At 34.8% G+C, this 116,691-nt stretch overlaps 5 protein-coding genes and 1 long non-coding RNA gene across 16 annotated transcripts in view; 3 read left to right on the top strand and 3 right to left on the bottom strand.

Annotated features, from left to right (window-relative positions):
* Positions 1 to 19,672: 19,672 nt before the first annotated feature.
* LOC105250173 (RNA polymerase II elongation factor Ell) lies at positions 19,673 to 94,408 on the bottom strand. 2 transcript variants are annotated; one of them, XR_003122595.1, is made up of 11 exons: positions 93,902 to 94,408; positions 67,862 to 67,909; positions 27,118 to 27,233; positions 25,632 to 25,748; positions 22,990 to 23,235; positions 22,698 to 22,768; positions 22,420 to 22,626; positions 21,375 to 22,278; positions 21,079 to 21,256; positions 19,830 to 21,003; positions 19,673 to 19,724 (listed from the first exon to the last, which is right to left on the bottom strand). XR_003122595.1 is itself a non-coding variant. In XM_011256170.3 (10 exons), the coding sequence occupies exons 1-10, from the start codon at positions 94,043 to 94,045 to the stop codon at positions 20,755 to 20,757; spliced, it is 2,280 nt and encodes a 759-aa protein (XP_011254472.1). In that variant the 5' UTR covers positions 94,046 to 94,408; the 3' UTR covers positions 19,673 to 20,754. The 2 variants fall into 2 exon arrangements, 1 of the variants encoding a protein (XP_011254472.1); XM_011256170.3 differs by having other exon boundaries at positions 19,673 to 21,003.
* Positions 94,409 to 96,731: 2,323 nt separating this feature from the next.
* LOC112637536 lies at positions 96,732 to 97,176 on the top strand. Its single transcript, XR_003122594.1, has 2 exons — positions 96,732 to 96,915; positions 97,107 to 97,176. It is a non-coding gene; the product is annotated as an uncharacterized LOC112637536 (long non-coding RNA).
* A 1,945-nt stretch (positions 97,177 to 99,121) lies between these two features.
* On the top strand, positions 99,122 to 101,070 carry LOC105250256 (elongin-C). Of its 5 annotated transcripts, none has more exons than XM_011256291.3 (5): positions 99,123 to 99,268; positions 99,926 to 99,982; positions 100,185 to 100,253; positions 100,423 to 100,616; positions 100,805 to 101,070. In XM_011256291.3, exons 2-5 carry the CDS (start codon positions 99,950 to 99,952, stop codon positions 100,944 to 100,946), a joined length of 438 nt encoding a protein of 145 aa, XP_011254593.1. In that variant the 5' UTR covers positions 99,123 to 99,268; positions 99,926 to 99,949; the 3' UTR covers positions 100,947 to 101,070. The 5 variants fall into 5 exon arrangements, with proteins under 5 accessions (XP_011254665.1, XP_011254593.1, XP_019882720.1 ...); XM_020027161.1 differs by lacking the exon at positions 99,123 to 99,268 and adding an exon at positions 99,373 to 99,393; XM_025407444.1 differs by lacking the exon at positions 99,123 to 99,268 and adding an exon at positions 99,594 to 99,612.
* Positions 101,071 to 101,672: 602 nt separating this feature from the next.
* On the bottom strand, positions 101,673 to 102,641 carry LOC105250387 (biogenesis of lysosome-related organelles complex-1 subunit 2). Its single transcript, XM_011256486.3, has one exon. The coding sequence runs from the start codon at positions 102,381 to 102,383 to the stop codon at positions 101,898 to 101,900; it is 486 nt and encodes a 161-aa protein (XP_011254788.1). The 5' UTR covers positions 102,384 to 102,641; the 3' UTR covers positions 101,673 to 101,897.
* Positions 102,642 to 103,295: 654 nt separating this feature from the next.
* On the top strand, positions 103,296 to 107,872 carry LOC105250643. Of its 2 annotated transcripts, XM_011256870.3 has the most exons (9): positions 103,296 to 103,933; positions 104,435 to 104,560; positions 104,856 to 105,010; positions 105,118 to 105,231; positions 105,300 to 105,360; positions 105,442 to 105,731; positions 105,818 to 105,949; positions 106,022 to 106,246; positions 106,379 to 107,466. In XM_011256870.3, the coding sequence occupies exons 1-9, from the start codon at positions 103,683 to 103,685 to the stop codon at positions 107,464 to 107,466; spliced, it is 2,442 nt and encodes an 813-aa protein (XP_011255172.1). In that variant the 5' UTR covers positions 103,296 to 103,682. The 2 variants fall into 2 exon arrangements, with proteins under 2 accessions (XP_011255172.1, XP_025263233.1); XM_025407448.1 differs by having other exon boundaries at positions 105,300 to 105,731; positions 106,379 to 107,872.
* A 4,723-nt stretch (positions 107,873 to 112,595) lies between these two features.
* LOC105250463 (protein artichoke) overlaps positions 112,596 to 116,691 on the bottom strand; it is a 15,191-nt gene continuing 11,095 nt past the window's right edge. For all 5 annotated transcript variants that reach the window (XM_020027105.2, XM_020027090.2, XM_025407446.1 and 2 more), the window contains 3 exons: positions 116,623 to 116,691; positions 115,001 to 116,453; positions 112,596 to 114,662 (listed from right to left, as the gene is read on the bottom strand). The exon at positions 116,623 to 116,691 is cut by the window's right edge. In XM_020027105.2, the coding sequence (XP_019882664.2) occupies positions 114,193 to 114,662; positions 115,001 to 116,453; positions 116,623 to 116,691 (1,992 nt within the window). In that variant the 3' untranslated portion in view covers positions 112,596 to 114,192. The remainder of the gene's footprint in view (positions 114,663 to 115,000; positions 116,454 to 116,622) is intronic.

Here is a 116,691-nt window from a genome sequence, read left to right as displayed (position 1 = left end):
GCTCCTTCATAATAGCGCATAGCAGTGCAAGTAAGATGACTGCTTGTCACGGCGCTGACCCGAGTTCGAATCTCCCTGCTGTCGTTTTTTTTATTTTTATTTTATGAAATAATAAACTAACAAATAATATGTATTGAATTTGGGAGCAGAAAAGGCAAAAAATTAATAAAATAATGACAATTATTGCACAAAAACATACTTGTATTGCCTATCCATGTATTGCATCTTGTATCCTTCTGCATTGGAAATCGGAATAGCCGTTTCCTATGCGAAAATCTCCCATTCTTACATTATTTACTTTATTTCTATACACGCACTTATCATAATAACTATCTATAAAGCACTGACTCGACATAGTGATTGTTTATTATAATGCAAAACAAAAAAATATAAAAATAAAATTAAAAAAACTTAAAAATAGAAATAAAAAAGAAATACAACACGTGATAAAAAAATACAAAAATTACACAACCAACACAATAAAAGCATATACGCACGTACGTGTACACGCAGAAATATTTACAAATAATGTGTCGTGTTATATAAAAGAAACGATAATACGTGTTGCAAAATACACAGATCTTACAGATCGTTAAAGAAATATAAATTTAAAACAATAGAAGAGATCTGTTATGCACAGATAATGAAGTACCGCAGACAAATCACGACAGTGAAACGTAATTCTTTTATATATTAATAAAAGATTAAAGAATCTGTTTATTGTTAATGTAAAGTTATTTTGTATATCATCATACAAAGAATTATAGTTTCACAAACTGATTTATCTATTTTTTTATTATTATTTTCAAAATTAAATATAATTACATAAAAAATGATTACATAAAATTAATCATCCGAATTATCGATCTCATCAAGACATGAGCCAGGATGATATTTATCATAAAAACATGAAAAATATAATGTAATACAATATCTAGCGCATTAGATGCTGTATTGTGCCGTATATGTGTGAGCAATCTTATTAAAACTTTATTTTTTTACAAGAAAATTATTCACATCATTCGATACACTAGATGTTATATTACATTATGTTTTTCATGTCTAACACTAACACGCAAATGCATCAAAGTAAGATATCATTCGCATTGATATGTATATTTTTTTAATTAATTAATTATTTAAAAAATATATAAAATAAAATATTACTATAATAATATGAGAGTTGTAAGCATTTATGAAATACAGATATAATTATTTTAAATAAAAAGAAAAGGTTTTATTAAAAAACATTTTTAATAAATGTCTTTATAATAAATAAATAAATTTGTCTCTATATATTGGGCGCCCGAAGTCGTCTCGAAATCCTATCCGAATTATGTAAAATGTAGCGCGTGAAATATGAGACGGGGCCGACAAGAAATGGAAGGAGACATGAGCTTTACGATAGAAAATCACCGCTCGCCTCATGCCTACCGCCGCGTGATTTGCCATCATTGGTGAGACAAAAGCAGAACGAAAGATTATCGGCTCTTGTCTAACTCTCATGTCCATCTCATGTGAATAGTTCGGATATGAACCATAGCTCGGACATGAACCATAGCTCAGATACGAACCATGTATTATTATCGACTGTAATGGATTTAGTTGACGTCCACTTTGTCAGGCGGCGCATTAGGACAATGTGCCCGTTAAAGCGAGGTGGCCGCTCTCAGGTTTCTCTCTGGTCATATCTGTCAACAGCGTGGAGGCGATGCGATGCGCATGCGCTCAACGCTGATTGGAGCTGACCGAAGCCGACCGAGCGTGCACAGAGAGACTGAGAGATGTCGTGGCTCGCTTTATCCCTGAAAGTGATACTCCCTCTATGAACATTAACAACAAAATATGAACTACAAAACAAAAGACCACGAAGGTTCTCAGAGGATAACATATATGTCCCTCTGATAATATAAATAATATAAATAAAAATATAAATAATTTAATTAATAATAATTTATTATATAAAAATATTAATATATTCTCTCTTTTCCTTGCTATTATTTATATTATATATTTATATTATATATTTATATTATATGTATAAATATTACATTTAAGTGTGAGTCCAAGAAGCAAATTTCGGATATTCACTGTAAGTCAGCCGCTCTTCGGGCGATCGGGACGAGATTTAAACGGTAGTGCCGCGAAATGGTGTAGAATTTTATGCAAAAAGAACGAAATCGCGTCTGGAAGTCGAGATATAAATTCGCTGTTTTTCGTCTGCGCGCGGACGGTCGAAATCGTGCACGACGCCGCGCATGTTGCCTGCCTATCTCGCGCGATATTCACTGTAACGCGGCGAGTAAAATGGCAAGCCGAATGTAATCGTTCGATTAATTGATTAAATACTTATATATACCGAACGAAAAGATGAATCGGAATGCAATCGTTCGATTAATTAATTAAATATAGATACTACGATCGCGGCGAAGCGGTGGGCGGGTCCCGAAACATGATGGTGGTTTGCGATACATCGCGATTGTTCCGTGATACATCAATCGTTCATAATTAATTAATTTAAAATAAAATATACTTCTATTTAAAATGTCGCGTGTATCTATAGTACGCAAAATATTTCGGCAGAAAATTATCAATTAATATCATATGTTTGGCCTTGACGACGTACAGCAAGCGGCTATACATGTCATAGCTTTGCCATCATTCACACGGTGACACTCGGATATAGAGAAATATTTAACAACATGATAATTAAGTAAAGAGCATTAAGAGCCCACAAACCAATTCGTTTCTTATAATTTATATTATCAGGCGAATATATTTCGCGAGGAGGTCGATGATGCGTTGATGACCTCTTTACAAATCATGTTCTCCTAATAACGCAAGCGTGAAAATTTTCGAAAATTCGTTTCTTATTATTTTATATTATCAGGAGAATATATTTTGCGAGGAGGTCGATGATGCGTTGATGACCTCTTTACAAATCATGTTCTCCTAATAACGCAAGCCCGAAAATTTTCGAAAATTCGTTTCTTATAATTTATATTATCAGAAGAATACATTGTGCGAGGAGGTCGTTGATGCGTTGATGACCTCTTTACAAATCATGTTCTCCTAATAACGCAAACGTGAAAATTTTCGAAAATTCGTTTCTTATAATTTATATTATCAGGAGAATATATTGTGCGAGGAGGTCGATGATGCGTTGATGATCTCTTTACAAATCATGTTCTCCTAATAACGCAAGCCCGAAAATTTTCGAAAATTTGTTTCTTATAATTTATATTATCAGGAGAATATATTGTGCGAGGAGGTCGATGATGCGTTGATGATCTCTTTACAAATCATGTTCTCCTAATAACGCAAGCGCTAAAATTTTCGAAAATTCGTTTCTTATAATTTATAATATCAGGAGAATATATTTTGCGAGGAGGTCGATGGTGCGTTGATGACCTCTTTACAATTCATGTTCTCCTAATAACGCAAGCGCGAAAATTATCCAAAATTCGTTTCTTATAATTTATATTATCAGGAGAATATATTGTGCGAGGAGGTCGATGATTGATCCCTAAAGGGAAAAGAGGGAGCCTGCCCCCGGAGGGATATACCAAGAAAGAGCCCTGGGGTGCTGCCCGAATCTCAACCCCTTATGGGGAAGGGATGGTGGCGCACCCTGGGGCTCGGGGGGCCGGGGCTCGAGCAGGAGACTCGAGCCCCGACCCCGCCATCCTGGAAAACACCGAGGAAGGCGTGGCGTGGAGGTGATGCCCCTCTGCGCCACAACTAGAGCAGAAGCCGCCATACAGGCGGAGTGGGCAAGCCCACCCCCCTCGGGGGGGATCGCCCACGATGTTAGGTCGCGTGGGTGGGGGGAGGACGTCCGGTTGACATCGCTACGGCGCACCCGGTCCTCCCCCCAAACACCCGAGTAGGCATCCGGTGGAGTTTTAGTGGGTATATTGGTCCTTCAGACCAGGAATCCCACATAACCCGCCCTCCCTCCCCGGGGAGTGCGGGTATCCATAAAGGATTTCTCCACCGTTATCAAAAAAAAAAAAAAAAAAAAAAACAAAGGAGGTCGATGATGCGTTGATGACCTCTTTACAAATCATGTTCTCCTAATAACGCAAACGTGAAAATTTTCGAAAATTCGTTTCTTATAATTTATATGATCAGGAGAATATATCTTGCGCGGAGGTCGATGATGCGTTGATGACTTCTTTACAAATCATGTTCTCCTAATAACGCAAACGTGAAAATTCTCCAAAATTCGTTTCTTATAATTTATATTATCAAGAGAGTATATTTTGCGAGAAGGTCGATGATGCGTTGATGACCTCTTTACAAATCATGTTCTCCTAATAACGCAAGCGTGAAAATTTTCGAAAATTCGTTTCTTATTATTTTACATTATCAGAGGAATATATTTTGCGAGGAGGTCGATGATGCATTGATGACCTCTTTACAAATCATGTTCTCCTAATAACGCAAACCTGAAAATTTTCGAAAATTCGTTTCTTATTATTTTATATTATCAGGAGAATATGTTTTGCGAGGAGGTCGATGATGCGTTGATGACCTCTTTACAAATCATGTTCTCCTAATAACGAAAGCGTGAAAATTTTCGAAAATTCGGTTCTTATTATTTTATATTATCAGGAGAATATATTCTGCGAGGAGGTCGATGATGCGTTGATGACCTCTTTACAAATCATGTTCTCCTAATTACGCAAGCGCGAAAATTTTCGAAAATTCGTTTCTTATAATTTATATTATCAGGAGAATATATTTTGCGAGGAGGTCGATGATGCGTTGATGACCTCTTTACAAATCATGTTCTCCTAATAACGCAAACGCGAAAATTTTCGAAAATTCGTTTCTTATAATTTATATGATCAGGAGAATATATCTTGCGCGGAGGTCGATGATGCGTTGATGACCTCTTTACAAATCATGTTCTCCTAATAACGCAAGCGCGAAAATTTTCGAAAATTCGTTTCTTATTATTTTATATTATCAGGAGAATATATTTTGCGAGGAGGTCGATGATGCGTTGATGATCTCTTTACGAATCATGTTCTCCTAATAACGCAAGCGCGAAAATTTTCGAAAATTTGTTTCTTATAATTTATATTATCAGGAGAATATATTGTGCGAGGAGGTCGATGATGCGTTGATGATCTCTTTACAAATCATGTTCTCCTAATAACGCAAGCGCTAAAATTTTCGAAAATTCGTTTCTTATAATTTATAATATCAGGAGAATATATTTTGCGAGGAGGTCGATGGTGCGTTGATGACCTCTTTACAAATCATGTTCTCCTAATAACGCAAGCGCGAAAATTTTCCAAAATTCGTATCTTATAATTAATATTATCAGGAGAATATATTGTGCGAGGAGGTCGATGATTGATCCCTAAAGGGAAAAGAGGGAGCCTGCCCCCGGAGGGATATACCAAGAAAGAGCCCTGGGGTGCTGCCCGAATCTCAACCCCTCTTGGGGAAGGGATGGTGGCGCACCCTGGGGCTCGGGGAGCCGGGGCTCGAGCGGGAGACTCGAGCCCCGACCCCGCCATCCCGGAAAACACCGAGGAAGGCGTGGCGTGGAGGTGATGCCCCTCTGCGCCACAACTAGAGCAGAAGCCGCCATACAGGCGGAGTGGGCGGGCCCACCCCCCTCGGGGGGGTTCGCCCACGATGTTAGGTCGCGTGGGTGGGGGGAGGACGTCCGGTTGACATCGCTACGGCGCACCCGGTCCTCCCCCCAAACACCCGAGTAGGCATCCGGTGGAGTTTTAGTGGGTATATTGGTCCTTCAGACCAGGAATCCCACATAACCCGCCCTCCCTCCCCGGGGAGTGCGGGTATCCATAAAGGATTTCTCCACCGTTATCAAAAAAAAAAAAAAAAAAAACAAAGGAGGTCGATGATACGTTGATGACCTCTTTACAAATCATGTTCTCCTAATAACGCAAACGTGAAAATTTTCGAAAATTCGTTTCTTATAATTTATATTATCAGGAGAATATATTATGCGAGAAGGTCGATGATGCGTTGATGACTTCTTTACAAATCATGTTCTCCTAATAACGCAAACGTGAAAATTCTCCAAAATTCGTTTCTTATAATTTATATTATCAAGAGAGTATATTTTGCGAGAAGGTCGATGATGCGTTGATGACCTCTTTACAAATCATGTTCTTCTAATAACGCAAGCGTGAAAATTTTCGAAAATTCGTTTCTTATTATTTTACATTATCAGAGGAATATATTTTGCGAGGAGGTCGATGATGCATTGATGACCTCTTTACAAATCATGTTCTCCTAATAACGCAAACGTGAAAATTTTCGAAAATTCGTTTCTTATTATTTTATATTATCAGGAGAATATATTTTGCGAGGAGGTCGATGATGCGTTGATGACCTCTTTACAAATCATGTTCTCCTAATAACGCAAGCGTGAAAATTTTCGAAAATTCGTTTCTTATTATTTTATATTATCAGGAGAATATATTGTGCGAGGAGGTCGATGATGCGTTGATGACCTCTTTACAAATCATGTTCTCCTAATAACGCAAGCGCGAAAATTTTCGAAAATTCGTTTCTTATAATTTATATGATCAGGAGAATATATTGTGCGAAGGGGTCGATGATGCGTTGATGACCTCTTTACAAATCGTGTTCTCCTAATAACGCAAACGTGAAAATTTATGAAAATTCGTTTCTTATTATTTTATATTATCAGGAGAATATATTTTGCGAGGAGGTCGATGATGCGTTGATGACCTCTTTACAAATCATGTTCTCCTAATAACGCAAGCGTGAAAATTTTCGAAAATTCGTTTCTTATTATTTTATATTATCAGGAGAATATATTGTGCGAGGAGGTCGATGATGCGTTGATGACCTCTTTACAAATCATGTTCTCCTAATAACGCAAGCGCGAAAATTTTCGAAAATTCGTTTCTTATAATTTATATGATCAGGAGAATATATTGTGCGAAGGGGTCGATGATGCGTTGATGACCTCTTTACAAATCGTGTTCTCCTAATAACGCAAACGTGAAAATTTATGAAAATTCGTTTCTTATTATTTTATATTATCAGGAGAATATATTTTGCGAGGAGGTCGATGATGCGTTGATGACCTCTTTACAAATCATGTTCTCCTAATAACGCAAGCGTGAAAATTTTCGAAAATTCGTTTCTTATTATTTTATATTATCAGGAGAATATATTGTGCGAGGAGGTCGATGATGCGTTGATGACCTCTTTACAAATCATGTTCTCCTAATAACGCAAGCGCGAAAATTTTCGAAAATTCGTTTCTTATAATTTATATGATCAGGAGAATATATTGTGCGAAGGGGTCGATGATGCGTTGATGACCTCTTTACAAATCGTGTTCTCCTAATAACGCAAACGTGAAAATTTATGAAAATTCGTTTCTTATTATTTTATATTATCAGGAGAATATATTTTGCGAGGAGGTCGATGATGCGTTGATGACCTCTTTACAAATCATGTTCTCCTAATAACGCAAGCGTGAAAATTTTCGAAAATTCGTTTCTTATTATTTTATATTATCAGGAGAATATATTGTGCGAGGAGGTCGATGATGCGTTGATGACCTCTTTACAAATCATGTTCTCCTAATAACGCAAGCGCGAAAATTTTCGAAAATTCGTTTCTTATAATTTATATGATCAGGAGAATATATTGTGCGAAGGGGTCGATGATGCGTTGATGACCTCTTTACAAATCGTGTTCTCCTAATAACGCAAACGTGAAAATTTATGAAAATTCGTTTCTTATTATTTTATATTATCAGGAGAATATATTTTGCGAGGAGGTCGATGATGCGTTGATGACCTCTTTACAAATCATGTTCTCCTAATAACGCAAGCGTGAAAATTTTCGAAAATTCGTTTCTTATTATTTTATATTATCAGGAGAATATATTGTGCGAGGAGGTCGATGATGCGTTGATGACCTCTTTACAAATCATGTTCTCCTAATAACGCAAGCGCGAAAATTTTCGAAAATTCGTTTCTTATAATTTATATGATCAGGAGAATATATTGTGCGAAGGGGTCGATGATGCGTTGATGACCTCTTTACAAATCGTGTTCTCCTAATAACGCAAACGTGAAAATTTATGAAAATTCGTTTCTTATTATTTTATATTATCAGGAGAATATATTTTGCGAGGAGGTCGATGATGCGTTGATGACCTCTTTACAAATCATGTTCTCCTAATAACGCAAGCGTGAAAATTTTCGAAAATTCGTTTCTTATTATTTTATATTATCAGGAGAATATATTTTGCGAGGAGGTCGAAGATGCGTTGATGACCTCTTTACAAATCATGTTCTCCTAATAACGCATTTAAAAAAAAAAAAAAAATTTCGCGAACAATTAATGTTCGAAATAATTTACGCATTGCCATCCGCGTTTTGTGGGCTCTTAATGCTCTTTACTTAATTATCATGTTGATAAATACATAGAACCGTATTATTTACCAATTTATTTTGAAAAATATTTATTTCATCTTTGAATATTACAGTATCTGTCGCGATTGAATAATTTATTTATTATCAATTTACACACATAAGTATTTAATTGTTATATAGCACTGGTGCTACCGGCATTTCGTGTACATAGCACGGAACAAAACCAGAAATTGTGCAATTATATATTACCCTCTGAGAACATTCATGGATTTTGACTTTGTAGTTTATGTCCATGTTTTGAATGTCCATAGAGGGAGTATCACTTTTGGGGTCACTCCATAGCTTGGACATGAACCATAGCTCAGACACGAACCATGTATTATTATCGACTTTAATGGATGTAGTTGACGTCCACTTTGTCAGGGAGCGCATTAGGACAATATACCCGTTAAAGCGAGGTGGCCGCTCTCAGGTTTCTCTCTGATATAGTTTGCTTTTTATATCATATATAAATTATTCTTCATCGCTATTATATATTTCTATCCTTAAAATTCTTAAACGTTTCTTAAATAATTTAATATAGTATTTAATATAGTATTTAATGTTTTTTATATACAAGGTGTCTGGAAAATTACCCGCAGTTGAATCCCGAATCACTTTGAAAAGTGATTCGGGATCCAAAAAGAAGGAAAAAAAAGTTACATAAACATAAGCACGGAAATAAGTCGTTTCCGAGTTATAGTCACAAAATTTTAATTTAAATTTTTAAATTCAAATTTTTAAATTCAAATTTAAATTTTTAAATTCAAATTTAAATTTTTAAATTCAAATTTAAATTTTTAAATTCAAATTTAAATTTTTAAATTCAAATTTAAATTTTTAAATTCAAATTTAAATTTTTAAATTCAAATTTAAATTCAAATTCAAATTTAAATTTAAAAATTTAAATTTAAAAAAGAGGGATGTTAGGCGGACTATAAATTACAATTTTTTTAACATACGAGTAAAAGTGACTATAACTCGACTTATTTCCGGATCTGTATTTAACTTTTTTCCTTTTTTTTGGGTTTCAAATCACTTCCCGATTGCAGTTGATTTTCCGGACACCCTGTATATGTATGTATATTATAATATTATTGCAATAATATTATTACACACACACATTACTGTATACCTTACTATATTACATTACTATATATTGTAATGTTGCAAAATGATACATATGACATATATGATATTAGTTTTATGTTATACAGATAATTTGTGTTATATATAGGTATTAATTCCATTACTGTAACAATGTTTATTATGGATATATATATATATTTATTTTTTTGTTTTTTAATAGATAAAATGTATCATGTAATGGAGAATGAAGAGGGAATTGCGGCAGCAAAAAAGTTACAAACAATGTTTTTCGATCATGACTTTAATGTTGGGAATTCATTTCATACAAATTAAGTTTAGGGGAGAGTTATAATACAAACTTAAGATATATACATCAATATTTCGCAAACTGCTCGTTCAGCTATGCAACTTATATCCGCTTATCATCATTTTCATATCGTTAACCTTATCGATTCTTACTTTTTTTTATATGATTTTCTATCTGCTCTTTTGTGAGTTTACCTCGCCATACGCTATGCAATAAAACTTGGCAAGTCGTTTGAATAAATATAGTATTTTTTTATTTCAATTATTCGCGGCGGCATTATCCATGAAACGCCGATCTTTGCGTCGACTCGGAGAATCGGCAGCGATTTTGCGGAGCTGATTTCGCGAATTTCTCGATGTCATGTCTAACTCCATTCTTTTGGAAGTCACACAAAAATTCGGCGAAAAATATTTCCATTAGACACCACAAACGCACCACAAACGAACTCTACGTGAGTGAGTCGATGTATTATTTCAATGCATATTTAATCATCTGTTGCATTTATATAGGATGTTTCGCGGAGCTGCCAATTGCATTTTATATCTATGAATTATGGATTGAAAGTTAAAGACAATAAGTAAAATGTATGTCTGCAGAATGACAGATTGATTTTTAACAAAAGCGCTAGAGATATTTTTAGCGCTTTACAAGAGTGTTTCCGTTCAAAAATCCTATATATCGCACACTTCGACTTCTATAAAAAAATGGACAGAAATTATTGAGACGTTTATGGAAAAACAGAGGAGCTTCTTTCGCATTGCTCGCGAAAAGCCCGATGTAATTTCCACATGTTGCAATTGTGGGACGGAAGTATATTCACCGGATGTATATTCATCATTTTTGACTCGTTCCCGAGAGACCGTTGCATATTTTTTTCCATACTGCCGATATAACAGCTTGATTTTTCGCCAAAATTTTTTTCAAACAGAATTTATTTAATTTTAATTTATCAATAATATAAAATTAATTAATATATCAACTAACATTCGCTTCCGTTATTTTTGCTAGATTTTTAGCTTTAAACAGCACATAATCGTGACGCGAGTGTATTCGCGTTTAAAATATTTTAACTTGACATTTAAGTTACTTTAAAGATACTTTTCCCGCTATTTTTGTTGCTAGATTTTTAGTTTTAAATCCGTTTTAAATCCACATAATTGTGACGCGAGTGTGATCGCGTTTAAAATCTTTTAACTTGGCATTTAAGTTACTTTAAAGATACTTTTTCGCGCGATAACAATAGACAATACAAACATGCAACAATCGAATAGAATCCGTTCGCTTTGTTTCTCTCTTTCTCTCTCTCTCTCTCTCTCTTTCGCGCGCGCCACATTCGATCGAATCAACACAATTGGAAGATTAACAATGACCAAGAGCTCATTGAAATTATGTACAAATTAAATTAATGTAACAACAGAGAGACGGAAAAAATGCGCCGATTCTCCGCTCGATTGCGGTCCCAATATATATACATATGTATATCTATTCGCATTATCATCGCGTGATTATTATCGCGAATTGTAGACAGACGATCCGGTCCGTCACAACACGCACAACGGAGAATACATCGTTTTCCTTACATGGCATTCATCCATGTAAGAAAAACGATGTAATATGACCATCAAATACATTCAAACTCAACATTATTTTCATTGTCAGCATCGTTATCATCAATTTCGTTTATATGAATTGTTGTGTCATATCGTCGATCGAGTCGACTCGCTTTTCTCTCTCTCTCTCTCTTTCTCGATCGTTCTTCCGTTGTATCGTTATCATTATCACTCATTTTTTTTGTTGCGTGGTTTTTTCCCTCGCTTTTTTTCTCATGCACGATTCTCGAATAGAATAGAAAGCACGAGCGCGGCCCGAATTCGAAAACGTAAAGAAGCTCGTGTGGAACGTGGTGAAATGGTTCGTGTGAGTTTTTTCGACAAGAGAAAAACACAAAATAGAATATCGTTATAAAAACAAAATAATACTAATAATTTGTAGCGAAAATAGCTCGAACGACGCGCAATCGATTAACGAATCGCAATTCAAAGAGGGTACCTATAGTAAAGAGTACTCTATACACATATACTTATAATCAGAAAACTTCTTTGACAGCTCGGTATAGTTTGGAGTGAGAAATGGAGCACACGAAAATTCAACGTTTTTTATATATATATGACAAAAAGCGATAAAATAAATATCGAATCTGGATGCCGTCACGTGTGTCGCGCGCGAGTAGATAAAGATTAAATCTTTGACGACCCGTTAAATACTTTACGCTCCATCGGTTCGCATCAGCGCTGACATTTTTTTAAATTGCCCCTGGTTTTAACAGTCCGTGAAAAGATTGACAACGCAACATCGATTTTACATTGGTTGGACGGAATTTACAACAAAAAAAGCCAATAAAATATTAACATATGACGGAAGATCAAGTTTCTATCATGGATTTTTTCGTTACATGTAGAAACTAATTTTGCTAATAATTTTGCAATAAAAGCCAGACGACACCTTCGCTGTCCAGAAGACAGAGAATTAAGAAGCAAAATTAAATCTCGCATCGATACGCCGAATCTATCAATTTGGATTTCTGAGAAGCGCCTGATACGATCGACCGTCTAAAAATGGAAATATTCCGACAATCGTTTGATTAGGAAAGTTGCGCCCCGAAATCGTCTCATGAGCCCGACAATTGCACATCCCGGTACAAAATCAAAGACACGATTAGAGAGGTCGATGTAGCACCGAGGGCGGAAAGGCGCGAGGAGATCGGGAGACAGAGAGAAACGCGATAGAATTTATTAACCCTCCTCAATTCACTTCTTTTACCCGTAAATTATATCTTAATTAATTAATAATAAAACACACTCTAATTAAATAGTTAGATTGCCGTTGTATGAAATAGAGTATACATATAGGAGGATGGCCACAGCCCTTTTTCTAATCTTAATTTAAAACTTAATCACCGAGTTATAATACACACGAAATAAAATGGCAATGCAAACGAATTTTTCATTGACGAAAGAGCAAAGTGTATTGGAGAGTTAACGAGGGGAAAGAAGAAAAGAAATCTGCGTTTTCGCAAACTGATCGGCGACACGTTCCACGCGAGCAAATCCCTCCGAAAACGAGCACGCGACAAATCCCTCCTCGCTAACAATATAATTCTTCTCTTTATCCGCATTTTTGCTTTGTATACCTTTAATTAGTGAATATAATATATATGTATAGGTAATATAATTGTAAATACAACTATGTAATGAATATACGAGCCTTTGTCAGGGGGAGCAATGCAGTCGTCGTCAATAAAAGTCACGGGAGTAGTACATTGTATACCTATACATGCTTACAATCTTGAGTCGCCTAGTCGTCATCATAATCATCATTAACGTCATTATTTCTCACTATCTCTCACTCACTCATTCTCTCTCTCTCTCTCTCTCTCTCTCTCTCTCTCTCTCATACTCGTTTATTCTTTATTTTTGCAACGCAAAAAAACTTAAACAAAAACGCACGTGTGTGTCCTTTTGCATATGTGTGCGTTCACACACGCACACACACACACACACACACACACATATATATATATATATATCAAGAGACATATATATATACACACACACGTATACAAGTTTATTTTCTCGTCGTTCCATCTGCTTCTCCTCTCATGTGATCGATGCTAAAAACTTAAGACTATCTTTTCGCGCTTATTAAGTCACAATTGTCAGTCATTCGAGCGCACCTTTTTTAAAAGACCTTTCTCTCTTTTTTAAGCTTATTTTCTGATGCACTTACAAAATATCTCTTCGTTTCTTCAATCGAGCACGCGGCAACCGATCTCTTTATTTTTCTCTCACTCGACGACAATCGATCGCGCAACTGATCAGCTTTTTTTCTCTCTAAATAGAAAGAGATTAAGAGAGAGAGAGAGAGAGAGAGAGAGAGAGAAAGAAAGAGAGAGAGAGAGAGAGAGAGAGAGAGAGAGAAAGCTGTTTTTTTACATTTTCTTTATTCTTAAAGCGACTTGTTCACTTATGATGAACCGTGATTAAGTTTCGAAAAAATTGCTCTATAAATTTATCTTTGTTAATTAAGTCAAAGATTATTTGCATATTTAGTCGTAATAATTAAATTCGACATTTTAAGTGATTATGGGCCTTGATTAACGAGATCGGTTTTCAGCGTCTCGCAAACTAATCTTTCTTTATTCTGATATGGGCGTTATAATGACGGGGAAACGCGCGAACGTTCGATACGAATCCATAGTTTACATCGACCATCATCCTATTGAACAATCGTTAAGCGTTTGCCCAGCTCGTCGCATCTCTCTTTTCGTTCTCTTCTTCGTTCTCTCCTTATCCTCGATTTGTTTTAATCTCTAAGGCGCTTTTTTAAGTTACATATATCGAATCTCTACCGGCCACAACGGACCATGTTTCTATCTTTGATGCTTTCTCTGCATCCTGTAATGTCGCGTCAACCCTTTATCTACCGATACTCTTAATCTGTGTCCATTGGACGCGCGCATATATCGCAAAGAGGATTGCTCTTAGTCCTTTTATAATTGATCGTGTATAATTTCAGGAACAGACACGGATCCAACGAATTGGGTGTACAGTAGACAGAGGGTTAACGTCGCTTTATCAAAAGAAAAAAAAAAGAAAAAAAAGAAAAAAGTCCTTAACGCATCGTCTCGACAGTTATATTATTATGAAATTCCTAACAACACATCACAGTCAAAAAATATAATATATCGCTCTAAGATCAAGAGGACGTTAATTCCTTTGTATATACTTGATTCTATCAAATAAGTAGCACGAGGGAAACAAGTAAAGCGACGAAAAATTGTAAATATACACAGGAGTGACGAAGAATAAGTTTCGTTGTTCGTCCATCTCTTTATAGCTGAACCAAGTTACGATAGGTAAAACTTTCTCAGAAATCACTGACTTATTGCAAAATTCAAAAAAGATTAAAAGTAATTGCAACTTGTCGACCAGAACCTTTGCCTTTGCGAGAACCGCAATAAGGAGAAGGGAAAAAAAGAAACGCACAATGATTCCAGATCGAAGAATATCTTCATTCTACTCGAGACCAAATTGCTTTACTAAGAAAGAAAACTAGCACTTTGCTCGTAGATTTTTTTTACCGGAGGAAGGCATCAGGAGAAGAGCGAATCTCCCCCTTTGAGTTTCTCTTACGTCTAGTGATCTGACGGCGGGACTCTGTTAGGTTTGCTGCACACGTGATATGCGCTTCTTGTAAAAAAAAAGAACAGATATATAAAATACTCATAAAATGATATGTCACTATTTTCGCACGATCGAATAATTTTGTCCTGAAATATCCATTTGCGATCGAATCGCATGCTGAGATATGCGAGAATTATTGTGGGAATTAAATGAATCAGATTGTTATAACGAATAATGATTATTCGCTATTTATTCCTATTTATTTTCCTTGAAGATTTCGATTGAAATATTATTTGATGCAGCTATATTTTTCATCTTCATCGCACTCACTTTATGTAAAAGTGGCGGATTTGTTAAATATTATTTCAGCACCGATTTCTGTCTCCGGCGAAGGAAGAATGTTTGCTCCGATTTATGTATATTTCTCGAGTTTTCTTATCGTGAAGGGAGAAGAACGGCTCAAAATGTTTGCGATCTTCGTCTTGAAGAAAAAATTGTAAAAAAATTTGATGGAGAAATTCTCTCGCTATGGAATTCAATTAAATAAGATTCAACCACTGCGAAAAAGAAAATATCTTTCCGACATTTGTATTGTCTGGGAAAGTAGACACTTGTATATATGTACTCGTGGATTTTAAGAAATTGTGAATAATAGAATCTCGATTCAAGAAAAAAGTAAACAATCGAAGTACGCGAGCAAAGAGCAGAAAGAGAGGCACAGAATCGGAGTGTATATGTATAAACTGTATGTAAACTTTTAATAACTATGTTTTAATTTCACGTTATTATATGCCTATTTCTGACTCGAGTATACCGGCTAACTTTGTAATTATCGTATTATTAAGGAAGAAACTCGCGAGTTCTCGTAGCTGAAACTATTAACTTCCTTTATCAATCGTGTTGCACATACTGATACTACTAAGAAATAATGCACATAAGATTATACTATTCATTTGTATGTATCTGCGTAAGTGTGTGTGTGTGTGTGTGTGTGTGTGTGTGTGTGTGTGTGTGTATACATACATATTATGTACAATAAATTCACACGCTTCGCTAATATAATATTGGCACTTGGACACTTTTCGTTTATCCAACAAGTCGAGAAAGAGAAAAAAATGTGAGTGAGTGAGTGAGAGAGAGAGAGAGAGAGAGAGAGAGAGAGAGAGAGAGAGAGAGAGAAAGAGAGAGAGAGAGAGAAAAATAGACAGAGACAAAGTTTGATAGTTTCATTTGGACCTTTTGAGCATGGATATGATAGTGTCTGTCAAACATCCACTTTTCCAATCGCAGACAGAGTGTAACTTGACGATGACACTTAGGATGGTTTAGAGGCAGTATATAGAACGTGCACCTTGACACGCATTTAGAAATAAGGGCACTGTCTTCCGCCATGTAACGCATCGTGCTCTGAATTTAAGGATTGGATCTGGATTGAAGAAATACACTTATCGCAACTCGGAAATAAGTGGATATATCCGCGTTTAGCGAATATTCAAAAGAGGAACACAACGCTACATCCACCGTGATCAGCGAACTCTAAGGCGAATCTTTTCTAGTGACTCTCCTTTCGAGCCACAGGGACGAGATTGTTTTACCAGTATAAGTTTTGATTCTCTTAAGCGCTCTTTAGTTTGCGACTTTTATTTTACGAGAGATATTTTCGCATACATTTATATACGTTCTCTCAACAAAACGTTCTGCCAAACAATCGAGAATAATACGACGATATACCTTTCCTCTTTCTACTTAGAAAACAGTTATCCCTAATAATGATAGTCTTTTCTCGCGAAACAATAACGTAATCGCATAATAATCAAGGAGGAAGCGTAAACGTTGAACGCAGCATTAAGAGCACTTATTTCCATTGAAGAACATATAAACTATCTGGGATATAACACTTGAGTTTGAGGGAAGCGATGAGCGCGAAGGAGAAGCCGACCTATCGCTTCGCTTTAATTTAAGTCAACGGGATCGATATTTGTATTTTCTACTATCTCTGAATATGGTTTCGGTTCAGTCTCTTTGGCACTTTTTATACTCTTTCTCGGTTGAATTATTAAGACAATCGACTGGTCGGTTAACAGGAGGGGAGGGGGGGCGAATAGATGGTTAATCAAAGCGAGTATTCTTGCCGGTATATTAATTCTTAGTTAATAAAGAATGTCACCTTTCGATTTCTATACAATGTGTGATCGCAGCGATATTATTTACAAGTGGTACAATTTACTTTTAAAGGACTGGTATATGTGGTAACTATAGATGTTGAATGAAAAAACGCTCGATTCTCGGTGAGCCTTTATCGAAGCATCGTGTACAAACTCGAATCTGTAATATGGCACAGTGCAAAAGCCGTTAACCGATAGAAAGTGTCGGTTCTATTTGTCACTTGATGAATATACCCAAATAACTAAGCGTAATTAATCATATCGACTGGTGCTATTATCATGATTATATATATATAAAATTAATATGATTAATCATATTACTGGCATGTTATCAACAAGTATATTGTTTAATAACTGTTGGCAATATGACAACAAGTCACAGTTGGCTATCTAGTGAGATTGTTGAAATTAATATATTATATACTTTTTTGATTACATCCTAATGTAAGAAAATCTCTATGAGTAAAATTTATTTATTATTATGCATATACGATTATAATTTAAATATATCGATCAATTTCCTTCCTTCCCCCTTTATCTTCAAAAAAAGGTCATGGAAATTCGATTTTATAATTTTCAGTTAGTTATCTGTACGAATGTACAAACATGCTCCTATACAAATTTAATTGATTGGCGTGTGTGCACATACATGTAAATATTTATATATGAAAATATATTTTATCAGCGCGGCTTGATAGTTAACACACTGTGCCATACATTCGATTAGAGCGAGGTTCTTTCAATACGAATTCTTCGATATTTCACCTTACATTTCTAATTGAAATATCGTTTGTCGTTTATTACACGTCCTCAAAAAGAATTCGCACAGTTTGCATTTTAACTTATTGAGATTATACATCTACAATGACTTTTGTAATATTTTGTATTGCACAATTACAAAGGGAATTATATAGTTGTGTTTCATAATAAAAAAATTCATTCTATAACATAAAAAATTTACAACAATTTTATGTAATATGTGTATATGTATATATTAATCAATTATAAATAACTAGATGTTTTAAATCAAAAGAAATCGATGAACAACCCGCAATTATTTAATATGTTTAAAATACCTACAATTTTATATAAATTCGACTAACAATATCAGATAATAATTATGGGTATTTGAATGTATATAAAAGAGAGAGAGAGAGGACATAATTACACACATAATTTATTAATCATAATAAACATTCTTATTACTGATGAAATTTAACATTTACGCGATAATCCTAAAAATATGCTTAAAAGTAATATATAATTCAAAAAAAATAAAATCAAGATGTAAGTAAAATATCAGCAAGGAAGAGATATGAGATAATTGAATTCAATTATAGTCATATTCGGCAGATCGTCTTCGCGTTTAAAACTTTTCATAAGAATTTTATATCTTTTTTAGCAAACACATTTTTACTGCTCTCTCTTTTTATACCCACGGCTCGATGGACGGCTTTGGGTAAATTTTACTCGTAATTGTCGAAAATGTGCATATTGAACGATAAATACTAAAATTGTCCGGGAGAAGCAATCAATTTCGCATCAAAGTTGAAATTAATGTATGAAATGTTTAATCTTTTAATCATTAAAAAAGTCAGGTGTTTTAAGTTAACTTTTAATATAGTCGTTAGTGGACTAAAGATAATAAATACCGAAATAATACATTTGCGATAGAAATTTCGGAATTCATATGTGTCTGTTCGATTATATATATATATATATATATATATATATATATATATATATATATATATAATGTAAAACATGTAACATAGATTTATTGAATATCTAATCTAAAAAATTTCGAATGCGCAGTGAAAATTCTTTGATGATCCTTGTAGTAATGAATAATTAGAAAAAATGTATTAAACCATTTGGCACTGTAAGTTTCAATTACAAATTCTCAAAAGACACTTTCTCATCATAGTATATTCGACATATCCAGATATCTATAATTTGTCTATTTGAATAATAATAACAACAATAATTGTGCAATAATAATAATAATAATTAAAAATGATAAATATAATTGTATGATTGTAGTGTTAATTGTAATTAAAAAATTATTTTTTTATGCGGATTATTACGAGCACTGTACACAACAAGATTGTTCTTTAATCTGGCGATTAATAATTACTATAAAACTATATATATATATTTAATATCAATTCTCTTTTTTTAATTTCCTTTTTTTATGGGAAAACCATTGCGCCAATTACAGCGCTTCATTACTTACTATAATTAAATTTCCCTTTTCTCTCATTTTAATTAAAATTTGAAATTATTAAAAGATGCGCACTCAATACAACATATGTATGCTATGTTCTTTTATAATTAAAATTGCTGTTAAATTAAAATAATTTGGCCGCTAAAAAGTTCATTGATTTATTTTAAAATACTTACAATGTCATATAATATATAATCCATTTGATCTGCTTAGAATTGTTATTGCGCGGTCGGTCTTTATTATTTTTATCGTTTTTTGTTTTAGGCTGTTCATCGTCTCATTTCTTTTGTCAACCGACCATATCTATTATCATGAATGAAGGAAAAAAAAGAACGAAGAAGTTAACAAAGAATCTTAAAATCACAAAGTACTACGATCTCTCTCTTGTATATAAGAAGGGTAACTTACTATTTTTTTTTACACACTTTTTCTTAAATTGCGACGAGCAACGCACGAATCACGCGCGGAAGATGCGTGCCAGCTCGTGGATAAATCGTGTGTATGTATTTGTGTTACGAGCCAGTTTTCTTTCTTCCTTTCAACAGACAAAAAAGAAACCCGGACGTGGCACACGGTAAGCCTTATTATCTCTTGGACCCTCTTCTCGCAAACATATCTTATTTTTTTTTTGTATTTCTTTTCTTTTATCTACGTATTCTCTTAAAGTGGACGACACACTTGGACGTGCGCGCGGTAAGTAACTTATTATACAGTTTTACTATCTTTTTTCTCGCTGTGCCTTTTTTCTCTATGCAACAATGTCTTCCGTCAGTCGTTGCGAGACCAGCTTCAAATTTCCTGTGCGTTTCTACACAGTTTGCATTTCGCTGATCATCAGAATGCCCTTACTACTATTTTTTTTTAATCCGGATGGATTTTTTTCTTTCTCTTTTGTCTAGTTGTTGAACGTACTCGATTGTCGTCAGCTTTCATCAAACATTACCAAGAACTAGTATTGGTCGAAGTTAGCGCGCGAGCGAGCCTTCTCTAGCTCGTTATGATGGCGGAAAGCCAACAGGTTGAAAATCGTTGCAAAAACGATTGTCAACGCTCAATGGTATGGGAGGGAAGAGGAATCAGCAGGAAGAGTGTCGTCTCATGTACGATATAAATCGATGATATTGCGAGACGTTTTATAAATATCGTATCGTACATGAGATCTTGCGACCTCAAGTCATTTGACTTTTCGGCGATAAAGTCCAGGAACCATACGGACCGTGAAGGATCAGCCTTGGAACTTGGCGAGAAAATGCAAATTCTGCGACAATGTTGACAGTAACGTACCGACAACCGAGAGGAGGAGGCAGGGAAGAGGCGGTCTTTTTAGTTTGTGTCAGTAATGCTGATTATCAAGATCTCCGATGTTTACGTTAGTACCCGCAGTCGTAGTACTAACCATACCGCTATCAACATTAGTCGCAATCGACATCGTATCGACGGTGTTTTCACTTTCGTACTCTAAAATCAATCGTTTTATATGGCTCAGCTTATCATGAAGGTAATGAAACCGTTTCTTCATCTGCTGGTATACAATATCCTGCTTAATCTCCTTATATTCACGCTTCATCTGTTCCGTAATTATCTGAAAAATAAAAGAAAAAATGTCGTTTGTTTGTTCGAAAAGAAAAAAAAAAGATGTCGAATATAATTACGATACCTCGATCTCGGTCAGGTTGCCCGATTTTCTATACTCTTGCAATTGTTCGTACAAACTGGTAAAGCGATTCGCGATTACGACCACTTTAGAGTGCAATTTGCGATATTCGTCATAATTGGCGTAGAATTCCTCTTTATAACGCCGTTTTTCTATCGCATTACTTATTGTCGTATAATACCTGAATAAATAAACAAGGCACAATATATAATATCGCAGTGTTTTATCGATCGGAAAACATGTTAAATTCATTCGTAATAATTGATGAAAGGAATGCTTAACATAGCGGATGCACTTACGTGAGGTAATCGGGATATTCCCTAGGGCTCCCCGGCCTCTCTAGCTCATCAGTCGGCAGCGAAATCATCATCACATCGGTAGAACTGGCATTAATGTTATAAATGTGAGCACCGCTACTGGAAGCCTCACTTTGAGCGAATAAAGTCGCGTCGTTCACATCGTTCGTGTCGTTCGCGGCACTACTTCTATTCCTGCACTCCCTTACTCTATTTCTCTCCTCTCTCATCGCATCACGACTCCGGTCGCCCTTATCGCTCCTATCATTCCTATCCTTCCTATCGATGTCGTTTGTACCGCTCCCGGTATTTGCGCTGACGTTATCGTCGCGCCCATGGCCGCCGCTTTGGTGATGACTATTCCTTTCACTGTCACTAGGCGACGACGTTAGATATGACGGCCGACTGGAGCCGCTCGGGACTGCGAGAGCGCCGCAGCCATTCCCAGCACCTCGCGGCACATCACTATTCGCTGTCCTTTCGGCTCGGTAATCGGCGCGACTGCTACGTTCACGTTGCGGGTGCTGTCTCGATTCCCAACCGTCGAGACCGGCGCCGTTTTTACTGCTACTATTACTAGTACTACCTGCACCACTACCACTACCACCGCCACCGCCACTAGCACTACTGCTGTTGACGACACAACCACTGTTACCGCCAGCGGCACGTTCACCGCCGGCAGCTGCACTGATGCCACTATTATTATTACTGTAACTGCTGCTACCAGACACTTTTTCGCCAGCGGGGATGAAGGAGATGGGTTCGGGTTTCTTGTAGTGCGATATTCGTGTCTTTTTCGTTGTTACTCCATCGTTACCCTGATAGTATCCCGGTCTCTTATTGTGCGGGGGCGCTGTGATCGCCGGCGGTGAACCCGCATGGATGGAATTGGGCGATTGACCACTGCCTGTAAAGATATATAAGATATATATATATATATATATATATATATATATATATATATATATAGAGTTTAAAATAAAACAAAAAAAATAAAATTTCTATGTTCACGTATGTGTAAACGATGTATTGTGATATACATGCATACCGCTGGAACCGTCACTCGAGCCAGGTGGCGTAAGATTCTGAGGTTTCCGCCTCCTTAGCATTGTCTTCTCCTGCTCGGTATAGAAGGGCCAATCCTCCTGGACATCGTTCCAGATATGCCTCTGCAAATGATACGTATTGTCGCGCATGTAAGCGACTTGCTTTAGGATGGTCATCATGATGGATTTTTCCTTCTCCCTTAAGCCCTCTGTAATTTATTGAAATATTAATACTGTCGACTATTCGGACAACGCAAAAAGTATTTAGATTTTGTCTCACCTTTGTTGATACGATCATAGAGTTCGGGTTTCTTATAGGGCCTCAAAGCAAGGACGTGGATAAGTCTTTCCCTATTAGAATACAGAAAAATGTAAAATACATTTTAATTTAATGAAATGGAAAAAAATTAAATTTCTAGTCAATTTCATCGGGCGTTGAATTTTAGAGAATTTTTCAGACCTCGTATATTATCATTAATAGAATACAGTTTTATTTCCGCGTCTTTTATTGGAATTAGAGCCATTACATGGCTTATTCTTGTATCCTTGTATCGATTTATCAGTGCACTTACTTAAGTGGCCTGCGCATAATATCAGAAATTTTTTTCTCCGGATTGCGAGTCGCCGCTACATGATTACTATTACTATTGCTAGCGGTCGACTTGTTGGTTGACGCTCTGTGTTGATTGCTGCCGGAAGTTGGAATGCTCGTCGTAGATTCCCGATGTTTTGCATACGAAGGAAGTGGTATCGTTCTTCCTATTTGCACTTTCACCTTGCGTCCGATGTCTGGACCGTTCGCTTTGATCACCCTTGTACTGGAAAAGCGAAAGGATTGCTATTGTAGATTGCGAATGTAAATTGATCTACATTAATATACATTATTTTGAAATTTTCTGGCATACTAATTGCTTAAATTTAAATAATACAAAAAAGTAGAGACAGAATGAATAAAATTTAAAAAGTAAAGAGCAATTGGGAAATTTTACCACAGTTTGTATATTAAAGTCATTGAACTAAATTTTAAATGTTATATTTCTTTAAATGTTATATTTCTAATTAGGATTGGCAAAATTCTACATTTTTTGAATCAAATTCATGCAAGTGATAAAAAATGCTACTTGTCGAAAAAAAAAAACAGCAAAAACTAGTCTTTTTTCCTATTGAAAATGTTAAATAAATAGAAAATCTTTTTATCGATATTTGTCAATTGAGAGATTGTTTTCTAATTTAAACTTTATTCAAAATGAAATTTGTAATAGATTAAAGAGCAATAAATTAAATTAGAAAATAAATTAGTTTTGTTATAAGATGGCAAACGCAAACTAAGTCTCTATATTAGTAAAAATTTTATAATCCTGTTACACGATTACATTTTTCTTACTAAACTAAAAATTAAAAGTATTATATATTACTTATACCGTTTTTGCTAGTTTATTTCATTAGAGATAAAAACTGGAATAGTAAAAACCGAAATTTACTATGGTTTTTATACCTATGGGATCTTTCCAATCAATCTTATTTCTCTAGTATATTAGTTTATTAATTTAAAGGAAAAATATATCAAATATGATTTATGTTATTGTGCCATTTGCAAAAGTGGAGCGCGCTCAGGAACGACCTCTAATATTTCTTAGATATTTATACACAAAACACGATTTTCTGTGAGACCGGCAATTAATGCAACTTGCAGCATTATCACATAGGAATCCGATCAATTAGTTAGTTATATAATCTTCCTTGACGAGAGCGCCGCGATAAAGCATCACAATGATGACGCGAGGAAGAGCGAAAAAGTATTGAGGCTCGTAACGAAATTGCACTTGTGAGGCGCTTTTAACCTTGGCCGTGACGACTAAACAAATTATCGCCGCGTCGTCGATGCAAAACCTTGTCGAGCAAGAGCGAGAGCGCGACTAATTGCAAAGCTCGATTTCCAAAAAGTGCGTTTTTTTGCGATCCTCTTCTTATAAAAAGGAAGAAGGTTATTTAGTGTTTTTTTGACTCCCTCAGAATTTGCAAAAAACAATTTTTTTTGTATTGCATAATCATAACATAGAAATGTTAAAAATAAATAATCATTAGGTGAGAAAGAAATTCAATCCATAATTAATTATTAGTCTAGGTATTCACTGATATTTTTCGTGATTAATAATTGATTAATAAAATATTTTCGCTCATTAATTGCTCTGTGCCATCATATTAACATCATAGATTATAAGATGTATTATCTTCAAGGTAAATACAGCTCATAATTAAAAAATTGATGTTTTATTATTCTCGATACATGGATTAATTAATGACTGATATACAATATATAGTTCCTTACAGACTTTACATCGCGTCAAGGTTGTGATCATTGTAAAAGTTTTATTATTTTGTATTCTTTTATTGCCTTTTTCTATTTTGCTTTTCTAAATTTTTTATCTTTAAGCGCATACAGCAAATGTTTTGTGATATTTAGGCTATTCTAGATACAATTATAATGTTCACAACAGACCATCATGAGATTTTAAAAATAGTCCTATATATATGTAATCACTTAGTATATATGTAATCACTTGATTTAGAGGTCTCCCATATGTCAAGAATACTAAAAAAATTTTTCCATTATGAGCTATGTTTACCCTTATCTTGAAGATGATACATGTTACAGTCTAAAATAATATTAATATGATGACAGAGCAGTATATGAGTGAAAATATTTTATTAGTCACTCATGAAAAGAATTTTAAAAAAAATTAGATATCGTAATGAATATCGAAACTAATAACAAAGTTTTTGGTTTTATGGATGGAATTTTTTTCTCTAATAATGAATGATTTTAACATGACATTCTAATTAAATAAAACATTTTATTTTTTTTTCCCCTCTACATTTTTATATGTATCTGAAAGCATCTATGTGCATACGATTTTCCGCGAGTTTCCGCGACGATATGTCCACGATGCGCGACTCGTAAATTCCATCGTGAATCGCGCGAACATCCGTTAAGCGCGACCGTATCTACGGGCGAAAGTTTGTAAAAGTAAGGCCACGACGCGAGCATTATTTACGGTTCCGCGATGCTCGGCGATGTTCGGGAAATGGAGAGGAGAGAATGGCACGCGCTTTTGCAAAACAAAATAAAACAAAAAAAAAAGAAAGAAGTCTTTCTCCGGAAGGATCGAACGGCTGTCGACGTATATCTTGCTGCTTGTGGGAATATCCATACCATTTGTTCTTGTTATTCTCCTCGGCGACCGCCATTCTGTGCCTGGTGGTCTCGTAAACGTCGTCATTTGCCCGTATCCGCATTTTGTATGGTATTGCGCCGAGGCTCTCCAGACTTCTACGAAAGAGAAGAAGAAAAATAAGAAGGTAGAAGTTAATCAATCATAATACACGGTTTTTTTAAATATTAAATAAAGAGACGAATAAATATATACACATACATACATAGTTAAAATGTAATGAAACTTGAGTTTTCTTAAATACAGAGAAAGTATGCATTGTCATTATTGTTATATTCATGATAAATGATAAATGTATAATACTGTATCACATTTGTAAAACATATCGACCGGTTATTATTTACCCACAAAAATGGGTTAAAAAACTGCGATGCGCCCAACAAAAAATTGCAAAAATTCTTATTTACAATAACATAAATTTCGTTAAATCATCGAAATCGACAAGAAGCACCAGCAGACGCTGAATCGGTTCTGCTGACGCAAACATAATCGTTCAATGATGCTGTAGTCGCCAGTAGTCGACACCTGCTAGTTCACTAACAACGCTTTAGTATGTCAAGTTGCCGCGATAAAACCACCTGCTCAAGGATGCTCCAAAGTAGTTTTTACATAGTTTGATTTAGATTGAGGGGATTACGTTTGAGGAGACTACTCCAAGTTATCGCATCCTTGTCGCACGTATGTCGAGTCTATTCAGCGGAATATTATTTTTCAGCCATGGGGCGAATCTTGCTATATATATAATACTTTTTACTAAGGTATAATGTAATAATAGAGTTGGCCTCTGGAAAAGTCCGGTGAATGAAAAAAATGTATAGTAAATTCTGGTTTTTACCGTTTTTACTCCAGGACTTTAGTTTCGTTTTTCAATCAATTAAACTGCTCCAAAACTATAAAATCACTAAAATATATAACATTAAAGTGTATATTTATGTATTTATAACTTGCAAAAATATATCTTTGTTTTAATTAATAAATCATACTAATCAGTATAGTTAAAAAAATGAAATGTAACGTTAAAATCATTCTCAATTCAAATCGTGTTAAAATTTTTAAGACAAAAAATTGGAAGATATAAATAAGTTATTAAATTTGATATTAATTTATTTGATATAAATATTAATTTGATATTGATTAATTGAAGTTTAATAAGAAAATTTTAATTCTTTTCAACATCCTCTAATAAAAAATTTATTTTCCGGAAAATTTATTACTGGAAAATACAAGTTTTTACCATCGATATATAGATTTTATACATAAAATGGAATTTTGCCAACCCTGATAATAACAGTATAGAATTTTTTCATCAACTTGCCTAATGAACAAATAATAAGCACGCGCGCGATATTTAATGTTTTAATTTTATCTTCTCTGAGTTTCAACTACTCGCACGGTAAATTGTATGAATTTGATACGTAAATATTACTTTGTAAATTAGCAAGTTATATCACGATAATCGATACGTACTTAGGGCCAGTTTGTCGGACGCACTCAAAGCCGCCCTGGGGACCCTCAATGTCCTGATTGCTGGAGAGACTAAAAGTGAATCCGTTAAATCCATGGATGGATGGAATGCTGAGTTTCTGAAATCAAAACACGCAAAAAAGCATACCGATTAGTCCGTTGTGTCTTCTTAATAAAATTGCGTTAATAAAATTTATCCACAAACTTTTATATATTATACTAAATCGCTAACAGCGATGTTACTCGTAAAGCTAGAGTTATCATTTGCAATCGGGCAGAATATAATTACAATATATTCATGGACAGAGAATATCAATCGATACTTGTACATGAAAGTAATTTATATTTTAATAACAATCGATAAATTGAAATATGACTCTGTGTCAAAATATAAGTTAGTATATTAAAATTCAACCTATATATTCTGCTCAATTATAAATGACAATCTTTCAATATGTGTTAACGATCTAGCTATGCAGAAATTTCTGCACTCCTTTTTACAACGAGTTAGCGATATAATATTCATGATAATACAATCACGCGAAGCGATCTTTTCATATTCATTTATAATAAATCTGTATATCTTTAAGATAATATCTATAATCGAGATATAGACCCTATGTCACTATCATTAGAATAAAGTAAAAGTAAACTTTTAAATTAAGCCTCTCAGTCTCTCTCCGGAGAATTAAGTGCGATTGATGCAAGTGCGAGCGGGATCCGGTTGGCTCTTTTTCGCGATTCAATTTCATCGAAAGGCAGTCGAGCGCGACTGATCATTTCGCAACTTTACGTATATATATCTCCTCCCTCCTCTTTACTCCAGTCGTTTTGCCCTTCTCTCTCACCCTTGTATTATTCTACTCCATTTCCTTTCTCTGCTCGGTATGCGAAATCTATTCTTGTCGCTTTTTTATTCTTACAATTAACGAATAATTGCGATTGCGAAGCATGCATCGAGGAATCCGATAATTTAAATTCTCAGCGTCTTTAAAAAGACGCATACATTCAAGAATATTGATTGTCGCTCGAGGATACAATTTTTTATTTAAATGAAACTTGAAAATAATAAAAAAAAAAATGATAAAAAATCACATTATTCACACGCAACTCAGATTTGGTAAATGACAGCGACGCAACAAATTGATATACATATAACGTTCTAGATGAGAGAAGGTCGACGCGCGATGACGATGACGAGACAATACACGCGACGTCAGCGTGCGTAATGCAGGTCGAGGGGCGATGAAGGGAGAGCGCTTCTCTCACGGACATTCGCGTATCGAGGCCATAGGGGCTCTCCGAGCAGCGTCCAGCCTCCCCTTCTACCGATCAGCTGGGATAGACATCGTCGTCGTAATGAAAGGTCGAATCGCGCGAGAATGCGATATAAAAGTTTTGCGAAGGGAGCAGCGCTCATTTAAATTTCACTGCGCGCGCGGAAGGACGGCTAGCTGATCCGCCTGTTGCCTGACCGGTTATCTTTTGATTCGTCATAGTTACATCGCGAGATTCGCGTGTCCCAGACAAGTGCCCATTGTGTTCGTCACCAGCCGGTTCGGATTCTCACGCCGTCGTGCAGAGACACATGAGAGAATCGAGATCGTGCGAAGGTCCTGATCGAGAGAAGAATTACTTGGAAATTATTATTCTTAGCGCGAGACCGGCAGTCTCTCTCTCTCGGTCCGTTCGAGTTTTTCACTCGCGTAAAAACACATTTACTTATTTGTAGAAAATTCTACTCTTTTCTTCGTCACCCAACCATGATCTAATTTTATTGTCAATCACGATTAATTACGTATTCGCCTGAATGTTTTTCAATTTTTTCCGCAAGTTTTTGGGCAAACTTTGTAGCGGTTGATGATTTTCAGCCTCGTATCACGTTTCGTTGCAGATATCCATTATTAATAAAGCGTTTCTGATCCGAAATTACACTCTTTATTGTTTAACGTTGATACATGTTTATTTTTTATGGGGGAAGAGGAATCAATCGAGGATCGAAATGTTCAACAACTTTTGAAACTTTTGAGATTTGTATTATTCCCAAGATAAAAATATGCACATACACCTGCAATTTGTTCCTTAATCCGTTTCATATGATTTTTTTGGCACATTTAATTTTTCTAAATACAATACAAAAGTGACTAAATTAGGAATTGCAAAATTCAATGTACGCACGTAGATAGTACAATCTTATTCTTATTCCACTTCAGGTATGTTTCGATAGAATTTTAATTAGAGATTTAGTTTATACCAAAATGTAATTTTGACACTTGAGAGAATTTCACAAAAAATAAGATGCGTAATTAAAATTAAAATTTCATTGGAAATTCCGATTAATCAGAGAATCCGTAGATCAAAGTTTATCGGTATTTCTCGGAATCGTCGTACATAACGTCAATGTTGAATTAATATTGTGGAAAATAATCAAGCTTCCATTTATGTCGGATGTATAAAAAGGTAACAATGCGCAAACCTGTCTGCCTTTCTCTCTTTCTTATTTTCTCTGTCTCGTGGTATCGAATTGCATTTTTCGCAATTTAAGTAAGTGCCCGTGGAGAGATAATTTTAACCGTCGACGTTTTATTTCGGTATGCGTTACACGTACAAACGGTGCAGAGACCATAGTAGTAGACCGTCATCTCTACTCGCGTTGCCAGATTGAAATTATTTCGGTACTTAAGGCCACAGCAACAGCTGACCAACAAACGAACAAATGGTAATCGCAATGCTCGTAGCATTCGCGACATTTCCGCGTGTCAGGAACTAGTGCCGGCATCGAGTCCGTATCGTTGACTATATCACTGGGTTATTATATCCACGAGTATTAAAAAAAAGTATTAAAAAATATCGATATCTTTTTTACGTTTGTAAAAAGAAGATCCATGTTTTTGTACATCATAAGATTTTATATATTTAATAAAGAAGTAGAAATTATTATTGTTATTTTACACACACATAGGATGTTTCATAAAGCAAAGGATCTTTTCCAAAACTTGACGTCGTACAAAAAAATGTTTCAGGCAAAAATTAAAAAAATGTTATTCTTGAAATTTTTTTAAAACGTCGGATTGTACGGCTTCGAGAAAAGAGCAGCTGGAACGATCTCTTAACGAGATCAATCTTTAAACCCATGAGAGCAACTTTCACTGGACGATCATCGATATCGCAAAAAATGGGAAACACATAAGATAAGAAATAAGAATTGTGCATACATGGGTGAACTCATGATGAAGATTCGCCAAGACGCATGGTGACGACTTATCTTACCGCTTATCATGACAAATACACGTGATGACCTTTAGACACGTGGAAACGCACGAGCGGCGTTCGAGTATGCGACCGATATTCGCAACATAGCGTGTGTGATTGCCAGATGGTTTTCTGTATAAAAGATCTATATATATATATATATATATATATATATATATATATATATATATGTGCACCTCTGCGTGAATGTTTATTTTATTAAATTAACTTGTACATTATATTTTTATCTCTTTCTTTGTAAATTGAGATTATTCCATTACGGCAAAGAAGGGCTAAATTTCAAGTAGTTACGGTAGCATATAAAAAAAATAATTAGCAAAATTAGATAGTTTCAACAAAGAGATTACTCGATTTCTTGGCGGAATATAAGACTATAATATAAGATTATAATTGTTTTTGAAGCGTTACTTCAAAAACAATTTATAATTCAAATATCTCTATACACAATCGAAACAGAAGCGAGACGAAAGATAAGCAGATATATCGGGGAGACCAACTGTCCCTGGCTCAGGATGAGGCTCCCATCTGGCACAAGGTCATCAGCATCATCGTATAGGTGCCCCTTTCGTCCACGAGAAAATAATAAAAGAAGAAAAAAGAAATGCACATGTGCACCGTGTGTGTCTCGATACAAAACCGAACCGACTGGAGTGACCTCACCATCGTCGTATTTTTGTTTTTCCTTTCTCCACTGCGTGTCCCTTCTCTCGTTCCTCGTACTACCACCTTATTCTATCGTTTTTTCTCACCACGAATATGTAGGCAAGCGCACATACGCACTGTAAGTGTGTGTAAGTGCAAGCGATGTCGTTAATTAACTCCGCGAACGGTAGGCACGTTCGATTCGCACGCGCATCGACGGCGCAGAAAATAAATCGCGTTAAGTGAAAGTAACATTGCGCTGGTTTCGAATGCTGACGAATCGTCGCAATTATTCTACACTCAAGCAAACAAAACTCGAAATGACCACAGACGCAACTAGCCTATATGCATTCTTGGAATGAAAATGTAGATAAGATTGAGTAAGAATTTTGAAGATAAGATTAGCTATATTTTCAGAGAAAACGTTTCCAAGAAAAATATGGATGATGGGAAAAATTGGAAATTCTGACGTATGAGATACCACTAAGTTGCGTCTATTAAAATTCTTTTCTTTCAGTTTTCTAGTAAGCATTTATTGTTTTACGAGCTGAATTTATTGTCAGATTTGTCGACATAAAAAAAATACAACACGGAAGGAAGTGAAAATAAATTCCTTCGTTTAGGAGTTACATGATACACGAGTGGCACGTGAAATTTTACCGTTTATTTGGATTTTTACCGTTTTTTTGACTCGACTGTGACTCGTATAATTATCTGATTTTTAAGACGGCGATCACGCGCGATAAATTTTATCGTCGACGTCTCGAAAGTTCGCGAATTAAGCCACGTTAAGTGAAAGCCGCACCGGTTGCGAAACCTAGTAGCGCAAAAAAAAGTTTATTGCGAAGACTAGAATTTTACACATACACGCAAGAAAATATTGCAGGAAATTATATTGTTATGTCGCACGTAATAGTGGTTAATTCATTGGTTAATTTGCGAGGGTTACGCTTACACGCGTCCATTTCATTTCGCATCGAAAAGAATACATTTTCTCTACCGACCACAGAGGAGAAACTGACGGATTGCGGATAATAAAATGCTTGCTGAATGCTACTACGGTCGTTTATGGAGTATCGATACTTGAAGACACGCGTCAAAGCCGGTCAGGTGGTCATAAATAAAAGATTATAGTAGAAACGTATCTATATCAACGCAAGGACAAATATGCCTTTGTATCATCTTGTTCCGAATTTATTAACAATTTGCCTCCAATATTGAACAACTAAAATTTAAGATATTTTGTGCCCGTTAGATATTTCGCGTTATTTGTAACATGTCGAATTTTTTATGACAGCAAATTCTAATGATTCTGTCTTCTGACAAATTTAAGTCCCATTGTCAAATATTAATCCCTGCTTTGAATAAATGTATGTTTCGATACTATAGTTGGAACGACTTTTACGAGAAACAATTTTTTTATGTACCACAATCAAACTTTATAACAATATGATTAGTTTTAATATGGATAGTTTTTAAGGATAAGAAAAACTTTTCGCATGCTGCGGAGAAAAATTTTCTCTCTAAATTTCACTAAAAGTTCAAATATAAATTTTGTCTTTATTATTTAGATTAATTAAATGCGAAACAAATGTGATGTCACAGTATCTGTTAATTATTTATCTATCTCAATTTAATTTTTCGTGTTACTGTAATGGCAAGATCATTTTTCGAGTATTTCTAATGGGACTTTCGAGAACGAAGCTCGTGGACATATAACGTCATTAATTGTTATAATCAATTCCATCCTGTTTCCTCGATGCAGTCCTCTCGGTAAAGTCGATCCGTTTCCGCGCCAGGGTTAGACAGCTCGTTAACCTCTTTACTTATTCAACACCGACGTTGTCCCTCTCTCATCGGGATTTTATAGCTGCTATGATTTTACGAAACGACAGTTGCTATCTACCAGGAATATATTACGCGCGTAACGTATCGTTTATCGTGAACATGTAAAAGAAATATGAATTCGCAGACATTCCTTGCCGGAAATGTGTGCGAATAATTCTATACATAAAGAATTTTTTACTTTGTGCATAAATATTTCTTCGTTATCGCAATTTAAATCATTTTTAGCAGTAATCGAATTTTTTCTATATTATTAAGAATAGAATATAGTTTGTATCGGCTATATATATAATGTCTTTACTTAAATATCTTTTTGTTACTTTTCTTATGAAAAAATGTTTTATATAAAAATTGTTTAACTTTAAAGGGGGCAACGATATCAATTTATTTATAGATAACGTCATCTTCAAGAAATTCGCCACTTATCTTTTTTCTTAAATCGAAATTGATTTTTTTAAGAAAAAATTGTTGGTTTCGTCAAGACAAATCCAGATATATATACTAGTCTAGGGTTTTCCTGATTTTTACATAATTTACATAATTTGGATATATTAGTGTTTCATATATATGTTAGAAAATATTTATAAAACAGAGACAAAAAAACTCTCTGGTACTCTGAAGATGAGAGGCAAAAGGATTCACATTGAAAAAGCATCTGAATAGCAAATGAAACAATTAGAATAAAAAATATCAACTTTACAGAAATGAGGAAAATGTAATGTTTGATATTATTTTTGTAATCAATTGATACCTAGATTTACGGAGATAAATGTGTAAAAAGGTAGAAAATAATTTACGAAAGTGCATCTACGAAGATCTCACATGTTTGCGAAACACTAGTATTCATCAATATTAATTCCAAAATTTGAAAAATTGTGTAACTTATGAAAAACCCCAAATTAATATATATGATTAGATTTGTCTCGACAAAATTTACAACTCTCGGTAGAAAAAAATCAGTTTTCATTTAAGAAAAGTAATGATTAGCAAATTTTTCAAAAATGGCATACATTTGTAAATACATTGATATCTTGTATTCTCCTTAAGACAACAACTTTTATGCGAAACACTTTTTTTTTGTAAAAGAAGAAGAAAAAAAGATATTTAGATAGAGATAGTAAAATGGTCCATCCTGAATATCTTTAAATTACATACGATACCTCTCTAGAAAAATATAATATAATATAGTATTATTCCGACTCATTAGTCAAAAAATTGTTTTATTTGTTGATTGATATTTGAAAAGATGATTCATTTGGAAAGTAAAATTAATACAGCAAAATACATAAAATTGGTACATTAATACATAAAATACAGCACAATTAGAATAGAGTTCGAATTTCTCGATCATGCGATATACATTTTCGCAATAAGAAAAATTACAAGAGTTCTTACATATCGATGAGTATTATTGCGTTGCAATATAACGCGTTAAATTGTGACAATTAGATGAGAGAAGATTCAGCGTTGCGTTGCAACACAAACACGTTGCTTTATGAAAAAGATCCGGGTAGCTTCCTCTCTATTTTGAATTTTCAGGTCAATAAGCTACCCAATAACGGCAATAAATAGCGGAGAGTTTCTAAGCTGCTCGCCTCGTGAATCTCATCGGTTAGGAATTACGTAAGTCAAACTTCCAGCTCACGAATGGAGGTAAACGTGCACTCGAATGATTATGAAATTGACATCGCTAAACGTTAATCAGGGTGATGTTGCTCCTGAAATGATGGAAATAGAGTGTCTCAAGAGGCTCTTTATATAAAAAGCTTTTGTAATCTTACTCATTTTCACGGAGATAAATTTTTGCATTTTGTTAGGTAAATTGAAAGACACTTTTGAATTTCGTTTTCTATTTTCTAAAAAATCTTTATCACAGATTATTTTAATTATCATGACAAATATTCATGTAGAAAAATATTATCGTTTATAAGTAAAAATTTTAATATGAAAAATAAATTGGAACACAAACATTTCGTGAACAATTCCATTTATATTGTTTCGTGAACAATATAAACGATAATATTGTATTTATAAGGAAAGATTAGAAATAATAGTTTAAGCTTTTTCGAACCCTCTTTCTAGTTTTTTTGTTCGAAGAAGAAAAGAATACAAATGTTAGATTTTCTAAGACCTTGAGATTTCTTGTTTTACAAAAGATCTTTTATATAGAAGATTTGCTTTTTGTGCTTTCTTTTAAATATAAAACTTTAAAAGATTTTCACTATTGTCTCGTCTTACATTTTTCAGAATGACAAATTGCCATGACTTGCAACAGACAATGACAGACAAGTGACTTGGTATTCCTCGTCTGAGAAGGACCTAGACCCAGTATCAACCGGCAATTGCCTAATACAGCGTCACAAATAATGTGCGGAATTGGGTTAGAAAGTTTCTCGCAGCCTTCAGTTTCGATGTCTGATGCAAACGTCAATAACATCGCTTAAAAATGCACATGAAAAAACGGCTTTTTCCGATATTTACTTTCAATATTTTCAAACGTGACAAGACTCGAGTAATTTCTTTCTCGAAAAACAAACTTAGAGCTATTTCAAAGCAAGAAAATGAAGTATTTATAGCGCTTTTGTAACTTTCTTGTAATTTATAGTCCCTTTGTAACTTTCTTTGTGTAATATTACCTCCTCTCTCTCTCTCTCTCTCTCTCTCTCTCTCTCTCTCTCTCGTTGCCCTTCTAAGTATTAAAATACTGAAATTTTGTGAAAAAGAACTGCTATTTTAAGGCCCAAATAATTGCTTTTACCGGATTTATACTGCGGTTGCGTATAATACACGCATATACACGAGTAATTGCGATAATCCGAAATGCTCATTAATCAGATATGCTCGTCATTCATATTCGATGTCTTTTGCTCGTCACTGCGTGTCACGATCATAAAGTGCACGATCTTGATAATCATACTAATGTAAGCAATAGCACACGCGATTATCTGCTAATTCGCAGAAATCAATTTAATTTTTATTGTTCCGTTTGCACGTAAAGCACACCTATATGTCTTATCGCGCGCGTGGAGATAATGATTATCTGTATTCATTTGTACGAGTTTAATTGCGAATTATCATTCAACGGAAAATCCAAAATATATGATTACGAAGTATACGAAAATATACGAAAAAATTCAAAATAGATTTTTTGCATGTTTCTTTGTAGCGGTTTTATAATGTCATGAATGAGTCTAATTTTTAAAAAAATTAATCTAAAAACGAATAAATTCAATAAAATAGTAACAATCTTAATCATCTAAAGAAGAGAACATTTTAATTAGGATGAAAAGTCAAATTTTTTAATTAATCAATTTCAAATTCTAAAAAAAAAATAAATAAACTCAGAATTTTATATAAAAGATTTTCCGTTTTATTTTTGAGTGCTTGAAAATAATTTTAAATATGTATTCTTAGAAAAAAATCATCGTAAGATCAACATGAGACTTTTCAAGAATTTTCTAATTTTTTGAATCTTTATATCATTCACGATAGAGTCGATGGAAGGGAAAAGCGGACGTAATCTCGATTAACGAGATTCCAATTAATTTGAAAGAGAAACTTGGGACACGCACCGATTCAATTTACAGTCGATACAAATTCCGATGCATTCGCACGAAACGAATTATAAAACCGGACGGGAAAGGAGGGGAGAGTCTTGGACTGTTGTTGAAATCAATAGCGCAGACCGCGTCGCGAAAATGTATAAAGGGTTTTGCGATTTCAAATGCCAATGAGCCAACCATTAGTGGCATCGCGCGAACCGATGACTCAGGAACGCATTATATTTATAGCGGCATACTTTTCTTTGCTCTCCACGAAGAGGCGGGGTGAATCACTCGCGGAATGTCATTGCACGAAATCGTCGGATGAGTCGTGCGGCATCTTCGTTTATCCTTCTCTTTCTTCTACTCTTTATTGATTCTTAAAATGCGAATAATACCTATATCGCGACGGATGAAACCGCCGATTTTCCGCGATTAAATTTTTTGCGAAAATCAACTTTCCTCTTGTCCGTATAATTATTGTAAATTATTTTATGCACAATTCTCTTCCGGTCTTGTATAATTATCCGTATGTATTGTGAAGATTTGTATTTAAATTATATAAATAATCAGTATGCACGCGTCGCATAATTTGTCTAGTTAATGTCCGATAACCGGCTGGCGATAGTGTGTCAGTAGGTTGCCGATTTCAATCACGAGTTATCCAAATTCGACGTTCGTCGAAGAAAATTAAGATTCTGCACGAGGCTCAGAATTACGATTCGCTCGCGACAATTTTATATATATTTCTTGCTGCATGTAAATTATTTTTAAGTACTGAAAAATTGAGACAAAGTCTTATTCTTACTAATATTAAATAAAAAGAAATATGCGTATATAATTTAATCAATTTGGAGAGATTTTGGAGTTGATCGAGGAAGTGAGGTTTTTGTGAAATCGACTGCGGTCATTTACCTCGCGTACACGTGAATAATGCGTGCGCTCTCTCTCTCTCTCTCTCTCTCTTGTGGCTACATTACAATTAGTCATGATAAACAGAAAATATTAGAACGCAATTAATAACAACGATATATATATATGTAACGATATATGTATGTGTGTGTGTCGAAGAATGTCTGCTATACGTGACAAATCCAAGTTAAACAACGTCATCAGCTCTGAGACTTTGAAAAATGTAGTAAAAATAAGATACAAATGTTCAAATTCATCGTCATTCATTTTAACAACGATAACAATAATTTTCAATCGTTCAACTCGACTCAAGTAGCGAAAGTTGTTTCCATTATCTTCCTCTCTCTTTCTTCTTAGTTTTATGTTTTTCCATACATTTAAATTGAATTGAATATTATTGATTTGAACTCGTTAAAATAAAAATATGAATGATAAAAGTCGAGAGTTATGCGCATAATCAATATATTATGAAGAAAATACTGGAAATTTCAAGATTATTCGCTGGATATGACGTCGACGTCTTGGTTGTTTATCGTATATAATATCAAGCGAGTATCTACATTATCGAAGTATCATCAAAGTATATCACGACATAATTTTTTTTACATAAAGGCATGTTTGTTCAAGGCAGAAATCTTACCGATAATCCACTCGAACGAGTTTAGCCATACACAGATAAGACATACCAACAATCTCGTTGTCGGAATCGTACGATACTTGATCCTATTGTTGTCTATTTGTTGGTACACGTAGATCCGCCTATAAGCAACGCAAAACTATGTGTCTCGGTGGGAGGTGACGCTTTGAAGATCAGTATCGAAGGAAGGCTAAAGTCTTGATGACGGTTAGATAAATAACCGGAAATCACGTGGATATTACTCAAAATTGTTTTAGATTATCTTGTCGCGACGTCGTAATCGGTTTTCTTTTTTTATTTTTGACGTCGATATATATATATATATATATATATATATATATATATATATAACTGGCCGTTAATTGTACAATACTTTGTCCCAAATCAAAACGAATCATCTAAAATTTGAGCGATAATGAGGCACGAATAAAAGCATGGAATGAGATATCATTGTTACGCGGGCAAAAATATCCACATGTAAAAATAAATCGAGCGAGAAAAGTTGCCCGTTCTACTTTACTCGTGTGTTCGCTTAACAAGTTTAAGTTGCAATTAAATATATGGTGTAATTATGTGAAACGAGTCGGTTACGTAAAAAAGAAACGCGTCGCTTAATTAAGGGAAAATCATTGCGGCAAGTGTCTCTTCCTTTTCCTTCCCACGCGAATGTGAACCGATATGAATAAATGGATCGATTATAGTATAATGTACAATATATAAAGTACAACGTAAAAAATAATAGAATATATATAATATCGATGACCTTTGAAGAAGTTAAGAGGATTCGACGCGTCAGTCTGGAGGAAGGTACTTTACAATTCAACTTGCGTCGATCCCAGTAAGTCTTATATTATTTTATCGTCGGCCTTGTAGCACAAGAGAGAGAGAGAGAGAGAGAGAGAGAGAAAGAGATAGAGATTTTTATCTCTATTTTTTTCTTTCGGAAAACTCAAAGTCGGAAAGAAATATCTTCCCGGTAAAAGGAAACATAATTGAGTTGAATAAATCTGGAAAGTTAAAATGACTGAAGGTTTAATAATTAACGGAAAAAGTAATTCCTGGAAATGAAAAAGGTACTAATTAAAAAAATTCGTAAAAGTAAAGTTTTAAATGTTAAGATAAGACACTGAGAGATAAAAAAAATGTGTTTATGTTGCAAGAGCGTACTGACAAAATATGAAAGTGCGAGATAACCTCTGTACATCTACAGCGATAAAATTAAACATGTAAATTAAATTAACCAATACACGCGACGCGAGATTTCTAAAGGGGGACAAAATCGACGAGAAATAAAGTGCAACGAGGCTGAATAAAAACATTCTTCCTGTTTACGCGGAAACGATGCACCTGTGATAATCATAGCAGCGGTCACGTCTAAAGAACACGCGAACAATATGTTTAGTCTAAGTCTCGAATTAAATCATTCTCGATCAAGCTGTAATATCACACGGATAAATATTGATTCAATTTCGAGCTTATCGATTCCTCGGTTGCTTATACAACATTGTGTATATATTATATACGTGTTTTAAATAGTACGCATAAAATATATGTTAGATGTTGATATGCATGAGTATGCGTACGTATTGGCTCTTTGTATATATCATTTAAATATGCATGTATTGCATCTCGCTTGACAACTCATTTACGTATTGCTTGAATCTGTGAGCACGTAAATTATCAACACATATTTCTAACATGGAGTCTGCGCAAACAGATAACGACTTGTGTGTCGTCAGACACACGTATAGTATGTGCATTTGTATGACACGAAAAGCTGTTCTTTTGTCGGAATCTTACAATTAGCCAAATATATTTATTTTCGTGGGAAGAGTGCTAATGCGTTGCGGTATCTCGCTCTCTTCCTCTCTCTCGCTTCTTTCCTCTAATCTCACACAATAATAGTGTTCTACATTAAATTTATATATTTATGCGTCGAAGCCGTTGAGCGAGAGTGGGAAACTCGCTGGATACTATTATCAAGCCATTGACGCTAATAACACTCTGATTTTCCACGCATCGACGTGCGTTCATTCCTATGCGTGATTATCACGTAATAAACGAAATGAAAAGCGCTAAAAAATAAAAAAAAAATAAAAAAAAGATCCCGAGACTCGCAGGCTTATGAAAGCGATGACGCACACTTTAATGGTAGTGCATAATGTCCTCTATATTGAAAAATAAAAATCAATGTTATACCTCAACTACTGCATAAGCTGCGTCCTCTCGCAAACGTAATTGTTTAAGAAAACACAAACAAAAAATACGCTTCCTCTGGAAAAAAACTTGTTGTTTTTTTGCGCGAACCTTGATAATGAATTTTCTATGAGACATTCGCGGAAAATGCCGGACTCGCATAGCGGAGGCGTGTGCGCATTTTCCCGCAGTTGTCGCGGACAATTTTAAATCAACGTGGTTTCTCCCCCCGAGTATTCTGTCCTCCGTTTACCACTGGTGTCGACAATATGCGCGTTGCGCGCATATCTTCTCGACAAAATATTTTCCTTCGGGATTTAAAGTTTAGCAGGCAACAACGTCGGTATTTTTCCCCGACTGTGTTGCGTCGTGTCGCGAAGCCACGGAGATTTATGCCAGTACAATGGGATCCGTTGGACTCGTCGTTTTCGAAAGCATCTTCGGAGCCCTTTTCTCACTTTTCGGGGAAATCTTTCTCCAGACGGTCTCATGGAAATTCGACGACCATGTAATTGATTCTTCCGTGCGACGGATGAACGAGGGACGAATCAAAAAGTCGAAACCGGATTTAGAACTCAAGGCTACATTTGCAAATAAAGAGAGACGAAGTAAAAACAAGGTGTATTTTAAATATCACGAACCAGAAACTACCAGTTCTACACGCTAATCTTGCAATCTCTCCCTCTCTCTCTCTCTCTCTTGTTGCTCTTTCAACATTAAACAACCTGGTCCCCTCATTTATATTAGTGTTACATCTCATTAATGAGCGTGATATTTAAATTTAAAAGATCAAATTCGATATTCGCAGCTAGAAGTGCTAAATAAAATCAAAAAGAGATGCATACTTTATTCGTTCAAAAAATAGTTTTGCAATCACTTTCTAGATATACGAAAAATTAATTGAGATAGATAGAGAGAGGTAGATTGGCAAATATTGCAATATCGAATATGTGTTTTAGGCTCATCTAGATGACGGAGACAGCGAAATTTAAAAAGAGAGTCTATGATTTCTTATAAATAAGGATAATCAAATTTGTGGAAAGTTTGATTGTAGAAAAATTGAAACAAGTTCAATTGTAGTATCGAAAGTCACGTTTACCCAACGCAGTAATTAATATTTGGCAATAGGAATTTGTGACACCTAATAAATCTACCTCGGCAAAACATTTTTCTAAGTAAGTGCATTAAATATACAACATCCTCTCATTTTGTACTACATTTTATTAGAGCGTGATTTAAATTAAAAGAATTAAATCGATATTTAGAGTTAAAAATACGAACGATTAAAATGCGCTAAATAAAATCGAAAAAAATGCATGCTTCTTTATTGGAGATTTACGATTCTCAGGATTGAAAGAATCGAAGAAACTGAAAAATACGTTAATCGCTCCAACGAAAACACGATAAGATTCGCTCGAAAATAAATCACGGACTCGAGCTGTTCTTATCTAATCGTATTCAAAGTCTATATATATATTCAATGGCTCTTTTGAGAGCGTGTGAGAGCGCATTAGTGTTAGCGTATAAACGCGTCCTTCGGCGTCCCCTCCTGCCTGTCGCTAACGTTTGCCAAGTCTAGCGCGACGTTGACAGGGAAGAAGTAAATGCACGCGAAGGAAAGGCCAGAGCTTGTGTACACACACATACAGTCTGTTACGAAAATCGACTAATTAATATCCCGGGAATCCAAGAAAAAAAAATTTAAGATTAGAATAGTAAAATGCAGAAGAAAAAAAAAAAAGCTAGACTGATAGATATCCATAGGAAATCTTTAGACTGATAGAAATCTATAAATTATTGCGATAAAAAATGTTTATATGTAATAATGAACAAGTGACGTATATTTATGTCGCGATATTTCGATGCAATACGAGGCGAAAAAAATAATACGTGCTAAAACACATGCGCCGATTGCGCAGGAATGTCAGCTATTTCCTCGACAAAAAGATTCGATTGCGAGATATCACGATAGTTGAACAATTCGTTGCGATAACAAAAATATAACGAACGTGGAACGTTTTTAAAAGTTTAAAAGAGATACAAGTTCCGATTGTGCGAACGAGAGAGAGAGAGATCGAGCTACAGCTTTGAGAAACGAATGCGTCACGGGAAAACACGTGCGTGTAAAGTTGTATAGTTTGCAGAGAGACAGAGACAGAAAGAGAGAGAGAGAGAGAGAGAGGAGAGGAAAGGAGACGAGAGAAAGGAAAAGAAAAAGAAAATCTCCTAAAAAACAGAGACCTGTGCCAAGATAAAGAGAGTGAATTTCCGTTTTCATGGACGTTCCATGGAAGACATCGGCCCGAGAGATTTTCCGGAAATAGTTACGATCGGATTTCTCGTTGGTGAGACCCAACGATGGATACAAGTTGCCATCTATCACAGCTAACGACCGTCGGCAGAAGCCGATCTATCTCCGATATGCCATCGAGCGTCTCGAGATTCCCTCTACCTACTCCCTAACCATCTCCTTCTCTTGTTCGTTTCCGACGATATGCAACTCTACCTTTGTCTCCCTCCTCCTCTCTCGCGTTAGCTCCTCCCGACCGTTTTTCTCGTAGACGAGCCTCCTGTCTCTCGCGGTGTGTGTGTGTGTGTGTGTGTGTGTGTGTGTGTTCGTTTTTATTATTATCCACCATGCAACAACGATTACGCAACGTCTTTTATTAGCCGACCACTTTGCCGAGTCGATCGCGGAATCATCCGATCGTTTGTTTGCTCGAACCATGTTTTTGATTGTATCGCGTCCTCTTTAAGGTTTGCCCAACGACGAAGATGATAATCGATCGCCTCGAGAAATTTAACGAGGAGCGCACGATCATTGTTTATCCATAAACTACAAAGTCCAAGTTGTTGTTGTCGACAACAGATGATTAATCTGTGTTTGACACGTGTACGCATACCATTATTTAATACAGGCACGACGCGATGCGTAACGAACGTCTCTGGTTGCATACTTGGCTTCTTAGTAATCGCCTTGCGTCAATGATGATCCAGGAAATGCGGCCATGCGCGAGCTCCCCGAAATATCCGATATATATCATTTGTTTATCTGGCAACGATGAGCAGAAACGACATCGTGTTAATCTCGTTAAGCTCGCGATATCATACGTGACGACGATCCCGCTGAGAGCCTAGACGCCGCTTGCGGTTGACCGGGTCGTCGTCGTCGTCATCGTCGCCCGTGTCTTCCGTGATGACGTTGCCGAATCGAAAGGGATTTCCCTCTCGACGTTGTCTCGATGACAAAAGAATCGAGCCACCGCTCGGGAAAGACCTTGAAGTAATAGCGGCGCGTGCATCGACGGACGTGGGATGAGATCACGCGGCATGATCTTGCCACATGTAGAGACGTATGTTCCATTCGCGCGCCTTTTTCGGGCATCCTCGGCAGAGGCGATTTCATTTCAAAGGCGCGCATTCTTCGATAATAATATCGCGCGCCTATCGGATCGATCGACCAGACACGCAGGCTTTTCCATTCTCATCTTTCGAAAGGGCAACGTCCCGATGTCGATGCCGATGCTCGTGCGTCGCTCTTCCTCGCGGCAGACGAGGGAGATGAAGAGGGAGGAGGACGACGACGTCTGTGTGAACGCCGCGTCATTTCTCGAATTCCGTCAACTTGGGGCGAGCCGGTCTCGGCTGCGCGAGACGACTTTTCTAAAGTCGTTTAGCCACGCGTGCACGTAGGCGCGCCAAGAGCTTTCTCCTTCTCTCGCTTCGTATCTCTTGCACCTGACCTGGCGCGCGGTCAATGCGCGTCCGTCCTTTCATCTCTCTCTTTCACTCTCGAGACATTTGTGTTCTTTGCTCGCATCGCCAACCGTACGCAATGATACGTTCGTCTTCCTCCTCTCTCTCTCTCTCTCTCTCTTTCTCGAGTTCCCTGAACGGGCGAGGAGAATACGGAACGCGTCGCGCTCCGGAGCCAGTCGTCGAGTGGCTGATTCTAGCGGCTCTCGCTGCACCTTATATATCCGCGAGGCTCGATCACGTGGTTCGCATCCAGTATTCCCACCAGTATTTCCCTCCCCCACAGCCAAGCCGTCGTGGCGAGGTTAAAGAGCGCTTGCGCCGCGATATAACGCACACGTTCATACGTTCGCCGCGCACATCGACGCGCATACAATATTCATACATATCGCGAAGAAACCAGGCGGCCAACCGTGTTGAGAAGCGTATTATGCGGACACAATGCGACGTCGCGCGCGCGCGCGCGCGCGCAACTCCTCGAGTCCTCGTAAATCGTCGTACAGATTCACGACAGTAATATATACATATTACACGCGACGGGGATTCGCGTGTATGCGCGATGTCGCTGGTATGCGAATAAAGCGTAACGATCGTGCCTTCGTGACAAAAGCATAACTCTCGTGACGAAGAGAATGATCAATGTCATATGGCTCGAGAGCGAGAGAGAGAAATTTTTTCCATCTTTATCGAATCGATCGGGCTGTTCGTTCAAGATGCTAAATTACGTTTGAGCGAGATTTCGAGATCGGCTTCAAGTATTATTCTCGTCATGCCATCTCCTCCCACCAAACCTCTCTCTGGTTTCTTCTCGATCATTGGCTGTGTAACCATTTTTGGAGCGCGGGCAAATTTCCGTCGAATTTCCACCATTCTTTCTCGACAAAAAATTTATTTCCGTTACGAAATTAAGTACACGCGAAAAATTATTACATTGCTTAAATAAGATTGTATTCGAAATTTGCGTTTATGAAAACAATCAAAAATCAAGCGTGTATCACGACGAGGAATAATGTATTATTGCATGATTTCCTAATCGATAATCGAGTTAATAGCCAAGCATCAATGAGCAAGCAAAGTCGTAATCAACGTTGACTCGCGGTTTAAAGGGGGGGGGGGTTTAAAGGAGGAGAGAGAGAGGTGGGGGGGGGGGGGGCTAAACATGCTCGCGAGGCGTCCTGCGCGAAGTGGGTTCGGGTTGCTCTGTAAACGACCTTCTTAAAGATGGGTCGAGGAGGCGCGGACCGTTGCGGACGATAGTAACCTACATAGCGGCGATGGACGGTAAGCAGAGGCGAGCTCCTCGTCGAGTGCCGCTTAGACTTGTTTACGAAGGAAACGACACGGTGGCAAAGAAGACGAAGGTGACCACCACGAGACGGGGACAAACGCTACGATAAAGTTACTGTTATATGAATATGCGCCAACAATTTTCATAGACCGTGCGTGACCGACGTCGCTTCTCTCTTCTTCCCATCCACCTTATCTGTCCTATCTTTTAGCGATCGTTCGTGCTCGATGAACCATGATCCACAGAGGAGAAACGGGCGTTCCACACGTTCCACCATGGACGCGACCTACTGGTCTTGAAACGCATCATTATACGTTATAAAACGACACTGTGTCGCAGTCGGCGATTATATAGGAACTTTGAATTCGCTCTTTTGGTCGCGACAAGGAGCGAGACGCATTTTCTCGATAGATGTACATTCCACCAGAGAGGGAGAGAAAAAGAGATAACGTTTTTGCCTTTTGCATTTTATGAATGAACTAAGGACATGTGACGGAATTCTCTGAGAAAAGTATCGCAAAATCTTTAATATACCGTTTTGATGAGATAGCGTTAGATTTTGAACATGCGCGATTAAAAAATTTATAAATCTATCATTTTTTTTCCATGTCCATTAAAACAATGTTTGTAATATGTAGAATTTATAGCGTCAAGTTTTAATACCTTCCAATAAAAATCAAGTTCCTTTATGAAATATTAGTCATTGCATCGGATAATACAACAAGTTTTCGTACTATTATTGTAGAACGATTTCTCTATGTATCATAATCAAACTCTGTAGGATGTTTTTGGATTAAACGGTCAGACTGGAAGTCATCATTTTGAACGAAACATTTAATAATTAAACTTTGATTACTAAAAAGCAAGAAAGATTGATTGTTTCGAAATTATTCACTCCGAATAGTTGTTTTATCTTATAATTTCAGATATTAACATCTCGTGAAACGACGAAGCGATTATACGAGTATATTTCCAGAAGAAATTTTTTTTCGAGTTTCTAAATTTATATTTCAAGTTTAGTCATTTGGGCCGGTATAACAAATATGATTAGCCTTGGATAGGCGCCACAAGAAGACTATTTTTTTTCTAAATTTCACCAACAATTTAGATAAATCCTGTCTGAGTGATTAAGCGTGAAGAAACATATGTGATATTTGTTAATCATTTTCCACCTTAGAAAATTGTTGCTGGAGTTACAGGACCATTTTTTAAAATGTTTGCCTACATTTTTTTTAGAATAAGAGAGACGTATTAATCCCAAGTTTAAACTTCTTTTTGTGAAAAATGGTTTTTTAACCGATTGCATTCCGAAGAAAAATTACTCGATTGAGTTCCGCGAAGGATTCCATTGATTCGCGTCGGGAAATTTTCTGTAGAAACAACCGACGCACGTGGGCGTTCGGTTGAAAGTAATGAGGAAGGAGAATACATGCCGCGTGTATTACGCCCACCGCGTATCCCGTGACGTCACCGATCGTCGATATTACAACCCTTCTTCGAGGAGGAGTCGTGTGGCGCTTTCCAAGATCCCTTGTCGATGCGCGTCGCGTCTTTCATTCGCGCTTTGTAATCGCCAATCGGATCGAACGTGACGCGGGCTGATAATCAAAGAACGATGACGTCGCTCTTTCTCTCTTTTCCTCTGCCATTTTGCGAAAGCTGCATGTCGGAAATTTCAGACGCGCGATTTCTAAAATGTGCAGAGAAAAGGAGTTTATGTAAAAGGGACCCTTCCGACTTGTACAGGATTTCATAACACGATGCTTCGGTAATGGCTGCGATAAATTATGATGGAGAATAGCGATTGTAAAAGTTACAGAAATGTAGACATCAAAATCTGTCCATTGTCGTTAACTTGCAAATAAAAATCGTATTAATCGTAAGGAGCGATCAACGTCGTCAACGTTAACTGCGTCGGGATGCTTTGTCCGTTTTGACATCTTTAAACCGTGGCTGCCGTTTATTTCCGTTGTTACTATTTTGGGACAGCGCTGAATCGAACGATGTTTTTTTCGTCCCGAGGTATATCGGCGCCGAAATCGAGAAACGACTCTTTTATACTCTCTCGAGGAGGACGATCAGCTGTGTCGTCTGACGTACAAATAATTCCCGGCCCACTTTTACAACGGCGATGCAACGCGCGACGCTGCTGTTGGCGGAGCTGATTGTCATCGTCGTGATTATATCGTCGTCGTCCAGTCGTCAACGAGCTCGAAGAAGGCAAAAATATGAGAGGAAACTCAGGAAGGCAAAGGAGGGCAAAGCCTTCTTCTTTCTTTTCTCTAAAGAGCGTTCCCCCTTATACGCGATACACAAGAAATTACGTTTCTCCCCCTCCTCGCACTGAATTTATAATTAAGATGTATTAATTTGTGCATTGTGAATTTACTTACTTTGTTGTACCCTCAATTCTCATTTATCGATTCGCGAAAGATTTTTCTAAAATTGCTCGCTCTCTCGATAAAATTAATGAAGATTCTCTCCTCGTCGTATTATAATAATTTGCGTTTCTCGATTCGCTGTACTCTCGCGTAAAATATCGCGATATCGCGATAGCGATATAAAAGCATCGCGATTAAATTATCAATGAGATAACCTCGATCGACGTCGAAATGAGAATGCATTTAACGCGAATGAACGTAAAAAGTAGAAATGAGCGAAAGAAAAGAGAGAGAAAGAGAGATATCGACACAGTTAATTATGACGGCGTGCAACACGCGACACGTTACACTTTATTGGCGTTACGTCAATCGTTGAACATATATTATCATTCTTATGCGCCCGTTTACGATGAAAAGCAAGCTGCTCCCGCTGCTTTTGTCGCATCGCTATTTCTCCAAGACTCATCATTGTGAATATTCCGAATTTTTTCTTCGCTCTTTCACCCGCTCCTTTCTTCTTCGCGCGGTTAGGGCATTTCCACGCGAGATTTATCGAACTTTCGTGGGTCAAATCGAATCTGTCAATTGGCCGTCAGTTTTTAGAGATGCGCATGTTAGAGAAATGATATAGCGAGATGATATAAATGTGTAATTCACGATGATTTAACGCACGAAGAAGCGCGTCGCGAATATTTACCAAAGTGCATTCGCATCAAGCTCGTCTTTCTGGCATTTCTCTCGCTGCGGCGCAGGTTCAAGTAAAGTCGGAAGGAAAGTCGGTTACGATAAAAGTCGACCACCCGAGGACCTCGATGTCAAGCGACAAAGAATCGGCGGCATGGAAAAGAGCGAGCGCAACAATGGATTTGAGTTAAATGGCCTTTTAACGCTCATTTATTTTACCAGGTTTCGGATAAACTTGAATGTTAAAACCGAAATGTTAGTCGTAAAAGAAGCGCGACAGACGATTGTAGCAAGGTTGGTCAGAAATATTCAGCGAATGGAAAAAACCATGGTAAATTTTTACTTATCCAACTGAATAAAAACTAACAAAAATTATATAAGAATAATTAATATGTAACCGTAAAATATATTTATGTAACTTTATACAAAAAAGGATACTTTTGCTTTAATCAATAAATCGTATTAATCAGTCATATAGTTAAAAAAATAAAACCAATCTAAATAATAGTCTTTTTTTTTTAGTTCAAATTAATATATAAAATTTGTAAAATATAAAAAAGACTTTGGCGATATAAATATTAATAAATTTTGTTTTAATTTAATAAGATTTGTGTTTAATATCTTTCAATATCTTTTAACGAAAAACTAATTTATTCGTTATGTCGATTGCTCAACTTATTATGGATCAAGCATGAATTGAAAAACACGCACTCTTTAATCGGCGAATATTGATGAAAAGATTGAAAAAAATTTTTTTAAATAGAAAAGATCCATTTTTGCCGGCCTCTTCCAGAAAATATCCATTTTCATCATTGACATGGATTTATTATTGAAAAAACGTAGACTTTTCAACCCTGAATTGTAACGCGAGACTATGCCCTCGAATGAAGAGAAAAGACACAGAAATGCAACGCCGCGTTCTTATTTTCTGTAAACGCAGCGCATTTTTCCGACGCCGAGAATCGTCGTAAACAAATTTCACTTGTGCATCGAGCTCGACGAAGATAAATCGATAAATCGTTATCCGGGCGATTATTTCGATCGACGATAGATCGAACATCACTTGTGGGCGCATTGGATGAGAGAGGAACGGGAAGAGAAATCATTTACGCGCTAATAAATATAGTAAGAAGCTGCGCTCGATAGCAAGGAGACGACGATGGCAGCAGCGGAAGAGGAGAAAGAGGAGAGGCCGAAGGAAATTCGTGTATGGGGAACAACGGTATAGCGAGCTCCATTCAGTGTAAAGCCAAGCAAGGTAACGGTTTCCGGGCAAGGATGTGGCACAGCCTACATACCTTCGATATGAAGTAGGAGAAAGAGGTGGCGAGGCAGAACGAGAGACGTTGGTGGATCAACGAGAGAGAGAGAGAGAGAGAGAGAGAGAGAGAGGGGGGGGGGAGGAGGGGGCTACGAGCGAGAAAGAAGAGGAAGAACAGATCGTCATCTCGTTACCGGATACAGGCGAGATAGAAACGCAATTATGTTTGCTTCTACTCGTTAATAATCTCTGACGCGAGCAGAAGCTCCACGAATCGAAATCGTTGTTGACTTTTCGCGCGAAGCGTCTATGAAAGTATGTGTATGTGTATGTTTCGCATTCCACGTCGTTATCGATTCGCAAGTAGGACTAAAAAAAAGTATCCAAATACACTGTTGTATTCATATCAATGGAAAAGAAAATCCTTGACGACATTGTCAAAAAGCAAGAAATATCATTTCTCGTGGAATCGTAAGGTGATTCTACGATTCGCTTTCGCTAACATGTTAGCAATATGTGCAATCTTGTCAAATCTCTCGGAATTGCAAGACTTTTTTCTTCTACGCGGCGGAAGGAAAGGAAGAAAGAGCAAAGTCTCTAGAAAGAATGAACGCCGGGCGGATTAATTTACGCGGAGAAACTCGATAAAGAGATCGTTCTCTCGCGGTGAACGAGCTGGCCGGCGAGAGAGCCCGAGATTGGCCTTTTTTCAGGCGGTCGTTAAATTTGTTCGTTTCTGGCAGTGGAGGACCCAGCGAGCGCATTATACAAGAACACTTTCGCCGACGTACTTGCTTTTACCTCCCCTCTGATTCTTCCTGAGGAGGATCGCGACACCCGAACGCCGGGTATGCCCCCCCCCCCTTCTTCTATCGGATGGAGAGATGTTTCTTTCTTCTTTTCTTTCCCGCGCGCCCGCTTCTCCTGTCTTTAATCTTCTCCTTATCTCTCTCTTTCTCTCTCATTGAATAGAGGAGGAAAAATAGAGACTAGAAAACATTTTCCTTTTTTTGAATACACAGGATTGTACAAGACTAAAAAAAAAACTTAAGAAACCCGGATAGTTTTCTTTTTTTAAAAAATGCAGATAGAGAGAATTAAGATGAAAGAACGGTAAAAGGCGAGCTTATTTTTCGTAATGGCTCGCGAGAAATCGGCGAACGTGTTATTCAATATTTTTCTCGACTTCTTTTGCTGAATTATCTCGAACGAAACGCGCGATCTTGTCTCGACGATCGTGATGGGAACGAGAAATCTCTTCGACGTGTGTTTCGACATCGCGCGTTGCCCGGCGGCGGTAACACCTGTGCCGCTCTTTTCTCACGTGAAAAAAGATCGCTTGTCCTTTTCCGCCGTTCGCGATCCACTTAATTGATTCGCCGGCGAATTTAACGCCCCCCCCCCCCACCCCTCGTTAGATCGCTTCGGAGATCGCGTCGTTGGCTTCGTTATTAACGGGGATTATCTCTCAACGTTCGTTCAGCAAGGTTAACAACAAGTGCACGATTTCTCCACCGTCGATTAATTGACAGCGATAAGCTCATTCGAATGCCGAAGAAACGTGCATTCTTTTCTTATTGATGTTCGAAGGTCGAAGGGCACATTTATCGAAAAAGTCAATGAAGTCTGATCCCTTTCTTTAGGAAAATAAGAGCAGCTTGTCTTCGTTGTCAGCGCTTGTTTTCTAAGAGACACGCGATAAGATTCCAACAACATGCTCATTATTCCGATATTCCCGATATCCGTTTCAAGTTATCGCTTTACAAACGGGATGGAATTATCTGAATCAAGGATAGAGGAGGCCGTACGTTTAAAAACTTTAGCTTTACGTTGTTGCAAAAGTATTAAATATATATATATAATGCAATAGTACGAATTTTTCGATAGAAAGATCTCAATGTTAGCTTGGCGATCAATCTGGAGCATAGCGGTCGATAAAAAGCCAGACACCTTGCAAATTACCGGTAAGCAAGTACCACGGATCCAATATAAAAGAAAAAGACAATGGCAAAAGAGAAAGAGAGAGATGGCGATAGAGGTGAATTGCATTTAGATAGCGTTAATACGGTCAAAGTGAAACAAATTCCTTGGCAACGTCTGCTGTTCATTGCCAGAAAAAAATTAACTTTTCCGCTGTCGATGACCAAAAATTATCGTGATAATCGAACCATCGAACCTATCGTTCCTATAAAATTGGACAAGGTTTTTTGATTGAAAATTTGCAGTGACTCTACACGATATCTGGATACGTCTAATTAATATATCAATAATATCGAGATGCAAAGTGTAGATAGAAAAATAATTAATTGATAATTGATGTAATTATAAATAATTTTCGTAACAAACATAAATGATGGCGCACAGCGATATCGTATAATCGCACGCGATGAGAGGACCGCGCTAAGACGATCAAAATGCGGCGTACGGAAAAGAAATGATGTGCCATTTGTCTCGAGCGATAAACATCTCAAGTAAAGCGCAAATATTGTTCGCACACTTTGTAGAGCAATTGGTATATTTAACTAGATGTTACCTGTGTGTCGACGTTATTATTCACTCCTCTCCTCTCGATTATTCGCGAATACGCGAATTTATTATTCTTTTATTATATCACTACAATTTAATCGACAAAGCTGATTGTCGGTACAGTAAGCCGTACTTGGGACAACTTTGAAAGTCTGTGATTTATTGTCATTTTATGCTCATCGGTAAATTTCGTGGAATTTATTAATATCACAGACATATGCGAACTCAATGTTATCGAAAATTATACGTGACATTGACATTATATCGCGCGAAATGATGGAAGCCGTTCGGTTAGCTTTACACAATCGCGCGCGATTGTTTGATGTTATAATATTACATTAACGATTGTTTTTGCTCGTGGCACGAATGTAACCGCATCAGCACTTGTTGCGTAATTAATGTGTGCGAAAAGTATAAGACGCATATGATAAATAAAGCGTAACGACGTCGATAAAATTAAAAAAGTTGCGACATGCGCATCGAGTGACACCGAATTCTTGTTATAAGAAACAATCGATTCAGAAGAATTCCGCCAAAAATATTTATTATATTTAAAATGTAATACAACTCGTATACGTTTAAAAGTCAAAACTTGGAGAGCGTACAAAAAACAAACAAAATTTTCATCAAGAAGTGTAAAACAACATTTGTCTATGTTTATACATTTTTAGCGATTTTACAAAAGTGACAACGTGAATAACTAAATGTAAATAAATAAGTAAAAAACGAAGACATTATTTTATTTTTGCCATTTTTTTTTCTAAAACGAAGCAAGTAATCTCTAAAGAACTTTCTTTCTTAATTATGCCCTGAAATTTTGACATTTAAATTCGGCACAAGCAAGTAGAAATACACTCGAATAAAAGTTGAACTCAAACACTCTGACGAGATCTGAAAGTCAATTTATTTTTCACATATGCCGTCATAGTATCTCGACTTGGACAAATGCAACGATATTTCAGATCATTGCGGATGGAACAAGTGTAACTTTTCAATTTATAAACAAATAAATTGCGCACACATGGCGCGTATGTTTTTGTAAATATTACGCGAATTAAATGATACGTGTTAATTTTTTTCATCTGATGAAATGTCGTACGCGAATAATTATTGAAAAATAATTGAATAACTAAAACATTTATTATAAATCATGCGCGAATAATTGACGCATTCGTGACGCAATTGTTCGCTCTGCTTTAGTATTCTTATGCCGTGTTAATCTTATATATTGTATTAAAAAAAATGCAATAATGTTAATATGTTTTCACGTATTTAATGTCAAACGAGTAAAATTATCGACATCGCAAGCATTTAAAAGCATTTCTAATCTTTAAAGATGCAAAAATTTTTATCTTTATATCTGCAATTCTTATTTATATCGCATATGGAGCAATCTTATCCAAGAATCATTTCTAGTGGAGGCAAATCGGTGCTATTTTCATTTTCAAAGTAGTAGATAACAGTGACACCGTTTCATCGCGTATCAATTTGCGGGCAAGTCTTTCCTTTTCCCGCGTGAATGATAAGATAAGCTGATTAAAGAATAAAAAATAAGTTTTTGTTTTCCGGGTAATAACGCGTTCTCTAACGGAATAAAAATAAATGTTGCAAAGCGATTTTTTATTATACGGAATTTCGATATATCCCGAAACTTGTTTCATGAAATAATTAATAATTTATATCGCAAATAGAATAAAATTGATTTGATAAATAAGAAATAAGATTTTGTGTGTACTATATATATATATATATATATATATATATATATATATAGGAATTTAAATCAATTTTTACATACAAAGTGTGAAATCTTGGTTTATATATATATATATATATATATATATATATATAAACCAAGATTTCACACTTTGTATGTAAAAATTGATTTAAATTAATTCAAACATGTTCGCACACAATTCTCAGTTTGTAACAACAGATCACACAATTATCATTCACATACGTGTACTTTGGTAATTACAGACACATCTATACATATATCGTCAATGGGATATGGAATATATATATATATGGTCGACTAGCGTAGCCCGTGTGAAATAACTCTGTCCCGATGGCGGAGTGAAAGTTATTCGTCGCTAATGAATTCGTAATTTCAACAAGTACACTGCCGTATCGCCGCTTGGCGTTACGATCTGAGCGCGTATCGATGAAGAAAGGGGGCAAAACGGGAAGACGGAATAGAATGGCACACGGGGAGAATGAGAGGGGGGAGAGAAAGAGAGGGAAGGAAAGGAGAACGGGAGGGAAAGAGAAAAAGAACGATATTGCGCGGAGAATGCGCGCACGTGTGTGCGAACGATCGCTGATCGCGCCCGGAATTTCCGGCCTAAATCGTTCACACCATCGCTACGGCTCTTGCTTACGCGACCTTGCCGCGGATTTCACTCGAGGACTGCGAAAGCGAGACGGCGGGAGTTCCGCCGCCGTAATCCTCCGCGAATGGCGAGGTATTTTTGATCGTGTAAAAGTTGCAAATATTTTCTACGATATCGGAATTGTAAAAAAGTATTTGTAATTAGAGAATCTCTGTGCAGAAATGTAACTTTCATATATCGTAGTTTTTTTCAATTTCGCACACACGTGTACATGTCAAGCTACATGCAGTTAAATATATATAATGATGAATTCATTAATTTTTATAAAACGCAACACAATATTCGAGGAAAATATGTAAGAGGCGGATATGTATCTAGGTTTATTTGATAGGTCAATTTTTAAAAATATTGCACGCGCTGCCTGTGCAAGAAGGCAGATTTACAAGCTCGATATGATTGCGACAGGAAGCAACGAGATTCCCCGCGAGTCTAGCAAACGAGATCGCGGCTTCGAATGCGAGGACTACATATCTTCTGACTTAATTAAAGTAACGGAATGTACGAGCATCCATGGCCGAAATAAATTATGTATCTCCAATCGCTTCATACATATTTCCTTCAACTATCTCCTTTTTATACTTTTATTTATAGAGTACCACTTCTTTTCTAGAATTTCGATCTATGTAATTGATAGTTTCGATTATATACCTGTATATCTAGATATGATAAAGAACCTGGTAAGTAAAATATATATGAATATCCTTGTATGAATAACGATAAGTAAGATAAACAATTAAAAAGTGATGTTACATATTTAATGTCTATCTATCAAAAAACTTGTATATTTCTACAGATAATTGAGATTTAGTATGTGCAAATAATGATGTATTTCGATATATTTCTAAACGATGTGAATTATCAAAATAATAGAAGAGTTTAAGGAACGAATGTACAATATATTTATTAAATTAGAAATTAAAAATTAAAAACACAATTTAATTAATATTAATAATTTCTAAATTAAAGAACACAAAAATATATTAATCCATTTGTATTTTACAATTCTACATTGCACCATTCAAGAGAATCCAGTCTAGGGCGGAAACATTTTTGTATTTTGCGCCATCATTTTGGCGAGTCCCGATTTAATGTATCTCTGTGCTCTTTAATTCAAAATTGTCGTGATTTACTTTTAATATTTAATATATTGTAGATATATCTATTATTTGAAGCTATTATATAGATTGTCGCAAGAATAGATATATCTTTGGAATCTATGCAAATGTATCGACACATTTATATGAATCGTTATTAATTTTACTTTTATTAAAATTATTACTCGAAGAACGTCTTCTTCGCAATGTGCATGCCCTTGCGTGACGGTAAGAACATTGAAACGGGAAACTATTTGTTTCCCGCATAGTTCGCATAGTGTATAGTTCGCATGAGAAAAAGTTGGCGCGCGCGGACGGCGAGCGGTGAAACCGCATCGTACGTACATTATTTTCAAGCCTGCTCGAAACCGGTACGCGCAGCAGCTAGTGTATGTGATGATTATATACATATAACTGGTGTTGCGTCTTTTTTCTTATCCAGGTCGAGCTACGATACGCCGTCAGTCGTCGCGCATAGGAAACAGGGAATCCAAAACCGCACGGCGACATTCTACTTCCGGCCTTTACACGTTCCCCTTAAAACCCGTTTACGTCGAGCTTCGCATGCACGACTTGTTGGGAACATCTGGCTGTGTTACGCGCTTTATCGAATCCACGAGTGGAAAAGCGAGCGACGATCGCGCAAGATTCGTGTAAAGTGTCTCGCGTTATTTATCGCATTTCTTTTTCAACATTTCTTCCAAGTCGCGAGGGCGTTTTACATAACTGAATCAAAATTTAATTAAACAACGCTAAATATCGCTCTTTAAATGCCAACATTAAATGGCAATTATTTTCTTGGGGCAATGCAATTTTTTTAAATTAAAATTTTGCAGTAAATTAAGTACATGAATAAAGTACACAAGTAAAGTAACATCTTTCTTTGGTAAAGTTTGAAATTAATTGGAAATATATATATATATATCTGTACACGCACATACACATTTTCCTTGTATTTATGAAAACAGTTTTGTTTTATAAATATTTGTGCGCGATTACCTCTCAGAGAGAAAGAGAGGGAGAACTCTCAGGAAGGTGAAAATTTCCGCATGATCCTTTCGCTCTCTTACGTGGATTTAGAAGAAATTATCGAACGATAATCGTATGGCCATAGGGCGAGAGAGCGTGGAGAAAAAGGCTGTTGCAAACACGATCGCTCGCGTGTATATACGCGTGTCCGAGTCTCGCGCGGACAAGCGCGATCGATAAAGGTAATTTTTACACGTTCCCCGATAATTAACTGCTACGCGAGCTGTCCGCAGCCTCCATAGTAAGGACGGTTTACGATGGTGAGAAAACGATCGCGACGCGATGCTTACGTTTCTCTTTTTTCTTTTGCGAGAAGGTGGCGCCTTTCGAGTCTGCCGCAATGTCGCGAAAACTCAAGCGGGGAAAAAAATAGCGCCGTGTAATTAATTACACTCGCATCTATGATTAACGATTTGGTCTCGCTCGTCGACAAACAAAGCGCGCGACCTTGGTTCCTGCAACGTTTAGCGACGCTTAATCGCTGAAGCAGAGCGAGCTTAAAATTTGACGGATATATCGAAGGATATAAAATTACTATTATCGAAGGATATAAAATTCACGCACGTATGTTGCAAGCAAGCGTATGGAACGATCAAGCGAAGGGGATTGAAATTTGTCGCTTAATTTCGACAAAAGCGATACCGCTATATTAGGCCATTTTTTTTCTAACGGCACCGGCGCCTACTAATTATCCGAAAATTTCTTCAACGGTATCGGCTGACGTAACGCGCTCGGTTTTAAGTTTGGCACGATCCCCGAAGAAGAACCCGTTCGACCGCGCGGTAGCATTAATTAATCGAGAGCACACGATAAGCTCGACAAAGCTAAAATTTTATGAAGCAATTTTATATTTTCGACACGCTCGTTATCGTGCACATTTGCCGATAATGAACTTTCACGATCGTTACACGTGTTACATAAATTTGACCTTATCTCGTCCTATCGCCGATCATATCGTCGATCGTTATTATTGAACAATGCGTCGTGGACGCATATTCTACGGTTAATTGTCAAAAACAATTTTACATATAAATAATATAATATTTTATATAATTTTATAAAATGCGATGATGCGACAGATTCTAGACAGAATCCATTAAATATCTTCCATCGAATTGGAATCAAATTTTAAAGAGACTCAAGTTATTTAAATTCTATCTCTATAAATAAATACTGCTCATAAGTTTAGAACAAATTTCATATATACGTATACAACCACATCGTGCAAATAAAGAGTTGAAGTATTCGTTACTCTCGTGCGTTAGATGGAATTTTCCACAATGATGTCTAACACGTCAGGATATGGACAATATACGATATAACAGAAAAGAGAAAGAGAGAGGAAAGATCACGGGGGTGGGGGGGTAAAAGCACATTAGAGACATACCGGCTCGAGTGCATATTTTATAAATATGCAAATGGGAAATTGTTCTCTTTGCGCATGCGATTTTTGCCTCCTCGCTTTGATACAATATATCGTTCCATCATCGGTGTAGAGTAAAGGATATAATATTAATATTGCTGCGTATAATCGATTTCATTAATCTCGTGAGAGTCTACAACAAAAGTTAATAATTTTCATTATTTCAAATGGTAAAAATTAAAAAGTGTTTATATTGCGAAGAACCGCAATATAATGTATAATAAAATATAATGTATAATAAAAATGTGTGGCTAAAAAGTACGCGTCGATACTTTTACTCGAGTCAGCGCTTATTATTCTTTTTGATCAGCGATATCTTCTACTTTCGCAAAGTATCCATTTGTCTTAATGTAAATTCGATCGTTCAAGTCCGAGATGATTGCCCAAGAGCTCGCTCCTTAATCGGAGATTGCGTTACGGAGTTTGAAACGTATTATATCGTTGCGTTGCCGAGGCACATTTTTAACAGCAAAGTAAAAAGTGTACATAGTCATTACACGCATAGTCAACATTGCAGCCATTTCTTTTTCAAGATAAAACACATCGTTTCCTACGCAAGTTATCCAAATGCGCGAAGCTAATTATATATTTATAATTGTCAGTTGACTACGCGTAGCTCCAATGGTGTGGCTTCTTTAGCATGAAACGAGATTTTAGTCATTTTTAATTTATGAAGATTTTCATCGTTGAACTATGCACGAGAGTAAACTTTAAAGTTAATTTAGTAAAAAAAAAAACTCATATTAATTTATATTTCTTTAAATAAAAATTTAAATAATTTAAAATTTTCCTCTCCGACGAAATGTAAATGTAAGATCGAGATTTTATCGTATCAGCAATGTCGAGAATGTTTAGAGAGCATCCGTTTTCCGACGTTATAGGGAACAAAGAAGCGCTACTTATCGATATGCATGATCGAGAGAAATAAATGGAGATGAAATTGCGTATGGCGGTTAAATCGCGAATAAAGCGTGAGCGGTTTGCGACATATCTGTCGCGATACGAATCGGCAATTTTCAATGTATACGTCACACGAACGAGGAGGACACAAATCCAGTTTTGCAGGTTTGAGATCCTTTGGTTTCGCGTCTTGTATAATCGTCCCTCATCACGCAGCCAAAATTTTATATATAGGTACGTATATATGCCGAGATGGGGCCAGTTGTGAAGACTCGATGTGAAAACGTTTACGAATGCCATAAATAAAAATCTCGATAAAAATTGTTTGCTTATAATTTTATGATAAAACAAAATTAGCTCGCTCGTAAATAATGTTGGAAGGAAATGAATGATGCTTCTCGCAAGCGAGATGCGACTGCATACATAGGAATTATTTCTTTATGCAAATTTAAATTCGTCAAAATCTTTTGCATTTATCAAAATATCATATCGTTATATATAACATCTTAACCTTCTTAATCCATAGGATCGTTCGATTTTCGAAACAATTTTAGACCAAAATATTGTATATCAACATGTTCCGGCTTTTGCGATTCGCCTGCGAAACGTCTGCTTGAAACGTATCCACGATAAATTCTAAAGTCGGATTATCCGGATACAGCGTTCGTTTAAATTGTCATTTATATCGCCGGAGAGGATTTTTAGCAGGTCTCGTGATTTTCTTTTCTATGCCTCACCGAGAAACGAGAGGAGCTGCGACACAAGGCAAGAAGGAGCTCGGCAAAAAGGTCTCTGAAACCAGTTTTATCGGACACTTGGCGGCCTATGAGTGAGCGGGCTGAAAATTTTAACGATTGATCAATCGTGCATGAATCGTGCATGAATCGCCTCTTGCATCCATCTCTCCCAGAGACATAGAGGGCATTCAGGCACGATGACAGAGGTGACGTCTTGGCTGAAAGCGACACTCGATTTGCAACAAATATCGACAATATATAACCAATAATAATAAAAACTATAACGCATCCACAACTGTTGATTTTGCATAACGATGTTTGCGGAGGCAGGTTGTTCTTATTTGCGGCCATCGATTTAATCTTCTCGATATAACGCGCGAGAACCGTCGTCGCTGATATACGTAGCTGAATTACTAACATAAGCTAAATTATGCCGTTTCTTTTCTAGAGCAATCGCGTGTGAGGCGAATGCGCGTAAATACGTGTACGGATGCCACGGATGTAAGATAACAAATCGCATGAATGAACGGTGTAAATTGGGGAAAATGGAAAAAAATGGATGCCACGAGAAACGTAACACCCGCATATCGGCCGCCTACATACGCGCAAGGCCGCGACGATAAAGACATACTCGTACCACGACGGTATTATCCCACTACAATCTCGTTCATTTTATTTCGGTATTTTCTTCACAGCAGCATTATTATTAATTTCCGTATATATATATATATAATATTTTTCGCAAATAGTCTCTAAAAGATTTGATATTAGGCGCATTAAGGTTCAGTTTAGTTTTGTTTGTTTGCTTCTCCATTCCATATTATTGAAATCTTATTTTAGTGACCGATTGTGTTTTATCTTAATTCATCTCGATTGTTTTTTAACTATATAATATCGAAAGTATAATCCAAAGCCGAAGGGCAAGGATTAAAGATAATAAATGAATAAATATTAGAGTAGACGTGCGTTAAATAATTGTCGAGAGAGATTCATCGCGAAGAGACACTCTGTATACACACACGTGACCCGCATTCGATGTTCGCGTATATATGTTCCTATTCGCAATGTCGAATCTCGATTACGTTTATGTTATTTTGAAACGGGAGTTAAAACTACGATAGAATGTGTGCGAGCAGCTCTCTCGACCTATATTGTCGTTTCGCATCCCTGGTATTCCAATAAAAAAGTATCAAATTATCGATCTCTGTTATGTTTATATATAATGCGGGACAAAAAAATCTATCTAAATTCTCTCGATATTTATTACAAGATTCAGTATGACAAGAGTTCAAGTTAAAATATTATAATTAAATACATATCGCGATTAACAATAAATGCATGAATAATTATACCGCGTCATTTGCTATCTCTGTTTCAGTATTGCGATGCTACAGTCGCTTCTTGCGATAGTCTGGCATTTCAATCAAAATGCAATCTTGTTCTCTCTCTCTCTCTCTCTCTCTCTTTTTGACGTTTTGGCAAGAATACAGTAATGTAATGCATGCAATTAAAAAAGAATGCGGCAAAGTGTTCATAGGCGCACCTTGCCCAAGATTTTCCCAACTCGACTCCATTTTTGGCTTGAAATAAAATTTATGACGCGTAGATTACGAATATGCAAGTTTTCAGATGGACCACCGAGTTACCATTTAATACATTTTTACCCCTGTAAAAATGTTAATTTTTTACATTCTAACAATCTATAACTTATCTCTATACAACTATAACTTATCTCTATACAATCTATAACTTATTTTCTCTAGAACAACACCTGAATCCATTTGATTTGGAAACTTGCATATTTTAAATCTACGTGTCGCAAACTTGATTTTAAGCCAAAAATCAAGTCCAATCTCGAATTGAAAAAATTTAGGCAACAGATGTTGACATTCTTCAAGGCAAAATCTTTTTTCTCAGATCGTCCTCGTTTTGCATTAAATTCGTGATATTTGTGTACACAATTCTTAAAATTCTTAAAATTAATCGATGCGTATCACATATTGCGTATATGTGACATATATCAGTGGAGCAGAAGCCGGTATGTATCGGTTCGTAAAGGTCATCTGCAGAGGCAATTGCATATCTACGTCTCGCCGCCATTTTAATATCAACATCGATACGCGATCCATGAGCATTCGGCGCGTCAGGATAATCGTCATCTCTCTCTCTCAAGGCTCGATACTTGGAATTAGATTCAATAATTTTTAGTACGATATACGTCGAACAACATTCCAAACAACAACCATTACCTCTTACTTACATCGATTAGCTGTTAATATATATTTGACACATTTTGAATATAAATCAATTATAAAATAGCGTGCTATATATATCTTTGCATTTTTTACACATTTACACCGCAACGTGTCTTCTCGCACAATATAAATATCTATAAATACATACGTGTCGATAATAATAATCAAAATAGCGTCTCCGAGTAATGTTAAGCCGTTTAGACAATTAATTAATAAGTCATTAATTATAAATTAGAAGCGAAGATTATATAAAATTGCAGGATCTACGATATCCATGCTTCGTCTACGCAAGACTCGCATAACAGAGAGAATTTCACGTATTACTTGTGCGAGACCACGCTCGACCTTCCGAATGCCACAAACGCACGACCTTCGTTTTAGGGTTGCATCGCGACGCCCGCCCGGCCCGTCTATTCGATGATTTCTGCTCGACCCACTTCTCATTACGATGCTTAGATTCGACTGCTAGAATGGTAAGTGGGTCACGCGTAAAAGTAACTGTTACGGCAGCGACGTTTCGCGTGTCAGTCGTGATTGACCGCGGTGGGTACCAACCACCTTTATGTTGCTGGACACACATTTTTACATACGTATTACACGCGTGTGTTACGCGTGACTATGCGTAACCGACTCAAAGCGGAAACGTGTATCGCGAAAACAATAATTGCGCGCAAGGAATCTTCCGCCTTATAATTCGTCCCTGAGGGAACACATGTCATTTGTCCTTTACTTTTTAATTAAAAGAAAAAAAATTGTGCGAAACCATGTCCGACCGTCATCATCATCAAAGTGACGCTAGTTGGCCCCGCGCATATTTCATCTACTGTGCAAAACGCAACAACTACTTTACTTTCACGCTAGAATGCTGCGTCTTTTCGCAAAGAGAAACTAATTTTTAAATTCAATTCCATCCGCTCGATAATACTACTGCAGGAAAGAAACAATGGCAGTCTACGTTATAAAAGGTTTTTTTGCCAGGTATAACGTAACGAGAATTGACTCACGCCCCATTGCCTGATTGCACTCTTGTGCAACTGGTGAAAACAAAGTTTACAAAATCACTCATGATCGGATTGAATGTCTGATCGATTGGAATCAATGAAATTTCTCAAAGTTCAAACAGCCTTCTTTAAATAACTTTATTATCTCGCAAATGATAACCTCGCTATTTACCGATTCTCCTATGGTAAATGTCGATTGTGTTGTATAAATTATTTGAAATTAAAATGCTGAAATGAAAGAAGCGAGGATTCTGTTAAATGCGAGTGGTTTGAAGAAATCGATATATATTTTGCACACAGCGGGAAAGAGCATTTTCTAGTTTTCTAGTTTTCTCCGTTGGAATGTATCCGCGATGATTGACAAATTCTCGAAATGTGCTCTTCCACCTCTTCGAAAACTCCAAGTTTCCAGTTATTGAATCGACGGCACAATATTGCGAAATTGACATATTCGTCGTATCAGTCGACTACATTAAGTATATGTCGACAACATTAAGGATTTTTTTCTCGTTAATTTCTTATATAATACATTGGACGTATTTCAAAAACCGTTATATATATATATAAATGATTCAATAATAAATAACAATCTCAAAGCCGTCTGTATGATTAGAGCACTTTCAAGTCATTGCTAATCGTAGCTACTTTCCTTTACTTTAAAACTAAACATTTTAATGCGCAGCATTGTTACATCTATATATATGTCTTATTTTTTCCTAGTTGTTAAATTAAATTATTCTTGTGTCATTACATAAATTAAAATTTTTATCTTCGTGAATTTTTGTGTCACATAATTAAAATCGAGATTTATTATATAAAAAAATAAGGTTAGTATAATATTTACGATTTTAAAGGTCAATTATATTGTACAGGACAAATCCACAAATTTATTAATTTTATATTTTAAAACTGTTTTGGGCAACGTCAAATTCACGAATCTCGAAATGCATTCGATTTATTAACCTTTGACGAAGCTCTGATCTATATAGGTCCTCCTTAATAATGGCAATAAAATGCGCTGGATAAAATCTATACCTATATATAATAAAGTGGCTGCTCTAAGAAACTGAGTGAAAGGCAACAATGTGAAGGCGAGCGTTCGTACGTAATGCACACATACATACATGTAGAATCGAGCACGTGCGCGCACCCACTGTCAGTCGCATACAAATCTGCGCGAAAAAAAATCTCTGTTATCGCTAAACTAAATATATTCGAATAATAGAGATTCTCTGCATTCGTGGTAAAATTCTGCGAGAAAGACAAGAGAGGAAAAATTTATAATCTGAAAGAGAAAGAGAGAAAGAGGGATGATGGTGGGGGAGGGGGGAGATAAGGTTACGTGGCACGAGTATACGTGTCAAAGAGTCATATGTTTGTACATGTATAAGAAAAATCCCCCTTTTCCCTATTCTCATTGTCCGATTGCCCGCACACGTATCATTCTCGATCGTGCCGAGCATTGCTGTTATACGTGAAATGAAATCGCTCATTGCACGCAACACATACAAGTGCACGTTGCATACGAGCACCCGTATACGAGCCAGACGGGCGTTGTGCAGAGAAGGTTCTCCCGCGAGTAGAGATTGGTTCTCCCAGGATACGTTAGCCGTGACAAGGACGTCTGCTAAATGACGAATTATACCAGAATAATCGCTTTACACATTTCTCCACACTCCACGCTCCGGAATGAATTTTATCTCATGTAAATAAGGGAAAATAAGGAGAAATAAGTAAAAAGAAAGAGATAGAAAACAAAATGCTCGAGTTTTTCTCAGTAGTTTGGAACAATCCTGAATGGACTATTCTTTGTTCGTATTGTTATACCGAAAGTATGTCTGCGTGCGCGCATACGCGCTGCAATTAATCAAAGATTTAATGCATCTGTGTTCATTAAGAAAATTGACAAGTAAGAAAAGTTAAAACCAACTACCGTCAGGAAATACAATTTTGCACAAGATTGTACGTATTTAATTTAAAAATCGCAGATACATATATTTTGTATATAACATGAGAAATAATACTTCTGCCGTTACTGTGCGCAACTTTCAATGATGTCAGAGATTTTGTTTCCCCCGAGGACTCTCTCATGAGTTTGCTAACGAAATATTCCTGCAAAATAATTATTCAGACATTGAATATGAGGCCCTAAGGCGTTACCTATGCGCGCAAAGGTCGATGTTGACGCATCGCTCTTTAGAATTTCCAACAGTGAAAGACTATCAAAGGTCAGAGTGAAGTAGATAAATAAACCATCTTCGTAGTATGAATAGAAAAATTGAGAGAAGCGGTAGCTCTCTTTACCAATTATCCGGAAAATAAATGAGCGAGAAATTACTATTAATCTGAGATAATAATGCGAAGAGGAGAGCAACGTGTGCAAGTTAAAGATTTCTATAAGAAATTTAAAAATTCTGCAGTTACACGTTTAAACGTTCTCCAATGTTTCTCAAGAATTTTACTGATATTTAGCGATTAAAGTCACACATACTTTCTATCGATATAAGCTTTAAGGATTAATTACGATATTGTAATTCACGATAAATCACGTAGTTAGCATCAATTCTTTTTTTAAGAAGAAATACACATTGGACAAAGAAGTTTCTCGAATGAAAGAAAATATGAAATATATTAGACTCTGAAATTGTATTTTGCTTAGTTTCTCTGATTGTGAAATTAAGTTTTTTTTTTATGTTTTTAAAATTAACAATGGAAGCTTATCTTATCGAATATGACATCATACGTATCGTTGCAACATATACGCAGGTGAATAAACAATGTCTCGACGACTACGTTCGAGAGCAAGGGGAAGCCGATGAAGGACGAAGGGAGCAGGTCAATTACCTTCAGATTACCGAGAGAGATTTTCTATCGACGATTCAACCGTCGCTATCGTTAAGAAACACCAGTGGCATATGGCTGTCGCGACTTAAATGTCCTTCTTAAATGTTCGCACGAAAAGGCTACTTTTTTTCTAACGAACATAAATAATTCAATGTATGTCAATCGCGATAATTATATAAATCTGTACGAAATGAATAAAAGGGCTGATTTCATCAACTTTGAGTCAATTATGATTTTAATTAAATCAAGGCCTAATTGGAAGCATTTAGTAAGCCAATTAATAATTTCGTATTGTAGATAATGATTAATCAAAAAACGATATACGTAATTACTGTGTGTGTGGTTAAAGTATTTTTTAATTTACCTTAACTTTCATTCCCCTCTAATTTCTAATGCGATAAAGTTTCGAAGAATATTAATGTGTCCTTGTGTACGTAATGATAAAATTAAAAAAAAATCAAATTAGACTAAATAAAGCATACTTGATATGAAGTAAGGCAACTGTATATCTTTTCTGTATATCTTTTCTTTTAGTAACAAAAATACGCTCAATGTTCGAAGGGTCTTTAGTTTGAGAGATCGAACGACGGCGGCGAGAGAAAATGGTGTATAACCTTGCTCGAACGACCTCGATCGCCTTCACCGAGGAACCTTCGATGTGTGTGTGTGTGTGTGTGTGTGTGTGTGTGTGTGTGTGTGTGTGTGGGGAAGCCATGCGAACAAACAAACACACACACACACGATCTCACGACTGTTCGGCCGGCTGACATCGGACTCTCGCAACGCCACGCCGCTCCGTTGCGAGATCTCTCTCGCGTTAATGCGAGATGCGCCGTCGCATCGTTCATGTGAAAGAGATACTCTGATGACCAAGTAAAAATTTAATTTGATTGAAAAAAAAGTATACATATGTACAGGATGTTTCGGAAAGATGTTACAAAAATTTAAAGAGCAATAGTCTAGATCAAAATAAGAAAAAAACATTCGTATAAACATATGTCCGGAGTACTCTGTTTTTGAAATAAAAGATTGAATAAAAGATTTAGCTCTTGAAAAGGTGTGGCTAAAAATACTTTTTGCGAATACAATGATAGTTTTAGGGATAAATTACCTCCACTGTCATTTTTACGTGTAATTGAGAATAGTTGGAAACAAAATTTTTAATTTTATCTCTAGAAAAACGTTACTGTATTAAAGCTTTTATTAATAATACAATTAAAGTAGTTGTTCAGATACACTTTTCAAAGAAATTTCAGAGAGGGGGGGGAGAGAGAGAGAGAGAATTGAAGTATTTTTTTAACACTCTGTATAATATAATAGAAAATAACGCAGAATAAAGTGCTATATATATAAAATATATATGTACAAGAAAAATTCAAATTTTTTTCTGGAGAATTGCGTAAATATCGTAAAATGATACATTTAAAAAGTGTGTCAAATAAAACATTGATAAATAATTAAATGATTATTAGCCAAAATGTTGATAAATTAAGAGAAATAAATATTAATAAATTAAAAGAAAAAACATTGATATCTCGCTTTTTCGTTGTGTGAAAATTTTATTGTATTTTTCTTCCTTAGTATATATAACTTTCACTGTGGCATTGCCCAGATTTTTTAATTAACTATTAAAAGGTTGAAGGTCTTTTTACCGTCATCTAGTAGAACCATACGAATTTTTAAGACGGATATACACTGATTCATGAAAATAATTAATCCCTTGTTGCGATTGTCAGCAAGTGGAAAAAATCGATATCAGTACGTAGAATGTCATCGTATGCTAACGTCATAGGTATTAAATAGATTCAGAGAAATACGATTGCTTATGTAATTAATAGTTATGACAAACGTTATGAAAGAGAAGACGGAAGCGCTGTTCTTCCACAAACATACCTATATAGATTTTACTAACGGCCCTATTCTGGGCCAAAACCGGTTGCCAAGTCACCAATATTGGTGCGATAATGGCGCCCATGACTGGCCCAGCAATGGGATTTCTGGCTATTCCTATAGTGAATCTTTAGTAGCGTAGTTGACCGATAAAGCGATGCTTAATGTTGTAATCATCGTACGACTTTAACAATTTACATGATAGAAAAGAAAGAAAAATATTATCGCTTTGACTCACCCCTTCATTTTGTAGGAACTGTATTTTAGGTTTCTCGATGATCTTATCCTGAAACAGAAAAAGAGTCAAGATTAATTCTCTTTTTTTATAAATGTAGATCGCGCGAATGCATAAATAATTAATTAAAAAGAGCTAAGCGATTAAGTTATTGCGCAAAAATATTCTCAAACTACCGTTTGAGAAATTATGTAGCGATAAAGAAATATCATATGAAAAGATATGAAAAGATATCGAACATTACCGAGAAATGTCCATTATTCGCAAATCGACAAAGCCGCGCGGATGAAGAGCGAAGTCGCATGAATTCGCGGAGAATTCCAACCGCAGACGTTCGTCACTGTAGGTGTGTTACAGCAGCAGTTAATTCGAATAAGGGATCGATTAGCGTAATTATTCGGTACCGCGTGCTCGTTCAACTTGGTTCACACGCGAGCAATCGGACGTTGACAATTGACAAAGCAAGCGCGGGCGATTAGGCCCGCATAAAGTGAATGTAAAAACGCGTCATTTTGTGCGCGTGAAATATATACGAGCATAATCTGAAAAAGGGAAAGTCGGCCGCTAAAAAAGCATCATCGTTCATTTATATCTGTTATCGAAAGAGCACGAAAATGTTTCAAAAAGAAGTTACAACGGTTAGAATTATAATAATACTCGTGGAATATGTGTTGAATAAGTCGCGATGTGTGTTTGCCTCGTATCGAAATATTTTCTCTGTTTTCGATAATGCGTATGTTACATTTGTTAATCATTTATTTGTCTCGATTAATTTTTTGCATCGAGAAAATTGTTTGAAAAGTGCAGTTTGTAAGACTGTTTCTTTGAGTGCGCAAGAATGAAAAATGTAGCGAATTTGGAATATCACGGCAAAGAAGAATAATTTGTTGAAAATATTGAAAATAATTTCTCTTTTTGGATGCACAGCTAAATTCGTATGCGATACAGTATATATCAGCCCTTTATATTCATACATCCACTTTCGATTGTTTGAATTGTTTATTCAAAAAAGTAGTCCCGCAACAATTATTACAGCAACAATTATTTAGATATGAAAAATTAATTGAGATCGATAAATGATGAGCAAATATTATAATACGTCTTGCACTAATCTATCTAAATGACAAAGATAGAATTTTTATTTGAAAGATGGAATTTATATTAAAACTGTCAGCGAAATTTAGAAAAAAATCTTGTCGCGCCTATCCATATTGTCGCTACCTATAAAATTTGATTCTACTAATACAGAAAAATCGTTTCTCACAAAGATCGTTCTAACTGTAATAATTCACTCGCTGTAGAAATTCATATTTATTCAATGTTTAATATTCAATGATTAATATTTGACAATGGGACAGCTTGAATTTATTAGAAAGAATTATTAGAAACCTGCCGCTATAAATTCCACGTGCTACAATGCTGTTATAGGATAGGAAAAAAGTAGCGATATATAATTTTTGTTGTAATATCTATGGAAATCTACATGAGCAAAATATGTTGTTATTGGTCGTGAGTTGAAATTATTACGAGTGTGAAAGATTAAACTATTACTATTTAAAATAAATATCTTACAAATGATATTACTTGATTTTTATCTAATATCTATGTTTCTACATCACCAGCGGCTCGTGCGAAACGGTATGCTTTCGCGATAATTCCTCATGGTCGAGGAACTTGGAGCAACGATGATTATACTTTGATAGTCTATGGAAAAAATAACGTACGGAGTTCGACAACGGTAGAGAAGTCCATTACAGGGGGTTCTCTCTCTGTCGTGCTCGCATGACAAATATCCCGTATGTGCTTGTGGGTTGTATAATTTACGGCGTAATGTGACGAATAATTATACTCTCTTGTACGGCGTATTACATAAACGCGACGGGGATAATCGAGCGTCGCCCTACTTGGTCGCTTTCACTCAATAAAGGGATTTATTACATATTTTAATTATTTCTAATAATCGCCTGCCTTCGATTACTTTATCTTATTCGAAAGAGCGTCTCGTCGAATCGCCGAATGTTACAATCGCATTCGTGTTTATCGATTTTAATGGACCTAACGATTTAATGAAAAATATCGTTAAATATCTCCCTTTAATTCGGAGACATGATTGAAGAAATATTCTTAGAACAAAAGGCAGTTTTGCGCAGGGGAGTTTAACGGAATGCCCCTTGTGCGATGCTCGAAAATTAACGATAGTCATCGACTACACGCACGCGTGCGCATCCACGTGGTGTCGAGAGGACAAAGTGTTTCCCTCTGAAAGGGGATGAATAAGTCTTTCTCTCCCGCGGCGAAGAATAAGTGAAATTTCGTCGTCGCCATCGGTATTGTTGACGCGGGTCGTTGGCCTCAAATATGGTCGGAAATATGAGAGGGAAGGAGTTTATCATTCGTTGATTAAACTCGTTTATGTGACAACATTTATGAGAAAGTAAATAAATGATCGAGGAGGAGAGAAATGAAAAATTTGAGATAACAGGTTTATTAGAAAAGTAGAAGACTAAATTTGCAAGGGGCTCGTGACATTTTGTATAATTTGCATTCATATGTTATTATAAGAATCAATATAAATATAAATATATGAGACGTAAATATAAAATGTAAAGGATGTAAGATAAAACGTAGGTCAAAACGTGATTTTGTCGATAGAGAACACAGAGACCGATCCGCGTTATTCTCTACATTTTAATTTGACGAAAACGTTTCGTGCGTCCTCGACAAGGTTCTTGCCAGCCAGCCATTTCTCTCAAACAAGAGAACCTCCTCGGGGCGGCAGGTCAATAACTCTTCGTCCTGGGCGCAATTCCCCTGACTTCTCTCTCCTCGTCTCTTACGCATCGCATTCTCACCCCCGACGGCGGTGGCAGCGACGGCGACCCTTTATCCGTTTTCTACGAGAATTGGATCTCGGGTCTGATCTCCCGTGCGTTAGCGACACAACTCGTCATGGTCTATACGAGTTAGGTTATTCATTATTATTACAGATTAATTATTTGTTTCATTTGCGCATTCAACTGGGTGAATTTGACGGGGCGATCGATTCGTTAATTGCCAGCAAATAGAATATTCGAATTTTGTCGATTAATTATGTCGACTGAATATCGTGTTTACAGAAATTTTCTTCTCATAATGATTGTGGTTTTCCTCGATTTGATGAGTCGTCGTGTCGTTATCAATTGCTATATATATATATATATATATATATATATATATACATTAAAATTTATACACACCCGCGCGCGCGCGCGCACACACACACAGAGGAGCCCTGACGTTCCAGTCAGACTCTGTGATCTGATAGGAAAATTTAATTCTGAATAAAAAGTCTTCGATAAACATGATCGGAAAATGTTTTTTTAACAATTTTGCGTTCAAAAATCTTTGAAATTACGTTTTACAGTAGAATAAAGTTTGTAGTTAGCATTTAATTTCATACACGTGTGTGTGTATATATATTTCAATATATATATATATATATATATATAGATAGATAAAATACCAATAAAAAAAGTGGATTTTTTAATCTCTTTCAAAGAAGAGATAAATTTTATTTTTCAGATAAAGGACAATTCTTTTTACTTATAGAAACTTATATATTCATGCATATATATATATGCATAAAAGCAAGTACGCTTTCAACAAATGACTTTACATTTTTATTCATTCGTCACTTTTTGAGTTTCATTTTGATTTCTCATCTAATTTTGGACGAGAAGGCAGAGGGCAGACACATCGGTCGCGATATTCTACGCCGGGAAATGCAAACTGGGAACGTTTTGCAAATTCATTTCTTAGGAAAATGGGAACGTATTTTTGGTTCTTTAACCCTGAATGCATACGTAATAAACTGCTGTTATTGCTGTTGCTACCAACCAATACAGAGCGGTGATCGCTGTAATAATGCGCGATAAGAAACCATCTAATTAAGTAATTAAACACACAACTATGCTACGCGGCATCTATACTCGTGAGCAACTCATTTAAACTGTAAAATTGTTTTTATTAGCCAATTGAACTATTTTATCGTCAGATGAATGAGATGCATCTTACGAGCGCATATTATGGATTATCACGGATGCAAAATGTCAATCGCATGATTAATATTGCAATTATTACACAACTGATTTCGTCCAAGTAGAATCCGCGAATCGGTAATGAAGACATGTACCGGCTCACGCAAGACTTTAAAGAGCCAAACATCTTACTCTCTTGATACGAGCTTAATTTATGATTAATAATTCTTTTCAAGGGGGATTACGCTTTATGCTTACGCAGATAAGTGCGACAAAAGTGCGAAATCAGTAACGACTGCCTACTTGCGCGTCCATAATCAGATGTTCGCGGTATATGCCAACGAAAAAGGAAGGCGGTTCGCCAAAAATCTCTCATTTACCGGTCGGCTCTCGATTAATTGCTTTCGACACGGGTATAATCGAGAGCCATGCGACGAGAGTTGCACGGTTGCCGGTTCGCAACAGGTAGACAGCAGCAGGCAGCACATGGCGCGCTTATTCACCTCGCTGCGACGAGAAATTCGCCAACACCGCCAACTGGTTCACTTTCTCTCGGGCGGCGAACTCCAGCCTGCTGTTCATTTTGCCTCCCTTCATACGTACACACACGTATACATGGCGTACACGATTGATGCACGCGGACAACACGTGCACATATAGTACATATATATATAGTACGTATCAAGTATGCCGATAAAATTGGCATATATTCCAATTAAATATATATTTGAAAAAAAATTGGAACATATTCTAATTATTCTAATTATTAATCTAATTTAAATTTAATTTCTTTAATCAATTTATATTGATTTATATTTGAAAATTTAGACATTTACGTAACCTGTGAACAATATACTAATAAAATTGGCAGCGCCAAGTTTTTTTAATTAAAATTTTTTCACCTTTTTATTTTATATTACTTTTCAGTTTTCAATTTTTAAGTAAATTTTTAATTCTTTAATATTATTATTTTTTTGAAAAACAACTATTTTGTGTATAACAGGGTTTTCATTTAAAATATTTCTATTTAACTAAATTACTTGTACAAGGTTTTTCCTCCTTATATTTCTACTTTGTACAAATTTGTATGTTTAATGGGCGCAATTACTTTATAGTATATATTGTATGCGCGTATACCGATCAATTTTCATCGGGCGATTTTACAGCTGGATTTTAAGCTGGATCGTAGTCATGAACCGTCGACATTTCAGCCTCTTGACAGGAGACCAACAAAATTTATACAGTCTATATAAATTCATGATATAAAGCGAATCATTTTTGTTATGTATTTTGTTTCAAGTTTTGAAAAAGATGTCTATCGTGTCGAGAATCATACATGAGAATCCCGAAACACTATCGAAACTTAAGAAAATGGAAGATTTATAATGAAAAATTGCGCTTTTAAGGCGCAAATGCAAAGAATTTATTACAAGAACGATTAGATTTACGGGTGATTAAGAGGCGTTTGCTTTCGACTTTGTCACGAATAAACTCGTGATGATTATACGCGGAATTTACGAACGACAATCGGCGAATTGGATTTGAAAGATCCGGGCGCCGAGAACGATTAGGCGTGGCCGCGACAAATGTGAGCAGAGCACTGCTTCGTCGTCTATTTAAACGCGCGCAACGCATTGTTTCTAAGCCTCCTTGTCCGTCGTCACTTTCAAACGTATGCCTTTCAAAATGCATTCATACAAGCCGCTACTTTCTCGTAGCTTCCATTCCCGATCTGCCTACATCGATATCCGCCGTTATTTTCCCTCGTGGCGGCTATCACACCGCAGGAAAAATTATTTTGCAATGCGTGATTGCATAGTGTAGAGATAAATTTTACGTTGAGTGTTTTTTAAAGATTAGAGTTTCCGTATAAAATTCAATAAAATATAACTGTGAGCGTCGAAGAAAAAAAGATGGATCATTATGGTTCATTATGAAAATCATGAGGTTCGTTATAAAATTGTCCGCTGTTACAAATTTCACTATCCTATTCAAAAATTAAAAATGATTTTTGAACAGTTGAAAGAATAATATAGCAAAAAAAAAGCATTGCGCGGGTAAAAAAAGCGGAAAGCTCGATATATCGTGTTCAGTGTTACGCAAACGACACGAGGCAAAACGATAGGCACGTAAAGACTATCGGTCACAATTATGGGGTGCTGGAAGAACGTCTTGCGCCAGCGCTATCTCCAATAAATCACGCGTTACGCTGAGAATTAATATTTCCACGACAGCGTCGCGCGATCATCGTTGGCTGAAGCTCGCGTACAATGAGCCGCGATAGACTTCGGACTCGGGATCGGGATGATTACGCGTGTCTGTAAATGTCAAACAAGTTTTGCGCGCACCGCATTTGGGAAAAGAAGAAATTGAATTCCCTGCTCGGCCAATCGATTGCCATAATCCAATCAACTGCGCGAATTGGCGAAAGGATTGCTCTTCTCGAACAGCGAAATCCATTTTAATTCGCTTCGTGCATAAAAAGCGGAATATCCCGGAAGAAATAAGCGGATAAAAGATTCGTGTACACGTCCACATCACGTCGGCGAGTTGCAGAAAAATAACAGTCGATATTTTAAGTATTATTAACGCCTTATTTATTTAGAAGAAAAGGGATCGTTGTAAAAGCAGCATTTTTTCTGTCAACTTGATTTTTTTCTTCTTCTTCCATTTGTAAATTTTATTTTTATTATCTCATTGTTGTACAACGAAGTCACCCGTTTGCCTCTCGATAGATAGATTGGATATGTAGCACGTACAAGTTGGATAGTAGAGGGAAAAGAATAAAAAGAGAGAATAGCATTGAAAAATCCAAACTCCAAACTAGCGACGAGACACGATTCACTAGCGTGACGCAAATTAACGAAAATTATAATAAAAGTGTGCTTCCTCTGGTAATCTCTCTGTGATTAATTATCTCTCGTATCAATACCAACAGCATCTGCCTGAAAATTTGTTATTAATATGCTAAGAAAAATACAAAGTTCCAATTTTTCATTTAATTCTTATTAAAATTTAATTTCTAAAAAGTAAATTATGCAACATAAGATTTAATAATTTTCAAAGTTTAATATTTAAAAAACAGCTCTCTCTCTCTCTCTCTCTCTCTCTCTCTCTCTCTCTCTCTCTCTCCCTACTGTCAATTTCGCATATTTAAAGGAAAAATTGTCTCATCCTTCATATTATCGAAAAATTTTGAAGAAAACACTAGTTTTATAAAAGTTGAACGTTCAATGCTTTACGAATATCCTGCAAAATGACACGCGCGTTTACGTATAATGTATTTTTTACTAGCAATAATTGTTACAAGGCTGTAAATCGTCGTGGAACGTGCGCGAGATTTGAGATGGAATAAATTTACCGTCCGTGTACAAAACGCGATACGATAAATAAATCGCGTAATTGTGTAATTCGCAGGGCCTTTACGCGATCGTTTTTCCGGAAATATTTCCAAACAGATGGGTGGGGAGAAAGGAAGGGAAGAGAAGAAAATACGCAATGCGACGTAATTCGGTACAGTTAATAACAGCGATCTCGTCGTATATAGTTTTTTACCATCGGTGGACGGATTTAAATTACCAGACGGCGCGGCCACATGACAATCGAATTACCAACAAGAGCAAACTCAGTTAACTCGGGATACAATAGATTCTGCCGTCCTGTCGGGACGACGCTCTTTTTTATTTCTTCTTTCCTCGGCGAAAAAGCGTCTCGTGGAGAGTAGATGGAGACAAAAGCTTGCGGATAATAAGAGGAAAATTGTTTCGAGGCTGAAAAAAAAACGAGGGGGCGGGAGGGGGCAATACGGAAAAACCGGACAATCCATTATTCGTGCGTTACCTTCTTAAGGGCAGATGGACAACATGGAAAAAGAGAGAGAGAAACCGGACGCCAAATATGGGTACGACGAGAAGGACCGAATCTCGTTTTTTCGAATCGAAGATCTCGAATCATTCGACGGAAAGCTCTTGTCAACTTCGGTAAATCCCCGTAAGCATTAGGGATAGCTTAGGACATAGGGATCCTTCTCACGTATACCACAATTCCCGTTTCCGAGTTTGGTCGTGTCGATGCTACATCGATGACTACCTCCTATGCATCTGTGTACTCGCATTTGTGTCATGTCGACTACCATCTGCTCCGTAGGGACGTGTTTATCCGGCCACATTGAGTTCAACCATTCATACACGAGATACTGCTACACTCTCTACGAATGTTATGCGTATGAAGTTTCTCAACCTTATATTCCATCTTTGCGAAATGTATTCTTATGATGAAAATTTAGCATCCTTTTCAATATTTTCAAAGTCGGGAGATTTCACATTTAATTAGAATAACTCAATTAATCAAAAATTATTAATTATAATTATAATATAATTATATATAATTGTAAATTATTAATTATAATAAATCTCTTTGTAAATTTCAACTATTAATTAAATCAGCATGCACACACACGCGCGCGCGCGCGCGCATATATTTAGATAGATTATACATATACATATATTTAGAATGAGTCGTGACATCCTCATGATCGTTAGCTGCAATGATGAAACGAAATATTTATAATCGTGCAACGCTATTGTTGGTCAAAAGTATTTTAATTTAGAAGTTGTGAGATTAAATATTTTGCGCACGGCTTTTCAGCGTACATAACCACAGGCTTTTCCACAGGGAACCGGGAAACGATGCGCGCCCACGATAATTGCTCATTCTCGGACGTTTATTTCGAGAGAGAAAACGCTTAAATTGCGGTAAGCGAGTAATGACGCGTGGAATATAAAATGATATCATTAAACTCGATATCATCGCTTGTAGAATGCAAATACGGATATCGTCCCGAATGAAGTTGCGGTTTACTTCTCATTTCTTTTTTCGACGTTTATCACATTATGAGCGTACGCGACAGTTATCCCGACCTTACGTCCGCGATATTTTTACGAATCGCGCAAATCGCACTTTTTCACCTATCTTAAACGACACAGTGGCTTAATTAATTCACCGGAAACTCACTGCAGACAAAATTAATTTCGTTCGAAATAACTCCTTTTATTTTCCATGCAAATGTGATATACTCCGCGTATTTTCAATTTTCATCAATCCTTCAGACGATCGAGAATCAGTTTCTCGTTCCTTAGATCCACCTTTTGGGACGACAAAGAATTGTACGTACACGTTAATATCTCGATTAAAAATCACAATGGAATGTTGCAAAATTTTTAAAAATTATAATATGATACTAATTTAATAACAAAATTTAAATTTGTAAATAACAAAATTATTACAATTAATAACATAATTAAAACATATTTAATCAAATATAAAATATAATCAAAACATAATTTAAATTTTGAAATGAAGATTTCTTCACGCTGATGATAAAGCACAAACGAATGATGATACACGGCGGAAAGGGCGCCGTTGATTATCGATCCGTAGAAACTCGACGGCTTCGGAGACTCGGTGGTATCTAGAGGGCGTCGACAGGGCGAGACGATGGAGTAACTCTTGACAGACATCGGACACGTTGTCAAGTGTCACGGGTACTCGGAATGGGAACGCGACAAGTGCGGTTACGGCTCGGAAGCTACGTCGATATTGACAGAGAGAGCTTCGATAACACAGAGTAGCAGACGCGGAAAGAAGCTCTCCTTTTCTCGCGTACGAGTCACTGCTATTCATATTGCGATTCATACATGTAAATCATGTTTACATGCCGCTGACGGGGAAGCGAAAACGGGAAAATATACAACGTCGGATGTGTGCGCGCACTATCCTTCTCGTGTCGGATAACCGTACGCAGTTAAGTGAATGAGAGAACGGTATCTTCTTACAAAGTTAAATCACGCCGCGGAGTAAAAGTTGGAGGTTGCTCGACGCCGACTCCTCGAGAACAACAAGTAGCGCGAATCACTGTCTTTGTGAGTGAAAGACAATAAAGGCTAAAAAAACAGCGCTCAAAGACAATGAGAGATTATATACGAGTAAGAATTTGAGCGAATGCTCGCGCAAGAAAATCTGAAAGCGCAGATATTTCTTTATAATATAGACATACACACGCGCGCACGCACATATGTTATATGCGCGCATACAGATCGTATCCTGTTTTGTGTGCCTTCTTTAAAAATTTAAAAATATATTAAATACGAAGCAATGTATGAATAATGAGATGAGTTGTATGTGAATACTAATAAGTATTATATATAATTTCTACTTTTACCATAAAGCTAATATGTTCTTCTATTACATTTCACGACATGTATAATCACACACATGTAATTTCTTCGTTTCAATGTAATAATAATAATTTTTACCAATCGAAGTGTATTATAATCGTTTAGCCGCACAAAAAAACGCGATTTATTACACTGAAATCGAATCTGCATGCATATCGGACGACATTGTATCAAAAGACTTGCGATATTTAAAAAAATGGATACATTCCATTTCCGTACATTTTTTTTTCAATTCGATTGTTGAAATCATGATTTATACGATTCTCAGTGTTGATAAAGGAAATTGTATCAAAACTAAGCGCTCGCGCCAGAAACTCGTAGGTGGATAGAAATGTCACCACGCAACCTACACCTTATAATTCGTGACACCGCGGCGACGCACATATGATTGTGAGACAATCATATGTGCGACGACGATACGTAACACACACGCACGCGCGCGCGCGCGCGCACACACATCGTGTACATGTATGCGTACATGCACGAGTGATCGCGATCAATGTCTAAGAGAGCAGAGTGAAAGGAGCACTGTAAATCAGACAGAGAGGCAACAAAAAGAACAAAAGGATGCATTTCATTGGATCAACCAGGAAAATAATACCGAAATTCGTTAATTTAGCGATTATTGAAAAGTTTGATTACAGTGGAATTTGATTAATTTTTCGGTTTTATATATAAAAGATTGAATAAAGTTTTACCACATTAAGTAGTCCTTTTGCGAAATTATAACACATAATGTTAAAACATTCGCAAAAGAGATTCTCAGTATAATTTAACGTATGTACAATTGAACGTAAATTTATCGGAACTTTCTCATACATAGTAGATTGTCTTGCCGCTTGAATCGGCTGATCGAACGCATCTATCAAGACGTTTGACGTTTCTTTTTGTAGCTACTTGTCCGTTAATTTCAGGCCACAAGATGTTTGCATTCGCGTGCTGGCAAAAAATATCGTTGTGAGGAGTAAAATTTTAAATCTCACCAAGCGTTATTACCAATTCGATGCCTGCAACATTCGAGATTCCCGCGTCATTAACCTTACATCTCCCACGTATACAATCGAGAAAATGCGAACAGAATCGCGTGGTTACACTCGTCGCTACATCTGTTATTGTCGCTATCGTGTTTAGTATTATAAATTTATTAGTATTACGATTCGCGTCTAAAAACTGCGCCGCAATTACGATGTCGTAGGTCTGAGGACACCATTATCTCGCTATTATTTCGCACTTTCGTCAGAAAGACCAGAAAAATCGAGGTCAGGAGGTTAGGCTCGGATAATTTTGATGAAATTGTACAAATCGTTTCATCGTCCCATTTTGGTATTAAAAAACCAAGACCGTATATTAGATGTTTGCTACGGATATATATTTCCAAGTGTTAAAATTGTTTGTTCCGAACCAATAGAATTGAATTTTTCAAGTAAAAATCAATTTTATTCATATATATTTCTTAATAATCTAGACACACACACACACATAATACGATTTTATAAAAATCTATAACATGTGACTCATTATATTGTAGCTCTTTTTTTACATGATACGGTGCTTTTTTATTATCGATTTCTTTTACTAACCAATTCACCAATTATATTGCAAGAAGCGGATACTCGTAACTTCAAGTAACGTATCCTTATATATCGATATAAAATTGTGATTTCGCCAGCCGAATATGTATTCCAATTAGTCGCGGTTTAATTTCATGATGGTATTAAGGATAAAAAATTAATACGATGACGATCGCATAAGACGATTGTTTCCGCGACAAGTTTTTCAAACAACGAATGGCATATGCCAGAAAAAGATGTTTAGTACCGCGGTAAACTATTCGGAAAGAAAATCAACGCGATGCATATCCAGGATGCAATTCTGGAACTTTAAGAATTTTAATCGAGCTCATGCGATAAACACCACTTATGAATTGATGATGGAATTTTCAAGATGGAACACTCGAGCACTATTGTAATGACAGATCTGTGAAAGCAAATGTTTCTTATTGCGAATCGAAATATGTTGCATAAACTACTACATACTAATTAGAAATTAGTACGATTTCTACTTCACAAAATTATTAAATTATTTTTTCATCGGTCTTGTTAAAAATTACGATTTTACAAGCGTATTGTGCAATTGGATTGCGATGAGAATATCTCAAATACTGTAATTATTACGTATCTTATAAATATCTTATTTAACCTTGGATTGACAACGCCATCATAAATGTAAGAGAACCGGATCGAATTTTTAAACGAGAGGAAAAACAGAAAAATTATTTGTATAATGTAACGCAGATAAAACGTATGCTGTAATTTATTATCTTTTTCTTAATTGCGTAGTAATTGTGTTCCTCGCAAAAGAGTTTTTCATAATATTATCTTTTTTAAATATTATTTTTTTTAATATTATCTTTTTGTTAGTCAATATTAATGCAGAGTCATGTGCATGCTCATCAGTCCCTTTGTCACCTTTTCAGTCTACAATTATTCAGTCAGATGATAATCTGATGCCAGCGCAATGCATTAGTAGAAAGTCAAGTTTCAAATTATATCCGCCATTTAGGAGCATTTAAAAGATCGCAAGATAGACAAAGAATAGTATAAGTTTAACTAAAGTCTAATAAATCCTATTTTTTTTTTTTTTAATTTTGAACAGTTCACAATTAATCAAGTTTCAAGATAACACTTTATTGAAAAATTGAAAAAAACTACCATAGAAAAATGATTTATCGTTTCACGAAAATTCACATAATGCTTAAGTAACGATATTTTTTTAAATATGTGTGCGTGTATATTTATTTTTCCTTGTTTTTTTCGCGCTTTTTTCTCTCTTTCTCGCTTTAAATTATATGACTTTATCGAGAAGATGACGCGTATGAAAACATGATAACATGTGATATAAAAAAAAAGTCTCAGTAGCGGCAAAATAAAGATATCATGTTTTTGTTTTGTGCATGCTCTATTTAACATTTTATTATGATATATAAATTCGTTGTAGCGTGTATGCAATTGAACTTATATTTAATTTTTTCATATGTGTGTGTGTGTGCTTAAAAATAAGTGTAGTAATAAGTATTAATTTTTTGTGATTATAAATATAAAGATAATGTAACAAATATAATATTTAGATATAAAAATATAATTAGAATAAAATTATGAAATTAAAATGATGAAAGTTAAACAGTCTCGTTCACTCTAGTAAATCTTTCAAGAATCTTGAGAGACAAGATACAATATACAATATAATATGTAAGAGAAGATATATGCAGTTCATCGAATTTTTATAGCTTTTATAGTAACGATTTAATATAAATGAAAATTATGATAAAATCAAGCGTATAAGTGGCAAGCATAATATTGCGGTGAATCTAGTAATGAACTTTTCTTCCGATGTAAACATGTGCGTAATGCGTAAATCATCTTGAAGAAATTTCTCAAAGCGTGTTCGACCTGTTTTCATCGAAAGCCGGAAGCGCGTATCGATAACAGCCGTTATGTTCCGCGTCGGATGGCGCATTAGATATACCTGTCTATCGAAGAATATCTTTCAACTGTTGTGATTAATTCCTATATCACCATTGCTGTTTATGTTTGCATTGGAAATCCAGACGATGATATGTCAAATCACGCAATTGAAGCAAATTTTGATAGACGATTACTTATTGAAGAAGAACGGAGCAATTTATTGCAATTCAGAGCTTGCACCATTTCTAAAAGGAAATAAGAATACTGAATTGTGAAATCGTATAGTAAATAAATGTAAGAATATTAAGCTTCCTTCGATTTACTATACTAGACCATTATACATGGTCTATTGTACAATTATTATGAAAGTAAACAATTGAATCCTTTAAATGCTGAATCTTGAGCGGTTTTCTTAGGTCCGAATTCATAGTCGTTTCTCAAATTTTAAGACTAGAGAATCTATCCTAATGCGACCATTTTATTGGTTGAATAGGATAGCTCAATCAATGGAATGTATCGTATTAGGATAGATTTAAGAAATTCTCTAGTCTTAAGATTTGAGAAACGACTATGAATTCGGACCTTAGATTTCTCTATCAACGATTGTATACCGAATAAAGCGCAATTATGTTCCTTAATCGTTATTAGATGTATGTTAGATTTGTGCAATATTAAATTCCCTATAGTCAATTGATTCTGAATTGACTATAATTAGTAAATTTAAGATAAAGCATATATTTTCAATTAATTTCATTTAATTGCATTAATTTCATCTTCAGAGAAGGTTCTATTAACAAAAGGAATTCGATTCATAATTCGAAAAATTGGTTTTATTTAAATTTCGAAAATCAACTTTAAGACAATTCGGTAATTCTACAATTTATATATACAGTTTAAATTTGTTGAATTTGATAGAAATGCATGTATATTATTTAATTTCCTAAATTAGGAAAAAAAAAAACAATTTATTATTGATTGAATAAAAATTTAGTTGTTTTCAAATATACTCAATTTTCTTTTTATAACCTGTAGTAAGGAAGTATTTTCAAATTCAAATTATAGGTTCCGTAAATCTAATATAACACTGTTTATTAATATTTAACGAGATTTATATGTATGGAATAAATATTCAACAAAAAGTATAAAAGTACATGTAGGATAAGAGGAGAGTATATACTACTTGTAGTACCATCGATTTTTGACGAAATTAGCTTTGTATTTGCACTAATATATTTGAAGTTTCCCAGATCAGATAAATGTGTCTTGTACTCTTAAGAAAATAGACATTCAATAAGGACCTAAGAGCTTTGAGATATTTCCGTGCAAAATATTCTGTCGTAATCGCTCCGCGTATATAATAAAGCGGTTTTGCGCTTTTCTCCTTCATTGCCGCTCGTTGAAATGTTTCAAAATATATTCCTTTAGAAGGACATTTTAATTGTAAGCGTAGGGAGATGGACGACGCGTAAATGATCTCGAGGTGAGAATTTTTCAGCGCGCGCGTACACGTTCTCCAACGGGGAAAGCCTATGGTATTATGATAAAACGCCGGGAAATCCCCGTGAACGATTAACGCGGCCGAGAATCCTTTTTTAAACCTCGCCTCGTTCATGCGATTTGCTTCGTGTGTGTTGTTGAAAATATAAAAACTTTCGCGCCTGTGTAGCAGTTAGGGCGGATACATAATTATCGGTAATTAGAAGAGAGTATATGCTCGAATAAGGCAATATCGCGCGTTATACTTTTATCTAATATTCAACAGCTTTGATTTTCTTTTCGATAATCTTTTTCTTTTACACACATTATCTCAGTATTTATTATACGCAAATAAAAAATATAAAATAAAGAATAAAATAGAAAGTAGAAAATAGGAGGCAAAAAAATCTGTAAAGAAAAGATAATTCATATTGTATCTCAGTTTTTATATTATTATAAAAAACGCAGCGCGTAAACAGTGAGACGTGAGATATTTACACGGGCAATTGGAACGTTAATCCCGAGATCGCTACCCTTTATCGTTCCAATATCAGCGCCAAGGAGAGCTTCTACGATAATTATACATTCACATCCGGTATCGTACTTAAAGCGCCTGAAGATTTCCACGAGGGCCTCGCTCACGGCGGTCGGATTAATCCAAAAGGATTTTCTCATTAAGTAATTTACGATAATACTCCGACTTGCGCGCGGGCGCGACTATTATGGTAAAAGCATGGACGACGGGGCGTGATTCGATTCCCAGTTTGCAAAGTGAGCATGTAGCATTAATTTCTTGTACAAGAGCAACGGCCTTGAGACAAACGTCTTTCAACGCCCCGACGTCCTTAGAGAGAAAGGACGCCTCTCAAAGGCCTTCCTAGGAGAAAGCCTTTGCCCACCTAGATAATCACACGGAATACCGCACACCGACATCGAGGAATCGCATCATTCTCCCTTCACCGATCTTTTTACGCCCGCCATCTCGAGACTTCGCCATAAAAACTTGGCGGCAACTTCGGCATTCGCGCGTGTCGCGCGTTTTCCATCGTACAATATATTAACCTTTTCCGATCCGCTCTATACCGGTACCGATCACCATCTCTTACGGTCAACTAACTTATACTTATGCGTACTAGGCATAGGTTTATTAATCGCCCGCGAGGTGGGATAACCAAGTATCGATAAAATCCAAGCGCTATGTAAATGTCGTCTGAAAAATTCGTATAGAGAGATGACTATTGGGATAATTATCTCCAACGAGACAAGCCTCGGAGGAAATTCTTACAATCAGTCGTAAATCTTTTTACACGTTCGCACAAGAGATCGATCGGAGTTTGAATCGCATTACTTTCTCATCAACCTACGACAGATGAGCCGATATGAGCGCAAAACGAGATATTGGAGAAAAAAGAAGATGAAGGAGAAAATGCCGTTAATAAAGTCAACAATCTATCGCATTGGAAGAAGTAAACATTTTTCTGGCTCTAAAAGAATGCCCTCTTACAAAAAAACGTTTGCACGAAACAATGGGATATTTCTTGCGGTAAAAGCTGCGATTAAACGATAAAAAAAATAAGAGTTTACATCAAAGTGCAATCGAATTTTTTATATAATATTTTTTCTCAAATAGATAGTAGTATTCATAATTATATAATCGTCATTTATCTTTTTCTCTCAAAGTCTACAAAAAGCGCTTCTTGGCGCTTTTCTTTTGATCGCACGTTGAAATTTTCCACGTGAAACATATATCTTAATCCAGACAATAGATTCGCGCGAGGTTTCACTGAAATATACCGTTATACATTCTTACAAAGTGTAACATCATCAGGGGCACAGTCGGTCACTTTTATATCCGCGGATCGTTGAGAGAATATTCAAGGGAAATGATTCAAATTGAGCGTGCACCCGATAATTATCGCGTATCGTGTATCGCGTATAGGAAAAGCGGCGAAAAGGAAAAGCGAAAGGGAAGGCCCGCCGCCGATAATCGGGCGGGCGTAAGTCGTCCAAGGGAGAACAAGTCCAAGAATCGAAAATTATGGCACAGGTTGCGAAAGACACGCTGTTTAGTCATATTTTTTCGTCACAACCATAAAAAAATCTGTTTCGCGAGAACTCTGTCAAACTCTTGTCGCTATGCGAATAATCCGCGAGAGGACGGAAATTACTCGAAAACTCGAAAATATGCAAATGATTCTTATCCAAAGATCCGATTGTCATCGTTGCTATGGGAATTTCCGAGCTGATCTATGCCCGAGTTAAATCCCGAGAAACATGACGATGTAATGAAAATAATTTCCATTTACTTTTCACGACATTAGCATTATGTTTAATGCAATTATGAGTTCTCCTTTAAGATCATTATTCTCGCAACGCCTGTTCTGAATTATTACTAAAATTTCATATTCCAGTTAGATTGTAGAAATAAAATACCGTTTCGCACGAAGATTTTCATTGTACTTCATACGGCAAATTTAAATCACCGAATCAATTGTACTTATTTGATAACGAATTTTTTGACGAAGTCAATTTTGCCCTTGACGTCTTCGAGGGAACTTTAATTTAAGATCTATTATCTCCAAATCAGTTAAATATGCGCGTGGTCTGAATAATCTAATTTCTCGCATCCACCGATGTTCTTTTATGCCTATTTATACCTATCCTTCTCTACATGTACCCTACTCGTTCTCGTTAAATAAATAAAAAAATAAATTATATAAAGCCGATCTTAAGAGACAATGGCGCGAGTCGATTTATCTCCGATTAATTCTAAAATAAGATGGGGCGTAGTCACATTGATTAATCATTCCGCCGAAAGAAATTAAAGGACGGGAGAAATTGTCTCAGGAAAAATTCACAAATTTTTCAAATGCTTAGATCTTCTATCGGAGAGGGCAAAGTTCACGTAGACTGCATTCTCAAGCACCTTGTAAGAGGGTCCATTGTCCTAACGACCGCAACTTTTTACGATGCTTTTACGCAGCTTTATCGTTTCAAAGTCTCAGACTGATACAACGCGACAATGGGTTTATGTGTTAAACTCGGTGTCGTAATGTTGCCGGGATAATTCCGCGTTGCCATGACTCCCGGCGGAGTCTATACTTGATGCATGAATTCGTAATGAATTCGGTTCTCCGGCAACTCCACAAATCAATTCACGTTCGTACTGGCAGTTTTATATGTGTGAGACAGACTCTCATCGATCTTTCGGGATCACCCGCATCATCCGATAATAAGCCGTTCCAGAAGACGACACGAATTTCAATGACGGTGAAACAGCCAATAATTTCACCGGCTATTCTCGATCGAAATTTTTTATCAATGAAAACGATAGCTCGATATATTCGCTATGTCGTTTAAGTTTGAAAACGCGATAATAACGCAATGTTTTCGATCGAGAACATTTGCTCCGGGAGATGTATCGATTCCATACACGACGAATGTTATCGTATCGAAATCAATAGGAAATTAATCAAAAATCGCACGTGGTTTTTTACTTGACAAGAAAATATACGTAAATATTAATCGATATTAAAATAAGTTTAACTTTAATAACAAATGAAAAGATATATCATTATTATACTATATCATAATTATCTAACGCTGCAATATCAGTATGTGTATATGTAAAATAAAATCTAGCCCGTATATAAGACTTGATAAAAATAAAATCCCTTTCTTCCTTCTTTTAATTCAAATCATTTATATGATAATCGATGATAACTGATGTTTATGAGATAATCGTAATCGGGATTGGCCGGAAAAATCCTGTGAAAAACTATTGATAAATTGAAAAAACTAATGATAAATTCCGGCCGTTACTCATCCGAACTTTATTCATGATATGATATAAATTGGCAAACGTTATAAAAGCAACTATACATAACACTGAAATATATTTATATCGCTTTGGGCAAAAAGATACTTTTTGTTTCTTTAATAAATCTAATACTATAGTTTAAAAAACAAAACTAATAAACTAATAATAAAATCTTTTTAAATTCAAATTAATTAATAAAATATATATTTTTAAAAGAAAAACTTTGAAGATGTAAGTGTTACTAAAGTTTATTTTAATTTTTAGTAGTTTAATAAAAAAAATATGAGAGAAAGATATAATAATAAGTAGAATGCAGATTGTAAAATTTTTATCACACATACAATATAGAAAATCTAATTCGCGTTTATCATTAATCAATAATCGACATTGTATAATAAAAAACTAATTCATTTTCCAATGTCACTTTTTAATCTAATTATTTTATTTTGGATAAAATTTTAAATTAAAAATTAAATTAGAGAAACATTGTCATTTGACACGAATATCGATAAAAATATTTACTTCAACATTTTTATAATCTTTTAATAGAAACGACCAGATTTCTTTTCTGAAATACCGCAATTTTTACCGTTGGCATGAATTTTTATCTAAAAGGTAATGAAATTTTAACAACAACTCTGATCGCGCGTAATGTCATTAAAATATATTATTATATATTTGTTTTAATTCATTAAAATATATATATTATTAAAAATCGTCGGTGCATATGGTGCGGTTCCGTTCCAGAGACTTGTGCACAATGACATTTACGTGATACAGTTGTAGAATAACGTTAATCATCGCATTAATTGTGTGTGGGACATTAATTACTCGCGACTAAATTATGCTAGTAGCTTGTTCCTCAAAGTTACACAGTTTCGTTGTTAATTTACATTCCAGGCAATCGATATGCGATACATGACCTTGAGAGGGAGAAGAAAAATGCGATTGTGCAGTCGTCAATGTCACGGCATGCTTTTTTTTCATGGCGCCTCGCCGAACAATTAGTGCATGCGAATTTGGGCGCGTTATTGCTGAAAAATAAAAGCCAACCTGTTTAGCTGTTGTAAAATAAATAATGCGACTCACGCAACAAGACCCAAGTAGGTGTGATCGCAATCTAGCAGCTATTTCATGCTGCATTCAACAGCTTTTTCTAATCAAATCGTCGATTCATCGATAAGCCGATAAGTAAGCACAGATTAGTTCCGCATTCCGGGAAACCGAAAGAAATGAGCGTAACGTACAACATACATGCATGCATTCTCAATATAAATATTCATCGTCAAATATTCACTACTATATAAGAAATATATATATATAAAGACAATATACATTAATTTTATAATAATATTGAAATACATATATATATATATATATATATATATGTATATATAAATTTCACAATAATATTGTCTGTAACGACATAAATATTGAATAAACACAAGACTGAAGAAAATAAAAAAAGGAAAAACTGCTCTTAAATTTTCCTCCTGTTAAATGTACGAGGTATGATGTAATCTATGAAATAGGTCGAGAATATTTATTTGCGGTGTTGCGTTTCACGGAAAAGAATATAGCGGGGCAAACGAGAGTGATATTTGCAACAGTGAGAGGCACGAGGCAGAGCTCTCCTTCCCGCGTATATACACATGCCGATTTACGACAAATTTTTTATGATAAGGTTCACCTATTTCTAATGTAACGTTTGCATATACATATATATGTATGTTAAAGAAATACAAATCAGAATATGTGGAATCATGATCGGCCGAGACCAGTCGGTTTTACACACTTTCAAGGTTTTCAACGATCGGCATTACTTTTTGAAGCATGCCGCCCCCTCTCCTTTCGTCTCCTGCGTAGCTGGCATTCACTTTCACCTCGCATAATTTATTTTACATCGAACGTAAATTGGAGGCGTTTGACGTATGTAAGTCGCCAATTTAATAGCACGATTACGAGATGCGATACTTTTTTTTCTCTTTTACCCTCTACCGAGACTATTTTAATGGTTTTAAAGTGTACTTTATGTATGCACTTCGTGCGTTAATATCTGACTTTCCATTCTTATATGTCTTAGCAGCATTTAATATTATTTCAGTGCGCAAAAAAAAAAACCGAGATCGAAATTCCAACTTGGCGCGTGCGAATATTTAATTGCGTGTAACTTCTTTTCATAAATAAATTCGCGTATCGTTTGAATTTACGAGAGTCTTACAATCTCGCGATAGCCCTTCCGCATCGATTAATTTACGACGATTGTTCTTGGTTATTTAAAAAAATTTTGTCATTTGTTTTAGTTACGCATTGCGTTAATATGCGGCAAAATGTAACGAGATATAAAAATAAATGATAAATAGCAGTTAATTGGAACAGAATTCGGAAAGAAAAGAAGTAAAGGGAGAAACAAAGTTTGCAAAGGTGCAAAAGAGAGATTGTAAATAATAAAAAAGGGAAAGAGAAAAAGATGAGGCAATAATAAAAAACCCAACTGTTCTGTGTTCAAAGAATTGCTTTTGAATATTTCGAAAACATACACAGGTATTTGATAGCTGCTTAACATGACCAACAATTTTCAAAATTAGAAAAATTGTTTATAAATTACAAAATTTTTGTAAATTGAATAAATTTAACTAAAAATACAAGTGCGCTATGAAAGTTTGATAAAAATCTAAATAAAATAATTTTTGCAAAAATCTTTCTCTGCGTGAATATAAAGTGAAAATTAGTGTGCTATTTAATGCCTTACTTGCCATTTAATTTAGGAATACAAACAACTATAAAAGAATAAAGGACAAAACGTTTTTTCGACTTTAATGATGACATCCACAAAATCAAGCGAATAACCAGTAGTAAGTAATTAAGCGAAGAGGATATAACACAATTCTATGCCGTCATTTGAACAGAAATCAAAAATAGAAATTAAATCAACCTAATAAATATGTCCATAAAAGTTTTTTACAATAAAAGCTGAATTGCTCATTCAATATACTTAACGTTCCGTCTGGCTTTCTAAATAATAATTCGAATCACGATTAATCATTTCGCAAATAAACAAATTGTCTATAGCGAGGGAAAAGAGGTATTAAAAGAAGAAAATAGAGAGAGAGAGAGAGAGAGAGAGAGAGAGAGAGAAACGTATTCTCTTTTTCTCTCTCTTACTTGTAAAATATACATGCGGTTGCAACTCCGTTTCTTCAAACGGGGTTCAAGTTATTCGAGTTTCAAAGAGAACAGCTGTATACTTCTCGAAAGGGGCACATCCCTTTTACAAGATACAGCCAACACAGCAGGATCTGAATCTTGGAATCGTAAAGGTGGTTCGCTTTTGAATTCTGCAGCGCTTTTTAAACAATGGGCTATTTAAACTAACCCTATTTTCGTTCTACATTCTTCTCCCTTTGCTGTTTTCTACTGCATTCTTAGCTGTGTCACGCGGAGACTCGGATCATTCATTTAAATATTTGACCACCATTTAACATCTAACCGAAAAAATTCTCCCCGATGAAAAACATTTGCGCGTCGCGCGCGTTTCTTTAAAAATCGAATTATTTAAGCATTTTTATATTTTCTTACTTTTTTAGAGAGTGTCTACACTCAAATCTTGTAAAAGAAAATTCTCTGAAAAATTTTCTATTCCTATAATCTTACAGAGATTTTTATTCAAAATTCCAAAAAAAATGATTGAAGAATTTTTAGTGCAATTTTCTAAAATAAATTTTTTTATTACATATATTTTTCATGTACGAAGGAAAAAGCACAGAGCTTTTTAGAGTTAAGTGCTAGATTTGTAAATGTGTACTAAAAAACTTAATAACTTTTGTAAGATGAACGTTTTTTCTATTCGCATAAAATTTTCATTTCTTCATCAAATTTTCATGTTTCATTACTAAATTAATAAAGAACATGCATTTCGTATTCAATATTTTATTAAAATATTGCATATAAATAAATGTAGATATATATTCAGAATATATTTTTAACAATTCACGTCTCCCCGTCCCGATTATTCACAGTATAAAAGCAAAATTATTGAGAGGTTCTTCTTTTAAATTTTCCGAGTCCTAATAAAATTGCATATTGGACACCACCGCTTCGAAGCGATCTCTCAGTTTAGTTACCGTGGGGTAACTTTCTCGTCATCAGCTGACACCGGAGCTGCGATACGGGAAAGAATAAAAATGGCGTCAAAATGCTATTACGCACATAGAAATCTCTTAAAATCCAATCTACTCGCCAGAATGGTGAAACTCAAGATTTATAAGACGTTGGTCAGACCCGTGCTAACATACCCTAAAAAATGAAGACTGCCAGCGTATAGCCACCTTGGAAAGAAAGGTCCTAAGGAGAATATTCGGTCCAATTAAGGAGGAAGACGGGTCGTATAGAAGCAGGTATAATGCTAAACTAGAAGCTCTAGTGAATGGCGAAACGGTGACTCGCTTTGTTAAATCTCAGAGGTTGAGATGGCTAGGACACCTAATTCGAATGCCTCAAGACAGAGCAGTAAAGAAGATATTTCAGCTTAAAATGCTGGGTACCAGAAGAAGAGGAAGACCGAGAGAAAGATTTGGTTGGACTCAGTGGTCGGCGACCTGAAGATGAACATCAAAAATTGGAGAAATCGGGCAGGAGATCGGGAAGGATGGCAGGAGATTGTTGCACAAGGTTTTTGGTCCACATAGGACTGTAATGCTATGAAAAAATAAAAAAGAATAAAATTGCATGAGAAATCCATGTTTTTTCCCTGATTTTCCATGTTTTCCAAGTACAAAAAATCTAAGAATATCAAATTTTTCATGTCTTTCCAATGTGTAAATATCTTGTTATATCGTGGAAAATCGTGGATTAAAAAAGTATTTTTATCTCGCTATTTTGAAATTCTAAGCGGATAATTTTAATTAATCTATCAAACAAACATGAAAAATTCTTAACTTTAACATAAATAATTGTAAATGGCTTCAAATTTCTTGCTTTTCTATTTATTTTATTATAATTACACAGATAAATTTAAAAAATAAGGTTGCTTTATTGCCTATTAACGTAAGACATGCATGTCATTCGCAATCATTATACAAAACTTATTCTGACACAATAATAATTGTTCAGCGATTCAAAATAGTAAGAATTAATAATGAATTTATTTATTATAAATAACGGGTTGATATGTGTGTGTGCGCGCGTGTGTGTGATTTAATTAAATTTCTTACTAGACTCGACTAGATTTTCAATAATCAGTTTAACGCACAAATTTACATCGTTGCGATAATATAACGCTAAGATGACTTTAAGCGAAGTATTCCCAAATATCGAATGATAAGTTGCGACAATCGCGACAATCTATGGATAGTAAAAATGTTTCATCGAAGCCGTTTTCTTCGGCTTTATGGCGTTTCGCTACGATGTATAAAATGCAATTCCAGTTGAAGATTTTGACAAAAAGTCACGTAATAAAAGAAAATTTTAAAAAATGATATCGACAATAAACGGCGTAACAATATACGCAACATAATTACATACGATATGTATATCTTTCATTGACTCGTTACGAAAGATAATATGAAGACTGTATATATTTCTGCATTTAACGGCGTTATTTTGGTGAAGACACGTCTCACCCCGTACCACGATTCCTCTACTTTCGAATCTCGTCCGTGAGGTGAGGTTAGAATCAGCTGATGTAAGAATTCGCAACCGCTACTGCTTCATGCTCGTTAGACCGAGTATTCCTCGGCTCAAAACGACGGAAAATACGCGCGGTCAGAAAAGCAGCAAACGCAGCAAAAGCAGGAAAAAGCTGTTAAAAATAAAAAGTGTACATTCCTTTTTTCTTTTGGCGAGGCCATGATGACGCATTTAACAAACATTCAATTACGCGAAAGAGCAAAAACGAGCGCAGAAAAATTCGCAGATGAGCGCGATTAGTTGGGCTAAGTAGCAGAAATCATGCTATCGATGTAATGTGACGTGAGATGATTCATCTGTTTTCGCCTTCTCGAGGAGAGAGGGAGGATCCTTTGCAAGAAAGTTATGCGATTATATGTTGGAACTACTTTTCTTTTAAAGAATGCTTCAAGAACACCGCGGCATATGTGAAATTCTGTAGCCGCGGAAGTGTGTGTGTCTGGCTTCATTATGCATATATAATTTTTCGGTTCGGCTCAGTTCGTACTCTCGTGTTCTCATATTACGTAATTACCGTTGTCAAAGCAGCAGACGTGTCGACATCGCACGACTCGTTCGTTCGTTCGTTCGCTCGTTTGTTTAAATGCCGCAAAAAGGAGGATCGTATACTGACACGAAGGCATATCGAATTTTTGGATCGGCCTCAAGCTGAGAGATTCTCAGCTTTTTCTTGAAAAAGAACTTTTTCTCGAAAACAAGAGACGGAAAAAAAGAGAAAGAGAGAGGAGAGAGAGGGGGGGGGGGAGAGAGAGAGAGAGCAGCTGTTTGTGAAAAGAGCCGATCCTCTCTCGAATGTGATTTCTTTCAAGAAAAATAGATTTTGAGAAAAAAAAACAGATGGAGATGAGAGAGAAGAAATAGGAAGGATGAGACAAGGGGAAAAGGAGTGTGTGTGTGTGTGTGTGTGTGTGTGTGTGTGTGTGTGTGTGTGTGTGTGTGTGTGTGTGAGAGAGAGAGAGAGAGAAAGAGAGGGGTGTGGGGAGGAGATGAGGGGAGAAAGGAGAGATCAAGCTAGCTTGTCGAAGAATTTCCAGGCGTCGGCGAAGACATCGTCACGAAATTTCGCACAAAATATGATAAGTAAGAAAATGAACGATTGAATATCTCGATGTTTCTCTTATCTCTTTTTTCCTGGATATGATATTACAATATACACTGATGATATTACGTACACATGCCACCGGTCACGGCAGTAGATACACATACGTGTCAGTAAATGTGTATCGTGCGCTTCACACACATACGTCCAACGTATGCGCGCGCGTGCGCGCGCGCACGCATGACGATCCTAGCCTCTCTAAATATAAAAAGCTTGAATTTTCGATATGACAAAAACTACTCACTCGGCTCTTGAGGTATTCCTGGATGGCACGATACGATGAATCGGTGAGCTTCACGAAGATTAAAGATTTGTGTTCATCGAAATTGTCGTGCGACGACAAACCATACTGGACACCTGGCACCAGCGCCATTTCTCCGTCTCCCATTTCGCCGTATGCGGCTTCTCACTGTCTTGCTTCCACTTGCGAATGATTCTTCTTGGCGTAAAACCAGCTGACCAGTTTCTCTTCGCTCGTTCGCTGGGATTATGCCATAGAAACGGCGCACAACAATAACACACTTTTCTTTCTCTTTCTGTTTTATAAAACTCCTGTTCTCTTCTTTCTCACCGTCGTCGATCGGCGCAAAGCTTGCACCATACAACGAACGGAATGAACACAGCCGACGACACTGACAACGGATATCTTCAGCCGGAACCTCTTGACGCGAGACGAGACGTTGCCTCGTGAAACGTGTTTTTCCTTCTCGCCACGCTCGCACCACCACCACCGCCACCGCCGCCACCACCACCACCACCACCACCACCGCCACCGCCTCCTCCTCCTCCTCCTCCTCTTCTTCCTCCTCCTCCTCCTCCTCCTCCTCCTCCTCCTCCTCCTCCTCCTCCTCCACCGCCGATGCCGCCGCCACCGCCACCGCCACTTCCTCTTGCGCGCACGGTCGCCGTATGTTTTCTATCTTCGTATCTCTCTCTCTCTCTCTCTCTCTCTCTCTCTCTCTCTCTCTCTCTCTCTCTCTCTCTCTCTCTCTTTCTTTCACGATTCTCGACACACAATTACTCGCGATGAACCCCCCCGGACCGGACGTTGTCACAGCAATGCCCCCCGTAAGCGATATTAATAATGGACCACCCTCGAACGAGCTCGCGATTTTCCATACACTCGACTATTTCTCAACCGTCGCATATTAACGCGCCGATACGACTCATTTGAAATTTTTCCTACGATTGAATAGGTACCAGAGTCGAGCGATACAGGAAAGCAGCGCACTCGTCGTTTTGGCGTAAAGAAACACAACTACATACTTTTGAACAGTAACCTGATGGGCGGGACTTACGGAAGAAACGTCAGCCAATCGCGTTGCGCGCAACGGATAAGCCGACAGTTAAACCAAGGACGATCTCGCCGTCTTCGCGCGGTGACGGCCAACAATCGACTGCCAATCCGCTCTTACTGTTTCACGCTGCATACTTTTGTCGCCACCTGTCGGCATCGGAGAGAAGTTTGCTTGCAGCTGTTTGCCGTAATGGCGCGTTTACACGAAATTTGACTAGCTGCGAAATCATTTAGGCCCGATTGCATCAACGTTATTTTACCTTTAAGCGAGATTTAAATATATATCTATCTTTATCTTTCTTTCTAAATAAATAAAGACAGACATATATTTAAGTTTCGCTTAAGGCCGGGTCTACAATAGATAATTTAAGCCCTAAGCCTTAAGAAATTGACCAATCACAGTCTAGTATTCTTTTCGAACTAGCTTAAATTGTTTATTGTAGACTCGGTCTAAAGCTAAAATAACGTTGGTGCAACCGGGCCTTAAATTTCCTCTAAGGGCATATTCACACTTTGGCAGAAAAGCAGAAATCTAGGAATCGATCATAAATCTTTTTCCTTAGCGTGGACTCGTAAAAAATATTCATGATCGATTTCCAAAACTCGCGTTGATAATGAGCAGTATTTAAATAATACTTTAAGGCCTTTGTACCACGCCTATGTTCCAAAATTCGCTGCCAGCGCTGAAAATATATAATATACGTAACGTGAACTATAGATTTTCAGCACTGGCAGTGAATTTTTTGGAACAACGCCCACGTACAAAAATTTTAGTTGTAACCATAAGGTCGTAAGAAAACTGATAAATCATAGTCGAGTATTCTTTCTACGATAAAAGAATGCAAAGGCCTTTAGAAAGGCAAAAAGTAGAAATTGTAACTATCAGCGCGAGTTCTGATTGGTTTCTGCTTTTCTGCTTTCCTGCCAAGTTATGAATGCGCTCTAAAGGCTATAGCATACACTTTCTATATAAGACATAACAGTAAGGATTCGATCAATCGCGTTGCTCAATTTGGCCGTCCGTAACCAAATTAAGTAACGCGATTGGTCGAAACCTTACTGTTGTGTCTTATGGAAAGTGTGTGCTATAGCCTTAAGTCCCGATCTATAATAGGCAATTTAAACCTCAAGCCTTAAGAGATTGACCAATCACAATCAAGTATGAAGAGAATACTCGACTGTGATTGGTCAATTTCTTAAGGCTTAGGATTTAAATTACCTATTGTAAATCGGGACTAATGCAAAGATAGTTACAGCCGGGATTCATAAAGCTAGGAGAACAAAACTTTTGCATAAGCGCATAACCATAAGTATAAGAAAATTGATTGGTTAATTTTTTTATGCTTGTGGACCAATCAATTTCCTTATGCTTATGATTATTAATCGATATTCATGGTGCGTTCCGAATTATGGTGTTTTCGAATGGTACGAGTTAATGGGAGCTTTCCAGCAACGACAACACAGAGCGACACAATATCATTCTATCTTCTTTCAATATCGTAAGTAAACAATAAAAATAGAATGATATTCTGTGTCGCTCTGTGTCGTTGCTGAAAAGCTTCCAATCCCTTCGATAGGTAGATTTCTAAACATTATTGATCAATCACAGCCATTCTTCTGAAGAATGTAACCACTACAATTGGCTGTGATTGGTGAATGACGTTTAGTAACCTCGGAACGACTAACTCGTACCATTCGAAAACGCCATTGCGAACTAAAAATATATTGGTATCACTGTATCTTGATGCAACATTTTATTCTGTTGTCTCGATTGAACAAAATATTTTAGTTAACTCGTGATTTGTTGAGTCTGTTTAATAATGGCCTTGCAAAATTTTTGTGGTATTACATTTGTGCTGCTATTTATACATTTAAATGTAATGCTCGCGACAGACTTTGATAATGGTAAGAAAGATCCATTTGGGCCATATCCTAGGATACCCGATAAGGAGTTGCTCAAGGTAATTTTTTTGCAATTGTTGCAATTTAATTTCTTAATGCAATTTCTTCTATGCCAAGTCTTGTCAGTATTAATTGATTAGATTATAACAACTCTAATTAGATTGAGATTAATCGATATTGGCAAAAGTAGACTTTATAATTTTAATATTGACAGAGAAAAGAAAGTCATAATTATTATTTATTGTTTCAGAAAGAGATGTTATTCGCGGAGAAATGCAAGAAATTTATAAAATCACCTAAAGAAACCTTTATTCAATAATGTAATTGCTATACAGTAAATGCATATATATATATATATATATATATATATATATATATATATATATAATGTACATACATATACAACGTATACTTTCCAACATGAGGAAAATGTAGCAATAAATAAACATTATAGTAATTTATAATTATTTAGTTGTGTTTTTAGACATACATGGATTTTAGGAAAATTTAATCTTTTCTTACGTTTGTAATATAGACAAATAATTATTTCCTCTTGTATATCCTTGGCACATGCTGTACAATCAAACTTTATCGAATAGTATAATTTATAAAAATGCTGTGTGTCAACAAAATTTTGTTAATAACAGATGATAAGTACACAAGATAATATAATGTGAAAGTGATTTTTTCATTCTTAAAATAGATATCTGTATGTAACTAGACATATGTAGACAAATATATATATATATATATATATATATATATATATATATATATACATACACACACACACACAGAGTGTCCCAGTTATCTTCCGTCATCTTTCAAAGACAGATTCCTGGGATCATTTGAAGACGATTTTTCCTCGGCAAAAATGTCAAAGAAGGCCATTTTCATTTTTTGCATGTTCCCGATTTTTGTCATCATATATCTTTTCTAAGTCTTAAATTAAAACTCAACTAGTAAACTCAAGTAAACTCTATTTAAAATTAATCAAAGAATGTGGTTTTGTTAATATTTTATTTCTACAAAACTCAGTTTACGAAAAACTCTTTATTTACAATCACTTATAATTCGAAAATTATTAGTGCCTCGACATTTTCGTTGAGGAAAAATTGTCTGCAGATGATCTCAGGAATCTGTCTTTGAAAGATGACGGAAGATAACTGGGACACCCTGTATATATATATATGTATCAAATGTGAGATATATTTTTAAATATGTATTAATATATAAATAATTATAATATTAGTTTTTGTAGATTTTAATTTAATAATCCAATCACCCGTCATATACGAAAAATGAAAAAAAAAGAATGGAGTAAAGGAAAGTGACACTTGTGTGACTTGCATATCAAATAAAAAAATAAACAATTTCAGAAATATTTATATTTAAAGTCCATGACTTTATCTTTCCTTGAGGCATATGCTAATGAAAAAGTCTTTCACGTATAGATTCTGCTGATTACAATCGTCTTTCTATTGGTAAATACATCCGGGCTACGGTTGGGAAGACGCTTTAGATGCTTTGAAGTGTTTGATGACCAATTAAGACAAAAATTTCTTTTAACCTGATTGCAATCAATATGTTTTAAAGCATTCAGAGCATCTGCTCGATCGTAGCCCCGAGCAGTCATTCATGTAGATGTTTGTTCGATAAATTACGTCACGTGATTAGCAGATGCCGCTGTGTAAACGAATGCACTAGAGACCCTAGGCCGGTATTCATAGTCCGGTCTTACATTTAAGATCATCTTAAGAACTTATTCAACCAATCAAATAGCTACAATGCAGCTATTGATTGGTGGAATGAAAGCTTAAGATGATCTTAAATGTAAGATCGGACTATGAATACCAGCCCTAGGCCAGTATTCATAGTCCGAACTTATATTTAAGATTGTCTTAAGTCTGATCCGAGGTTGACTTAAGACCTCATTTAACCAATGAAATAGCTGCGTAGCGTTTCGAGCTCGAACTTAAGACGATCTCAAATATAAGATCGGACTATGAATACCGGCCCTAGATGGTCTCTAGAATGCATCATTTACGGGTGGCACCCGATTGACCACGTCGCCAATTGACCAATTCAAAATAGGACTCTCTGATTGGTTAATCGTTGCTGGTTACCCTAGGCACAGGTCGATATAATTGGCTGTGGTCAAACGGGGAACGTTCCCACCATTTACACCCATGGTGTAATGCGGGCTTAAAGTCGAAGTTTTGTACTATCACCGCGCGAGGTCTCCAAAATCAACTTGAAATTTACCCGTCTCTGAGCAATTCTGTATTCTGTATCGCTCTTACTAATCGAGACGTTGTTATTGCGTTCAATTGCGTTCCTGTAATATCTAAGACGAAAAAAGAAAAAAAAAATATATATATATATACATAAAAAGAGGAATCTTTATTGCATGTGAGATGCACAAAGTTATTTACAATTTCGTATATAATATATAATTTCTAACTATACTTTTATGAATCAACCAGTCAGCATTATGATCATATAACATTTACAGTACAAATGCAACTATAATGCTCGTAACGATAATATAACATAGCAAAACTATATTTAATATATATATATATATATATATATATATATATATATACATATATACATATATACATATATAGCAAACTATTATTTAATTAGTGTTGAATATATATAATAATAGTTTGCTATATATATATATATATATAGAGCAAACTATTATTTAATTAGTGTTGAGTAAAAACAATATCATTGTGCTTAAAAGTGTAAAATAATTTTGGAATAATGGGAAATATTAATTTTTGTATTTTGTAAAGCATTCTGTAACATGTGTTTTAATAATATAACTTAATCTATTGCTATTAAAAGATATTAATGAAAATTTGCCATTTATTTATACAGGATGTTTTACTTAATATCGCTAATTATGCATATTTTTTAATAATTCAATATTCCTTGCATCTTTATAAACTAGACTTCATTTTAATCATATCTATGTTATATATAATTTATCTTATATATTTATAATATGTGAATAATGTATTTTATACATATATATTCATATCTTTCTTGTTTTAGAAAAATTTGCACACAACAGCAATCATGTCAACCGATGTGAATATGCAAGCTGAAAAGGTATATATAAAACAATTTTATTTGCATGTGTAATGCTACTTTGTATGGTGACTGGAGTGTACAATGATACTTTTCCGTAATAAAAATGTATATATATTGGGTTGCTTTATATGTTGAGATTTTATTCGTTCCTTTCTGGAAAGCTGAAAACTTATAGTAAACTAAAATATTAATTAATTGATAATAATTTCTTTGGATCAAGTCCAATGGAGAAGCAAGTGTCGATAAAACCGAAGAAGAAGAGGGCAGATCATCTAAAGACCTGCATGTGGTACCTATTTCTCCAAATTAAAATTTTGCTGCTTAGATATCATTCCTGTTCTTTTTCCTGCTGTTCATATTTCTATATTGTTTTAAATTTATATTATGTAATCCTCTACCATATAGCAGAAATTGAGATGTATACACAAGTGTCATAATTGATCTTTTGAAACTTTTAGCAAGAAAGTGGACCTATTTATGGAGGTTGTGAAGGACCAAATGCAATGTATGTGAAATTAGTCAGTAGTGATGGACATGAATTTATTGTTAAAAGAGAACATGCATTAACAAGCGGTACCATCAAAGCAATGTTAAGTGGTCCTGGACAGTTTGCAGAGAATGAAGCTAATGAAGTTAACTTTCGAGAAATTCCGTAAGTGTAAAATATAGCAGATATACAAGTTCTTCATTTTTATATTTCAATAATATAAAATGTTTTTTTTTTTTTTTTTTTTATTGATATGAGTGTAATGGAATTATTGAAATATATATATATATATATGTGTGTGTGTGTGTGTGTACATATGTATGTACATATATATATATATTTTTTATTTCTAGGTCTCATGTATTACAAAAAGTTTGCATGTATTTTACTTATAAAGTGCGCTATACAAATAGCAGTACAGAAATACCAGAATTTCCGATTGCACCTGAAATCGCTTTAGAATTATTAATGGCTGGCAATTTCTTAGATTGTTAAACATTATTTGCATTATATCGTCTCTATCAATAAATTACAAAAACAATGCAGTTGTATTATAGCCATAACTCTATACTTTAAAAGCTCATATTGGAGCATAATAATAAAGCTTATTGAATTCTTATTCATGACATAGACATTTTAATATTATAAGACAATGTAATCTTAAAGTTTTACAATTATATATTCTAAATATTTAATTTGTGTACTGTATTTGATAATTTATGTTTAATGTAATATTGAAATATTTATGTATCACAGAGACATAACAAAATGCTGATAATATACTAATATGTAATTTATTATTATTATTCACAGACTTTCTCACATATTTTCCATGCACACATATACGTATACATATATATTATTTCCATGCAATTATTAATAACACTAGAAACAAATATGAATTATATCACTAGCTCTCATTGCTATATCTTATGATTAATATTGTATCTTATATTAATTAAGTATGTATTTATAAGTACATATTCTTTTTTTAATTTGATAATATTTATTCTTAATTTAATAACATACATTTATACTATTATTATCCGGGTATCATGTATACATTGTAACATGTTACAAAAAAAAAGATCAAGTTTACAAGCTAAATACATAATTCCTAATCAAATCGAGTTATTTATAAAATTTATACATTATATAATGCAAATGAATACACAATATTGCAATTTTATAGAATTTCCATAAAATGTATTTATAATCTTGTATATTAATAAATGTAATATAAATAACATGATTCTGTAACATAGTTCTCTATTTGTCAGTAGCATGACATTGTGTCTCCATTTATATATTTGCTTCTTGGGAGACCTGCCATATTCCCTATATAATTATTCATTATATGGTAATAATAATTGATATTTCTGACATTATAAATATTACATACAGGTAGATATAGACAAAGGTTTATATCTTTATAATTGTATAATTTTATTTGTTTCTTGTATCTTTTTCAAGATCCTTGAATTTGGCTTCAAGCCGTTTAGAGTATGCTGCAAGTTTATATGCAGCTTGCTCCAGCTTACTGACGCTATCATCAATCTGATTGATATTATCAAGAATTGGCTGTAACTTTTGATATTTCTCATTCAGAGAATCCAATGACTGTACAATATTTGACGAAATAATCTTCAGTTCTGTGTATTTGGCAATAGTTTCTTTGTTTAAGCGTTCCAACAATTGATAGTCTGCATGGGTAGAAGTGAGCTCCTCTTGCAGATATTCTCCTGTCTTTTCGAACATTGTGTTCGCTAAACGACTTAGGTTCGGATCGTGCGGATCGAGCGCTTCGAAACTACTGGTGCTTGTGGAAAGTGTCGTGCCACGTTTTGGCGATTCGCATCTCGAATATTGTTCTGCTGACAGACTTTCGATCAATGCTGACTCAATTTGGATCTCTTCTTTTGATGGATCCATAATTAATACAATTATTATTACTGTTACATTTACAATTTGAATTGGCACCTGTTAGCCAAGATAGGATTTAATTTTAAATTGTCAAGCACCAACTGTCAAATGTTCTATGAGTTTATGATTAAATACTTGAGATTTGACCAGTATACAAAAATTAGATACAATAAATTATTACACAAACGAAAAACACACATGATAAACGTTTAAGCTGAATGTCGCATCGATAAGGTCTGTTCTTTATTGCCGCAGAGCTACATTGCTGAGAAGAAAAATGGCGTCTTAAGCCGGATCTACATTAGTCGTATCGTAACGTCGCAAGTCGTAAGTCGTAGGCAAATTGACCAATCATGGTTGATTATTTTTGAAATAATGGACTTAATACGACCAATGGTCTGGCTTAAAATCTCATTGTAGACGACGCTTAATGTACTGCTTAGGCCGCAGCACACACTTTTGCATAAGCGCATAACCATAAGCATAAGAAAATTGATTGGTTCATTTTCTTATGCATATACTTAAAGTTAAAGGCCGCAGCATACACTTTTGCATAAGCGCATAACCAGAAGCATAAGGAAATTGATTGATCCCCAAGTATATGCATAAGAAAATGAACCAATCAATTTTTTTATGCTTATGGTTATGCGCTTATGCAAAAGTGTGTGCTGCGGCCTTTACACACTGGGTGCTTTCCATTTAGCGACACAAATCGACACAAGTATCACTCTATCTTTGTTTATTGTTATTCATTGAAAAAAGATAGAATGACGTTTGTGTCGACTTGTGTCGTTAAATGGAAAGCACCCACTGCTTATTACCAGCGCGAGTTCTGATTGGCTTTCTGCCAAGGTGTGAATGTGCCTTTATGCTTATGCAAAAGTCTGCGCTCCCGACTTAACACGGGTATGCGAATTAAACTCGCAACTACATAATTAGTGCTGTTTCTTGATTCGAGGTTTCTATAAAAAGTTAGAAAAGATAGTAATAAAATGAACTCAACGGATAAAACGAACTATTCAATTAGCCGTTTGACAATAAAAAAAAATTAGCTGTTTATCGAAAATGTTTAGGCGAGATATGCAATGATAACATCATACGAGTATCAAATTGCATTTTGAATAGCTCATAATAGGCTTAGTGCGTTTGTGAATATATTCTTTTTACACTATACTATTATAAGTTTTAAAGAAGAAAGCTTTAACAAAGGCCTCGTAAAGTGCAACTGAAAAATCTTCGTATCGGTCATGCGAGCGACAAACGTTATTATACGTAAATTAAATCAAATCAATGCAATAAGTGGTGTGGATGCTATCAGCGCTTCTGGGTGTGTTCCACGTTGCATTAAGGTTATCTCACGCGCAATGGACTGACAGTGTTTCCGATTCCGAGTATTTTAGGATACGAGAACATAATCAACAAGAAGAATATAATATGATATACTCTTTTTTCGAGGAGAAGGATGCTTGGTGTTATTGGGTTGTATCGGTCGGCGCCCTATTGTCATTTCTTGGCTTGATCGCCGCTTGTATCTGCAGCTGTCGACGGAATGAAAACAAGTAAGGATGCTAGAGATTATTAATTTGATACATGTATATATATATGTATGTATATATTGTGTGTGTGTGTGTGTGTGTGTGTGTGTGTGTATGTGTGACATGTTAAAAAAATTATTAATTTGATTTATTATGATAGATTTAAGATTTGTAATATAATTTATAAATAATTAATTGCACATTTTTATCAATAACAATTGGATACCATATAATACATAGAATGCTCTTTATTAATGGTAGTATTTTTTAATTCTATATATATATATATATATATATATATATATATATATATGTGTGTGCATACATTAAAATTATTTGTGTTTATAATAATCTATAAATTTTAGTATATTTTTTAGTACATTGTATATCAATCATTTATTTATAAATATTTGGTTTCTATAAATATTAAATTTTTTAAGATTTTTTCTAGATCTTTATATATATGTATATATGATACAATCAATTCACAATTTGACATTTGTTACACAACTACAATCATTATAGGAACGAATTTCTGGGACTTGCTGGTATGGTAACACTGAATAATTCCGAAACAGATGCTTTCAACAGAATTCCAATATTGGATATATCCCATGCTGTTACTCAAGATATCAGTGATGGCGCAAAAAGGTTTTTAACTCAAAAAATACTAGGCATGATGTTTGATATAGTCTTCTAGCAAATATATTTTTGATCAGTTTATTTTACAATTTTCCAAATAATTTTTATCGTAACAAAAAAATTAAAGATTTTTATAATAATTTTGTTTTATATTAATTAATACTGTATTGTCTTGTAAATATATAATGAGTTTCTAAGATATTTTAAGAGATATTTTTAAGATTTAATTTTTAAAATATATTTTGTGTTAAAATATATTATGTGTGTGTTATTCTTTTATTTTTATTAAAATATTTTTATGTAGAACTACAATAGGTGCCAACAGAAGTCTTCCAGATATTCCAAAAGATAAAAGCAAAGAACATGATGATATGGTGGATTCTATACCACAAGATATATATGAGACTACTGAGACTATGGGAGACCACTCAGAATTATATGCTACAGTTCAGGATGCAGGTAATATCGCCTTTCGATTAAATGCTGAAGAAAAAGAATATTAAAATTGAAATAAAATTCTATTATACAATTTATTATTGTTATTTTTTTTAACTTTTATCTTTTAGTACAAGAACAAATACCTGAAAGGGAAACACCAGAAATTATTCAGCAAAGTTGTTTGACAGTACAAGATACATCTCATCAATATGCAAGATTTGCATCTCCAAACTCTGATAATAGTAAGGAAATTATTAAAATTTTTCTTGTGTTTATCAATTACTTAATAACATTTTGATATTTATTTTAGTTGAACATCCTTATGCACAACTTCAAAACTTTCAAAAGACTGAAGTTAATCAAGTAAATAGGTATTATCCATTTATCATATCTGTACATTTTATTTTTTGCAAAGAAAATATATATATACACATATTTTTTTTGTTTTGCAGAACTAACTTTAATCAAGTCACGAATATTGAAAATCCATCAACATCCATAAATCAATTGAGCGGAAATCCGATTGCGCCTCCGCGAACTCGCCGATCATCCTCACACAATTCGCTTCTTAACTCTGAATTACACTCTGATATTCAAGCCGCTAATGCCATCTCTGGTAGTATACAGGCTAATCAAGACTTACCTTATATGACGCCACCACTTTTAATGTTACTACCGCACTCGTCACAGTCTCAACATAATAATCTGCAACAAAATTTTAGTGGAGACTCTCAAGATTCGAGTAAATAGATCTTATCTTTTCCTCCCATCACAATTTTTTATTTTTTAATAATAGTTTTCAGACTACCTTTTTTTTGTTTTTTATAGAAGGATACACAAGCATAAGCGTAAGGGAACCATTAGCTAATATAATTGCCCAGACAAAAGCAGCTTATAGAGAAAATCAATCTAGTAGACCAATTATTGATTCTCATTATACCACTGTTTCTGATGATTCTGGTAAATAAACTATAGAGTTCTGATATATTATAACGTAATACATAAAAAAAAATCAATCTGACTATTCCATAGATGAAATGTATGCCGCGATAGATGAGCAAGATAAAGTTTATACTAGTGGCAGTGAAACATATGCACAAATTCAACCGATGATGTCGTCAGAAATCGATAGACATCCACAACACGAACAAACGATATTTTGTCAGCCTTTTTTGCGCACAGACGAGACGTATCCTGCGCCACAACCGCCAAGTGTCGATAGTTTACGTTATGTTGCACATGCTCATTCCAGGCAAGGTAATAAATTTTGTAATATTGTAATATTATATCAATTAATATTAGTTCATATTAATTTTAAGTATCAATTATTAAATAAAAAAATTCTTCTGTTATCAAATAATAAAATACAATTACTTTTTTCTTTTGCAGCATCATCGTCGAGTGCCAATAGTTCCATTATTAATCCCGGATCTCCCAAACCCGAGAAACGTCAAGCAAATTCTCCTCTACCACCACCACCTGAAGCAACCGTGGAGGGATATGCGATCGTTGACAAAAAAAGTAAAGGTGATGACAAATTAAGATCATCGCTATCAGTAGGTAAGTCGCTTGAAGACATGTACGCAAAAGTAATGAAGAAAAGAAAAGAGATAGAGGAACAGCAAAACGATACTCAGTCAAACTCTAATAACGTTCTACATTCTGAAGCAAGTACTTGCAAAAAATTAAGTCTTGAGATTAGTCGAGCATCGTGGTGCAGCCATGAATCTGTGGAAATACAAAAAAAGGAACCTGATCTCGCGTATTACTCTGTTGCAAGCAGTAACATGAGTAACTTTAAAGTTGAGAATGACAGTAATGTTTTAAAACCTAAAGTCGACATGGATGCGGCTCATTTAAAGATTGATCATGAATACGAGACCGTTAATTCTAACAATGGTAAGAGAAATTCTATCACGAGAGACGACACGCACATGTCCGATTTAAATTATAACATGTTACGTCCACAATGCTCGCGAGAGGTCGATTTTCAAAACACCTCAATATTGGCAAGAAACAGTACGGACACATATTCGATGTCATTTAAACATAGACAAGTGAGCAATGCCAGTAGCGAAGATCCTGGCTATGAGAAGGTGCGTTTACGACGGCGGGACGAGTTAGATCAGGACACTGACTCGGAACCAAATTACGAAAGTATGCCGCATCATACACTTGAACCGAATTATGCCTCCGTCTGCCAACCTGGTGATAGCGACACAGATCCGAATTACGAGTCCGTGAGTCATGGCGATCCAAATTACGAGAGCGTAAGATATATGAGTGTTACACAAAATGAGGAACCGCCCTATGAACAGGTGAACAACTTTTTGTCGGATGCAAACACAGATGGTTATGAAAAAATAAAGGATAAAAATATGATGAGCGTCCATTACAAAAAAATAGATCTGAATCTTTCCTTGGAACAAATTAACAATGGAGGTGATACTGATGATGGACAGTACATTCAGGTTTAACGTTCTGATTTTGTTCAGCGACAAAATATGCATTGTTATTGAATTATTTAATGCTTTTTCTACACATCTCACATTTGTTTGGAATTAAAAGAGAAAGAAGAGAAGAACCTTATATCTTGCGATTGAATGAGCAACCTCTATAAAGATAAAAAGTAACATGCATCAAGTTACATCGATAGCAATAAGATAATGAGGATAAGACTGATAAAGACAGACAGTGAGAATATAAGTTTACAAATAAAAAAATGAATTAAATTGTCTTAATCTATAATACATTCCTGAAACCAGTAACTTGAACAGCAATTTAAAAAGTTACCCAAGTAAACAAGTAAAAATAAGCCTTTTTTGTATGAAATAGTGTATTACATTTGAAATGCTCATACAAATTAAAGCTTTAAAAAAATTATTATCATCTGTCTTTAATAAAGAAACAATAAAAAATTAAAAAAGGAAAAATTAAATTTTTTGCCCTTTAAGTGGGATGAAAAATCTAAAATTTAAAGAAAATACATTAATAATAATAATAAAGAAAATTTTATATTAGACGCTACAACAGCTAAAGAAAATTATTAAGACGGCAATATTTACACCGAATTAATATTTAGAGAAAATATTATTCAACAAATTATATAAAACAATTATTTCAAGAGAAAAGTAGTTCTCAAAATTCTACAAATAAGTTTTATCGGATAAATTTATCTATTATATCAAAATTTTGAGAAAATAACGGTTAAATGTGCCAAAAGTTACTATTTTAGTGAAAATATAACGATTTTTCCAATTGACGAACATAAATTGATAGTTATATTTTTGTAACATGAGATATAAAGTTATATTTTATAACATAAGTTTTATATATATATATATATATATATATATATATATATATATATATATATTTTTTTTTTTCCCCTTTTGTACAATTTTATGTTGAAAAAAAGACTTCCTTACATGATTAATAATTTGCACAACTCAAGACAATTTGTGAAATATTAATAAAATTTATGTATCATAAATATTTGAACATATAATATATATATAAATTAAAATATATCATTATAATATTATATTGAAAACTTATATACATATATTAAAATACGTAACACATAAAATTAAAAATAGAATTCTATCTTGAGTTTTATTATTAATTATAGATTGTTTAGAAAAAATTTCAATAAATTTTTGAATCTTTTTATATATTTGAGATATTATTTAATTTTAATTATTTAAATTTTATAATTAGGAATATTTTGATATTTTTTACGAATGGATATGAGAAAAAGTGAAGTAATAAAAAAAGGGAAAATTCGAATTAAATATATACTAAAATCAAGCATTCCCCTTAATCATCTTAAGTATGCATTCTGAATTTTTTAGCTCATCAAATCAATAATCTAATATTGATATATATGATAAATAAATCATTAATTTAATATGCCTTAATAAATATTTTGTGCTTCAAAGAAGTATAAAAAAAATAAATTTACGTTTTTTTTAGCGTTTAATAATAATTTAACAAGAACTAATACATTTGTGATACGCTTTTGAGACTTGTGCTTCTTGGGCTATATATAAATTTCAAAGTTAAATGTTATATGAAAAAAGAAATATGATTTGAATGAGAAAAATATATCACATAATCGCATATGGAGCATAAGAATAAGCTAATCACGCGTATATGTATAGGATATTATCGTGTCACAGATACTTGTATTTAAATGGAAGTCGAAATTTAAATATGTTTCTTTTCTCTCTTCTTTATCAAGTCATTCACAACAAAAAATATAAAATTGCAAAATTAATAAAATTATGAATTGTTTATGTTCAAGATTACTTAGAGAAATTATCAGTGATTAGGTGATTATGTTAATATATATCAGTCAAATTTGATCTTTGAATTATTCTCTGAAGTAAGATTTACAAACCAAGAATTTCAAATTAAAAAGCGACAAGTTAATGAAGAAGTAGAATAAATGACGGTTAAAACATGTGTCATTGCGATACGATTTCAATAAAATAAATAAATAATAAATAAATACGAAAGTAAGTTTATAGTTATTTTTAAAAACAAGTGACAAGATAATATTGGTATCATATCATAAATAAGTAGTTTCTTGTAATAAATTTAAACGCAACGGTCCGAGATAATGTGAAGTAATGAAACGCGTTGTTAAGCTTATTAAATATTCATGATGTCAATATTGCGCATATCAAAACAATTTATAAATAAAATCGTTTGAAATTGAAAACATTTTTTAATAAAGGAAAATACAGTTAAAATATATTTCAAATAATTTTTCAACCTCATTAAAACCATTTTTGTTGTTTATGTCATTTTATATCATTTTAAATATTAGTCTTGTAGTAATTCGATTCATGATCTAAGATTTACATAGATGTTTTTTCAATCCATGGTATATGGTTAGTATTTAACATATATCCAGAAATTACCGAAAGTCTAGATAAATGATATTTGAAATTGAATAATTGTTTTTTTATTTTGGTTTTTAATCAACATTTAATTTGTTTAATATATATATATATATATTAAAATATATATATATATATATATATACATGTTTCAATTATATATGTTTATATATAATTAATTTATATATGTTTCAATCTTTTGAATTGTAAATATTTACAAAGATAATAGCATTAATATCAAATAATAATGTAATTATTACAAAGTTAATTACAAAAATTTCTATGCATCTTATATCAGACACTTTAAATGTTTATTAAAAATCAAAGTTAGGGAACAATTATTCAATCTCAAATATCATTTATTCAGAATTTAGACTCTCAGTAATTTCTGGATGTTACATTTTAAATGCTGACACATGTTGAATACCATATATCCTAAATATATATATATATATATATATATATATATATATATATATATATATATACACATACATATAAATTTTCTCAATGTTTTGATATAAGCTAATTTTGTAAAATAATTTTTTGTATGCTAAACAATTTTGGATTTACTCAAACAATAATTTTTATTGTTGCATAATATTTTCTTTAATTTACAGTACAGGTATTAGATACAGATATTACCCAGATAGCCAATTGTCTGTGAATTTATTGTCATGTTGCCAATAATTGTTGAAGCAGCTAATTTTGAAAAAACTAGATTTGATAGCATTGTGTTTGTTGGATTGAATTCACCAAAGTAAATTTTAATTCTAGAATAACATATTGATGGCAGCATATTAACATTGATTACTATCCACATACAGATTTGACAGTAACTCGTAAATGTCAATTTATCATTTATGATTAACGATATATTAACAATTTTTAAATGTTATAAAAAAACTAATATCTTAACGTTATTCTATGATGTTTTTTTGATAGCATTATTAAATAAATAATGAATAATTAATTAAATTTTAATAACTTAATTTAGTATTTTATTTATACGAAAATTAAATTTCTACTTTATATCTTAAGTCGATAAAAATCAATAATTTTGGCTTATTAGATATTCTTCATTTTCGAACAATTAGTTCTAAAATTGCTTGCATTGGGGTTGCATTAAAAATTGAACTGATAGAAAAAGATTACATATCTAATATCATTAGCTGAGTTTTGCAAGCTTTATATATTCTAATATAAAAAACTTAAAAATATATGGTATAGATAGTGTAAGATATAATACATCGGATAGCAGCAAGCAAATTTTACGAATTAAAGTTTGAAAGTTATATGCTGTCTCTTTATCATAACTATATAATAATTTTATATTTTTATGAGTCAGGATTAAAAAACTGTATTGCTTGAAGAAATATGCGCAACAATGAATAAGTTATTACATTTGTGTTATTGTCATCATGATATTCTAGATGAAACTAGACAAATCAGTTTATAGGATAATAATAGTACTAATCATTTTGAAATTGCATTAACTGAATATTTATATAATATCACTCATGTTGTTGCATTTAATGTTCTCTTTCAATATTAACAAACGTACAACAAACATATAACAATATATATATATATATATATATATATATATATATATATATATATAAAACAATATATTTAGTGCATCAGTTTATTCAATGATTAATCACGCTTGGTTATCTGGGTTTCAAGTATTAATAATAATTTGATTATCAGTGTTTCAAATATTAATAATTCTTCCCATTTTTTGGAATTTCTAACAATTTATTCTATTATATGTATGTATTTCTTTTAAATTCAAAATATTTCATTTTTTTTTTAAACGCAAAATCATTGTCCTTTAAGCATCTACTAAATTAAAATATTGTAATGATAATATTTATCTGATATTATGGCCTCCTAAAATAGTTTATATTAAATATAAACTTAACGATTTAACAATAGCAAATAACAAATGCAGCATGCATATTTATTTTAATTTGTTGAAAACAAAATTTGTTGAAAACAAATTTTTAGATTTATTGTTAGTCCTATTATTTTTTTGGAAAACTGCTACAAATTTTGTTCATACTTTTCGCTAAATATGTATATAGAATGTATGTATATATAAAAGCTCATATATATGCAAATAGAAAAATATTTATTGCCAAAATGTATTATATATAATATGTTACTTATCAGCTGTTATATGTTATTTATCAGCTAATATTACATTATTATTATTATTATTATTATTATTATATATGTTTTTATTATCAATCAAATAAACTAATATATAAAATTCTTGAAATATAACAAATTAAAACCCTTAGTTTCTCATTGTGCGATAATATATTAAATTATAATATTAAAAGCAAGATAACATAAGGTTTTTGTGAAATATATTGAAGTAAATTAATTTTCTTCTTATGTCAGTTTAAGTTTGATAGTATAGATTGATAAAATATTCCTAAGACTCTTTTGTAGATTGATGTAACTAAGTTTTTATAAATTAGTTATAATCTATTTTACTGAAAATATAAAACATATACAAATAAGTTACACATTTACTAGAACATTTACTAGAACATACAAAAAAATAATAGTTTTTGATATATTTTACCAATTCGTACTATTTAATGTACAAATGATATATATATATATATATATATATATATATATATATGTGTGTGTGTGTGTGTGTGTGTGTGTGTGTGTGTGTGTGTGTGTGAAAACTAATTTTCAACATTATTCTGTAATAAAAAAATTTATTTTTTGCTTCTGATATTATAATTCAATATAGTAGCTGTAGTAACGAAACAAAACAGACACGTTCATATTTGGCGCGCCAATGACGCGCCCTGAACGCGAGTGAATCGCTTTCGCTAAAAATGGCTTAGGCCATATTCATAGTCCATTCTTATTTCCATAAGACCATCTTATGTTTTAAGATGCTCATACGGTCATTTCATTGATTGAATAGAAGATGACCCAAGCACAAACTTAAGATGATTTTAAATATAAGAATATACTATAAATACCGATCTTAATGTCCCCATGCGCCTATCGCGGCAGAATCGAACGGCTCTGGCGTTTAATCGTAAACTATCTCGGTGGTCAGCTAGTGGATGCCTATGATAACAAACTCTGCTAATCAACTTCAAAATAATTAAGATTTTGAAAAAGATCTAAAGTTACAAAGCAATTTAAATTATTCTGTTAAAAATCTATAGCGCAAATATGTAGTTTTCACAATAGTTTTGTATCTCTCTCAAATGGCAGTCTTATATAAAAGTATAATCCAGAAAAAGCATTGCGTATTACTGCACAGTATATCAATACAATCACTACATTACTATTATTTCGTATGGTTTTCGAGAGTTTCGCTGCATCTTGCTGAATTACTTTGTTCTCGTAGCAATTACATATAATTAATATAACTATAAATTATGTATAACTACTACGTATACTATGTATTACTATAGATAAATAACTATTATGTATAAATAACTATGTATAAATAATTGTAAAATAATTGTAAATAATTGTAAATAATGTGACTTGTTTATTAAAAATAATTGTGCCGTCAAACTAGACATTAGTTTTTAGACCGCCTTAATTTTATACGTCTCCTCTAATGATTAAATTTCATTCACCGCTCTTTCACGAGTTTGTTTTGTTTTTAAGCAGAATAAATATTAAGATTGTAATCGGAATCAAGAGACACGGTAGTGTCTCGCGCCAAGTTCATGCGAAGCGTTGCGCGGCACTCCGTGTATCTATACGCGAGTCGGACAGTTGAGAGTAACTTAGATTATCGGATTTCAATAAGCGCCAAGTATTTTTAATTAAAATTTTTTTTACTATTTATCTTGTACAAATTTTTATTCTTAGTTGACGCAATTTTTTTATATCACTATTTTTGTAGACAATATGACAGTTGGATACAATTAGTGCATGAACTTGGCGCCATTTTTTTACCTTTTTTTAAAAAGGTAAGTTTTTGGGGATTATCATCATATACATCGCACAAAAGATAATTTTTTTACAGTATTATAATTATACATTATTTTTAGTTTCAATTGGCCTGTATTTTATCTCATTAATGTTATTATAAATAAAGAATTGTTTCGTACAAATTTCGCACGCGCGTGCACGCGCGTACACACACACACACATATAAGCGCGCGTGCGCAGATAAACAGAGAGAGAGAGAAAAGAGGAGATCCACATATACCACACATATATACAAATCTTTTTTTATTTTTTATGTTTTTTTTAAATATTTATGATATTCTGTAATCAATGTCTCTACATCAATTATTTGTCTATCTTGCTCTCTGTAACATATATAGGAAGTGGTGGATTGTCATAATATTCATAGATTTGTTGCGTAGATAGTGAAGGCGAGGACGGATTTATAGCATGCATCATGTGCATCGATTGCGTATAGGGCATCATCTGCACAGGAGTAGTCAGTAGCACTGAACCATTACTGCCGCGATCTAAAGTTGAGCTATTATACGAGCCTACGTATAGATCATGATGATTAATCTTGCCTGAGTAGGAATTTGTCGGTCGTATAATTGATGTCTCAGGGATCATTGACTCCTCGGGAATGATTGATGCTCCTATCGTTGTCATTCTTGTTTCTTGCATTTGATTGTTCCATCGCAGTCGGCAGATGCAAATTGCAATAACAATGATCGCAATGAATGCCACTATGCCGCCAATGATGCTGATAATGAGGGTATCATCAGTGCTTGAAATATTACCCATCGTGGACGCATCTGTCAATCAGTATGATATTATTAATAATATAAAATTTGTAAAAAAAATTATATTAAATTTAATATATAAATTTTCAATTTAGTATTAAAAGAAATTTCTTAGCAAAAATTAATAAAGTAAATAAAATAAATAAAGTTGTAATTTTTTATTACTTATTAATTAAATTATTTATTATTAATTAAAAATTTAGTTTATATATTTTTATTAAAAATTTAATTTTTTTTGCCTGAGATAAAAAAAAATGTATTTCAAGTCTAATAGAATCGTTGATTGTTCCAAATTTTTTATTGACAGATAAAAAGTTAGAGATATTTAAACTTGACAAATAACAATTTACTTGTATAATCAATATGTTTGTTTCGATTATTTTGCACCATTGGTGCGATAGTCCAAATGATTTCTGGTTCGTGCGTTGTTGATTTCATCAATAGTGTGGTTTCCGTCACCTGCGATTTTGTTATCGTGTGATTGCATAAGTAATTCTCTTTTGTAAGATCATTCAGCATTACACCCTCGAGATGTTTAGGATTAACACAAATAACAATAGGCGCTTTATTGCCTGATAACTGAAGCCATCTCCATAGATATTTTGCCTCGCAACTGCAATTGATCGGGTTATTATTTAATCCGCTAATTCTTACGGAACCTCTGCGTTCATCCAAAGCGGCTAATAACTGAGTTGATAAATTAGTGAACTTGCTGCCGGAAATGTCTAATTCAATCTTAGTAGAACGTGGTACCGGAAAGAAGAGAGCAGCCGGTATAGAGTTTACAGAAGTATTCTTTAAACCTAGAAACAATCTTGATCCTCGCACACCAGCTAGCGAGCTCGTGAGAATACTACGTAGTTTTTCCCCTCGCAATGTTAATTCTCGCAGACGAGGATGAGTGTGTATTGATAGCTGCTCATTGGCTATTGATGAGTCTTTAATCTCGATGTCCAACGTTTCTAGATTTGTTATATCTTTCAAAATACCTTGTACATCGAAGTAACCTAACTTAGGATAATTGTAAGCATATAAAAATCGTAATTTCTTCAGCGATTTAAATGCGTTTTTCTCAATTCTGGTACTATTCGTTAAGTTTGCCATTTTTAAGGAGCGTAGCATGACCAATCCATCAAAACTACTTTCCTTGATGTTTATTATTTCATTATTAGAAATATCTAGATTCTGGAGTACGGTTAAAGTTTTAAAACTACTAGTCAAATTTGTGAAATCTGTCAAATGATTTCTCGACAAATCTAGGCTCTCTAGCATCGTAATGCGCTCCAAAGTGATCGGTTTGATGTCCATGATTGCGTTGCCTGAGAGATTCAAATGTTTCAGGAATGGCATCTCTAGCCTGGAAATAGTTTTGATACCTGTATCGGCGAGATTCAATGATCGCAGAATCTTTGCCTCACCTAGAATGCTATGTATCGCGTTTTCGCTCAATGGATTCTCAGAAAGATCAAGTTCTTTCACATTGTTGATAATGACTTGCGTGAATATCTCTACTATACGGTTGCGAGCTATTTTTAAATTGAACAGTGATGCCGATTGTCGTTGCAGAGCGCGGATTGGTATCTCATTAAAACGATTGCCAGAAAGATCAATCCTCTCAATGTCGTGAATCCTCAATGGTTCGAAGATGGTCTCCGGCAGCGAAGTGAGTCGATTATTACATAAATTCAAAAATTCTAATCGAAACAGACCTTCCATAGAGCGCTCGTTCAGCGTTTCTAAAATATTGTTACATAAATCCAATAATTGAAGCTGCGTAGAGTTGTGAAAGGCCAATTCATCTATCTGTAACAATTTTATTTTCAATAATGTAAGTTTTATTTTATTTATCAATAAATTCTATTTTTATTTTATTATTTTGTATATTCTTTTCTTTAGATTTTCTACTCTATTTTTTTCTTCTTTCCCTCCTTTCTCTCTTTCTTACTATTATTTATCACAATATTTTACATACCGATTCAATTCTGTTATTGGAGAGATCCAGATCGCGTAATCTTTCCATATGTGAGAAAGCGAATTCGTT

Source organism: Camponotus floridanus, unplaced genomic scaffold (assembly GCF_003227725.1).
Source record: "Camponotus floridanus strain SB8 unplaced genomic scaffold, Cflo_v7.5 scaffold177, whole genome shotgun sequence".
NCBI classification, from domain to species: domain Eukaryota; kingdom Metazoa; phylum Arthropoda; class Insecta; order Hymenoptera; family Formicidae; genus Camponotus; species Camponotus floridanus.
This window is presented reverse-complemented; position numbering and strand designations above follow the sequence as displayed.

Coding starts and splice junctions, on each gene's coding strand:
- LOC105250256 (XM_020027161.1), top strand. Junction 100,254..100,422: donor CATCTAAAGACCTGCATGTG/GTACCTATTTCT, acceptor TGAAACTTTTAG/CAAGAAAGTGGACCTATTTA. Junction 100,617..100,804: donor GTTAACTTTCGAGAAATTCC/GTAAGTGTAAAA, acceptor TTTTATTTCTAG/GTCTCATGTATTACAAAAAG.
- LOC105250173 (XM_011256170.3), bottom strand. CDS start 94,045: ATGGGAGACGGAGAAATGGCGCTGGTGCCAGGTGTCCAGTATGGTTTG. Junction 27,234..67,861: donor AGTTCCTACAAAATGAAGGG/GTGAGTCAAAGC, acceptor TTTTGATTTCAG/AAACTCAGCATTCCATCCAT. Junction 22,769..22,989: donor ATTATGCGCAGGCCACTTAA/GTAAGTGCACTG, acceptor GTATTCTAATAG/GGAAAGACTTATCCACGTCC.
- LOC105250387 (XM_011256486.3), bottom strand. CDS start 102,383: ATGGATCCATCAAAAGAAGAGATCCAAATTGAGTCAGCATTGATCGAA.
- LOC105250643 (XM_025407448.1), top strand. CDS start 103,683: ATGCTATCAGCGCTTCTGGGTGTGTTCCACGTTGCATTAAGGTTATCT. Junction 103,934..104,434: donor TGTCGACGGAATGAAAACAA/GTAAGGATGCTA, acceptor CAATCATTATAG/GAACGAATTTCTGGGACTTG. Junction 105,732..105,817: donor TGGAGACTCTCAAGATTCGA/GTAAATAGATCT, acceptor TGTTTTTTATAG/AAGGATACACAAGCATAAGC.